Below are 144,179 nucleotides of genomic sequence, written 5' to 3' on the forward strand. Positions count from 1 at the left end.
GAGAAATATGACTTGAAATAGATTCAGTACCTCAAGCAGAAACATAAACAAATAACATCTGGGTTTTTCTTTTGATAACCAGTATTTTAAATACAAAAATCTAAAAATTTTGTCTTTGTGTAAGAGTTACACATTTATCATACCAATCAATAACAAAAAGGCGCTATAAATACTGTATGGAAATAAATGTCCTAACAGATGTTAACCAGACATCAGTCTTCACCGGTAAGGATTAGATTTGAAGGTGTTTGCAGATAATTAAAACTTGTTTTTATAACATAACTTAGCAGCTAAGTAGTATAATGAAATTGGGATATTCAAATTATAAGATATAAAATATTAAAGATAGAAGAACATGTTTATTTTTTCAATATAAATATTGTTACAGCTCAGAGAAACAGTATGAAATCTCAGGGCTCATGAAAGGCCACATTCTAGAGATAGTGATTGACAGGTATGGTAATTCCCCTACAGCGTGGTGCCTGTTGTCATGGAGTAGCATGTCTCCTACAGGGTACTACCAGCAGGTTCATGTAGGAAGAGCCAATAGTCCATGTGAGAAACCCCGGAAGGCTAAAGATAGAAGGAAATATTTGTGCCACGTTGAAGAGCAAGTTCACCAGGTGAATTGGCATGTGGCTAGGGTACAACTTCCCATACATATATAAATAATGAAACACACAAAAAATTATCAGAAAAGTATTTTATTATTATTAGAGTCACGATTAGCACTCTCCTCATCAGGAGAGTTTTAGGTTTTTTTCTTGCCCTACTCTATACTTTTTAAACACAGTCTCCAAGTTTCAAAATAAAAGTTTCTTATTTTTAATTCAAATCTCAATTAAAATAAAACAAAAACCGAAAATGTAGAAGTTCCTTATTTTGACCATCTATATATCATACACAACAAAAAGACTGATAAAATTCCACTAAACACAACAGCTAGATCCGTATTCCCGTTACTGCTTAAGCCCATTCCAATAAGGATTTTATACCAAATCTGCCCTTGCCAAGGCTACCTGGGGCCTTCATTTTATTATTTGCAATGGACAATTTTAACTTCACATCCATGTTGGCTTCCTTACATCCTAGATGCACATACAGCCAGATTTTTTCCATCAGATGTGATTTGATCCTCCAAATTCGGAATGCCTTGATGACCTCCTCTTTATCTAAAGATCACTTTAAAAAGCCTGAAGTATTTGGCTCTTCCCTAAATCTTTGGCCAGATGTAATGTCATCCTCCCATTGGCTTTCTTTGTCCAAACTACATTAGCCTTATCTCAGATCTTCAAACAAGTTATATTTCCTGCCTAAGATCTTTCTATGAGTGAGTGAAAGGTGTGACGAAGATAGTTCCTCTTTGCCCCCAAAGGTTTCATTGATCACGCTGATAATGAATTTACTGTTATTTTAATCTCTTACTGTTATACTCAGGCTTAAATTCTCTACCCTACACACTTCAGTTGACATAATTTTAATTTCCACTGTGATGCTTCTCTCTCTTCTGTCAACACTCTCTCCTCACAGGGTTTCATCCAGATCAGGAGTCAGTAACATTTTTGACAAAGAGCCAGATAGTAAATATTGCAGGCTTTGTGTTGCCAAGAGGCAAATTTATGGAACTTTCCCTGCTGAAAAATTTCCCTGTATTTTACATTTTAGACTTATAAATGCCACACGTACTTATAACTCATGAGCCATACAAAAATAGGTGGCAGACCAGATCTGGCTCATGGGCTATAATAGTTTTCCAACCCCTCACCTAGATTCATGACTTTAGGCATGCTCTATAGGCTACGATGATCTAACTCACATCTCTAGCCAAGTCAACTTGTCAGTGCCTACTTGATGTCTCCACTTGGATTCTAACTAGCGTCTTAATTTAAGATTAAAAAATGTAAAATCAATCACACATACGCACCTACCCACACCTCTGTCACTTGCAAACTGCCTCATGTCATCAAGACTTTGCCATATCACTAAAAGTGACCATAATCCCCCATGTCCCTAAATCCAAATACCTTGATATAATTCTTGCTCAGTAAATTCAATCATCTTCAAATCAACTTCCAATCTCAACTGATTTTCTCCAACTTTATTGCTACACTCATAATCCCAACTACCATCATCCTTCAACTGGACAGGTGCAATAGTCAGCTAAATGAACCCCCTTCCTTCACTAGTGTACCCTTCCACAATAGTACACCCTCCTAAGAGCTAACCTCATCGTATCACACATCCATCATACACTTTTCAATGTAGTTAATTTATATTCACATTTTGATATAAGATCTAGATTTGGTCCCTGAGAACACTCATGTAATCTCTCTCCATGCTCTTCCTTCATGGACATTCCAGCCAAACCGGCCTTCTTTTCTTTGTAAGAAACTATCAAGCTCTCTTTTTAAATTACAGAATCTTTATATCTGCCCTTCTTTCTGCTCAGAGCACCCCAGATCTTCAAAGTACCTTCCTCTTTGTCTTCACTCAACTCTCAAATGAAATATTACCTCCTCAGAGAGAAAAATGCTCTGAAATACCTACAGCCAGATCAGTGCCTTCCTCCTTGACAGTTTTACTCAGCCATGTTATCACATGTAATCTTCTTCGTAGTAGTGTACTTTATAGCCCTTCACACCATTGCTTTTTTTAGGTATTTGTATGTCTTCCTCCTCTTTCCCTCCTCACTACAGTATAGCCAATTGTGTCTTTGCCTTCTTCACTGCTATATCCCCTAGTGCCTGGTAGGCTTTCTATAAACAGCCATTTATTGACTTATTGACTACATGTATATGCTAATCCTTTTTACTAATTGTTGTTACACTATAAATTTCTCTTCTCCCTCTCTTCGCTTCCCTCTTCTCATGTCCCTTGATGCTTCCTACTCAATATTAACATGGACATCATTTTGTGTCTTCAGCATTTCTCTTTTCATTATATTATGATAGGTTAATTTTCCTAAGAAAACACTATTTTGACAAAAGCAAAGCATTAAAGTAAAGCAGCATAGGATCAATTTTTTCCTATTGAAAAGGAAACACCATCTTTCCGAGAAGACAATTCCACCAGGAAACAAAAAAAACACACACATTTCCGGTAAGTCCTAGTTCCCAAGACTTGAAGCCAGTATGTTTTTCCACTTTCAAGTATCCTTGACTGTAGAGATAAAAGGTATCCACTTAGAGATATTGACTCATTACCACTGCCTAAATTTGGTTTCCAGAAACACAACTTAATATGACATCAATGGATGTGATAATCATTTGAAAGTAGCTTTATCAAAATCATCCAACAGAACAAGTTACTTTCCTAATTAGCATCCTCGGTTAAATACCTAAATCTGATGAATAATAAGTTATGCATTATGCTAAATTGCATTGGCTCACTATCTTAGAATGCTTTCAAACTAATTAAAAATGAGATATTCAGTGATGAGAAACATAAAAAGATAAAAACCTATTTCAATCAGTTTAAATTAGAATTTAACATTTCTTCAATACGCTCTTTTGTAGTCAATTGCAAGAGTAATAAAGCAAAATTATTGAGTCTATAATAGTGACCGTTCAAAATTCATAGTGAATTATTAAAAAGAAAACTAAGGTCCCTGCCAACTTTCCACCTCACTTCAAAGCATAGCCAAGGTCATTACAACAGCAAGTAAAAGACTCCACACAATTCCCACTTCTTCGCCTCTATACTGTTACTTCTGGAATCTTCTACTGCTCCAAATTGTGTGTTTGCTCCAGACTCAGCAGTTCTCACCACCTTGTTCTTCCAATTGCCATCTTCTCTGTGCGGCCTTTCTTGACTACCCAGTTAAAAATTATCCTATCAAAATTATCTGATCCCCATCCAGGATTACTTTTCACCATCTAACTTACGATACTTTGCATATTTATGTGGCTCATTGTCTGTTATCTGTCTCCCTAAGTTAGAATGCGAGCTTCATGATGGCAGAGTTTTGGTCAATTTCCTTCACTCAATAATTCCTGACCCAAAGTAAACACTTCATAAGTATTTTTTGAATATACTAATATATAGTCCGAATTATCAAGGAACTTATAAATAAATAAAGACACAACCCAGCATATAGTGCAGCTTGAGAAATGTTGATAGTGTGGTACAGGAGGAGGTATGTAAACTATGAGAAGCAACAGTTAAATAAGAAGCAATCCAGAAAGACACACAGTGTGGGTGACATCTGAGTTAAAGGACAGAAGGTAAGAAGATAACCAGATGGAGAAAAGAGAGGAAGATCTTACAAACAAGCATCAGAAGTTACCATAAGAAAAGCAAGTACAAAATCATCAGAAGAAAAACAATTGCATCCCAGTTATTACCACAAACATAATTAACTATGAAAACCCAGAACAGTTCATGCTTTGATAATGCTAAAGTTGATACGTAGATTAAGATGTGATATAACAATCTGCAAATCTTAGTTTTCAGAAAACCTTTTTAGGCAAGATATGATGATTTAAGGAAGAAAAGTTGCTGATGGATGAGGCATGTTGTCCCTTAAAGACAAACACTATGAAGACTGCGTACAGCCTTTATAATGGAAATGTGCCACGTTTTTTCTTTTCTAAGTCCTTGGAATCTCAGTTGGCAACTTTGAAATTCATGTGTAATTCATGAGCTTTTTAAAAGAAATGTAATAAGTAACACAAGTGATTCTAGAGCTTGTCTTTAGGCTGAGGTAGATATTGGCATTATAAATTGAAGTGCTAGAAAGGAACAATAAGAATTAAGAATAAGCAGTAATTTCTGCCAAGATCTGTGGCACCCAGTCTCACACATAAGGCTTTTTGGAATCTCTTGGTTTCCAAGGTTCAGGCTCTCATACTTTAGTTTGTACATAAAGGACTTAAGTTATTCTTAAAGCACAGTTTTAGCACTTCACACCAGGAGATGGTTTTGAGACTGATCACAGGATAAAGTGAAATAGGATGTGTGCCTACTTGTAGAAGGAACCTCGTTCCTTTTGCCATTCTATTCCTACTTTTCTGGCAGGAAAGTCCTAGAAAAAATTTCATATACAGATTAATTTTAAACAATTTACATTATATTTTACTATTAATAGCTTCTAGAATATCTTAGCTTAGGCTGGCCCTGGTGGCTCACACTTGAAATCCCAGAATTTTGGGAGGCTGAAGTGGGCGGATCAACTGAAGTCAGGAGTTTGAGACTAGCCTAGCCAACATGGTCAAACCTAGTCTCTACTAAAAATCCAAAAATTAGCCGGGTGTGGTGATGCGTACCTGTAATCCCAGCTACACAGGAGGCTGAGGCAGGAGAACCATTGAGCCTGGGAGGTGGAGGCCGCAGTGAGCCAAGATTGTGTCACTGCACTCCAGCCTGGGCAACAGAGCAAGACTCTGTCTCACAAAAACAAAAAACAAACAAACAAAAAAAGAGTATCTTAGCTTATATATTTCTCACATCTGATCCTACCACTTTACTTCTTTTTTCCTGTTTATACCAATTATTTCTATTCCTCTTTACATATAGGCAGAAAGATAAGACTAAAATGTGTCATAGACAATGACATCTAGTAAATTGACGTATTCTTCATGTTTAATTCCACAACAGATTTCAAATACAACCAAAATCTCCAAATAAAATCTTAATTCTAAATTGAGTGCTTGTACAGTCTTCAAATATGTTCAAATAGAACATCAAAGCTCAATAAAAATAGTTATATCACTTGGGATGGTGTTTAAAATATTTTTTCCTAAATAAATTCAGCTTCAGAGGATGAGAAAACCTTCGTTAGGAGATGTTTTAAAGAACAAATTAAGTTAAATGTGAAGGAAATCATACTTTATTTTGTTGAATAGTAAGATTTTTTTGTTGCTATTGTGAATTAATGCCATCCAAATATTGAGTGATGTAATTCAATTTAGTAAAAGAAAAAAGTCTAAATTATCAACTTCTTTCCTTATAAAAATGAAATATGCTATAACTTGCATTTTTTCCATGGCAATGACACTGATGATCAGAGAGGTTAAAACCTAAAAACATTTAAAATCATCTAATCTAAATTATAAAAAAGAAATCCCTTTCTTCAGAAAAAATAATTTTTTAAGGAAGCACTCATAAACAAATCTCTACTAGTAGATATACAGCATACACATCTCTTACTATCTCCCATGCAGACTGCATAAAAAGGCGTGCTGGCTACTTTTAAGAAAACAACATTCAGATGTCTGGAAAGTATCTGAAATGCATGATTAATCTACACAGATAATTTTCTCAAGAAACCAAATTTTGAAGACAAGTAATTCAAAAGTCTATTGTCTATAAAGTAAATCCGCTGGTATACTTAAACTGCTGTAATCCTTTCTCTGTTTACCTTATAGTGTGCACCTCTCAAGCTATGGGAATGCATGTCTTCTCTAAGAAGAGCTGACTTCTTTTGTAGGAAAAAGCTGTTGGAAATGACTGTTAGGATTTCAAATGTTTGGGAGTGTGTATTCATGTGGGTTTTACGTGTTGAATATTTGCATTTGTAATTTTAAGATGCTTAAATCAAAAACTAAAATGACCTATGCAACATAATTCTGCCATAGGATAAATTAAATTCAATTAAATGTTCCCATACAAATTATTATCTACCACAATGTAAAAATATTTATATATCACAAAGATGTAAGAAACACTGACTTCTATTATACAGCAGAGTTCAATTTCACTACTACTTAGCTTGATGATATTTTAAGGTCATGTCTCTTGGAATACACATTCAATATTCATTGCCAAACGTCTGAGCTCACCTCTCTTGAAGCAATATTCAATTATCAAAGGAAAATAATTTACCAAGCAACCTCACAAAACACAAACTCTAGGTAGCATCAAGGTTTTTCAAAGTGATTATTCCTTACTGGTCGAGATCCTAAGATATTAAAACTCATAGATCACATGATCTGAGATTTTCTAATTGAAAAGCTGTAGCTGTAAACCTTTCATTCAAAGTCGGATACTACTTTCAGCTGTCAAAAGAATTATGCAATCACTTAAACTTCTGGAATGAAAGAGAAAATGAAGGGAACAATAAAAGTAACTGAAATGCACTGAGAAATGAACATAAGGAACCAAATGGAGGCAAAGACAGAGAGAGAGAGAGAGAGGGCTGTTTATCTAACCTTCCCTTCTTGAGTGGGTTTTCTCTGATATCTCTAGAGAACAATTGGATGTGTAACAATGAAATACAAAACACAAGATACTGTCTTCGTATAATTACTTGTAATGATTCCAAGATGGCATAATTTGAGAACTTGCTAAATAGGACAACAAAGTGATCTGCTTTTCCAAAATTTTGCCCCTTACCTTATATATTATTTCATGGTGAAGATCAATAAAACTGAAAATTGGAATTGCCAGATATTATCAGATTTTATTTTTTGAATGCTTAACAGCTGACCCAAAATCTGGTCATAAAAATGGAAGTTAAATTAAATTGTCCTCAAAATTTAAGTTTGCTACATTTGTAAGAACCACTTGCTTCTTCAAAATCTCAAACTTTCTCATATCTAGCAGCAAATTGAAATTAGGAATTTAAGCATGTAAATTCATCATGGAAACCAAATTGATTAAAATTTTCTGTGTATTCATGATAATGTTTAAAATTTTTGCTACATTTAAACCCTAAGTTAGTTACAAAAACCCTAAAATTATGCTTGTTTAAAAACTTGGGCTAACTTGCTTTTGAAAACATACTGACATATTCGTTCCATTCTTCTTATAATTATTTTTTTGTCACTCCCAAGCAGCACACCATTGTATATATCCCCAAAACGGCACTTCTTTGTTAAAGCCATTAGGACAGAAATATTTTTGAGCCAGATGCAATGGCTCATGCCTGTAATGTCAGTACTTTGGGAGGCCTAGGTTAGAGGACTGCTTGAGGATAGGAGTTTGTGACCTGCCTGGGCAACATAGCAAGACCCAGTCTTTACAAATGAAATGAAAATAAAATATAAAATAAACTGGCTGGACAAAGTAGTGCACACCTGTGGTCATAGCTACCAGGAGGCTGAGATGAGAGGACCATATGAACCCAGGAGTTTGGGGCTGAGAATGAGCTATGACTGCACCACTGCACTTCAGCCAGAACTATGGGTTGGTGAGTTAGAAATAAGTTCTCAGTTCTGAATATAATAACTGCTCCTGGCACTCCCCAGAATGAGCTGGGTTTTCTTTTGCCTCTCTATAGTCCCTCTTCCTCAGGAAATACCCCCATGGTTCTGCCCGCTGTGCTATTAATTACACCAATGCTTATTATATGTCAGTTCAGTTTTATCTAGATTCTCCCAAAGTCAGTGCTGAACTTAGTTGTTTGAAAATGTATATATTGTAATAGTTACCAAAAAGACCAAATACAGCTAGATATTTATGCTATTTGTTTTATTTCCATCGTAGGTATATTTCCTTTTAAAATTCATATATATCTTTCTCTAAGGATTGTCTCCGTTTTCAGATGTTAAGCACTTTCTCATGCACACACCACCTAAGCAGCAAAGACAGAGTCCACGTCAGGGAATGTCACATTCAGGATAAGTACCTATTATTCTGTAACTCAGAAGTAGGAAAATGGATGTCCTCAAGCAGATGCTTTTCTTGACAGATACAAAAATTTGACAAGGATCACTGACTGACTTCCAACCCACCATTCATCACTTTTATCTTATTTTGACCCTAAGGGTCCCAGAGGGATAATGGCACTACATTCCTATTTAGAATTCAGATTTCAGATTGCATTTCTTATATCATTGTTTATAAGTAGTGGTTGCACACAGTCGCGATAATACTATGACATTAATCTACATTCCTCGTTAAATCGATTTTTGTCTTCCGTTTTTGAGCTTAGCTACAATTTCTCACACGGTTTCTCTAGGAAGATTCCTCAATGACTGAAACATTTAGAACATGGTCGATTCATAAATACGACACTGGGATTCCCCAGTGACTGAAACATTTTGAACATGGTCCATTCATAAATACGACACTGGGATTCCCCAATGACTGAAACATTTAGAACATGGTCCACTCATAAATACGACACTGGGATTCCCCAATGACTGAAACATTTAGAACATGGTCCATTCATAAATACGACACTGGGATTCCCCAATGACTGAAACTTTTAGAACATGGTCCATTCATAAATATGACATTGGGATTCCCCAATGACTGAAACATTTAGAACATGGTCCATTCATAAATATGACATTGGGATTCCCCAATGATTGAAAAATTTAGAACATGGTCTATTCATAAATATGAAGAGCTTGTGTAGAAAGTATAATTTACTTATCCTATTATGCTTAAGAAATTATGTGAAATAATGTGAAAATAATCTTAAAACATTTGCATGCATATTTGCTGCAAGAGTCATCTTTCATTGATACTTAATCATAATCATGGACATGGTGGGTCCCAATAACCAATATTTAATGCAAGACTGTAAATTTAATAGAGAGAAAACCTTATTTATAAATTTTCATGTGTTCTTTTCTTGACAATAAGGAGCTGTGAGATTTGTATTTTAAAAGATACTTAGTAATAAAAACTTTAATTTTTAAAACTTTTATTTTTAAATTCTGCTTAATTGCATAAAAGTTAAAAGGTAACATTTAATATTTAATGAGGCTTATTGAGCTAAATGATGATATGCAGCTTGGGTTATACTTGCAATTATAAGATTTGCTCATTATACCTAAGCAATCTCCTTCACTCAATCTAGCTACCACTAAGGAAGCAAAATTCCCTGAATCATAGTATCAAAGCATTCCATTATGTTTTCTATTAAGTTGTTTTGTTCTTTGAATCATTGTCTATTTTAATTTATCCTTTTAGAAAGAAAACAAATTACTTAATTTGCATTTCCCACTAGAAGCTTCACTACAGCTAGACTTGGAATTGATTTCAGGCCATTTTTTAATAAATGATGGTCCCTAGTGAAAGATAGAATACTTGAGCCATCAATATTGAGTAAATAAAAGGGTTTGGGTAAATAAGAGAGAAGATACCTATTTTTCTCAAATATTTTAAATATCTAATAACCTATTCCTCATCTAAAACAAGCCACAATTACTGGAAATGATGGTCAGAGGAAGGTATTAGCAACCCTGTGTAATACTACATGTCATGTTGGATCACTATTACAGAGAAATAGTTGTCATGCTGCATTTTAGTAATTCTACACATCACCAGAGAAATAGACAACTCTTATAGCCAAAGAAATCCAACGTAGCTACTGTCTACATATTCTTGTTTTAGACCTTTGGTGAAAAAAACTACTATGTGTATTGAATATATTTTACATTAGTTTTATGACAAAAAAGAAAAATGAGAATTCTATTAGATGCAAATACAAATTCTGAATGACAGGAAAGAAAAATTAAAATCAAAGCTGATCTTAATTAACAAAATGTATTATCTGCTTACATGTATATACAACTGTTCATATAAAGGCACAGATGCATTTGTGGTTTTGAAAAATATCTATTTCATTTCAAAACTTCATTGAACAATATTACATATGGCAAGAAAACTGCTTTTTTTGAAGGATCTTTTAAAAAGTGTTAAACTTTATTAGATACTTCAAACTAGCAAAGCTCAACTTCATCACAATTATATAATAACACTGCACACTTTCAATTTTATCTGGAGAAATATACCTATCCCTTGAAATAACTCTGTAAACTTCCTGCTCACAGATTTCATTTCAAGCCTTGAAAATGCAGGAAATCAATGCCGAATATACTTGCCCGGAAAGGAAAAGAAAATTTCAGCGATGTCAGGATGTTTTATCACATAAAATACAGAATTGCAATTTGTATCTGAGCAGGCAACACACCTCCAAAAATAATACAATACTTATCACAAAATACATTCACAGATACTAGATTTGGCACAAACCACTCCATACAGCTATTGATGAAATCAGTATTGAAAGCCTTATTACAAAATCTATGGCCTTTTTCTACGCTCCAACAGACATTTCAGGATGCCACAACCTTGCAGCTCCACTCTCTCATTAATTTCCCCTAAATACACTTGGCAGAAGAATGAGAAACGTCACATTTTTCATTTAATTTCTAAAGAACATCGCATCCTTTAAGAATAGGTTCTTGAAATTTTAAAATGTAAAACATAAAAACCCTAAAGAGACAAACATCCAAAAACATAAAAACCCTAAACAGACAAACGTCCAAAAACTTTTCTTCAAAATCACGACAACTTTATATGCTACGTGTTCTTGTAAAATACCACACACACAAACTCACAGGCACACCCACCCACCCAAAACCCACACACACGCATATTTATGGCCTCGTAACACCTCACATATATATACATACCACCAACTACAACAGAGACACACGCATATATATGGCTTCATAAAACCTCACATATATATACATATCATCAATTACAACAGAGAAAAGCCAATTTCAGAAAGATGGCTTCAATTTTGATGCATTTACTCACACCTAATTCTATTTCAATTTAACTGGTGCAGAGATATTACAATACCCTGTAACAAAAACCTGACGGAAGATTGTAAAAAATTGCTTAAACATCAAACCAAAGACTCAACATAATTTCATCACAAAGTGAAATTCGCATCCAACTCGCAAAGAATTAGAAAATCCTTGCACTTACCTTGGCCTTGTCCATTCCCCAGATGACCCCAAAAGACCACCGTCATCATCAACAGCCCCGGAGCCCACGTCCACATCCTTCTAGTGACACGCTCATGTCTTCTGGCCATTGCATCTTAAACTCTGCATATTCAGTGGGGTGGATGTGAAAGTACAATAAATTACATTCTTAGAGAAATACACTATGACTCAAATCCCATATCTAATATGCACTGTGCATTTCTGAATTATCCTGCCTACAAGGAGGTATATTTGAAAATCATGCTTCCCTTTAGGGTTGTCATATTGATGATTAATACGAAAGCTCATTCATTTTTAATCTTTAAGCATTCATCTGAATTACATTTTTAATATCATTTTCCAAAACAGGCCACTTAACCTATGAATGTTAAAAAGTACTCCGGATATACATATTGGAGTTCAGTCAAGCAAAAGCATGGTGTATGGACACTACTTAAGTATAACTTGATATTTAGGCAAATTGATGAATTTAACATACCATGTAATCTCTACATATATACAAAAGGACTTTTCAACACATTTATGTAAGTTTTGCATAAATACCCTTGAAAATATTCTCAAGTTTTAAGTGGTATTCTAATTATGTCAGTAATTTTAACTGAATAAAGAGATGCATCATGTGCAAAAACTAATCTTGTTTACTTAAAATTGAGAGTAAAATTAATTATAGAAGGTACAAAACACTTGTAATTTTGATTTCAGATATATGACCCACAGGAACCTTCATATATACAAATATTATACACATATATGCAATGTATATTTGAATGTTCATTTTGAAACTGTTTTTCATACTGATACATGAAAATACTTAAATGTCCACCAAAGCAAGGTTATTTATTCATACATTTGAATGATATACAGTAGCTCAAAAGAATAAACTTGAGTTGCATGTACTAATATGGATAAGTGTCCAAAATGAATAGTGAAGCAAAATTAGCAAATTTAATAATGATAAGTTCAAAACTACACCTTTCATATGTAAACATGTGCAATAGTTAAAACTATACATTTTATGTTGCATAAATATATAATACAGTATGATAACGCATAAGAATGATAAACACCTTCAAGACCAAAGTTAGGAAATTACAAGACTACAATTTAGATGGTTACTAGGTGGAATTTTAAATCAGAGGTTACTCCTAAATCCCAATTTTTCCACAGTTGACAAAATACGGAGTTAAGAAAAATAAACTTAATGATTTCCAGAATGAACGCTTTATTCAAAATGCTACGTAATTACAATTCTAATAAACTTGCAAGGGAATCCAGTCACCCAGAAATTTTTTATGCCTTTCTCCTACATCACGAAAGGGGAAGATTTAATTACCAACTTTGCATTACTTAACGTCAGACACATAGTATCAGAGCTAAAGAGAAATTTAAGAAACACCTAACTCAACCTCTCTATTTTAAATGACCAAATGAGTTGAGAAGGTTACAATGGCATTTCTAAGTTCATATGTAAAAACAGAATTTTGATGACAATGGCAGTTTAAGTACTAATAAACACTCCTTGAAAAGTTACTGTAATCCAGGTTATTTTACTGTGCTAAATGCCTTACATTCTTTACCCAATTCAGTTTCCACAGAAATCCTATGAACAAAGCACTTCCAAAATTTACCACTTCACAGCTAAGAAAACAAGGCTTAGAGAAATGCTACACGATCCCCTAGTCATGAGGTTAGTAGGTACCACTGTGGAGACTGAGGCAAAACAGGACGATTTCAAAGCCTATGCTCTGAACAAGTAAACACTAAGCAGGAATTTAGTTCTAGATCTCCCAGTTGTAGTCCAATAATCAGCCAAAAAATGGTGCTGAGAAGAGGGGAAAGAAAGATGTCTTGTATATGGAGCCTCATATATTTGATCCCAAATAAATCTTCAAATTGAAAATCATTAGAGCACAAGGCAATAGAATTATTAGTTTCTAAAATCATCAACCTTTCCCAAGTTGAACATACAAGTATATTTTATCATACATATACTATATGTGTGTATAACGTGTGTTTATCTAAGTATTCCTGTGGTTTATATATCTGGATTTGGAATTACAAGTGTTTTGTGGTTTATTATTTATTTATTATTATACTTTGAGTTTTGGGGTACATGTGCACAACGTGCAGGATTCTTACATATGTATCCATGTGCCATGTTGGTGTGATGCACCCATTAACTCGTCATTTAGCATTAGGTGTATCTCCTAATGCTGTCCCTGCCCCCTCCCCCCACCCCACAACAGTCCCCAGAGTGTGATGTTCCCCTTCCTGTGTCCACGTGTTCTCATTGTCTCCCTCTGTTGCTCTGGCTGGAGTCAGTGGTGTGATCATAGCTCACTGCAGACTCCAAGTCCTAGGCTCAAGTGATACTTTTGCCTCAGCCTCTCAAGTAGCTCGGACTACAGGCACGCACCACCATCCCCGGCTAATTGTTTTACAGAGATGGGGTCCCACCGTGTTGCTTGACTGGTCTCAGCCTCCTTAAGTCAAGGGATCCTCCCACCTAGACTTCCGAAAGCACTGAGATTACAGGTGTCAGCCACCTTGCGTTTTTTGATTTCTTCAATTAATTTTACTTATACACTTGATTACACAAGATTAATTTTGTGTACATAATGAATCTCTTTTGAGGTTTAAGTTACTGATTAATTAGAGTACCACTTAACAAGCGTGTCATCCCAGCACTTTGGGAGGCTGAGGTGGGCGGCTCACCTGAGGTCAGGCATGAGCCACCGTGCCCAGCTTACACACATTCTTTTCACTCCTGCTTTCAGATCTCTATTCCCTTCTAATTCCAGTGGAACCACTTTCACTTAGTATCAAAATATCCAGATCCACTCATCAAAGTGTAAATAATCCTTCAGCAAATTACCTTTGCAAATCTACTTTTATGTAATATTTCCTTAACTTCTTCTTACCTACATCCAGTAGTCATTTTACAAGGCAGAATATTTTCTATTTTATATAGAACTGAGGCAGTATTTGAAAAAAATCTCAAAACACTCTTCAGGAAGGACTGGCATCTAAAACACCAGTTCCAATATATATTTTAGTAACATTTTAAAGGACAGATGGTTTTCAAAATGTTATTATAATTTAACAAAATGTAACCTTCCTCTCTGAGTTCATGTTTATGGAAAACTAATATTTCATAAATGCCAAGTTACTATGATGTATTGTCTAAATGCTGCCCCTGACATTCTATAAATGTAAAAATCATAACCTTCTAACTAACTTTGGTATTAGTCAACAACTGTGCTGATGAAAAGCAAAATCAATTCATTTAAAAAAAATTTTCCATGAAAAAAAAAACAAGTAACTTGTAAGTAGTAGCGTAGATGAACCAAAAAATAAAGTAACATTAACCAGAAAGACATGCCATGGATTTCTCTAATCTTTTTTTGGAACACACTTTTCATGCATATGAAAATAAAAATTAAATATAAAATGCCTACTTTATGTATGTACTTTTACTTGTGTCTATTGTTCTTTAAAGGTTAAAATAACTCCTAAAGCCTGCATAGCTGAGCCCATTGTGCTCTTCTGCCCATAAAATAGATTGGATGTGCAGTGAAAGAGGTATAACTTAGGCTTTCAGATTAGTTATGACGATGGAAACACAATTCTATTCAATAGTGTTCATGTTGGTCTTTGAAATGTTTAAGGTCACAAGGCAAAAGAGAACAGACTTTAAGAATGTTCGTGTATTACTTCTCGTCTTACCCAATAGCTAGATTAGTTCAATAAGGCCAGTGTTTTGGAGTAAACAGCATTGTGAAATGTGTCGCGGAGTCCGGAGGCTCCACCACCTACCTCCAGGTAGTTGTTCTGTCCGGTGGAGCCTAGACTAATACCTTAGGAGATGCATTACATCTACAGGTACCAACTAGGAAGGGTAGTCTTGAATTAAATGGCTTTAGACACGTTATAAGAGCAAATCGAAGCTTCCAGGTATTAGAACTACTTCAATCACAGAGCGTCTCTGGGTTCTATCTGTGGCCAGCATCATGTCTCTGTCTGCCCTCCCCGAATGCTTTCTCTCATCATGTGGATCTTCTAGATGGTTTTATTCTTCCCCAGCCAGCCAACTTGATCAACAAGCCTAGGTATATTAGGTATGTATAAAGTTGGTTCTTAAATAAAGTCCATTACTGTATCTAGGTAAGTAATGTCTTCAGACTTACAATTTCATTGATATCTATAAAGAGTGACTCTAGTTAGCTTCTAGTGTCAGTTTTCCTAGCAGCTTCTTTAAAAAAAAAAATCCTCTCTGTAACAAAGCTTCCTTGCAAGTATTGCTGTTGGCAATAGTCCTCTTTACTGAAATGCTTATCCGGTGAAACTTGCGCTGTGCCAGTGAGCCTGCAGGTTGATGGTCCTTTTGTTCAACTTCTCCATTATAAAGCAACCTCTCTGATCACCCTTTTAAAACTAAAGACCAAAGAGTCAAATGAGATCAGGAAGTGACCAGAGCTCACAGGTCATCAACTCCTCTTCTTAGCATATTATAGCACACAGTCTAAGCCCGAAAAACACAGCAGAACCCATTACAGCTCTCGAGTTCCAGTTATTAACATTGATTTTTTTCAATGGAAAATTTTCATTAGAAGCTATCACAGGACTCACATTCAGTAATAACTTAGATTAGGATACATACTGGAGCCTTTGTCCTTAGAGTAGGTACCACTGAGTCACTATTAAAAGGAGTCTTTTTGACCTTAGTAAATTCTCACAGGGCTTATCTCAGTCTAAACTGTAACTGGCCTTTACTAGTGATGTCATGTGTAATTCAAATTAATATTGTAATGTATATAAATTGTATATGTAGTATAATACATGCATGTATTTACATTTATTTTATTTTATTTTTTAATAAGATGAAACTTAGAGGTTAAAATATGACTCTAGGCCATTGTGCTTTAGAATGAAGAGCACAGACATGGGTTGCAAATGTAAATTTTGGCCCAATTTAATTTCTGTGACAAATTCATTAATGTCTTCAAGGTTCAGGCTGTATGTGTGAGACAAATGAAAACAGCTCTAAGATTCCTGAAAACCCTAAAGTATTAAAATTCCACTCTGCCATTAGTTCAGATAAATCATTTGCCAATTTGCCCCACAAGAACCAGGCATCTTTAAATGGTAACATAACATGCACTTCTCTCTCCCAAAGTGTAGTGCATAAACGTTCTGCTTCTGAATAACACAGGATGCCTGCTAAAATGTGCTGTCAGGGGTATTAGTAAGGAAATGTTGTATCAAAACTTCTGCAGATGTGGCCCTGAAATACACATTGTAATAAATCCTCCAGGCCTCTCAAGTTAGGAATAACTGGTTTATAAAATTGTACTTACTTAAAAATTATAGATAAACAGATTTTACCAAAACCCAGTTTTTCTGATCTGAATGAAATAAGGCTCTATATTCAGACTGACTTTTCAGTGAAAAACAACTTAAAATAGTGACAAATCATGTATAAGTTTAAATGAATATAACTAGGAGACCTGAAAACTCAGGTTTAGCAATCATCTTCCAACAGTTTGAGAGCCCACAGGAGCCACAGAGCCCTCATGTCTCCCCAGAGAAGCGGGGTGATTCTTCCCCCTAAACACCATGCAATTCTTCTTCTTTTTTTTTTTTTTGAGACGGAGTCTCGCTCTGTCACCCAGGCTGGAGTGCAGTGGTGCAATCTCGGCTCACTGCAAGCTCCGCCTCCTGTGTTCACGCCGTTCTCCTGCCTCAGCCTCTCGAAGTAGCTGGGACTACAGGCGCCCGACACCACGACTGGCTAAATTTTTTTGTATTTTTAGTGGAGACGGGGTTTCACCGTGGTCTCGATCTTCTGCCCTCGTGATCCGCCCGCCTCGGCCTCCCAAAGTGCTGGGATTACAAGCGAGAGCCACCGCGCCCGGCCAACACCATGCAATTCTTGAAGTGAGTGAAAGCATTCCTGCTCACACTGATACCCTCTCAAGTGAACTCAAAGTTAAGCCATCTCCAGCCAGACCAGATACCCTGGCCCATATCTCATTCATTAATATATGTTGAGAAGCATTTGTTTCTTGGAAACTACATGAAGTGAATAGGCTGTGGACTCCACTGGACCTAGTGGTCTATATTTAACCAATTCCCTTCACACATATGTATCAGATGCTCTCTTAGTTACGGAGCTGCAGTGGTGAATAAGAAAGCCACAGTCCTGTACTCCTAGGGTTTCAATTCTGAAGACGAAGACAGGCACAGAAATCCAACTGAGCAAAGTGAAGAGATTATTACAAAATGTGTTCACATGCAAAGTGAAGCAAGGGACTGAATATCCAACAAGGGTGTTGGGGCGAACATTAGATATAATCTTAATTCACATTATATAAGATTCATACATATAATTTTTATATATAGATATATTAATTTGGGCCGGGCGTGGTGGCTTATGCCTGTAATGCCAGCATTTTGGGAGGCCAAGGCGGATGGATCACTTGAGTCCAGGAGTTTGAGACCAGTCTGATCAACATGGCAAAACCCCATCTCTACTAAAAATAAAAAAGTTAGCCGGGTGTAGTGGTGTGCGCTTGTAGTCCCAGCTACTCAGGAGGCTGAGAAAGGAAAACTGCTTGAACCCAGGAGGCAGAGGTTTCCGTGAGCCAAGATTGTGGCACTGCACTCCAGCCTGGGTGACACAGCAAGACCCTGTCTCAAAAGAAAAAGAAAAAAAGAAATATTAATTTGGATTATACAGACTCTAACCACTTCTTTCAAGTGAGAATATTTAAGCTAAGACCTGAGAATAAAAAGAGTTAGCTTTTCATACAATACAGAAAGATTCGTCTTATAGGAAAAACCCCCAGTGTTCAAGGACCCTAATATATGAGCAAGATCTTGGCATGTAGAAGAAACCTGTGAATTGGATGAAATGAAAAACTGAAAAGTAGGAATCTGGATGAAGTACAGAAGGGAGAAAGAGTAATGTGAGACGTGGCTGAAAGAGAAGGATATGTGAAACAGTACAGGTCTTCATTAGTAATGATGAGGAACATAAATCTTAGTCCAAGTACACCAGAAAAGTGGGAGAGTTGGAAACTGAAAGACATGTTAAGAGATCACTTTGGTTTCTCTGTAGCTAACAGGGTGTCGGAGATAAGAATTAAAGTAAGTTGACTAAGGATGACCTAAGAAAATAAGCGTAGGTAAGAAAATATGTGGCTCTGGCTAGGCTGGGGACATTGGAAATCAAAATAGGTGGAGGAAATTACAGATGTATTTGGAACCAAAATATTCTTTAAATGAATGTTGAATTGGATATTGTCAGAATATTGAGGAAGGGCCAAAAATGACTTATAAGCATCTAGCATGGCTGGCAGTGCCACTTACTATCATGTGGGAAACCAGGACATGTTACCTCTGAATTATTCGAGTGCTATTGTCACGTAAATCATCAACTCCCAGAATAAAGGTCTGGACCAAACTCTAAGACTGGAAATTATGAGCTGTTTAGTAGTGTTTAGAGCTTAGAGAGAGTATGTGTGTGGAGAGAAAAGAAGAGCAATTAGGACAGAACCCTTAGAAACATCAACATTTAAAATTTGGGAAGAGAAAGAGAAACAAATAAATTGTGGGAAAATGAAGCTCAGGGTAGTTGCAAGGGAATGCTAAAAATGAACTATGGCATTTGAGGAGGAAAACGTGGAAACTGAAAGCAAGAGAGTACGGATGGATCGTGAGGGAGCAGCAGCATCTGTGTCCTAAGGAGAGTCTCAGTGAAAATGAAGGGTTGTAGGAATGAGGACATCTGGGCCAACGAGCTGGCAAGGAGTGATGTCCAGGAGGCAGAATATTTGCATCTAGATCCTGGTGTTACATACCCTTATAGAAAATGTTTCAGATTTGATGACAATAAAGTGGAGGAAAGAAAAAAAGTAATGGAAATAAAGATGTCAAAAAACGGGGAACCGAGGTTTGTACTGGTCCTTTCACGTGAAAGCTGAGCCACTAAAATGATGGCTGAACTTGCCTGAAGATGATATTGAGCAAAAGATCTAAAGCCTTAAATAAATGGCAAGAGGCCAGGTGCAGTGGATCATGCCTGTAATCCCAGCACTTTGGGGGGCTGAGGCAGGCATATCACCTGAGGTCAGGAGTTCGAGACCAGCCTGGCCAACATGGCGAAACCCCGTCTCTACCAAAAATACAAAAATTAGCTGGGTGTGGTGGTATGCACCTGTAATCCCAGTTACTCAGGAACCTGAGGCAGGAGAATCACTTGAAACCGGGAGGAGGAGTCTGCAGTGAGCCGAGATCACACCATTACACTCCAGCATGGGTGACAGAGCAAGACTCCATCTCAAAAAAAAAAAAAATAAGACCAGAGTGCCCAGGAGGGAGGTCTGTTGATGATGGTAATACCAAAGGGGCATGGCTGATATTTCCAAGGGGTTTGAGTTTCAAAGGAACAGTCTAATTTGCAAGGAGCGGAGAAATTAACAGTCTAGAAGTTGTAACGGGAACCAAGAACAACCACCTCGGCTTCCAGCCATAGGTATGTGGAGGGTGAGAAAAAGACCTGTCTCAATTTATGAAAGCTAGAGGAAAAACTGCACTTTAGTATCAACCAACTTTTGTTTTAAGATAATTACAAACCAATATGGAACTTAGCAAGAGTCAATTTTGACAGTTTCCTGCAGCTTAGTAAATTCTGCACAAAATTAAGATTTAACACAAAAGTAGAGAAAAATTTTAATGGCATAGCACATTTCTTCACAATTCCTTAAACCAAATAATTCCCTGTTCTTCTAACTCTCACCTTACACTATCAACTAGGCTTCTTATTCAATGAAAGGTTTAAGTCTACTAAGACACACACACACACACACACACACACACGTCTTATCCAGCTGCAGATCTCATTTTTGAAGGTACATTGAAAGTACATAGATCATTCTATAATCATCAACTATGAAGATTGTGAGCAACTGGAACAAGTATTCTTGGAAAAGAAGTTTCCTGTGTATAAGAAAAAAAAGAGTCCAACTCTGGGAACTGACTTGGCTGAGTCATCATTATATGCCACTGGCAAGAAATCAAGAAGTAACTCAGGACTGATAAACTTTGTTAAAGGAAATGGAAACAGCCTATCTGTGAGGCTTAATTCTTGATAATCTGGCCAAGATATAGCATCTGGATAAGAGTTCACTGACTCAACTAAATTTTGTGAAGGTGAAGTACTTGTTAAAATGAAAGATCTATTTAGAGAGAAATAAGTAGACATAATGTCTGCACTATGGATAGGTGTATACCTGTTTTTTGCAAAAACAGTTTGTATCTTTGAAATGCTGGTTTGCCCTGGACAGAGCTAACTTAAATAGAGACCAGGCGCGGTGGTTCATGCCTGTAATCCCAGCACTTTGGGAGGCCGAGGAGGGTGGATCATGAGGTCAGGAGATCGAGACCATCCTGGCTAACACGGTGAAACCCCGTCTGTAGTAAAAATGCAAAAAATTAGCCGGGCATGGTGGCGGGCACCTGTAGTCCCACCTACTCTGGAGGCTGAGGCAGGAGAATGGTGTGAACCCGGGAGGCGGAGCTTGCAGTGAGCCGAGATCGCGCCACTGCACTCCAGCTGGGTGACAGAGAGAAACTCCGTCCCCAAAATATATATATATAGTTTTTTTATATATATATGTATATATACCCAAAGGATTATAAGTCATGCTGCTATAAAGACACATGCACACGTATGTTTATTGTGGCACTATTCACAATAGCAAAGACTTGGAACCAACCCAAACGTCCAACGATGATAGACTGGATTAAGAAAATGTGGCTGGATACATATGTAACAAACCTGCACATTGTGCATATGTACCCTAAAACCTAAAGTATAATAAAAAAAAGAAAAAAAAAAGAAAATGTGGCACATATACACCATGGAATACTATGCAGCCATAAAAAAGGATGAGTTCATGTCCTTTGTAGACACATGGATGAAGCTGGAAACCATAATTCTCAGCAAACTATCACAAGGACAAAAAAAACCAAACGCTGCATGTTCTCACTCATAGGTGTGAATTGAACAATGAGAACACATGGACCCAGGAAGGGGAACATCACACTCCGGGGCCTGTCATGGGGTGGGGTGAGGGGGAGGGACAGCATTTGGAGATATACCTAATGTAAATGATGAGTTACTGGGTGCAGCACACCAACATGGCACATGTATACATATGTAACAAACCTGCACGTTGTGCACATGTGTCCTAGAACTTAAAGTATATATATATATATATATATATATATATATATATATATATATATATATAAATATAAAGAGAAAACCATTAAAGAAAGGCTATAATACACAGGAACACACAGACATACATACACCTGTGTGTCTATATCTTCAGTTATCACACTTTTTCTATACAGACTCCACACGAGACAAACATGTTACATTTTATGAGAAACTATAAGTGGAAAGAGGAGAATTTGTGAAATCAATATAGAATGTTCCTTGTTTAGCATAATTCTAACTGTTTCTCATTAGAGGTCTGAGTATCAATCTGTATTATATGTGGCCATGCTGGCATTTGGGAAATTCCACAAGAAACTTTTTAAATATGAATTTGGAAAAGGGAAAAGGATTTTTAAAGTGTCTTTTTTTGTTCTGCATTCTATGTGGAACATCTATTTTGTGCTAACTGCTCGTGTTAGCTTGTGATTGCCTGTGACTATGTGGAAGATATACTTTACGTGACTATGTGAGCAATAGTCTTAAAGTTAAGAAATCTAAAATTTGGTTGGTTTAGTTGCTAATTAGGTAAATTACCTTGTAATGGTTACTTAACCTCTCAAAGATTAATTATCTTCAGTGGTACATTGAAGGTTCCATTCATATTGATTTTAGTAGACTTATCCTACTAAAAAGTAAATTTAACAGAAATTATTCTAGACCTCATTATTTCAGGAGACCCCACCCCAGCTTTTATTCCTAACTTCAAGAAATGCAGAGAAATTTAAAAATTCGATGTTCTCCCAATTCAACAGAATATAACTGAACTAAATCGATTTATGTATAATTCATTATTTCAACCTTTAACGCTATATCCGAGCGGTTTGTTTTCACCATAAAGTTATAGCTGTTTAGGCCAATAATTAAAGAGGACCTTGATAGAGAATGACAAGAGAGGATGATCACCCTATTGTCTATCTTCCAGCTGTTTTCAATGCCCTGAAGTTTTATTCACACCCAAATATTAGAATCTTATCTGAGAGAGCGTACTCAAATGATGAATCATGCTAATTTCTCAAGAAAAGTGTTACAGAATAATAAATGCCTTTCTGGTCAAAGCACTGATGCTCTGGAAATAATCTTTATCCAAATGAGGTACAGGAATTGTTAGGACTATTAAAAGTTTGTATATGATATCTGCCAGGTTCGACTGAGCTTCACTTAAAATCTACCATATTAGGGCCAAGTGTAATGACTCAAATTAGTGAACTTAAAAATTGTTTTAAAATGTTTCCTGGAGACATTTCAAATATTGCTCTCTGATTTATCACTGTTACTTTTGCTGAATTCAATTTGATGCCAAGATTTATTCAGATTAATCAAATGCCATAAACTCTGATACCTAATGTTCCTTAACACCTTAAGAACTTTTAAACAGATCAAATGTTGAAGATACGCTTTTAGTGAAACTGTACCTAAGCACATGAATTCTATTGAATATAGCTTTTTAGAAGACTAACAAAGAAAGAAGACTTAGGAAATTCGGAAACATTTTTTAAACCTTCTAGAGGGAATTAAACTACTGAAAAATAATTTCAATTGGTGAATCTAATGGCATTAATCAGAAGATAAGAAAAAAGTAACCATAAAACTTTATGGGGGTCATATTTGCTATGAGGATCAGGAAAAACAACTAATGGATATTAGGCTTAATATCTGGGTGATGAAATAAACTGTACAACCAATCCCATGGCATAAGCTTACCTCTGTAACAAACCTACACTTGTACCCCTGAACTTAAAAGTTAAAATTTAAATAAATAACGTTGTGCTATTAATTTCAACCAGAGCCTTTCCAAGGTGCAGGGAACTTTTGAGAATTTTATTTCTTGCAAAAGGAAACTTGATTCCTTGCTTAGGGCCTTCCTAGGAAAACCTCTATTCTTTGGAGAAGCATCATACTCCTACAAGATTTAAGGACCATCATATTTGTCAGACTTTTTTTCTGTTTTACTGTGAGCAGTTTACAGAACATAAAGAAAAATCAAATCCGAAGGTGCACTACACGTGTTTTATCAAAAGGAACATTTTTGTGTACTTTTAAGAAAATACGACAAATTGAGTTTTCTGACCTATTACCAAGTTAGACATCTTGAGTGAATTGAATCTGTTGTAATCCGGTTTGGTTTTCATCCCATGGCTCCGGAAAACTGACATTTATCTCCAATTTTTCAAATCTGCTTCTTTCCAGTACCTCATCTATACGACTATTATAGTACTTTTCATCTGCTTTTACCACTACACTATGGCTGCATTACTTTTAACACAGTGTCCCACATGTTACCCATTTCTACCTTATATAAAGAGTAGAAATTGAATTGTAATTGAGTATGCAGTTGCCTCATATTCAGGTCTTCAACTGAAATAACTCCAGCTATCTCAAAACTTCAACCCTCTCTGGAAGTATTGGACCAAATTATCCCAGATTATAGCACTCTCAGGCTAAAATTACTAATGCTTCTATAGTTTCAGAGACTGTATCAGGTTATTCAACACAACATTCCATGCACCATTCCAGCCTCATATAATCAGAGGACACTTAGACGACTTTAATAGCCTTCAAAAGACACCCTCCTCTTTTACTTATATATATATTTATTTATCTATTTATTTAATGGAGACAGGGTCTTACTCTGTCACCCAGACTGGAGCGCAGTGGCATAATCACGGTCCACCGCAGCCTGCACCTGCCGGGCTCCGATCCTTCCACCGCAGCCTCCTGAGTGGCTGGGACCACAGGCGCCGCCACCACGTCTGCCTGGTTTTTGTATTTTTGTGGAGATGGGGTTTCACATGTTGCCCAGGTTGATCTGAGACTCCTGGGCTCAAGAGATCCACCTGCCCCGGCCTCCCAAAGTGCTGGGATTACATGAACGAGCCATTGTGCCCAGCCGGTCCCGCCCGGTTTTTAACCTTCGTACTGTTTATATAATCATCCTTCACAAAATAGAACACTTCATTACTCGATGGTTCTCATTATTCTAATATGAAGAACTATATTAAGAAAATAAATTCCTGGCCGGGCGCGGTGGCTCACACTTGTAATCCCAGCACTTTGGGAGGCCGAGGCGGGCGGATCACAAGGTCAGGAGATCGAGACCACGGTGAAACCCCGTCTCTACTAAAAATACAGAAAATTAGCCGGCGTGGTGGCGGCGCCTGTAGTCCCAGCTACTCGGGAGGCTGAGGCAGGAGAATGGCGGGAACCCGGGAGGCAGAGCATGCAGTGAGCCGAGATCGCGCCACTGCACTCCAGCCTGGGCGACAGAGCCAGACTCCAGCTCAGACAAAAAAATAAATCAATAAATTTCCAATATTTCCTAGCATATCCAATTTAATTCTATACATCACATAAAAATAAAAGCCGTCTTACTGTGTTAGTTTCTTACTGCTGTTACAGTAAATTAACATAAACTCAGAGGCTTAAAACAACACATTTTTTTTCTTTATACTTCTGGGGGTCAGAAGTCCAAAATGGGTCTTAGTGTGCTAAAATCAAGGTATCATCAAGTGTATATTTTGTCTAGAGATTCCAGGAGAGAATTCACCAGGTTTGAGGGGTCACATGTATCCCTGAGCTCTTGGCCTCTGCACATCTTGGACACAGCACATCACTTCAGCCTCGGCTCCAGTTTCCCCAAGCTCTTCTGCTCACTCTGGTCTCTCCGCCTTCCTGTCTGAAGGTTCTTTGTGACTACAGTGGGCCCACCTAGATAATTCAGGATAATCGCTCCAGTTTAAGGTGAGGTGATTAGCAATCTTAATTCCACCTCTAACCATAATGCTTCCATGCTGCCTAACAACACATTCAAAAGGTCATCCTGCTAAGGGTCATTATTCTACCTACACACTAAGTGACTGAGAAAAAGTAAAGTTATCTATCATGCCTTACCTATGGCGAGGAAATAATAACTTATAATGATTTATCTACGAAAACCTGTTTTTAAAAGCTTTGGTCCTAGTCTATTGATTAAAGTTTTGGTATATTCCAGATAAATTTCATGTCCTTGATGCTAACACATTGTGCACAGTAGATGGCCTTTTTAAAATAGTACTGCATAAAGGAATATTTAAGGTTGTCTGGACAATAGAAAAGGAACTTTAGTTGCTATGCCACAAAAGGCCGGATTTCTGCACATTACACCTCCTACCAGTGCACACATGTGCCAAACTCCTTCCTGAAAGCCTGGTTTATGTTTCCTATGTGCTTAGCAATAGTTTTACTCTCACGACTGTTTATATTAAGTCCTATTTTTTAAAGCATATCCTCATTTGTTTGTTTTCCTGAGCCTCTGAACTGGATTTCATCTGGTATGTATTGCACAGGTTTGCACACTTGATTGTACGCTACCTTAAAGCATCCTCTTGTGTTCTGGACACGGTTATTTTTCTCCATGGTAAGGTGATAAGTTACTTCTCTGAGGACTTGCCACCTTAGAATGCAGTGGTGACATCACCTGCTCAGGCTCTGTCTGCAATGTGGAATTTAGTATTTTCCAACTTCTGGTCTAACTTGAACTTCATAATTAAGCAGAGCCGCCTTTTGAGGGAACAGTAGGGTGTCTGCCCCTAAACGTCTGTGTAAATGCAGAGACACATTTGGGAACATAACTGACTTTTATGTACAGAAGCCAGATGCATTTCATGCCCATGCATGCTTAGGGAAGCAAGTTCATCTCATCTAACACAATAAGCATCTGTGCCACTGAATTCCACTGCAGGATACTTTTCACACTTAGACAACAAAACATTTAAGGAAATAAAAGCTCTTTCCAATAAAAATGTGCATCAAATACTGTGTGTATGTTTAAAAAAAAACCTTCCTCTATAAGATAAGGCCACAGGAACTACTAAAAAAGCATTCTTGAAATACATTTTCTGATAGGAATCTAGGCCCTTGCCTTATATAAGATTTAAGGAAAGTGATGTGTGTGTCTTTATACTTGAAAGGCTGTTTTCAACAGCAAAGGGTATGCTTTGAGGTATCAATATAGTTTTGAGAATGCAAAAGTTTAAAAGAAATGGAATGCATATTCTCCAGGTATGAACATGCAATTGTCATTATTTTCCTACCATCTACTAGATTAGAAACAGAAGAAAAATTATGGAAATGTCTGTTTTCCCTCAATAGGAGTACCTATTTATTAAAGTTAATTAATTACTATTCTTTAAACATTTTCAAAATAGACTCATAAGTGACAACTTTCAGAGAAAACAAGGGTTTTTGGATGTAAATATTTACTTATAACATGGATAAAATAATTTTGTTAAATATTAACTCCATATTCATAATGTTCTCTATTGTTTTTGCATTTTGTTTAACAATAGAGAATCTAAGACATTTAGTGTTCATGAGTTTCATACAGTTTCCTGTCAATGTACTTTGTCTTTTTTTTATTGGACTACTAATCATTTATTTATGATTTGTTGGAACTACTCATATTTTAAATATGTCAAGTGAATTGCAAGCACTTGTTGCTGATTTGATATTTGCTTTTTACACATATTCATTGTATCCTCTGAAAAAGAAAAGTTTTATATTTTAACAAATTCCAATCCATAATTTTTTTTTTAAATTTTCTGTTATTGGTTAGGGCTATGTTTGGATATTTAATTTTAACCGTAATGTTGCAAGTGATATTTGTCTATGGTATTTTTTCTTTATATTTTGAAAAAGTGTATTTGACATCCACTATGGAATTAATATTTATTAATGACATATTATACCTTTGTGCAACTATAAAATACATATAGCCAATTATCTGAACACCATTTTATGAACTGTTTATCACTTATCCACTGATTTGAAACACTATCTTTATCATATATTGGATTTTAGGTTTATCGAGATTATGTAACATGAAATTATTTAATTATGAAATTATGTGAATTCAAGCATGACAGTCAGCTCTTCTTCCCCACCACTACCCTGTAAAAGGATGGATGGAATAATTGCTTCCCTATGGCTTAAGTGTATGAGAGGTATACAACATGGTCTTGATGAAGTGGGAACTACACAGAAACTGTTTTTGGTCCTGAAATGTACTCCAGCTTTACCAATTTGTTCTACACATATACCATTGAGGGTAGAAGCTGAATTTTGCTAATGATTATATTTACACTACTTAACATTGTGCCAGATACTGAGTAGATGCTTAGAAACATGTTTAATGACTTGTTTTATTGCTAGAGACCTAATTATCTGCTGTAGTGGTGCTATCTCATTCAGAATCATTTTGACCAGCCTTTCTCCATCATGAATAAAACACTTATTTACACACTTGTGTACATGCACATGTGCATAGAAACACACACACCCTTTGCAGAGACAAACTGCATCGAAAGCATGTACAAACATTATAGTATTTTTGTTGATTCTGACCTGATTCTGATTCTATTGTATACATTTTCATTCTGATCACAATAACAATAAAAATAGAAAACTATAAGTTGTGAAGCTGGAAGATGCAGAACATGAAAGATCGAATTACCAATTTTTTTTTCTATTTTCTTTAGTTGGCTGCTGATAAAATCAGAAAAGTAATGGACACAAAAATGAAAGTATGCAATGTGTGTGCGTGTGTGTGTGTGTGTATCACATGCACTCGTTTCCATGATGTACATATGGAATTTCATAACCAGCCAAACTAAGCTTCATAAGTGAATGAGAAATAAAATCCTTTACAGACAAGCAGATGCTGACAGATTTAGTCACCATCAGACCTGCCTTCCAAGAGCTCCTAAAGGAAGCACTAAACATGGAAAGGAAAAACCAGTACCAGCCACTGCAAAAACACACCAAAATATATAAACCAATGAAACTAGGAAGAAACTGCTTCAACTAATGTGCAGAATAACCAGCTAACATCATGATGACAGGACCAAATTCACACATAACAATATTAACGGTAAATATAAATGAGCTAAATGCCCCAATTAAAAGACATACACTGGCAAATTGGATAAAGAGTCAATACCCACAGGTGTGCTGTATTCAGGAGACACATCTCACTTGCAAGGACACACATAGGCTCAAAATAAAGGGATGGAGGAATATTTACCAAGCAAATGGAAAGAAAGAAAAAAAAGCAGGAGTTGCAATCCTAGTCCCTAATAAAACAGACTTTAAACCAACAAGGATAAAAAAGGACAAAGAAGGGCATTACATAGTAGTAAAGGGATCAATGCAACAAGAAGAGCTGAGTATCCTAAATATATATATATGCCAAATACAGGAGCACCAGGATTCATAAAACGAGTTCCTAGAGACCTACAAGGAGACTTAGACTCCCACACAATAATAGTGGGAAACTTTAACAACCCACTATCAATATTAGACAGATCAACAAGAAAGGAAATTAACAAGGATATTCAGACTTGAACTCAGCTCTGGTCCAAGTGGACCTAATAGATACCTACAGAACCCTCCACCCCAAATCAACAGAATATACATTCTTCTCAGCACCACATAGCACTTATTCTGAAATCAACCACATAATTGGAAGTAAAACACTCCTCAGCAAATGCAAAAGAATGAAAATCATAACAAACAATCTCTCACACCACAGTGTAATCAAATTAGAACTCAGAATTAAGAAGCTCACTCAAAACTGCACAACTACATGGAAACTGAACAACCTGCTTATGAATGACTACTGGGTAAATAGCAAAATTAAGGCAGAAATAAATAAGTTCTTTGAAACCAATGAGAACAAAGACACAACATATCAGAATTTCTGGGATACAGTTAAAACAGTGTTTAGAGGGAAATTTACAGCATTAAATGTCCACATTAGAAAGTGGGAAAGATCTAAAATAGACACCCTAACATCACAATCAAAAGAAGCAATGGAAAACACATTAAAAACCTAGTATAAAACAAGAAATAACTAAGATCACAGCAGAACCGAATGGGAGAGAAACACAAAAAAACCTTCAAAAAAAAATCAATGAATCTAGGAGTGGGTTTTTTGAAAAGATTAACAAAATAGATAGACCGGTAGCCAGACTAACAAGGAAGAAAAGAGAGAAAGATCAAATAGACACATTAAAAAACGATAAAGGGTATATCACCACTGATCCCACAGAAATACAAACTATTATTAGAGAATACTGTAAACACCTCTACACAAATAAACTAGAAAATCTAGAAGAAATGGATAAAGTCCTGGACACATACACCCTCCCAAGACTAAAGCAGGAAGAAGTCAAATCCCTGAATAGACCAATAACAAGTTCTGAAATTGACTCAGTAATTACTAGCCTACCAACCAAAAAAAGCCCAGGACCAGATGTCTTCACAGCCGAGTTCTACCAGAGGTACAAAGAGGAGCTGGTACCATTCCTTCTGAAACTATTCTGAACAATAGAAAAAGAAAGACTCCTCCCTAAATCATTTTATGAGGCCAGCATCACTCTGATTCCAAAACCTGGCAGAGACCCAATAGAAAAAGAAAATTTCAGGCCAATATCACTGATGAACATCGATGCGAAAATCCTGAATAAAATACTGGCAAGAGAATCCAGCAGCACATCAAAAACTTATCCACCACGATCAAGTTGGCTTCATGCCTGGCATGCAAGGCTGGTTCAACATATGCAAATCAATAAACATAATCCATCACATAAACAGAATCAATGACAAAAACCACATGATTATCTCAATAGATGCAGAAAAGGCCTTCAATAAAATTCAACACCCCTCATACTAAAAACTCTCAATAAACTAGGTATTGATGGAACATATCTCACAAAAATAAGAGCTATTTATGACAAATGCATAGCTAATATCATGCTAAATGGCCAAAAGCTGGAAGCATTACCTTTGAAAACTGGCCCAAGAGTAGGATGCCCTCTCTCCCCACTCTTATCAAGATAGTATTGGAAGTTCTGGCCAGGGCAATCGAGTAAGAGAAAGAAATAAAAGCATGCAAATAGGAAGAGAGGAAATCAAATTGTCTCTGTCTGCAGATGACATGATTGTATATTTACAAAACGCCACCACCTCAGCCCAAAAATTCCTTAACCTGATAAGCAACTTTGGCAAAGTCTCAGGATATAAAATTAATGTGCAAAAATCACAATCATTCTTATATACCAATAACAGACAAGCAGAGAGCCAAATCATTAGTAAACTCCCATTCACAATTGCTAAAAAGAAAACAAAATACCTAGGAATACAACCTACAAGGGATGTGAAGGACCTCTTCAAAGAAAACTACAAACCAGAGCTCAAGGAAATGACAGGACACAAACATATAGAGAAACACTCCATCCTTATGGATAGGAAGACTCAATATCATGAAAATGGCCATATTGCCCAAAGTAATTTATAGATTCAATGCTATTCCCATCAAGCTACCATTGACTTTCTTCACAGAACTAGAAAAAAACTATGTTAAATTTCATATGGAAGCAAAAAAGAGCCTGTGGAGCCAAGGCTAACCTAAGCAAAAAGAACAAAGCTGGAGGCATGACGCTGCCTGACTTCAAACTATATTACAAAGCTAAAGTAACCAAAACAGCATGGTGCTAATACCAAAACAGATATATAGACCAATGAAACAGAATAGAGGCCTCAGAAATAACACCACACATCTACAACAATCTGATCTTCAACAAACCTGACAAAAGCAAGCAATGGGGAAAGGATTCCCTATGTAATAAATGGCGCTGGGAAAACTGGGTAGCCATATGCAGAAAAGAGAAACTAGACCCCTTCATTATACCTTATAAAAGAATTAACTCAAGGTGGATTAAAAACATAAATGTAAAACCTAAAACTATAAAAACCCTAGAAGAAAACCTAGGCAATATGATTCAGGACATAGGTGTGGGCAAAGACTTCATGACTAAATCACCAACAGCACTTGAAACAACAGCCAAAATTGACAGATGGAATCTAATCAAACTAAAGAGCTTCTGCTCAGTAAAATAAACTATCACAAGAGTGAACAGGCAACCTACAAAATATGAGAAAATTTTTGCAATCTATCCATCTGACAAAGGTCTAATATCCAGAATCTAGAAGGAACTTAAACAAATTTACAAGAAAAAAAAAACAAACAACCCCATCAAAAAGTGGGCAAAGGATATGAACAGACACTCCTCAAAAGAAGATATGTATGTGGCCAATAAACATATGAAAAAAGCTCATTATCACTGTTCATTAGAGAAATGCAAATCAAAACCACAATGACATACCATCTCACACCAGTTAGAATGGTGATCATTAAAAATTCTGGAAACAGATGCTGGAGAAGATGCAGAGAAATAGGAACACTTTTACACTGTTGGTGGGCTTGTAAAATAGTTCAACCATTGTGGAATACAATGTGGTGATTCCTCAAGGATATAAAACCAGAAATACCATTTGACCCAGCAATCCCATTACTGGGTATATACCAAAGGATTATACATCATTCTACTCTAAAGACACATGTACATATATGTTTATCATGGGACTATTTACAATAGCAAAGACTTGGAACCAACATAATGCCCATCAATGATAGACTGGATGAAGAAAATGTGGCACATATTCACCATGGAATACTACACAGCCATAAAAAAGGATGAGTTCACGTCCTTTGCGGGGATATGGATGAAGCTGGAAACCATCATCCTCAGCAAACTAACACAGGAACAGAAAACCAAACACTGCATGTTCTCACTCATAAGTGGGTGCTGAACAATGAGAACATGTTGACACAGGGAGAGGAACATCACACACTGGGGTCTGTAGGTGGGTGTGGGGAAAGGGGAGGGAGAGCATTAGGACAAATAGCTAATGCATGTGGAGCTTAAAACCTAGATGACGGGTTGATGGGTGCAGCAAATTACCATGGCACAAGTATACCTATGTAACAAACCTGCATGTTCAGCACATGTATCCCAGAACTTAAAGTAAAATTTTAAAAAATGAAAGTATGCAATATGTGTATGTGTGTGTATACATACATATAAAACAAGCACTCATTTTCATTATGTACATATATGCACATTATGAGTGTGAATATATGTTAAATAATATCCTATCAGTTTTGTATTTGTAACACATATATGTACATGCATATACAACAAATAGAGGTGTTTTGCATAATAATTTCATTTATATTCATTTCATCAGCTAAGAACTAAAAAGAATTTAAATCAAAATCAATTATTCATTTACAGGTGTTTTTAACCATCATCTCCCCCTTTATCTTCACTTTTATGCCTCCTTGTATTGCCATTTTGTGACTTTTTTGCCATAAATTATACATATTTGGAACAGTCACTTTAAGAAATTCAATCTTTGGATAAGATCTCTAAGATTGATTTAGTATGAATACGTGTGTGGGCACACACTTGACAAAGAAAGGTCAGTTATAAATATATGTGTACACTTATCAAAATAATTCACATAAAATCTCTGAATAAAATTATCTGTATGCTTTTTCTGTCAATAAAAGCAATATAGTATAATTCTTGGTAGTAAACCTGTTTGTTTTCATTCTGTTGCCTACCATGTGAGCTGCCATGTTGGTATAAAACATCGATCATTTGATATTTTACTACAGCAAATAATAGTGATCCCCACGAAATAATAAATAAATCAGTGAGTTTCACGGAAATAAGTTTTTGGATGGATCAGATAATTTGAAGTTGTTAGTTTATTCTCCAGCAAGGTGAAAGAAAAAAGCTGTTAGTTTGTTCTCTATCAGGTGATCGAAGATGAAAACTAAAGTTCTCAAGGCCAGTGCATAATAACGGTGCCGTATTCTGTGCATCAATCACCATTACCAAATACCTATATTGCCAAATATTTCATGTACCGCTTTAGTGGTGATTAATCAATGTGCCATGGCACTGAAACTGAAACGAGACTTTGTAGTACAAGTGATATTCAAAGGGTTTTGAAAATTTATCAGCTCTATAGATATAGATGAAAATTTATCATCATCTATCTAGAAATCCTGTTTTTATAAATGTTACCTAGCCAAATATTGGTTTTATTTACTTAATATTTAGAAAACATGAGTTTAGTAAAAATTGTTCAGATTTTCTTAATGTAGTGTGTGAAATTACTATGTAATTGTACAAGAAATATGCTACACAGCTGAATACACAAACAGGTCAGCAGAGGGAGCAAAAGGTGCCTTTCCACTATAATCCACAGCAACATCACCCGCTCTTCTCTCTACATCATCGATGTATGTTATCTAAAGTCCTGTGCAAATGCCACCTCAACACGAGTCCTCTAGCCTTGCCTTCTTATCAGAAGCAGCTCGAAAGCCCCGATAATTCTAGAACCACTGAAAAATACACACTTGTTGCAAGGATTGAAAAGCCTCATATTGCAAATTCAGAATTCACAGTACTGAAAAAATTCATAATTTTTTTAAAGCTACAATACTGTGAACTATACAAAATGAATTATGTTGGGATCCGATGACTCTCTTCATTCCAGCCTATCTTATATTTTCTCATTCATTTCTCCACATAGTCACAACAACAGACTCACTATTACATTTCATTAATGGCTATTTTATAATAAATGATCTCAATAGCATTTCTGAAACCTCTGCTGTTCTGGTTTTACAGAACTCTTGAATTTTTGAATGAGTTAGTTTTTGATTGAAAAAGACCTGACTCTTATGCTTAGAAAAGCCATCATTTCTTTCTGTAAGCTTTCCGTCTTCTATAAGCTTTACATGTTCCATAAGCAAACATTCGCTGGTTTTGTGATCAAACTAGAGAGGCAAATTCAGTTAATAATAACAACGTCATTTATCATCCTCAAATCTAGTGTTATGGATAATACGATCTCCACAAGGAGACGGTTGCACGAGCGACAAGAGAAAGACAATCAACAGTCTTTTACTCATACCAAGATATGTCCACACACACTTGTTTCAACAGTCAAAGTAACGCCATATGTCCCCAGTGATGTGGGTGGGCAAAAGGAACAGTTGGCCTGCTAATGAGGGCCATATGTACACGCAGCCTATCGTACCATCCTTCTTACTTATGGTTGCTGAAAACTCAGTGGAAGAGCTTGCTCTGAGGAATGGCATGGCTGGAGGAGGAGAGGCTTCCTTAAGAGCAGGAAAGGACCATTTGTTGTACAACTACTGTATCTCTGAAACTGGGAGCTAAAGATACGCATGTACGTTACTCATTCTTATTAAGAGTTACTTACGCATCCGTAGAGTTCTTTACTCCAGTTTCACCTTCTTTCACTAAATTCTTTTGCATTTATGTGCAAAGGGATTTTGGGCCCTTTTCAAAAATTACTTTTCCTAATCAATCTTGTTAATTTGATGTTCATTTACATCGGCTTCTCTTTATTTTTAGCTTGATTTCCAGAAAAATTATACTTTCTTTGACATTGTTAAATGTTACAATATTAAAAGAAATGAAAAAGACTTAAAAACTTAGAATATTTGAATGAGGGTTTCTGGAAGGCAGAGAGAACAATAAGGCAAAAGTACTTACTGCACTACTGTTCCAAAGTAAAAGAAAAACAAAGATTTTAAAAATGATTATAGCAGCTTTGTATCTCAACCAGGGTTTCCTTTGAAATTTCTACAACTGCAAACACTATTCAGCAATTTGCACTGATTATAAAATTTATTGTTTTAAGGTCAATTGTGATACTATGATCAGATAATATAATTTACTTTACTCTTAATGGCTTCATTTTGACAACGGAGGGAGCTTTCAGGAAGGACAACGCTTCCTGCACAACAACCAGTAAAGCAGGTCACATCCATTTTCAATATAATTTTAAGAAAAATGAAGGACAAACTACTTGTGAGGCAGCAAGAATTCATTTGCATTAAATTAATTTGAACAGGGCATTTCAAGTTCTCTCTGGCAACAATGGAATAAAGGGGAAAATGAATCTATCTTATGCAATGATCCTCTTCTAGGTTACAGAAAGATTTGAAAGGCTGACATGACCATTGCTAAATTTCTTCTAGAAGTCTATGATTAGTGTCATAGATATAACTCATGAGATAAAATATTCACAAAGAATGTCTGTGAACTGCATCAATTGTGATGGAACTACTGTCTAACATCCCTTTGAAAAGTTATATTCTGCAAAGGTTAAAAAAACACCAACCTTTCGATGCTTTCTTATATGGATGAGCTTTTGTCAACAAGAACTAAGCTTCACAATTAAGCACTATGGAAGATAATGTTCTAGGTTAATTTAAACCTAACTAATCCAGGACTTGGCCTTGATAAATAATGGGTTTAATTAATATTTTTGACCCTAGCAGTGCAAATACTTTTACTTATATTTTACTAAAGCTAGTTTTGACAAATCTAAGGGTATTTAATTTATCAGTATCTGTTGTCAGATGAAAACTTCCCCATCAATACCTTCTAATGGTTCAAAAATAAACTGTTACCCCCACAGATACATTGTTTTTCCATGCGTAAGCAAGTACATTAATTTCAGGGTCTCAAGGCATAAAAGTGATATTACCACTTGTGATAGGCTGCATAATAGTCCCAAAAGATGTTCTTCACCTAATCTCCCGGCCCTGGGAATGTGCTGCCTTACACAGCCAAAGGACTTGTAGATACGATTCATTTAAGGATCTGGAGACAAGGTGATTATCCCAGATCATCCACGTGAGTCCAAAGTAATCACAGGAGTCCTTAGATGAAGTGGAGAGAAGGACTCAAAGTTAAAGGAGGAGACAGCGCGGAGACAGAAACAGAAATAAAAGCAACGCACCTTGAAAATGGAGGAATGGGGAAAAGACAATGAAGACAGGTGCCACCAGAAGCAGAAAATGCAAGAGAATGGATTCTCCCCTCAGCACCTCGAGAAGGAACCCACACTGCAGACACATTGACTTAGCCTAATTAAAGTGATTTTGGACTTCTGACCTTTGAAACTGCAAGACAATAAATATGTGTTAAGTTATGTAAATGTGTCGTAATTTGTTATAGCAGCAGTAATACAACTAATACACCACTACAATAAGCAAAGGAAATAAAGTGCAATAGTGACAAACTTAAGGGTTTCCAGGAAAGAGAAACGAAGTGGTAAACTCAATCACAGGATTATATTAGTAACTGTAGTATATGTTACTTGCTTACCCTTTCAATCACATTATTGCTGTAATTATCATTATCATCCAATCAATATGATTACACCAGTATGTATAACTTAGACATGAAAATTTTTTTCTATTTCACTCTTCCCATAATTCCATGCAGCTACCCCTAAGCAACTATGTATCTGATGAAGCTAATATTTTCAGGGAAAATCTTCCATGTTAAGCAGAAAATTTACATCTAAAATTAAATTCTTTTAAGGCAGTCTGGGGACAATACCTAGAAAATTCAAACATTACTTCTCAAGAATACCACTAGCAGTGAGTTTGTGACGCTATCTTCCACCAACTGAATCAAAATTAATTTTAAATATTTTCAAAGCAATATTTTAAAAAATCGTGTACACATTTTTTCCTCTTGGTAAAAATAAACCACTTCTCAACCATCCATTATATTTATGTTAGTTACATGAAGTCCATACATGAATTATCATACCACAAATAGAAAACTATTTAAATAGAAAAATCTCACTTGGTGCTGACAGAATGACAGCATAAAACTGTTAAGCATGAGGAGAAAGTTGTTTGCAGTGTAAATATTTCCCTTTTCCTATCAAAGTGTGTCCTGTGATCTAGCGCTCTTCTCTCCACATGCTTAAGTACAGCAAAAGTTATAAAAACACTCATTCTAGTTTTCTATACTTTAATGGTTGTAGAACATCAGAAGAGAATTGGGAGATGGGAATGTTTTGTGCTTGACATTGCATTTGAGGGGAAAATAAAAACTTGGACATAATATGTGGGATGTCTTCACAGTAATACATGGGAGGGCAAGCAAAAAATGCTATCAAATTTCTACCATGCGCTGAGCCCCTTATATAAACAAATATCCAGCCTTTCTAATGTACTAACAACCACTCTTCATAGCAGGTATTCTATTCCCAGCTTGTAGGTAAGAAACAAAGCTTCAGAAAGGGATCTTCACCAATGTCACACAGTCAATAAAAGGCAGAACTAGGGCAAATATCAATAATAAAAATAGCAATCTAATCCTAATTGGACCTGGCACTGTTCTAAGAAGAAAATCATTAACAAAGGATTTTGAGTTACCACACTCTTAGTCTCCCCGTTTTACAAAAGAAGCAACTGGGGTAAAGTGAAGCTATGCCGTTTCTTTTCAAGCTCATATACCTAACAAGATACCACTTTAATCATGGGTCTCTGATAGATCGTGTACCTCATTTCTAGCGTTTGCTGAGATTTTTCTTATTAACCCTAAGCAAGTATTTGATCCCTGGTAAGTATGCTGTAATTTTTTCACCGCTCATTCTTATCACGGTTCTTCAAGAAAAGTACAGTTCAACACATTTGTCCTATTTGGTTACAAATTTTGAAATTCAAAATATGTATCACACTAAGCTGTTAGCTCCATTTGGAATTTTAAAAAACTAAATTTTTCACTCAGTTAAAAAAAATTGCATTGTTTACTCCCATATCTACAATATAGCTTATAAGTGTATATTTGTATTGAAAACATAATTTTCTACAACTTTTATAATATTTAAATATTATTTAAGGTTTTAATAATATTTAAATATTTAAATAATACATTTAAAAACATAGTTCAACAAGTCCGAATAATCCATCACTTACTTATGACAGAATATTTGTTCAGTATCTTCTGTTTGTTCACTCTTGTGTAATATATCCTATTTTAAGAATCAAAAACTTCTCTTAATGTCAACACTACAGCCTCTTCACAATTCCTACTTATTCCTAATTACCCTTCAGGAGCAAATAAAATGAATTTATCCCAAATTTCTTTGCTTTGAAACAACTTCAGTGAAAATGGTGGTTGTCAACCATATCTACCATTCATATATCCCATTGTTTTCTGCATTAAATTTCATCTAATACTCCTTATGCCATCAGTGTCACTACAAAGGGGGACAGGGGATGAATCTCATCATGAACAAAGGTATATACACTAGATCTTAGGATGTTCAATCATTTCCTTACTCTATTATGTCCCATCTGAACTACTCATATTAAAATGAGCAACTATATGAACATGGTACTTTTAAGAAAGGATGTTCAAAAATTAATTCATATCTTGTACAAATTGGTATCCAAGAAATCATGACCTAATAGGCATCACATATGTGAATGAAAAAATTCACTTTCAGCAATGAATGTTGATGACACTCCTTTAGCAAGAGTTGTACCGAGCTACCCACAACTCCTCAGCACTCACTATTCTCATACATGCGGTCGGACAATGTCCAAGGGTGCAGTGATTCTGTCCAGAGGCTTTTCTGGGCCGTTAGAGCTGTCTCAGCCTGTGTACAGGGTTATACAGACACTCTAGGGCATTCATGACTCTGATCACTGGAGCAGCCCTGTACTAACTGCAAATTTATGGAGGAAACTTTCAAGTCCTCTTGCCCCCCAGTTGGGGTAACTCTGTTACCTATTTCATGTGGTCTCAGTTCTCCAACAAAAATGATCTCGGCCTGCTCATCTTACTTCCATTTCACTACATGGCATAACTAGAAGTTGACTAGGTATTCTGCTTTAATGTATATGCAAAGCCCTCTTGTTCAGGAATGTTTGTAGAATAATATTTCTAAATTAGGAATACAATTGGTCTTGTTCTTTCCTGAGGGATAAAATGTCATCTCTCTTCTTCTCTCCCTCTCTCCTTTCTTCCTAACTCAGCTAACCCTCTATCTGAAAGAATTACAAAGGAAGAAATCTAGGGCATTGTTTAGCATTCTCAGGAGGATTGGAAATGTTGGAATGACAGCGAGTATCACACATACACTGCTTGAAGTATTTTGTAGGATCCAAGGGAAGAGAAAATTTTGACATTCCAGAAAATTTAAGTCATCCTTTTAATATCAGGACCAGAAAGAAACAGGTCACACGGGCAAGAGCCATAAAACTAATTATCTTGACTCTTTCCAGAATACCTGAGCTATAAATGTACAGGGAATCCTGTAATCAGATGCAAAGTTGTGTATAATATACTTAGTTCCCAAATGTAACTAGGAATTTTATGTATATAATGTGAAAAATCGTTCCAAAGTATTTGAGACTCCAAAAACTTTCCTAGCTAGCATTCAATATTCTTGCTTAACTTCTCCTTATACCCCTAACTGTATTGAGCATGCATAGACACACAAAAGCTAGGATCAACTATTACCGCTTAAGAAAGAAAAGGAGGAAAAAGGCTGTATTATAGGGATTTAGTTTTCTTCCTCAACTCTTGAAGAAGCCTATTTGTATCAGCCCGTGTCAGACAACAAAGTACTTATCAATAAAGTTTTATGAATGTGGTCACATATGAAATATAAGAGCATTCAGTTTCTACCTCTCCTTTTCTCATAAATCCTACATCAGATAGACATTAGCTATATCTGCCAATGTTTCCACGGAATCTTAAAGACTATTCACTGCAAAGCTGGCAGTGTAGCCTGAAAGCAAGTTATGTCTGCGTTGCAACTTCACACTAAGTGGTTTAAAAATACAACTAAATGTGGCCTGTCTTTATCTTGATTATAAGACATAAATTATCCCAAGAATATTCTTAGTAAAAATTGGGTCTCCCGGTCAAGCCACTTCTATTAAGAAGGACACAGGTCAGTTTTTAGGAGTTTAGGTGTTATTTGGAAGTTAGGAGCATCTAAATATGGAATATAACTCCATTAAATTATAGTATATTTTATATCAAAGAGAAACGACAAAAATAAGAAATGTTTTAAGTATTTTTTCGTATAGCGTGTTCATATATAATTACTTCAGTAGTCTCAATGTAGTCATGCAATTGTTTGGGTAAAGAACTAAACTTGAAGTTAAATAGCATAGGTCTGAATTCTTATGGTTTATAACATTCATATATTTTATATGTTCCAGAATAATATGTAATTTCTAAGTTTATAACATAATAATTACAGAAATCTAGGTAAAGTAATACTTCTGTGACACAGTCTCTTCATCTACAAAATGGAATATTGCTTTTCTCCTTAAATTTATATTAAAAATTGGAGAAGTAATATATGTGAAAGAACCTTACATTAAATATGCAAGTTTTATTTGTTGAATTCAAACAGTCATTAAAGAACAAAATAAAACATTACATTTGGATTAACAAAGTAGATACATATATCTCAATCTGAGAAACCTTTAAGCTCTCTTGACCATAAAATGACATTGGATCCTATAAGAGAGTTTGGTAAATATTTGAAAGATATTTCAATTTCACACCTAAATGTTGATTCTGACATTTATTTCCTAAACTTATCATTTGTATACTTACCTGCTATTAAATCCACAGGGGTCATGTCACTAACTGTATGCCCACCGATTTTATTGAGAGGTATTCAGCAAGGCCCACAAAGTAAGTATTGAATTTTTTTAAAAAACAGACCCAAAACACCTAAAAGCAAAACACTTAGTAAATTCTTATAATCATGAAGATCACAAATTAGTGCTATTAGTAAGAAAGAAACTTCTAAACCAAATAAAGTCCTAATACCTCCAACGAATTTTGTCTCTCTGATACACACACACACGATTAAAAAAAAAAATGAAGGAAATGTAAAAAAATAAATAAATGAAGGAAGTTCTGTGGGAAATGTCCATAATTTCATGCCCAGAATTTCCCTATCAATCTCTTTCCCCAAAGTTCTTCCGAGAAAATAAAGTTGCCTTTCTCTCAACGTTAACTCATCACTTTTCTCATAGCATTTTCAAAAGAAATATTTCCTGTCAGCCGGCCACTTAAACTTTGTGCTGTTAAAGAAATCCAAAAAGGTATCAATTTTGCAACAAAGGATAAAGAGGAGACGAAGTGAACCAACATGGCTTTTAAGCTAAATTGCCGTCACCTGTCACAGGTTGTCTAGCGAGCCTCAAGTTCCCTCTAATAAGCTTATGGAGGGTGCGGAGCAAAGGCACCTCAAGGTGCTCTGCGGGTTTTCCCCTGGTAAATTAGGCTGAAAGGAAAAGAGTCCCACCCCCCACCCCCAAACTTGGAGACCAGGGCTGCCCTGCCGAATGCTGTGCCCAGACCTCCTACTTCCACGCCCTTCCAGTCCTTTCCTCGGCTTGGAAAATTGGGCATGAGGCAAGCAAAAGGAAGGACAGAAGGCCAAAACGGGCATCCGGGAAGCCAAATTTCTGTCTCAAAAGCTCGTCTAGAAACGCGTACATAGCGCGTGCCTTGCGGACATCTCCTAAAACCCCGTTCACTGAAGCTAATTCCTCCCGAACGCCCCCACGCCGGCTGAGGATCGCAACCGCCCATCCGCCCCTCCAGCCTGTGCAGCCGCCCCCAAAACCTCCCGTGAATCGGGAAATGTCAAGGCAGCAGCGCTTGGGGAGCCGAGCAGCCTCGCCAGTTCCAAGTCTCTGGTTCGAGACCCCTCGCTTCGCCTCTTTGGGGAACTCACCTGGAGTCAGGTTTAGATGGCAGCCTCCACCCAGGGGACCGGGAAGCGGCCCCGGGAAGCGCCGCCGCGTCCTGTGAATAACGAGCGCAGCGCAGCGGAGCAGCTCCCCCTGGACTGGCCGCTCCCCGATTCCTCCCGCTCTGTCCGGGAACCGTCCCTCCGTTCTTTCCTCTCCCTCCCCTGCCTGCAGCCGCCGCGCTCCCTCCTCCTGCTGGCGGCTCAGGGCTGTGCTTCCGCCTCCCTCCTGCGGGCGCACGAGCTGCCCGCGCTGCTAATGAGCAGGCTCCAGGCTCCGCCCGGCCAGGGGTGCGCACACGCCCCACGCCGGAGACGAGCTCCCGGGAGCGGAGCTATGGATACGCCTGGTGCGGCCGCTGGAGAAATGAACTGGAGGAGGCATCCAGCATCTCACACTTTCTGGCCACTCAGCTTAACTAAGCCATAACCCCAGACTTCTTCCTAAATCTCCAGTAATTTACAGGTGCTGAAAAGTCAATGAGGGGTTTGAGCACAATCTGTGTTAACAGTATTGCCAGTATAGACATGCTAATCTGGCTAGATTCTAGGGATGAAATGTTCAAGGGACGGTATATGATTCTTTCTGGTGGTTATTTTGACATATTTTGGCTATACTTACAGATCTGTAAAATAAACCAGCAATCTTCTAATCATGACAACACAGATTCCTAATTGAAGGCAGCTGATACTTATTAAATACCAGGCTCTGTTTAATAGGCTCTTCTTTCCCAGCTGATCTTTACTACAATTCTGTGAGCACTACTAGCACCCCTATTCTATATTTTAAGAATTTGGGTTTAACTTTTAAAACAAGACGGTCTTAAAACAAGACTAAGGATCATGTCCAACCTTGCAGAGATTCTAAGTTTCTGAGCCTAAATAATAACTGAAATCTGTAGCTCCCACAACCCATAGCCTGTGTATAATGTGTTGCAGCATCTTGGATGGTACTGTGTAACTGAACCAACAAAGATAATAGGACCATCAGCAAATACACACCACGAGACTAATGAATACCTAGAATCCTAGTGAGACTTGTAAATAGTCAAGCACCCTAAGTAACAATAGTTCAAGTGCATGCTAAACATGGTGATTACTTATAAAAGAACAGCAACCAGTATGAGTGAAGACAGGCAAATAATGTTCAAAATGTTCAGAATCAATGTCCAGCCACTTATGAGTTGAATTCCCCACTCTAAAAAGGAGGCCAGATGTGATGTATTCTAAGAAGTCTACAATGGGCGTGGTCTTTTCGCAACCAAAAAGGGCTTTTTAAACACTTATATCCCATTAAGAATATGCAATAGCTAATTAATATTAAATCTGAAAATCAGTGATAATTTATTTCAACTAACCTTACATGAAAAAATCATTACTCATTCAAGCTTTTAGAATTAGATTAAATAGCATTGAGTATCAAATTTACTTCAACCCATAGAAATAATAGACAGTTAATTAATAAAGTAAGTAATTTAATTAACTTTACTTTTGTGTCATGATGTATTTTTCCTTAGGAAAAGGATAAGACATTTTTTCCATGGTATAAAACACTAGAATATGACTTTTATATTTTTCTTCATGAAGATTAAAGAATTAATAAAATAAGTACAGACATATTGTCAACAAATCTATCCAGATCATTCATTCTCCACTCAAGAAATTATGCTAGGCAAGCTTTATTTCTCCATATGTACAAGGCAATTCAGAGGTCAAAAATTTGAAAACACTTCAATGAACATCAACCACTAATTAACTAAGAGTAGATTTTATTTATAAACAACTTTAAAAGACTATAAAAACGGTATAACAAACTTCTACTTTATCAGTACTGCTACTCCTGTTGAACACAAAGATATATAATTATAGTTTTCTCCCTATTTAAAATATTTATTGATTCTGGCATAATAATGTCATACTCATCCCTCAATAATCAGTGTACATGGAACCAGAAATCTTTTCTTTCACCTAGTCAATTGAAGTATTTCTGTGTTTTGCATGTTAACACTCTATTTATTCTGTGTTTCTAGTGCTTATCCTCAAAATTTTTATAGTTCCGTTCACATATGAATTCTACCAATCAGCACTATATATAAATAATGCAACGTATAAAATGTGTTAAATAAATGGATGTAAGATTTATGCTAAATTTTTCACATAGTAAGTACTTCAAAACCCTTATTATTTTTCCTTAAGCTTTTATGTGCATATATTTTATCTCTCCAATTAAAGAATAAACTTCTAAATAAGAAGAGTTTTGTCTATAAATTTTACGCATTTTAATACATTATTAATCTAAAACCTTGGACTAGAGTTTGGAATTCTTTTATGTATTCATTTATTGATTCAAAAAATAGGTGTCCATGCCATTTTTTCTAAACCTTGTGCAAGATGTAGGGTATACAATGATGTCCAGACTTTAGAGTCCTTGACCTCATGGCGTTTAAAGTGCAGTAATGTACAGTAATTTTAAAATCTATTTATTATTATTTAAAACAATAAATGAATACATTCTTGTCGAAAATAACTGAAAAGTCTGTCTGAATTCCCTGGCCAAGGCCAAAACATGAAAGCAAAAGAGCTGCCTGAAAACAGTGCAAGCCACTCTCCAGAGGGTTTCTCTGTTGAAACAGCACATCGCATTATGGAAATAATGAGAAAAATTAGTAACTGTGCAAACGACAACACATATGCATCTTTGTGGTTTCTGACCTTTTAGCATCGTCGAAGCAAGACCACAAACCTTTCAACACCAGGCGTGGTATTAATCTTGCACAGAATATAATGTTTTCACATATTTTATTCTGATTTCCTACAAAGTAATTTCAATTTCTAGCTAAAGCTAATGGATTTTTCTAGTGAAAACATTGTGTACAGAATGACTTTCCAGTGAGATCCGCGTACCATGCGCCATTTTCATGTTCGTGCTCATTTCTCTGAAGTCTGTTTGCCTTTAATTCACCATAATAAAATTCCTTGTGTACTTTTATTGGCAAACATTGCATAGTGACACTTGCATCCAAATGTAATTCCATTTGAGCTTGGCAGTGTTTGCTTTTTTATCAGAAGAGGAAAGTTAGAGGGAACAAGGGGCAAAGATGTGTGTAAGAATATCTGAGGGACCATCACAGCATCATCACAAATTCAAGATTTTTTTGAAACATTAGACAAGGGACTGACAGCCATGCCCTGGGATGGCTGAAACACTTCACAACCTGCTCATGTTTATGACCAAAATCATCACCTAAAATGAATTCAATGTGTCAATATCATAATATTGTTTGTGTATAAGTAATCATGAAGCAGTTAGGGAAGGGAGTATAATCTAGTAAGAAATTGGAACAAAAAGTGTTAGACAAAATTCAAGAAGATTTAAAAGAAGAAAATTAACCTGTCTGATCTGAACAGAATTGGAAAAGCACATCAATCATAGCTCTATACATTGACCATAGACTTAAAGCATAACATAAAAATAAAGAAGGCAGATAACTCAGGAAAACATTTCTATTAAATCTACTCCGTAAAGTTTTCCCATACTTTTATTTTACTAACAGGAGCATACATTTAAATCTGACAAAATCATATATATTTTGTTGATTCAATTTGTAGCAGATAGAGGAGCATGTCCCAGTGCTATGACAGTGAGTTGTCACTATAACATACCACTGCTTTACATCTTACCCACAGGCTAAAATGTTTACCCCTAGAGTCGTGACTTTGTATATGACAGGAGATTGCTACTAAAAGTAAATATATTTGGCTGAAGGGTAGATACAACTTTAGGCCATTATATCATTCACTAAAATTTAGCTGGCATTTACATATTTACCTGCTTAGTTCATATGACAAATATGTTTGAGAGACTGCCATATACAAAAAAAAAAGATGGAACCATCTTACAAATTTAGAGATTACTTAAAGAAATGGAACTGAAGGGTTAACTGTGATGGCAAGAATGAAGAGAGCAAAACCAGAGGGTACTTCAAGGAGAACAGGCATGAGAGAGGCATTATAATTTGGAGGGTGCTATGATTTGAACCTATGTGCCCATCCAAAGTTTGTATGTTGAAACTAAAATCCCAGGACAATGACATCAAGAGATGGGGCTTTTGGTTAAGTGATTAAGTGAAGAAGGATCCACCCTCATGAATGAGATAAACGTCCTCGTAAAAGATGCTTTAGAGGAATGCCGGGCTCCTCAGTCTCTTCTGCCATGTCGTCACATTGTCCGTTTTTGCCCACTTTTGTCACGTGAAGACGAAGCAAGAAGGTGCCACCTCGGGACCAACTGCCAAATCTCCGCTGCCTTGATTTCGGACTTCTCAGCCCCAGAACTGTGAGAAATACATTTCTGTTTTTTATGAATTACTCAATCTGTGGCATTTTGTTATAGCAGCATACAGACAAAAACAGGGTAAACAGCCTGGTGAGAGTGGATATTTTAGAAACTTGAGATGATTCAATGTCGCTGATTCTCCATTTTCTCATATGTAAAATGAAGGAAATAATGCTGATTACTTCATAGTTCATTGTACAAATTAAATTAACTATGTAAATAAAGCAAGCAATATAGTTCCTTTTATCTGGTATACATTGTTTAAGTGTTGTTGTCATTACATGAGGAAAACAAGAACTTCCCCAAACAGAAGGATGTGGGAACCAAAACTAAGATATAAGAAAGGACCAAAGTTCACTGTGACAATCTGGTCAAGCGCTGGTTAGGGAAGATAGCATAATGTTACGCATAGATATTATTTGAGGATAATTTTCCTCCACCCCGAACTCCTCTAGCACTTTCCCTACGTCTTTCATTGCACTTCTTCATTTGTCTCTTTAATTACGGTTATTTATATAAATCTTTTAGCTTCCTACAAAAATAAGCTTGTAGTGGGACAGATTCTTGAGGATCTATGTCAAAGCAATTTTTCTATTTCCTACAGCAAGTAACCCAGTAGTAATCACACAGAATTTGTTAAAAGAATAAACATAGGAAGATTAATTTCCATTTTTTTCTTTGCTAATTTTTAATCAGAATTATACCATTGTTAGGGAGGGAGAAATTATAAATTGAGGACATGAGTATTAACATTTAAATCTGTTATTCTGCTTTATTTTAGAGCTTGCCATGTTTTGTGATTAAAAAAAGAAACAGGACATTCTATATAGCTGTTGCAAAACGTGTGGTCTGTTGGTGAACTAGCAGCACCAGCATTACCAAGATTTCCTTAGTTTGCAGGGCTACTGAGTCAGAATTCGCATTTTGACAAAACTCCAGGTGATTCATGCTCTGCATTTAAGTTGGAGAAGCACTGTTCTATAGTTCTCCTTATGTCCTAAATGCATTGTCAGTGAAAGAAAATACTATACGTATGATAATAATAACGGTAATATTAACAAAAATGTAACTATTAGTAATTTTCTATGCTCTCCCAGATACTAAGTCCTTTATTTAATACTTGTGATATTTCTGCGAAGTTGCAATTGATATCACCTACTAAACTGATACTCAGAAATCTGAGGTAATTCTCCAAGGTCACAAAGCTAGTGAATCACAAACCAGATTTTTAAACTCTTGCTGCTTCATTCCAAAGACTAAACCGTTTCTAACTCACGGTTAATACATTTGCTTCTGCCTTCCATTTCCTAAATATGGTTTCCTTTCTATTTCATTAGCTTTACTTATACATGACTGATTTTTAACCCTCTCTAACATTTGCAGAATATGGTGTACTATGGTTAATAAAGACAATACCAAGTAATATCATGTTGAGAAAGCGTGCAGAAGTAGCATCAAAAAACAGACTTTTTCCAAAATGTTTACTAAAAACTTTCAATAAAAACAAGATTTTCTACTTAGAATTTCTACCTTGCATAACTCAAATGGAGCATGACTATTAAAATGACAAATAGATTCCGTAGTTGCCTAAGAGCTAAGAATAAGAATTGCTATATAAAAAAGCATAAATATGCCACATGTATAAGAATCATGGGAGTGCTATTTGGTATTTAGTATTTAGTTCCATTCTGCAGCATGATCAGAAAGAAGCATCTGTATAGTTCACTGTGCATTATAGCACAATAAATCACCTCATTAGGCTCAGATATATGTAAAGATTTACAGTCTGGGAAAGTCCACTAGATATTCTTAATCACTTCTTAGACTGTACTGTCCCCCATATTTCTCTTTTTCTATAGAAAGGTTGCACATGGAAAGGCTTTATTTGAAATCCAGCAATGAATGGAATGTCTGTGAAGCAAGAAATAGATGGAAATTGACATTTTAAAAGAAAGTTTGGCTTCTGAAGAGATACAGCTGTGACCTTGGTCTTTTTGTTGGAGAGAAGTATTCCCTAGCCTTACTGTACTATTTTTCCCAAAGCACCCTCTCTATTGTTCTCCCTTCATCTCTGGCTCGTATCATATGGCCCCTCCCTCATTCTATCTGGTGAGTTCTGAGAAAAATGCTTAAATTCTGCAGAGAAGATTGAGAACAATGCTAAATATTCCTCAGAGAAGCAAAATATTATGTTAACAGTTTATATTTTCACATGAAATTGTCTATCTCTTCTCTCTGTCTCATGTGTGTATGTGTGTATGTGTATATATATATATATATAATATACAGTAGATATGTATATATAGAGTATAATATTCAGTATATATGTATATATAGTATAATATACCGTATATATGTATATATACACAGTGTGTGTGTGTGTATATATATATACATATATATATGTATATATATACTACCATTTACCTCCCAGGCTATACGTCCTGACATCTTAAAAGTAGAAAGCCCTCACAGGCCGCGGTTGCTCATGACTGTAATCCCAGCACTTTGAGAGGCCGAGGCGTGCAGATCACCTGAGGTCGGGAGTTCAAGACCAGCCTGACCAACATGGTGAAACCCCATCTCTACTAAAAATACAAAAAATTAGCTGGGCGTTGTGTTGCGCACCTGTAATCCCAGCTACTCAGGAGGTGGAGGCAGGAGAATCACATGAACCCGGGAGTCGGAGGTTGTGTGAGCCGAGACCATGACATTGCACTGCAGCCTGGGCAATGAGAGCAAAACTCCATCAGAAAAAGAAAGGTGAATAGGCCTTAAAAGACTTTTGAAAATGAGATTTGTCGAATATTTATTAGAGATGAAGAAAATAAGTGCGGACCCACACGTAACTTGTCTGAGGTCACAGAAGTAGGGACCCACACGTAACTTGTCTGAGGTCACAGAGGTAGTCATGCTGCAGCAGCCTTATTGGTTTTCCTCTATGACATGCATTATTATTGTTTTTGATCATTTCAAGAGGTTTCTAGTCGATAGTGGGACAAAATTTCTAATTTGGGAACCTAATTTTCTCTGCAAATCTTCTTTACATCTCTAGCTTATTAATACACCTCAGAAGTGTTACAGGAATTAATTCGCAGGATTTTGAAGAATATTTTGAGGTATGCTGGGAAAAATCATGTCAAGTATCAATGATTAGAAACTAAACAATCAATATTAGATATTGTAAAATTATATTTAATCTTCCATATGGCATAAATAAGTTATTTTAATGTACAGTCGTTGTACTTTGTAAACTTGCATATAAAATATTTGAAAAAATAACTTTCAATATGTAAAATGTAAATATACAAAGGAAAGCATCGGAAAAAATAGATAAAAATAATCAGGCTAAGAAAACACTACAGTGTCACCCTCAGAAGACTATAGAAGGATTCTCACCCTCGAGAAACAGAGGAACTTGAACATGGAAATGACCCTCTGCTGGCCATACTGATTATGGTACATAATTTTAAAAGGCTTTTAGAGAGAAGGGAAATGTTTTATTATGCATTCAGCACAGTGTTATGGTGATGTTTCTTAACTATCAGCTATTTTTAAAATTCCTATAATCTTTCTATAGATGACAAAGTTACATAAATATGAAGGATAAGAAGGGCCCCTGCAAACCTGATAATACAATTCTCTTTTCAATGATAACGTATATCTAAGCGCGCATCTCCTAATCATATTGATGTGCATTAAGTGTTCTTTTACCTACACCTGTCAAAGTGGCTAAAGTAATCCTTCATGAGGAGATAATTTTTTTCTTTAGGTGATTTTTTCCGCATAATACCCTAACATTTCCAATTCCATCATTCTCGAAAAAGTTTACATGATATACATATACAATTACTAAAATTTTGGCGGCATAAATAATTTAAATGGACTTTACTTCAAAGATAATATTTACTTTTAAAGTTGTAAACCTTTGAATCATCAATTAATTAGAATTATCTTTTTCTTTATAAATAAAGTTTTTTGTCCCTACATATTTATGATTTGGAAATTTTCACCTGGAAAATTTCATTTTCAGTTGGATGCCTAGTCTTTAGTATAAAATTCAGTATTTCAATTTCAATATAATTTTTTGATTGATTTTAATGCAGAGAACAGAAAGGAATATCTTCAAATATAAACTACACAGAATCATTCTGTGAAACTTCTTTCTGATCTGTGCATTCAGCTAACAGAGTTAAACCGTACATTTGATTGAGCAGCTCTGAACACTCTTTCTGTAGAAAATGCAACTGGACATTTGGAGCGCTAAGAGGGTAGTAGTGGAAAAAGGAATATATTCAAATATAAAGTACACAGAAGCATTCTGGGAAATTTCTTTCTGTTCTCTGCAACTTCTTTCTGTTCTCTGCATTCAACTAACAGAGTTGAGCCTTACTTTTGAAGGAGCAGTTCTGAAACACTCTTTGTGTAGAAACTGAAATTGGACATTCGGAGAGCTAAGAGGATAATAGTCGAAAAAGGAATATCTTCAGCTAAATACTACACAGAAGCATTCTGTGAAACTTATTTCTGATATGTGAATTCAACTAACAGAGTAAAACCATACTTTTGATTGAGCCGTTATGAACACTCTTTCTGAAGAAAATGCAAGTGGACATTCGGAGCACTAAGAAGGTAATACTGGAAAAAGGAATATATTCAAATATAAACTACACAGAAGAATTCTGTGAAACTTCTTTCTGTTCTGTGCATTCAACTAACAGAGTTGAACCTTACTTTTGATTGAGCCGTCCTGAAACACTCATTCTGTAGAAACTGCAATTGGACATTCTGAGCGCTAAGTGGCCTATATTGGGAAAAAGAATATCTCCAAATAAAAACTACTCAGAAGAATTCTGTGAAACTTATTTCTGATCTGTGCATTCAGCTAACAGAGTTAAACCACACTTTTGATTGAGCAGTTATTAAACACTGTTTCTGTAGGAAATGCAAGTGGACATTAGGAGCGCTAAGATTGTAATAGTGGAAAAAGGAATATCCCCAAATAAAAACTACACAGAAGCATTCTCTGAAACTCCTTTCTGTTCTCTGCATTAAACTAACAGAGTTGAGCCTTACTTTTGAAGGTGCTGTTCTGAAACACTCTTTGTGTAGAAACTGCCAGTGGATATGCGGAACGCTAAGAGGGTAATAGTCGAAAAAGGAATATCTTCAACTAAATACTAAACAGAAGCATTCTGTGAAACTTCTTTCTGTTCTGTGCATTCAACTAAAAGAGTTGAACCTTACTTTTGATTGAGCCGTTCTGAAACACTCTTTCTGTAGAAAATGCAAGTGGTGATTCGGAGCGCTAAGAGGGTAATAGTGGAAAAAGGAGTATCTTCAAATATAAACTACACAGAAGCATTCTGTAAAACTTCTTTCTGTTCCTTGCATTCAACTAACAATATTGAACCTTACTTTTGATTGACCAGTTCTGAAACTCTCTTTCTGTAGATACTGCAATTGGAAATTCTGAGCGCTAAGAGTCCTATATTGGAAAAAGGAATATGTTCAAATAAAAACTACACAGAAGAATTCTGTGAAACTTCTTTCTGATCTGTGCATTCAACTAACAGAGTTAAACCATACTTTTGATTGAGCAGTTCTGAACACTCTTTCTGTAGAAAATGCAAGTGGACATTCGGAGCTCTAAGAGGGTAATAGTGGAAAAAGTAATATCGTCAAATAAGAACTACAGACAGGCATTCAGTGAAACTACTTTCTGTTCTGTGCATTCAACTAACAGAGTTGAACCTTACTTTTGATTGAGCCGTCCTGAAACACTCATTCTGTAGAAACTGCAATTGGACATTCTGAGCGCTAAGTGGCCTATATTGGGAAAAAGAATATCTCCAAATAAAAACTACTCAGAAGAATTCTGTGAAACTTATTCTTGATCTGTGCATTCAGCTAACAGAGTTAAACCACACTTTTGATTGAGCAGTTATTAAACACTGTTTCTTTAGGAAATGCAAGAGGACATTAGGAGCGCTAAGATTGTAATAGTGGAAAAAGGAATATCCCCAAATAAAAACTACACAGAAGCATTCTCTGAAACTCCTTTCTGTTCTCTGCATTAAACTAACAGAGTTGAGCCTTACTTTTGAAGGTGCTGTTCTGAAACACTCTTTGTGTAGAAACTGCCAGTGGATATGCGGAACGCTAAGAGGGTAATAGTCGAAAAAGGAATATCTTCAACTAAATACTAAACAGAAGCATTCTGTGAAACTTCTTTCTGTTCTGTGCATTCAACTAAAAGAGTTGAACCTTACTTTTGATTGAGCCGTTCTGAAACACTCTTTCTGTAGAAAATGCAAGTGGTGATTCGGAGCGCTAAGAGGGTAATAGTGGAAAAAGGAGTATCTTCAAATATAAACTACACAGAAGCATTCTGTAAAACTTCTTTCTGTTCCTTGCATTCAACTAACAATATTGAACCTTACTTTTGATTGACCAGTTCTGAAACTCTCTTTCTGTAGATACTGCAATTGGAAATTCTGAGCGCTAAGAGTCCTATATTGGAAAAAGGAATATGTTCAAATAAAAACTACACAGAAGAATTCTGTGAAACTTCTTTCTGATCTGTGCATTCAACTAACAGAGTTAAATCATACTTTTGATTGAGCAGTTCTGAACACTCTTTCTGTAGAAAATGAAAGTGGACATTCGGAGCTCTAAGAGGGTAATAGTGGAAAAAGTAATATCGTCAAATAAGAACTACAGACAGGCATTCTGTGAAACTACTTTCTGTTCTGTGCATTCAAATAACAGAGTTGAACCTTACTTTTGATTGAGCCATTCTGAAACACTCTTTCTGTAGAAAATTCAATTGGACAATCTGAGCGATAAGAGGCCTATATTGGGAAAAAGAATATCTTCAAATAAAAACTACACAGAAGCATTCTGTGAAACTTTTTCTGATCTGTGCATTCAGCTAACAGAGTTAAATCATACATTTGATTGATCAGTTCTGAACACTCTTTCTGTAGAAAATGCAACTGGACATTTGGAGCGCTAAGAGGGTAGTAGTGCAAAAAGGAATATATTCCAATATAAACTACACAGAAGCATTCTGTGAAACTTCTTTCTGTTCTGTGCATTCAACTAACATAGTTGAACCTTACTTTTGATTGAGCCTTTCTGAAACACTCTTTCTGTAGAAACTGCAATTGGACATTCTGAGCGCTAAGAGGCCTATATTGGTAAAAAGAATATCTTCATATAAACACTACACAGCAGCATTCTGTGAAACTTCTTTCTGATCTGTGCATTCAGCTAACAGAGTTAAACCATACTTTTGATTGAGCAGTTCTGAAACACTCTTTCTGTAGAAAATGCAACTGGACATTCAGAGCGCTAAGTGGGTAATAGTGGAAAATGGAATATCTTCAAATATAAACTACACAGAAGAATTCTGTGAAACTTATTTCTGATCTGTGCATTCACCTAACAGAGTTAAACCATACTTTTGATAGAGCAGTTCTGAACACACTTTCTGTAGAAAATGCAAGTGGACATTCGGAGATCTAAGAGGGTAACAGTGGAAAAAGGAATATCTTCAAATATAAACTACACAGAAGCAATCTGTGAAACTACATTCTGTTCTGTGCATTCAACTAACAGAGTTGAACCTTAATTTTGATTGAGCAGTTCTGAAACACTGTTTCTGTAGAAACTGTAATTGGATTTCTGAACGCTAAGAGGCCTATATTGAGAAAAATAATATCTTCAAATAAAAACTACAGAGATGCATTCTCTGAAACTTCTTTCTGTTCTGTGCATTCAGCTAACAGAATTAAACGATACATTTGATTAAGCAGTTCTGAAACACTCTTTCTGTAGAAAATGCAAGTGGACATTCGGTGTGCTAAGTTGGTAATTGTGGAAAAAGGAATATCTTCAAATAAAAACTACACAGAGGCATTCTCTGAAACTTCTTTCTGTTCTCTGCATTCAACTAACAGAGTTGAGCCTTATTTTTGAAGGAGCAGCCCTGAAACACACTTTCTGTAGAAACTGCAAGTGGACATTCCGAGCGCTACTAGGGTAATAGTGGAAAAAGGAATACCTTCAAATAAATACTACACAGAAGCAATCTGTGAAACTACTTTCTGTTCTGTGAATTCAACTAAAAGTGTTGAACCCTACTTTTCATTTTGCCGTTCTGAAACACTCTTTCTGTAGAAACTGCAATTGGATATTTGGAGCGCTAAGAGGCCTATATTTGAAAAAGGACTATCTTCAAATAAAAACTACACAGAAGCATTCTGTGAAACTTCGTACTGATATGTGCATTCAGCTAAGAGAGATACACAAACTTTTGATTGAGAAGTTCTGAACACTCTTTTTGTAGAAAATGCAGGTGGACATTCGGAGCGCTAAGAGGGTAATACTGAAAAAAGGAATATATTCAAATATAAACTACACAGAAGCATTCTGTGAAGCTTCTTTCTGTTCTCTGCATTCAACTTACAGTGTTGAGCATTACTTTTGAAGGTGCAGTTCTGAAAAAAACTTTGTGTAGAAACTGCCAGTGGACATTCGGAGCACTAAGAGGGTAATATTCGAAAAAGGAATATCTTCAACTAAATACTACACAGAAGCCTTCTCTGAAACTTATTTCTGATATGTGCATATAACTAACAGAGTGAAACCATATTTTTGATTGAGCCGTTCTGAACACTCCTTATGAAGAAAATGCAAGTGGACATTCGGAGCGCTAAGAGGGTAATAGTGCAAAAAGGAATATATTCAAATATAAACTACTCAGAAGCATTCTGTGAAACTTCTTTTTGTTCTGTGCATTCAACTAACAGAGTTGAACCTTACTTTTGATTCAGCCGTTCTGAAACACTCTTTCTGTAGAAACTGCAATTTAACATACTGAGCGCTATGGTGCCTATATTGGGATAAAGAATATCTTCAAATAAAAACTACACAGATGCATTCTGTGAAACTTCTTTCTTATCTGTGCATTCAGCTAACAGAGTTAAACGATACTTTTGATTTAGCAGTTCTGAAACACTCTTTCTGTAGAAAATGCAAGTGGTCATTCGGTGCACTAAGATGGTAATTGTGGAAAAAGGAATATCTTCAAATAAAAACTACAAAGAGGCATTCTCTGAAACTTGTTTCTGTTCTCTGCTTTCAACTAACAGGGTTGAGCCTTATTTTTGAAGGAGCAGTCGTGAAACACTCTTTCTGTAGAAACTGCAAGTGGACATTCGGAGCGCTAAGAGGGTAATAGTGGAAAAAGGAATATCTTCAAATAAATACTACACAGAAGCATTCTGTGAAACTACTCTCTGTTCTGTGCATTCAACTAAATGAGTTGAACCCTACTTTTGATTGAGCCATTCTGAAACACTCTTTCTGTAGAAACTGCAATTGGATATTCGGAGCGCTAAGAGGCCTATATTGGAAAAAGGACTATCTTCAAATAAAAACTACACAGAAGCATTCCGTGAAACTTCGTACTGATCTGTGCATTCAGCTAACAGAATTAAACCATACTTTTGATTGAGCAGTTCGGAAACACTCATTCTGTAGAAAATGCAAGTGGACATTCGGAGCGCTTAGAAGGTAATAGTGGAAAAAGGAACATCTTCCAATATAAACTACACAGAAGCATTCTATGAAACTTCTTTCTGTTCCGTTCATTCAACTAACAGAGTTGAACCTTACATTTGATTAAGCAGTTCAGAAACACTCTTTCTGTAGATACTGCAATTGGACATTCTGAGCGCTAAGACACCTATATTGGAGAAAGGAATATCTTCAAATAAAAAGTACACAGAAGCATTCTCTGAAAATTCTTTCTGATCTGTGCATTCAGCTAACAGAGTTAAACCATACTTTGGATTGAGCAGTTCTGAACACTCTTTCTGTAGAAAATGCAAGTGGACATTCGGAGCGCTGAGGGTAATACTGAAAAAGGGAATATATTCAAATATAAACTACACAGAGGCATTCTGTGAAACTCCTTTCTGTTCTCTGCATTCAACTAACAGAGTTGAGCCCTACTTTTGAAGGAGCAGTTCTGAAACACTCTTTGTTTAGAAACTGAAATTGGACATTCGGAGAGCTAAGAGGATAATAGTCGAAAAAGGAATATCTTCAACAAAATACTACACGGAAGGATTCTGTGAAACTTATTTCTGATATGTGCATTCAAATAACAGAGTAAAACCATACTTTTGATTGAGCCGTAGAGAACACACTTTCTGTAGAAAATGCAAGTGGACATTCGGAGCACTAAGAGGGTAATACTGGAAAAAGGAATATATTCAAATATAAACTACACAGAAGCATTCTGTGAAACTTCTTGCTGTTCTGTGCATTCAAGTAACAGAGTTGAACCTTACTTTTGATTGAGCCTTTCTGAAACTCTCTTTCTGTAGAAAATGCAAGTGGACATTCGGAGCGCTAAGATGGTAATAGTGGAAAAAGGAATACATTCAAATATAAACTACACAGAAGCATTCTGTGAAACTTCTTTCTGTTCTGTGCATTCAACTAACAGAGTTGAACCTTACTTTTGATTGAGCCTTCTGAAACACTCATTTTGTAGAAACGTCAATTGGACATTCTGAGCGCTAAGTGGCCTATATTGGGAAAAAGTATATCTCCAAATAAAAACTACTCAGAAGCATTCTGTGAAACTTATTTCTGATCTGTGCATTCAGCTAACAGAGTTAAACCATACTTTTGATTGAGAAGTTATGAGACACTCTTTCTGTAGAAAACGCAAGTGGACATTCGGAGCGCTAAAATTGTATTAGTGGAAAAAGGAATATCCCCAAATTAAAACTACACAGAAGTATTCTCTGAAACTCCTTTCTGTTCTCTGCATTCAACTAACAGATTTGAGCCTTACTTTGAAGGAGCTGTTCTGAAACACTCTTTGTGTAGAAACTGCCAGTGGACATTCGGAACGCTAAGAGGGTAATAGTCGAAAAAGGAATATCTATAACTAAATACTACACAGAAGCATTCTGTGAAACTTCTTTCTGTTCTGTGTATTCAACTAAACGAGTTCAACCTTACTTTTGATTGAGCCGTTCTGAAACACTCTTTCTGTAGAAAATGCAAGTGGTGATTCGGAGCGCTAAGAGGGTAATAGTGGAAAAAGGAATATCTTCAAATATAAACTACATAGAAGCATTCTCTGAAACTTCTTTCTGTTCCGTGCATTCAACTAACAGTATTGAACCTTACTTTTGATTGAGCAGTTCTGAAACTCTCTTTCTGTAGATACTGCAATTGGACATTCTGAGCGCTAAGAGACCTATATTGGAAAAAGGAATATCTTCAAATAAAAACTACACAGAAGAATTCTGTGAAACTTCTTTCTGATCTGTGCATTCAACTAACAGAGTTAAACCATACTTTTGATGGAGCAGTTCTGAACACTCTTTCTGTAGAAAATGCAAGTGGACATTCCGAGCTCTAAGAGGGTAATAGTGGAAAAAGTAATATCATCAAATATGAACTACAGAGAAGCATTCTGTGAAACTACTTTCTGTTCTGTGCATTGAAATAGCAGAGTTGAACCTTACTATTGAAAGAGCCATTCTGAAACACTCTTTCTGTAGAAACTGCAATTGGACAATCTGAGCACTAAGAGGCCTATATTGGGAAAAAGTATATCTTCAAATAAAAACTACACAGAAGCATTCTGTGCAACTTCTTTCTAATCTGTGCATTCAGCTAAGAGAGTTAAATCATACATTTGATTGAGCAGTTCTGAACACACTTTCTGTAGAAAATGCAACTGGACATTTGGAGCGCTAAGAGGGTAGTAGTGGAAAAAGTAATATATTCAAATATAAACTACACAGAAGCATTCTGTGAAACTACTTTCTGTTCTGTGCATTCAACTAACAGGGTTGAACCTTACTTTTGATTGAGCCTTTCTGAAACTCTCTTTCTGTAGAAATTGCAATTGGATATTCTGAGCGCTAAGAGGCCTGTATTGGTAAAAAGAATATCTTCATATAAACATTACACCGCAGCATTCTGTGAAACTTCTTTCTGTTCTGTGCATTCAGCTAACAGAGTTAAACCATTCTTTTGACTGAGCAGTTCTGAAACACTCTTTCTGTGGAAAATGCAACTGGAGATTCAGAGCGCTAAGTGGGTAATAGTGGAAAATGGAATATCTTCAAATATAAACTACACTGAAGAATTCTGTGAAACTTCTTTCTGATCTGTGCATTCACCTAACAGGGTTAAACCACACTTATGATTGAGCAGTTCTGAACACTCCTTCTGTAGAAAATGCAACTGGACATTTGGAGCGCTAAGAGGTTACTGGTGGAAAAAGTAATACCTTCAAATAAATACTACACAGAAGCATTCTGTGAAACATCTTTCCGTTCTGTGAATTCAACTAAAAGAGTTGAACCCTACTTTTCATGGAGGCGTTCTGAAACACTTTTTCTGTAGAAACTGAAATTGGATATTCGGAGCGCTAAGAGGCCTATATTTGGGAAAGGACTATCTTCAAATAAAAACCACACAGAAACATTCTGTGAAACTTCGTACTGATCTGAGCATTCAGCTAACAGAGTTAAACCATACTTTTGATTGAGCAGTTCGGAAACACACTTTCTGTAGAAAATGCAAGTGGACATTCGGAGAGCTTAGAAGGTAATAGTGGAAAAAGGAATATCTTCAAATATAAACTACACAGAATCATTCTCTGAAACTTCTTTCTGTTCTGTTCATTCAACTAAAAGAGTTGAACCTTACTTTTGATTGAGCCTTTCTGAAACACTCTCTCTGTAGAAACTGCAATTGGACATTCTGTGCGCTAAGAGGCCTATATTGGTAAAAAAATAACTTCATATAAACACTACAAAGCAGCATTCTGTGAAACTTCTTTCTGATCTGTGCATTCAGCTAACAGAGTTAAACCATACTTTTGATTGAGCAGTTCTGAAACACTCTTTCTGTAGAAAATGCAACTGGACATTCAGAGCGCTAAGTGGGTAATCGTGGAAAATGGAATATCTTCAAATATAAACTACACAGAAAAATTCTGTGAAACTTATTTCTGATCTGTGCATTCACCTAAAGAGTTAAAACATACTTTTGATAGAGCAGTTCTGAACACACTTTCTGTAGAAAATGCAAGTGGACATTCTGAGCTCTAAGAGGGTAACAGTGGAAAAAGGAATATCTTCAAATACAAACTACACAGAAGCAATCTGTGAAACTACATTCTGTTCTGTGCATTCAACTAAGAGATTTGAACCTTAGTATTGATTGAGACGTTCTGAAACACTCTTTCTGTAGAAAATGCAAGTGGAGATTTGGAGCGCTAAGAGGGTAATAGTGGAAAAAGGAATGTCTTCAAATATAAACTACACTGAATCATTCTGTGAAACTTCTTTCTGATCTGTGCATTCAGCTAACAGAGTTAAACCATACTTTTGATTGAGCAGATCTGAACACTCTTTCTGTAGAAAATGCAACTGGACATTTGGAGCGCTAAGAGGGTAGTAGTGGAAAAAGGAATATATTCAAATATAAACTACACAGAAGCATTCTGTGAAACTTTTTCTGATCTGAGCTTTCAGCTAACAGAGTTAAACCATACTTTTGATTGAGCAGTTTTGAAACACTCTGTCTGTAGAAAATGCAACTGGACATTCGTAGCGCTAAGTGGGTAATAGTGGAAAAAAGAATATGTTCAAATATAAAGTACACAGAAGCATTTTATGAAACTACTTTCTGTTCTGTGCATTCAACTAACAGAGTTGAACCTTACTTTTGATTGAGCCGTTCTGAAACACTCCTTCTGTAGAAACTGCAATTGGACATTCTGAGTGCTAAGAGGCCTATATTGGGAAAAATAATATCTTCAAATAAAAACTACACAGAAGCATTGTGTGAAACTTATTTCTGATATGTGCATTCAGCTAACAGAGTTAAACCATACTTTTGATTGCGCAGTGCCGAACACTCTTTCTGTAGAAAATGCAAGTGGACATTCGGAGCACTAAGAGGGTAATAGTGGAAAAAGGAATATATTCAAATATAAACTACACAGTAGCATTCTGTGAAACTTCTTTCTGTTCTGTGCATTCAGCTAACAGAGTTGAACCTTACTTTTGATTGAGCCGTTCTGAAACACTCTTTCTGTAGAAACTGCAATTGGACATTCTAAGCGCTAAGAGGCCTATATTGGGAAAAAGAATATCTTCAAATAAAAACTACACAGATGCATTCTGTGAAACTTATTTCTGATCTGTAAATTCAGTTAACAGAGCTAAACCATATTCTTGATTGAGCAGTTATGAAACACTCTTTTTGTAGAAAATGCAAGTGGACATTCGGAGCGCTAAGATTGTAATAGAGGAAAAAGGAATATCTCCAATTAAAAACTACACAGAAGCATTCTCTGAAACCCCTTTCTGTTCTCCGCATTCAACTAACAGAGTTGAGCCTTACTTTTGAAGGAGCAGTTCTGCAACACTCTTTGTGTAGAAACTGCCAGTGGATATTCGGTGCGCTAAGTGGGTAATAGTCCAAAAAGGAGTATCTTCAACTAAATACTACACAGAAGCATTCTGCGAAACTTCTTTCTGTTCTGTGCATTCAACTAAGAAAGTTGAACCTTACATTTGATTGAGCCGTTCTGAAACACTCTTGCTGTAGAAACTGCAATTGGACATTCTGAGCGCTAAGAGGCCTATATTGGGAAAATAATATCTTCAAATAAAAACTACACAGAAGCATTGTTTGAAACTTATGTCCGATATATGCATTCAGCTAACAGAGTTAAACCATACTTTTGATTGCGCAGTTCAGAACACTCTTTCTGTAGAATGTGCAAGTGGACATTCGGAGCGCTAAGAGGGTAATAGTGGAAAAAGGAATATATTCAAATATAAACTACACAGAAGCATTCTGTGAAACTTCTTTCTGTTCTGTGCATTCAACTACCAGGTTTGAACCTTACTTTTGATTGAGCCGTTCTGAAACACTCTTTCTGTAGAAAGTGCAATTGGACATTCTGAGCGCTAAGAGGCCTATATTGGGAAAAAGAATATCTACAAATAAAAACTACACAGAAGCATTCTGTGAAACTTCTTTATGTTCTGTTCATTCAACTAAAAGAGTTGAACATTAGTTTTGATTGAGCCGTTCTGAAACACTCTTTCTGTAGAAAATGCAAGTGGAGATTCGGAGCGCTAAGAGGGTAATAGTGGAAAAAGGAATGTCTCCAAATATAAACTACACAGAATCATTCGGTGAAAATTCTTTCTGATCTGTGCATTCAGCTAACAGAGTTAAACCATACTTTTGATTGAGCAGATCTGAACACTCTTTCTGTAGAAAATGCAACTGGACATCTGGAGCACTAAGAGAGTAGTAGTGGATAAAGTAATATGTTCAAATATAAACTACACAGAAGCATTCTGTGAGACTTCTTTCTGATCTGAGCATTCAGCTAACAGAGTTAAACCATACTTTTGATTGAGCAGTTTTGAAACAATCTGTCTGTAGAAAATGCAACTGGACATTCGTAGCGCTAAGTGGGTAATAGTGGAAAAAAGAATATGTTCAAATATAAACTACACAGAAGCATTGTATGAAACTTCTTTCTGTTCTGTGCATTCAACTAACAGAGTTGAACCTTACTTTTGATTGAGCTTTTCTGAAACACTCTTTCTGTAGAAACTGCAATTGGACATTCTGAGCGCTAAGAGGCCTCTATTGGGAAAAATAATATCTTCAAATAAAAACTACACAGAAGCATTGTGTGAAACTTATTTCTGATATGTTCATTAAGCTAACAGAGTTAATCCATACTTTTGATTGCGCAGTTCTGAACACTCTTTCTGTAGAAAATGCAAGTGGATATTCGGAGCGCTAAGAGGGTAATAGTGGAAAAAGGAATATATTCAAATATAAACTACACAGTAGCATTCTGTGAAAATTCTTTCTGTTCTGTGCATTCAACTAACAGAGTTGAACCTTACTTTTGATTGAGCCGTTCTGAAACACTCTTTCTGTAGAAACTGCAATTGGACATGCTAAGCGCTAAGAGGCATACATTGGGAAAAAGAATATCTTCAAATAAAAACGACACAGATGCATTCTGTGAAACTTATTTCTGATCTGTAAATTCAGTTAACAGAGATAAAACATATTTTTGATTGAGCAGTTATGAAACACACTTTTTGTAGAAAATGCAAGTGGAGATTCGGAGCGCTAAGAGGGTAATAGTGGAAAAAGGAATGTCTTCAAATATAAACTACACAGAATCATTCGGTGAAACTTCTTTCTGATCTGTGCATTCAGCTAACAGAGTTAAACCATACTTTTGATTGAGCAGATCTGAACACTCTTTCTGTAGAAAATGCAACTGGACATTTGGAGCACTAAGAGAGTAGTAGTGGATAAAGTAATATATTCAAATATAAACTACACAGAAGCATTCTGTGAGACTTCTTTCTGATCTGAGCATTCAGCTAACAGAGTTAAACCATACTTTTGATTGAGCAGTTTTGAAACACTCTGTCTGTAGAAAATGCAACTGGACATTCGTAGCGCTAAGTGGGTAATAGTGGAAAAAAGAATATGTTCAAATATAAACTACACAGAAGCATTGTATGAAACTTCTTTCTCTTCTGTGCATTCAACTAACAGAGTTGAACCTTACTTTTGATTGAGCTTTTCTGAAACACTCTTTCTGTAGAAACTGCAATTGGACATTCTGAGCGCTTAGAGGCCTCTATTGGGAAAAATAATATCTTCAAATAAAAACTACACAGAAGCATTGTGTGAAACTTATTTCTGATATGTTCATTAAGCTAACAGAGTTAATCCATACTTTTGATTGCGCAGTTCTGAACACTCTTTTTGTAGAAAATGCAAGTGGACATTCGGAGCGCTAAGAGGGTAATAGTGGAAAAAGGAATATATTCAAATATAAACTACACAGTAGCATTCTGTGAAAATACTTTCTGTTCTGTGCATTCAACTAACAGAGTTGAACCTTACTTTTGATTGAGCCGTTCTGAAACACACTTTCTGTAGAAACTGCAATTGGACATGCTAAGCGCTAAGAGGCCTACATTGGGAAAAAGAATATCTTCAAATAAAAACTACACAGATGCATTCTGTGAAACTTATTTCTGATCTGTAAATTCAGTTAACAGAGATAAAACATATTTTTGATTGAGCAGTTATGAAACACTCTTTTTGTAGAAAATGCAAGTGGAGTTTCGGAGCGCTAAGGGGGTAATAGTGGAAAAAGGAATGTCTTCAAATATAAACTACACAGAATCATTCGGTGAAACTTCTTTCTGGTCTGTGCATTCAGCTAACAGAGTTAAACCATACTTTTGATTGAGCAGATCTGAACACTCTTTCTATAGAAAATGCAACTGGACATTTGGAGCGCTAAGAGCGTAGTAGTGGAAAAAGGAATATATTCAAATATAAACTACACAGAAGCATTGTGTGAAACTTCTTTCTGATCTGAGCATTCAGCTAACAGATTTAAACCATACTTTTGATTGAGCAGTTTTGAAACACTCTGTCTGTAGAAAATGCAACTGGACATTCGTAGCGCTAAGTGGGTAATAGTGGAAGAAAGAATATGTTCAAATATAAACTACACAGAAGCATTGTATGAAACTTCTTTCTGTTCTGTGCATTCAACTAACAGAGTTGAACCTTACTTTTGATTGAGCCGTTCTGAAACACTCTTTCTGTAGAAACTGCAATTGGACATTCTGAGGGCTAGGAGGCCTATATTGGGAAAAAGAATGTCTACAAATAAAAACTACACAGAAGAATTGTGTGAAACTTCTTTCTGTTCTGTTTGTTCAACTAAAACAGTTGAACCTTAGTTTTGATTGAGCCGTTCTGAAACACTCTTTCTGTAGAAAATGCAAGTGGAGATTCGGAGCGCTAAGAGGGTAATAGTGGAAAAAGGAATGTCTCCAAATATAAACTACACAGAATCATTCTGTGAAACTTCTTTCTGATCTGTGCATTCAGCTAACAGAGTTAAACCATACTTTTGATTGAGCAGATCTGAACACTCTTTCTGTAGAAAATGCAACTGGACATTTGGAGCGCTAAGAGAGTACTAGTGGAAAAAGGAATATATTCAAATATAAACTACACAGAAGCATTCTGTGAAACTTCTTTCTGATCTGAGCATTCAGCTAACAGAGTTAAACCATACTTTTGATTGAGCAGTTTTGAAACACTCTGTCTGTAGAAAATGCAACTGCACATTCCTAGCGCTAAGTGGGTAATAGTGGAAAAAAGAATATGTTCAAATAAAAACTACACAGAAGCATTGTATGAAACTTCTTTCTGTTCTGTGCATTCAACTAACAGAGTTGAACCTTACTTTTGATTGAGCCGTTCTGAAACACTCTTTCTGTAAAAACTGCAATTGGACATTCTGAGCGCTAGGAGGCCTATATTGGGAAAAAGAATGTCTACAAATAAAAACTACAGAGAAGAATTGTGTGAAACTTCTTTCTGTTCTGTTTGTTCAACTAAAAGAGTTGAACCTTAGTTTTGATTGAGCCGTTCTGAAACACTCTTTCTGTAGAAAATGCAAGTGGAGATTCGGAGCGCTAAGAGGTTAATAGTGGAAAAAGGAATGTCTCCAAATATAAACTACACAGAATTATTCTGTGAAACTTCTTTCTGATCTGTGCATTCAGCTAACAGAGTTAAACCATACTTTTGATTGAGCAGATCTGAACACTCTTTCTGTAGAAAATGCAACTGGACATTTGGAGCGCTAAGAGAGTAGTAGTGGAAAAAGAAAAATATTCAAATATAAACTACACAGAAGCATTCTGTGAAACTTCTTTCTGATCTGAGCATTCAGCTAACAGAGTTAAACCATACTTTTGATTGAGCAGTTTTGAAACACTCTGTCTGTAGAAAATGCAACTGGACATTCGTAGCGCTAAGTGGGTAATAGTGGAAAAAAGAATACGTTCAAATATAAACTACACAGAAGCATTGTATGAAACTTCTTTCTGTTCTGTGCATTCAACTAACAGAGTTGAACTTACTTTTGATTGAGCCTTTCTGAAACACTCTTTCTGTAGAAACTGCAATTGGACATTCTGAGCGCTAAGAGGCCTATATTGGGAAAAATAATATCTTCAAATAAAAACTACACAGAAGCATTGTGTGAAACTTATTTCTGATATGTTCATTAAGCTAACTGAGTTAAACCATACTTTTGATTGCACAGTTCTGAACACTCTTTCTGTAGAAAATGCAAGTGGACATTCGGAGCGCTAAGAGGGTAATAGTGGAAAAAGTAATATATTCAAATATAAACTACACAGTAGCATTCTGTGAAAATTCTTTCTGTTCTGTGCATTCAACTAACAGAGTTGAACCTTACTTTTGATTGTGCCGTTCTGAAACACTCTTTCTGTAGAAACTGCAATTGGACACGCTAAGCGCTAAGAGGCCTACAATGGGAAAATGAATATCTTCAAATAAAAACTACACAGATGCATTCTGTGAAACTTATTTCTGATCTGTAAATTCAGTTAACAGAGATAAAACATATTTTTGATTGAGCAGTTATGAAACCCTCTTTTTGTAGAAAATGCAAGTGGAGATTCGGAGCGCTAAGAGGGTAATAGTGGAAAAAGTAATGTCTTCAAATATAAACTACACAGAATCATTATGTGAAACTTCTTTCTGATCTGTGCATTCAGCTAACAGAGTTAAACCATACTTTTGATTGAGCAGATCAGAACACTCTTTCTGTAGAAAATGCAACTGGACATTTGGAGCGCTAAGAGCGTAGTAGTGGAAAAAGGAATATATTCAAATATAAACAACACAGAAGCATTCTGTGAAAGTTTTTTCTGATCTGAGCATTCAGCTAACAGAGTTAAACCATACTTTTGATTGAGCAGTTTGAAACACTCTGTCTGTAGAAAATGCAACTGGACATTCGTAGCGCTAAGTGGGTATAGTGGAAAAAAGAATATGTTCAAATATAAACTACACAGAAGCATTGTATGAAACTTCTTTCAGTTCTGTGCATTCAACTAACAGAGTTGAACCTTACTTTTGATTGAGAAGTTCTGAAACACTCTTTCTGTAGAAACTGCAATTGGACATTCTGAGCGCTAGGAGGCCTATATTGGGAAAAAGAATGTCTACAAATAAAAACTACACAGAAGAATTGTGTGAAACTTCGTTCTGTTCTGTTTGTTCAACTAAAAGGGTTGAACCTTAGTTTTGATTGAGCCGTTCTGAAACACTCTTTCTGTAGAAAATGCAAGTGGAGATTCGGAGCGCTAAGAGGGTAATAGTGGAAAAAGGAATGTCTTCAAATATAAACTACACAGAATCATTCGGTGAAACTTCTTTCTGATCTGTGCATTCAGCTAACAGAGTTAAAGCATACTTTTGATTGAGCAGATCTGAACACTCTTTCTGTAGAAAATGCAACTGGACATTTGGAGCGCTAAGAGCGTAGTAGTGGAAAAAGGAATATATTCAAATATAAACTACACAGAAGCATTCTGTGAAACTTCTTTCTGATCTGAGCATTCAGCTAACAGAGTTAAACCATACTTTTGATTGAGCAGTTTTGAAACACTCTGTCTGTAGAAAATGCAACTGGACATTCGTAGCGCTAAGTGGGTAATTGTGGAAAAAAGAATATGTTCAAATATAAACTACACAGAAACATTGTATGAAACTACTTTCTGTTCTGTGCATTCAACTAACAGAGTTGAACTTTACTTTTGATTGAGCCGTTCTGAAACACTCTTTCTGTAGAAACTGCAGTTGGACATTCTGAGCGCTAGGAGGCATATATTGGGAAAAAGAATGTCTACAAATAAAAACTACAGAGAAGAATTGTGTGAAACTTCTTTCTGTTCTGTTTGTTCAACTAAAAGAGTTGAACCTTAGTTTTGATTGAGCCGTTCTGAGACACTCTTTCTGTAGAAAATGCAAGTGGAGATTCGGAGCGCTAAGAGGGTAATAGTGGAAAAAGGAATGTCTCCAAATATAAACTACACAGAATCATTCTGTGAAACTTCTTTCTGATCTGTGCATTCAGCTAACAGAGTTAAAATATACTTTTGATAGAGCAGATCTGAACACTCTTTCTGTAGAAAATGCAACTGGACATTTGGAGCACTAAGAGAGTAGTAGTGGAAAAAGGAATATATTCAAATATAAACTACACAGAAGCATTCTGTGAAACTTCTTTCTGATCTGAGCATTCAGCTAACAGAGTTAAACCATACTTTTGATTGAGCAGTTTTGAAACACTCTTTCTGTAGAAAATGCAACTGGACATTCGTAGCACTAAGTGGGTAAGAGTGGAAAAAAGAATATGTCCAAATATAAACTACACAGAAGCATTGTATGAAACTTCTTTCTGTTCTGTGCATTCAATTAACAGTGTTGAACTTTATTTTTGATTGAGCCTTTCTGAAACACTCTTTCTGTAGAAACTGCAATTGGACATTCTGAGCGCTAAGAGGCCTATATTGGGAAAATTAATATCTTCAAATAAAAACTACACAGAAGCATTGTGTGAAACTTATTTCTGATATGTTCATTAAGCTAACAGAGTTAAACCATACTTTTGATTGCGCAGTTCTGAACACTCTTTCTGTAGAAAATGCAAGTGGACATTCGGAGCGCTAAGAGGGTAATAGTGGAAAAAGGAATATATTCAAATATAAACTACACAGTAGCATTCTGTGAAAATTCTTTCTGTTCTGTGCATTCAACTAACAGAGTTGAACCTTACTTTTGATTCAGCCGTTCTGAAACACTCTTTCTGTAGAAACTGCAATTGGACATGCTAAGCGCTAAGAGGCCTACATTGGGAAAAAGAATATCTTCAAATAAAAACTACACCGATGCATTCTGTGAAACTTATTTCTGATCTGTAAATTCAGTTAACAGAGATAAAAGATATTTTTGATTGAGCAGTTATGAAACACTCTTTTTGTAGAAAATGCAAGTGGAGATTCGGAGCGCTAAGAGGGTAATAGTGGAAAAAGGAATGTCTTCAAATATAAACTACACGGAATCTTTCGGTGAAACTACTTTCTGATCTGTGCATTCAGCTAACAGAGTTAAACCATACTTTTGAGTGAGCAGATCTGAACACTCTTTCTGTAGAAAATGCAACTGGACATTTGGAGCGCTAAGAGCGTAGTAGTGGAAAAAGGAATATATTCAAATATAAACTACACAGAAGCATTCTGTGAAACTTCTTTCTGATCTGAGCATTCAGCTAACAGAGTTAAACCATACTTTTGATTGAGCAGTTTTGAAACACTCTGTCTGTAGAAAATGCAACTGGACATTCGTAGCGCTAAGTGGGTAATAGTGGAAAAAAGAATATGTTCAAATATAAACTACACAGAAGCATTGTATGAAACTTCTTTCTGTTCTGTGCATTCAACTACCAGAGTTGAACCTTACTTTTGATTGAGCCTTTCTGAAACACTCTTTCTGTAGAAACTGCAATTGGACATTCTGAGCGCTAGGAGGCCTATATTGGGAAAAAGAATGTCTACAAATAAAAACTACACAGAAGAATTGTGTGAAACTTCGTTCTGTTCTGTTTGTTCAACTAAAAGGGTTGAACCTTAGTTTTGATTGAGCCGTTCTGAAACACTCTTTCTGTAGAAAATGCAAGTGGAGATTCGGAGCGCTAAGAGGGTAATAGTGGAAAAAGGAATGTCTTCAAATATAAACTACACAGAATCATTCGGTGAAACTTCTTTCTGATCTGTGCATTCAGCTAACAGAGTTAAAGCATACTTTTGATTGAGCAGATCTGAACACTCTTTCTGTAGAAAATGCAACTGGACATTTGGAGCGCTAAGAGCGTAGTAGTGGAAAAAGGAATATATTCAAATATAAACTACACAGAAGCATTCTGTGAAACTTCTTTCTGATCTGAGCATTCAGCTAACAGAGTTAAACCATACTTTTGATTGAGCAGTTTTGAAACACTCTGTCTGTAGAAAATGCAACTGGACATTCGTAGCGCTAAGTGGGTAATTGTGGAAAAAAGAATATGTTCAAATATAAACTACACAGAAACATTGTATGAAACTACTTTCTGTTCTGTGCATTCAACTAACAGAGTTGAACTTTACTTTTGATTGAGCCGTTCTGAAACACTCTTTCTGTAGAAACTGCAGTTGGACATTCTGAGCGCTAGGAGGCATATATTGGGAAAAAGAATGTCTACAAATAAAAACTACAGAGAAGAATTGTGTGAAACTTCTTTCTGTTCTGTTTGTTCAACTAAAAGAGTTGAACCTTAGTTTTGATTGAGCCGTTCTGAGACACTCTTTCTGTAGAAAATGCAAGTGGAGATTCGGAGCGCTAAGAGGGTAATAGTGGAAAAAGGAATGTCTCCAAATATAAACTACACAGAATCATTCTGTGAAACTTCTTTCTGATCTGTGCATTCAGCTAACAGAGTTAAAATATACTTTTGATAGAGCAGATCTGAACACTCTTTCTGTAGAAAATGCAACTGGACATTTGGAGCACTAAGAGAGTAGTAGTGGAAAAAGGAATATATTCAAATATAAACTACACAGAAGCATTCTGTGAAACTTCTTTCTGATCTGAGCATTCAGCTAACAGAGTTAAACCATACTTTTGATTGAGCAGTTTTGAAACACTCTTTCTGTAGAAAATGCAACTGGACATTCGTAGCACTAAGTGGGTAAGAGTGGAAAAAAGAATATGTTCAAATATAAACTACACAGAAGCATTGTATGAAACTTCTTTCTGTTCTGTGCATTCAATTAACAGTGTTGAACTTTATTTTTGATTGAGCCTTTCTGAAACACTCTTTCTGTAGAAACTGCAATTGGACATTCTGAGCGCTAAGAGGCCTATATTGGGAAAATTAATATCTTCAAATAAAAACTACACAGAAGCATTGTGTGAAACTTATTTCTGATATGTTCATTAAGCTAACAGAGTTAAACCATACTTTTGATTGCGCAGTTCTGAACACTCTTTCTGTAGAAAATGCAAGTGGACATTCGGAGCGCTAAGAGGGTAATAGTGGAAAAAGGAATATATTCAAATATAAACTACACAGTAGCATTCTGTGAAAATTCTTTCTGTTCTGTGCATTCAACTAACAGAGTTGAACCTTACTTTTGATTCAGCCGTTCTGAAACACTCTTTCTGTAAAAACTGCAATTGGACATGCTAAGCGCTAAGAGGCCTACATTGGGAAAAAGAATATCTTCAAATAAAAACTACACCGATGCATTCTGTGAAACTTATTTCTGATCTGTAAATTCAGTTAACAGAGATAAAAGATATTTTTGATTGAGCAGTTATGAAACACTCTTTTTGTAGAAAATGCAAGTGGAGATTCGGAGCGCTAAGAGGGTAATAGTGGAAAAAGGAATGTCTTCAAATATAAACTACACGGAATCTTTCGGTGAAACTATTTTCTGATCTGTGCATTCAGCTAACAGAGTTAAACCATACTTTTGAGTGAGCAGATCTGAACACTCTTTCTGTAGAAAATGCAACTGGACATTTGGAGCGCTAAGAGCGTAGTAGTGGAAAAAGGAATATATTCAAATATAAACTACACAGAAGCATTCTGTGAAACTTCTTTCTGATCTGAGCATTCAGCTAACAGAGTTAAACCATACTTTTGATTGAGGAGTTTTGAAACACTCTGTCTGTAGAAAATGCAACTGGACATTCGTAGCGCTAAGTGGGTAATAGTGGAAAAAAGAATATGTTCAAATATAAACTACACATAAGCATTGTATGAAACTTCTTTCTGTTCTGTGCATTCAGCTAACAGAGTTGAACCTTACTTTTGATTGAGCCGTTCTGAAACACTCTTTCTGTAGAAACTGCAATTGGACATTCTGAGCGCTAGGAGGCCTATATTGGGAAAAAGAATGTCTACAAATAAAAACTACACAGAAGAATTGTGTGAAACTACTTTCTGTTCTGTTTGTTCAACTAAAAGAGTTGAAACTTAGTTTTGATTGAGCCGTTCTGAAACACTCTTTCTGTAGAAAATGCAAGTGGAGATTCGGAGCGCTAAGAGGGTAATAGTGGAAAAAGGAATGTCTCCAAATATAAACTACACAGAATCATTCTGTGAAACTTCTTTCTGATCTGTGCATTCAGCTAACAGAGTTAAACCATACTTTTGATTGAGCAGATCTGAACACTCTTTCTGTAGAAAATGCAACTGGACATTTGGAGCGCTAAGAGAGTACTAGTGGAAAAAGGAATATATTCAAATATAAACTACACAGAAGCATTCTGTGAAACTTCTTTCTGATCTGAGCATTCAGCTAACAGAGTTAAAACATACTTTTGATTGAGCAGTTTTGAAACACTCTGTCTGTAGAAAATGCAACTGGACATTCGTAGCGCTAAGTGGGTAATAGTGGAAAAAAGAATATGTTCAAATATAAAATACACAGAAGCATTGTATGAAACTTCTTTCTGTTCTGTGCATTCAACTAACAGAGTTGAACCTTACTTTTTATTGAGCCTTTCTGAAACACTCTTTCTGTAGAAACTGCAATTGGACATTCTGAGCGCTAAGAGGCCTATATTGGGAAAAATAATATCTTCAAATAAAAACTACACAGAAGCATTGTGTGAAACTTATTTCTGATATGTTCATTAAGCTAACAGAGTTAAACCATACTTTTGATTGCGCAGTTCTGAACACTCTTTCTGTAGAAAATGCAAGTGGACATTCGGAGCGCTAAGAGGGTAATAGTGGAAAAAGGAATATATTCAAATATAAACTACACAGTAGCATTCTGTGAAAATTCTTTCTGTTCTGTGCATTCAACTAACAGAGTTGAACCTTACTTTTGATTCAGCCGTTCTGAAACACTCTTTCTGTAGAAACTGCAATTGGACATGCTAAGCGCTAAGAGGCCTACATTGGGAAAAAGAATATCTTCAAATAAAAACTACACAGATGCATTCTGTGAAACTTATTTCTGATCTGTAAATTCAGTTAACAGAGATAAAACATATTTTTGATTGAGCAGTTATGAAACACTCTTTTTGTAGAAAATGCAAGTGGAGATTCGGAGCGCTAAGAGGGTAATAGTGGAAAAAGGAATGTCTTCAAATATAAACTACACAGAATCATTCGGTGAAACTTCTTTCTGATCTGTGCATTCAGCTAACAGAGTTAAAGCATACTTTTGATTGAGCAGATCTGAACACTCTTTCTGTAGAAAATGCAACTGGACATTTGGAGCGCTAAGAGCGTAGTAGTGGAAAAAGGAATATATTCAAATATAAACTACACAGAAGCATTCTGTGAAACTTCTTTCTGATCTGAGCATTCAGCTAACAGAGTTAAACCATACTTTTGATTGAGCAGTTTTGAAACACTCTGTCTGTAGAAAATGCAACTGGACATTCGTAGCGCTAAGTGGGTAATTGTGGAAAAAAGAATATGTTCAAATATAAACTACACAGAAACATTGTATGAAACTACTTTCTGTTCTGTGCATTCAACTAACAGAGTTGAACTTTACTTTTGATTGAGCCGTTCTGAAACACTCTTTCTGTAGAAACTGCAGTTGGACATTCTGAGCGCTAGGAGGCATATATTGGGAAAAAGAATGTCTACAAATAAAAACTACAGAGAAGAATTGTGTGAAACTTCTTTCTGTTCTGTTTGTTCAACTAAAAGAGTTGAACCTTAGTTTTGATTGAGCCGTTCTGAGACACTCTTTCTGTAGAAAATGCAAGTGGAGATTCGGAGCGCTAAGAGGGTAATAGTGGAAAAAGGAATGTCTCCAAATATAAACTACACAGAATCATTCTGTGAAACTTCTTTCTGATCTGTGCATTCAGCTAACAGAGTTAAAATATACTTTTGATAGAGCAGATCTGAACACTCTTTCTGTAGAAAATGCAACTGGACATTTGGAGCACTAAGAGAGTAGTAGTGGAAAAAGGAATATATTCAAATATAAAATACACAGAAGCATTCTGTGAAACTTCTTTCTGATCTGAGCATTCAGCTAACAGAGTTAAACCATACTTTTGATTGAGCAGTTTTGAAACACTCTTTCTGTAGAAAATGCAACTGGACATTCGTAGCACTAAGTGGGTAAGAGTGGAAAAAAGAATATGTTCAAATATAAACTACACAGAAGCATTGTATGAAACTTCTTTCTGTTCTGTGCATTCAATTAACAGTGTTGAACTTTATTTTTGATTGAGCCTTTCTGAAACACTCTTTCTGTAGAAACTGCAATTGGACATTCTGAGCGCTAAGAGGCCTATATTGGGAAAATTAATATCTTCAAATAAAAACTACACAGAAGCATTGTGTGAAACTTATTTCTGATATGTTCATTAAGCTAACAGAGTTAAACCATACTTTTGATTGCGCAGTTCTGAACACTCTTTCTGTAGAAAATGCAAGTGGACATTCGGAGCGCTAAGAGGGTAATAGTGGAAAAAGGAATATATTCAAATATAAACTACACAGTAGCATTCTGTGAAAATTCTTTCTGTTCTGTGCATTCAACTAACAGAGTTGAACCTTACTTTTGATTCAGCCGTTCTGAAACACTCTTTCTGTAGAAACTGCAATTGGACATGCTAAGCGCTAAGAGGCCTACATTGGGAAAAAGAATATCTTCAAATAAAAACTACACCGATGCATTCTGTGAAACTTATTTCTGATCTGTAAATTCAGTTAACAGAGATAAAAGATATTTTTGATTGAGCAGTTATGAAACACTCTTTTTGTAGAAAATGCAAGTGGAGATTCGGAGCGCTAAGAGGGTAATAGTGGAAAAAGGAATGTCTTCAAATATAAACTACACGGAATCTTTCGGTGAAACTACTTTCTGATCTGTGCATTCAGCTAACAGAGTTAAACCATACTTTTGAGTGAGCAGATCTGAACACTCTTTCTGTAGAAAATGCAACTGGACATTTGGAGCGCTAAGAGCGTAGTAGTGGAAAAAGGAATATATTCAAATATAAACTACACAGAAGCATTCTGTGAAACTTCTTTCTGATCTGAGCATTCGGCTAACAGAGTTAAACCATACTTTTGATTGAGGAGTTTTGAAACACTCTGTCTGTAGAAAATGCAACTGGACATTCGTAGCGCTAAGTGGGTAATAGTGGAAAAAAGAATATGTTCAAATATAAACTACACATAAGCATTGTATGAAACTTCTTTCTGTTCTGTGCATTCAGCTAACAGAGTTGAACTTTACTTTTGATTGAGCCGTTCTGAAACACTCTTTCTGTAGAAACTGCAGTTGGACAGTCTGAGCGCTAGGAGGCATATATTGGGAAAAAGAATGTCTACAAATAAAAACTACAGAGAAGAATTGTGTGAAACTTCTTTCTGTTCTGTTTGTTCAACTAAAAGAGTTGAACCTTAGTTTTGATTGAGCCGTTCTGAGACACTCTTTCTGTAGAAAATGCAAGTGGAGATTCGGAGCGCTAAGAGGGTAATAGTGGAAAAAGGAATGTCTCCAAATATAAACTACACAGAATCATTCTGTGAAACTTCTTTCTGATCTGTGCATTCAGCTAACAGAGTTAAAATATACTTTTGATAGAGCAGATCTGAACACTCTTTCTGTAGAAAATGCAACTGGACATTTGGAGCACTAAGAGAGTAGTAGTGGAAAAAGGAATATATTCAAATATAAACTACACAGAAGCATTCTGTGAAACTTCTTTCTGATCTGAGCATTCAGCTAACAGAGTTAAACCATACTTTTGATTGAGCAGTTTTGAAACACTCTTTCTGTAGAAAATGCAACTGGACATTCGTAGCACTAAGTGGGTAAGAGTGGAAAAAAGAATATGTTCAAATATAAACTACACAGAAGCATTGTATGAAACTTCTTTCTGTTCTGTGCATTCAATTAACAGTGTTGAACTTTATTTTTGATTGAGCCTTTCTGAAACACTCTTTCTGTAGAAACTGCAATTGGACATTCTGAGCGCTAAGAGGCCTATATTGGGAAAATTAATATCTTCAAATAAAAACTACACAGAAGCATTGTGTGAAACTTATTTCTGATATGTTCATTAAGCTAACAGAGTTAAACCATACTTTTGATTGCGCAGTTCTGAACACTCTTTCTGTAGAAAATGCAAGTGGACATTCGGAGCGCTAAGAGGGTAATAGTGGAAAAAGGAATATATTCAAATATAAACTACACAGTAGCATTCTGTGAAAATTCTTTCTGTTCTGTGCATTCAACTAACAGAGTTGAACCTTACTTTTGATTCAGCCGTTCTGAAACACTCTTTCTGTAGAAACTGCAATTGGACATGCTAAGCGCTAAGAGGCCTACATTGGGAAAAAGAATATCTTCAAATAAAAACTACACCGATGCATTCTGTGAAACTTATTTCTGATCTGTAAATTCAGTTAACAGAGATAAAAGATATTTTTGATTGAGCAGTTATGAAACACTCTTTTTGTAGAAAATGCAAGTGGAGATTCGGAGCGCTAAGAGGGTAATAGTGGAAAAAGGAATGTCTTCAAATATAAACTACACGGAATCTTTCGGTGAAACTACTTTCTGATCTGTGCATTCAGCTAACAGAGTTAAACCATACTTTTGAGTGAGCAGATCTGAACACTCTTTCTGTAGAAAATGCAACTGGACATTTGGAGCGCTAAGAGCGTAGTAGTGGAAAAAGGAATATATTCAAATATAAACTACACAGAAGCATTCTGTGAAACTTCTTTCTGATCTGAGCATTCAGCTAACAGAGTTAAACCATACTTTTGATTGAGGAGTTTTGAAACACTCTGTCTGTAGAAAATGCAACTGGACATTCGTAGCGCTAAGTGGGTAATAGTGGAAAAAAGAATATGTTCAAATATAAACTACACATAAGCATTGTATGAAACTTCTTTCTGTTCTGTGCATTCAGCTAACAGAGTTGAACCTTACTTTTGATTGAGCCGTTCTGAAACACTCTTTCTGTAGAAACTGCAATTGGACATTCTGAGCGCTAGGAGGCCTATATTGGGAAAAAGAATGTCTACAAATAAAAACTACACAGAAGAATTGTGTGAAACTACTTTCTGTTCTGTTTGTTCAACTAAAAGAGTTGAAACTTAGTTTTGATTGAGCCGTTCTGAAACACTCTTTCTGTAGAAAATGCAAGTGGAGATTCGGAGCGCTAAGAGGGTAATAGTGGAAAAAGGAATGTCTCCAAATATAAACTACACAGAATCATTCTGTGAAACTTCTTTCTGATCTGTGCATTCAGCTAACAGAGTTAAACCATACTTTTGATTGAGCAGATCTGAACACTCTTTCTGTAGAAAATGCAACTGGACATTTGGAGCGCTAAGAGAGTACTAGTGGAAAAAGGAATATATTCAAATATAAACTACACAGAAGCATTCTGTGAAACTTCTTTCTGATCTGAGCATTCAGCTAACAGAGTTAAACCATACTTTTGATTGAGCAGTTTTGAAACACTCTGTCTGTAGAAAATGCAACTGGACATTCGTAGCGCTAAGTGGGTAATAGTGGAAAAAAGAATATGTTCAAATATAAAATACACAGAAGCATTGTATGAAACTTCTTTCTGTTCTGTGCATTCAACTAACAGAGTTGAACCTTACTTTTGATTGAGCCTTTCTGAAACACTCTTTCTGTAGAAACTGCAATTGGACATTCTGAGCGCTAAGAGGCCTATATTGGGAAAAATAATATCTTCAAATAAAAACTACACAGAAGCATTGTGTGAAACTTATTTCTGATATGTTCATTAAGCTAACAGAGTTAAACCATACTTTTGATTGCGCAGTTCTGAACACTCTTTCTGTAGAAAATGCAAGTGGACATTCGGAGCGCTAAGAGGGTAATAGTGGAAAAAGGAATATATTCAAATATAAACTACACAGTAGCATTCTGTGAAAATTCTTTCTGTTCTGTGCATTCAACTAACAGAGTTGAACCTTACTTTTGATTCAGCCGTTCTGAAACACTCTTTCTGTAGAAACTGCAATTGGACATGCTAAGCGCTAAGAGGCCTACATTGGGAAAAAGAATATCTTCAAATAAAAACTACACAGATGCATTCTGTGAAACTTATTTCTGATCTGTAAATTCAGTTAACAGAGATAAAACATATTTTTGATTGAGCAGTTATGAAACACTCTTTTTGTAGAAAATGCAAGTGGAGATTCGGAGCGCTAAGAGGGTAATAGTGGAAAAAGGAATGTCTTCAAATATAAACTACACAGAATCATTCGGTGAAACTTCTTTCTGATCTGTGCATTCAGCTAACAGAGTTAAACCATACTTTTGATTGAGCAGATCTGAACACTCTTTCTGTAGAAAATGCAACTGGACATTTGGAGCGCTAAGAGCGTAGTAGTGGAAAAAGGAATATATTCAAATATAAACTACACAGAAGCATTGTGTGAAACTTCTTTCTGATCTGAGCATTCAGCTAACAGAGTTAAACCATACTTTGGATTGAGCAGTTTTGAAACACTCTGTCTGTAGAAAATGCAACTGGACATTCGTAGCGCTAAGTGGGTAATAGTGGAAAAAAGAATACGTTCAAATATAAACTACACAGAAGCATTGTATGAAACTTCTTTCTGTTCTGTGCATTCAACTAACAGAGTTGAACTTACTTTTGATTGAGCCTTTCTGAAACACTCTTTCTGTAGAAACTGCAATTGGACATTCTGAGCGCTAAGAGGCCTATATTGGGAAAAATAACATCTTCAAATAAAAACTACACAGAAGCATTGTGTGAAACTTATTTCTGATATGTTCATTAAGCTAACAGAGTTAAACCATACTTTTGATTGCACAGTTCTGAACACACTTTCTGTAGAAAATGCAAGTGAGCATTCGGAGCGCTAAGAGGGTAATAGTGGAAAAAGGAATATATTCAAATATAAACTACACAGTAGCATTCTGTGAAACTTCTTTCTGTTCTGTGCATTCAACTAACAGAGTTGAACCTTACTTTTGATTGAGCCGTTCTTAAACACTCTTTCTGTAGAAACTGCAATTGGACATTCTGAGCGCTAGGAGGCCTATATTGGGGAAAAGAATGTCTACAAATAAAAACTACACAGAAGAATTGTGTAAACTTCGTTCTGTTCTGTTTGTTCAACTAAAAGAGTTGAACCTTAGTTTTGATTGAGCCGTTCTGAAACACTCTTTCTGTAGAAAATGCAAGTGGAGATTCAGAGCGCTAAGAGGGTAATAGTGGAAAAAGGAATGTCTCCAAATATAAACTACACAGAATCATTCTGTGAAACTTCTTTCTGATCTGTGCATTCAGCTAACAGACTTAAACCATACTTTTGATTGAGCAGATCTGAACACTCTTTCTGTAGAAAATGCAACTGGACATTTGGAGCGCTAAGAGAGTAATAGTGGAAAAAGTAATATATTCAAATATAAACTACACAGAAGCATTCTGTGAAACTTCTTTCTGATCTGAGCATTCAGCTAACAGAGTTAAACTATACTTTTGATTGAGCAGTTTTGAAACACTCTGTCTGTAGAAAATTCAACTGGACATTCGTAGCGCTAAGTGGGTAATAGTGGAAAAAAGAATATGTTCAAATATAAACTACACAGAAGCATTGTATGAAAGTTCTTTCTGTTCTGTGCATTCAACTAACAGAGTTGAACCTTACTTTTGATTGAGCCGTTCTGAAACACTGTTTCTGTAGAAACTGCAATTGGACAATTTGAGCGCTAGGAGGCCTATGTTGGGAAAAAGAATGTCTACAAATAAAAACTACACAGAAGAATTGTGTGAAACTTCTTTCTGTTCTGTTTGTTCAACTAAAAGAGTTGAACCTTAGTTTTGATTGAGCCGTTCTGAAACACTCTTTCTGTAGAAAATGCAAGTGGAGATTCGGAGCGCTAAGAGGGTAATAGTGGAAAAAGGAATGTCTCCAAATATAAACTACACAGAATGATTCTGTGAAACTTCTTTCTGATCTGTGCATTCAGCTAACAGAGTTAAAACATACTTTTGATTGAGCAGATCTGAACACTCTTTCTGTTGAAAATGCAACTGGACATTTGGAGCGCTAAGAGAGTAGTAGTGGAAAAAGGAATATATTCAAATATAAACTACACAGAAGCATTCTGTGAAACTTCTTTCTGATCTGAGCATTCAGCTAACAGAGTTAAACCATACTTTTGATTGAGCAGTTTTGAAACACTCTGTCTGTAGAAAATGCAACTGGACATTCGTAGCGCTAAGTGGGTAATAGTGGAAAAAAGAATATGTTCAAATATAAACTACACAGAAGCATTGTATGAAACTTCTTTCTGTTCTGTGCATTCAACTACCAGAGTTGAACCTTACTTTTGATTGAGCCGTTCTGAAACACTCTTTCTGTAGAAACTGCAATTGGACATTTTGAGCGCTAGGAGGCCTATATTGGGAAAAAGAATGTCTACAAATAAAAACTACACAGCAGAATTGTGTGAAACTTCTTTCTGTTCTGTTTGTTCAACTAAAAGAGTTGAACCTTAGTTTTGATTGAGCCGTTCTGAAACACTCTTTCTGTAGAAAATGCAAGTGGAGATTCGGAGCGCTAAGAGGGTAATAGTGGAAAAAGGAGTGTCTCCAAATATAAACTACACAGAATCATTCTGTGAAATTTCTTTCTGATCTGTGCATTCAGCTAACAGAGTTAAACCATACTTTTGATTGAGCAGATCTGAACACTCTTTCTGTACAAAATGCAACTGGACATTTGGAGCGCTAAGAGAGTACTAGTGGAAAAAGGAATATATTCAAATATAAACTACACAGAAGCTTTCTGTGAAACTTCTTTCTGATCTGAGCATTCAGCTAACAGAGTTAAACCATACTTTTGATTGAGCAGTTTTGAAACACTCTGTCTGTAGAAAATGCAACTGGACATTCGTAGCGCTAAGTGGGTAATAGTGGAAAAAAGAATATGTTCAAATATAAACTACACAGAAGCATTGTATGAAACTTCTTTCTGTTCTGTGCATTCAATTAACAGAGTTGAACTTTACTTTTGATTGAGCCTTTCTGAAACACTCTTTCTGTAGAAACTGCTATTGGACATTCTGAGCGCTAAGAGGCCTATATTCGGAAAAATAATATCTTCAAATAAAAACTACACAGAAGCATTGTGTGAAACTTATTTCTGATATGTTCATTAAGCTAACAGAGTTAAACCATACTTTTGATTGCGCAGTTCTGAACACTCTTTCTGTAGAAAATGCAAGTGGACATTCGGAGCGCTAAGAGGGTAATAGTGGAAAAAGGAATATATTCAAATATAAACTACACAGTAGCATTCTGTGAAAATTCTTTCTGTTCTGTGCATTCAACTAACAGAGTTGAACCTTACTTTTGTTTCAGCCGTTCTGAAACACTCTTTCTGTAGAAACTGCAATTGGACATGCTAAGCGCTAAGAGGCCTACATTGGGAAAAAGAACATCTTCAAATAAAAACTACACCGATGCATTCTGTGAAACTTATTTCTGATCTGTAAATTCAGTTAACAGAGATAAAACATATTTTTGATTGAGCAGTTATGAAACACACTTTTTGTAGAAAATGCAAGTGGAGATTCGGAGCGCTAAGAGGGTAATAGTGGAAAAAGGAATGTCTTCAAATATAAACTACACGGAATCATTCGGTGAAACTTCTTTCTGATCTGTGCATTCAGCTAACAGAGTTAAACCATACTTTTGATTGAGCAGTTTTGAAACACTCTGTCTGTAGAAAATGCAACTGGACATTCGTAGCGCTAAGTGGGTATAGTGGAAAAAAGAATATGTTCAAATATAAACTACACAGAAGCATTGTATGAAACTTCTTTCTGTTCTGTGCATTCAACTAACAGAGTTGAACCTTACTTTTGATTGAGCCGTTCTGAAACACTCTTTCTGTAGAAACTGCAATTGGACATTCTGAGCGCTAGGAGGCCTATATTGGGAAAAAGAATGTCTACAAATAAAAACTACACAGAAGAATTGTGTAAACTTCGTTCTGTTCTGTTTGTTCAACTAAAAGAGTTGAACCTTAGTTTTGATTGAGCCGTTCTGAAACACTCTTTCTGTAGAAAATGCAAGTGGAGATTCGGAGCGCTAAGAGGGTAATAGTGGAAAAAGGAATGTCTCCAAATATAAACTACACAGAATCATTCTGTGAAACTTCTTTCTGATCTGTGCATTCAGCTAACAGAGTTAAAACATACTTTTGATTGAGCAGATCTGAACACTCTTTCTGTAGAAAATGCAACTGGACATTTGGAGCGCTAAGAGAGTACTAGTGGAAAAAGGAATATATTCAAATATAAACTACACAGAAGCATTCTGTGAAACTTCTTTCTGATCTGAGCGTTCAGCTAACAGAGTTAAACTATACTTTTGATTGAGCAGTTTTGAAACACTCTGTCTGTAGAAAATTCAACTGGACATTCGTAGCGCTAAGTGGGTAATAGTGGAAAAAAGAATATGTTCAAATATAAACTACACAGAAGCATTGTATGAAACTTCTTTCTGTTCTGTGCATTCAACTAACAGAGTTGAACCTTACTTTGATTGAGCCTTTCTGAAACACTCTTTCTGTAGAAACTGCAATTGGACATTCTGAGCGCTAAGAGGCCTCTATTGGGAAAAATAATATCTTCAAATAAAAACTACACAGAAGCATTTTGTGAAACTTATTTCTGATATGTTCATTAAGCTAAGAGAGTTAAACCATACTTTTGATTGCGCAGTTCTGAACACTCTTTCTGTAGAAAATGCAAGTGGACATTCGGAGCGCTAAGAGAGTAATAGTGGAAAAAGGAATATATTCAAATATAAACTACACAGTAGCATTCTGTGAAAATTCTTTCTGTTCTGTGCATTCAACTAACAGAGTTGAACCTTACTTTTGATTGAGCCGTTCTGAAACACTCTTTCTGTAGAAACTGCAATTGGACATGCTAAGCGCTAAGAGGCCTATATTGGGAAAAAGAATATCTTCAAATAAAAACTACACAGATGCATTCTGTGAAACTTATTTCTGATCTGTAAATTCAGTTAACAGAGATAAAACATATTTTTGATTGAGCAGTTATGAAACACTCTTTTTGTAGAAAATGCAAGTGGAGATTCGGAGCGCTAAGAGGGTAATAGTGGAAAAAGGAATGTCTTCAAATATAAACTACACAGAATCATTCGGTGAAATTTTTTTCTGATCTGTGCATTCAGCTAACAGAGTTAAACCATACTTTTGATTGAGCAGATCTGAACACTCTTTCTGTAGAAAATGCAACTGGACATTTGGAGCGCTAAGAGCGTAGTAGTGGAAAAAGGAATATATTCAAATATAAACTACACAGAAGCATTCTGTGAAACTTCTTTCTGATCTGAGCATTCAGCTAACAGAGTTAAACCATACTTTTGATTGAGCAGTTTTGAAACACTCTGTCTGTAGAAAATGCAACTGGACATTCGTAGCGCTAAGTGGGTAATAGTGGAAAAAAGAATATGTTCAAATATAAACTACACAGAAGCATTGTATGAAACTTCTTTCTGTTCTGTGCATTCATCTAACAGACTTGAACCTTACTTTTGATTGAGCCGTTCTGAAACACTCTTTCTGTAGAAACTGAAATTGGACATTCTGAGCGCTAGGAGGCCTATATTGGGAAAAAGAATATCTACAAATAAAAACTACACAGAAGAATTGTGTGAAACTTCTTTCTGTTCTGTTTGTTCAACTAAAAGAGTTGAACCTTAGTTTTGATTGAGCCGTTCTGAAACACTCTTTCTGTAGAAAATGCAAGTGGAGATTCGGAGCGCTAAGAGGGTAATAGTGGAAAAAGGAATGTCTCCAAATATAAACTACACAGAATCATTCTGTGAAACTTCTTTCTGATCTGTGCATTCAGCTAACAGAGTTAAACCATACTTTGGATTGAGCAGATCTGAAGACTCTTTCTGTAGAAAATGCAACTGGACATTTGGAGCGCTAAGAGAGTAGTAGTGGAAAAAGGAATATATTCAAATATAAACTACACAGAAGCATTCTGTGAAACTTCTTTCTGATCTGAGCATTCAGCTAACAGAGTTAAACCATACTTTTGATTGAGCAGTTTTGAAACACTCTGTCTGTAGATAATGCAACTGGACATTCGTAGCGCTAAGTGGGTAATAGTGGAAAAAAGAATATGTTCAAATATAAACTACACAGAAGCATTGTATGAAACTTCTTTCTGTTCTGTGCATTCAACTAACAGAGTTGAACCTTACTTTTGATTGAGCCTTTCTGAAACACTCTTTCTGTAGAAACTGCAATTGGACATTCTGAGCGCTAAGAGGCCTCTATTGGGAAAAATAATATCTTGAAATAAAAACTACACAGAAGCATTGTGTGAAACTTATTTCTGATATGTTCATTAAGCTAACAGAGTTAAACCATACTTTTGATTGCGCAGTTCTGAACACTCTTTCTGTAGAAAATGCAAGTGGACATTCGGAGCGCTAAGAGGGTAATAGTGGAAAAAGGAATATATTCAAATATAAACTACACAGTAGCATTCTGTGAAAATTCTTTCTGTTCTGTGCATTCAACTAACAGAGTTGAACCTTACTTTTGATTCAGCCGTTCTGAAACACTCTTTCTGTAGAAACTGCAATTGGACATGCTAAGCGCTAAGAGGCCTACATTGGGAAAAAGAATATCTTCAAATAAAAACTACACAGATGCATTCTGTGAAACTTATTTCTGATCTGTAAATTCAGTTAACAGAGATAAAACATATTTTTGATTGAGCAGTTATGAAACACTCTTTTTGTAGAAAATGCAAGTGGAGATTCGGAGCGCTAAGAGGGTAATAGTGGAAAAAGGAATGTCTTCAAATATAAACTACACAGAATCATTTGGTGAAACTTCTTTCTGATCTGTGCATTCAGCTAACAGAGTTAAACCATACTTTTGATTGAGCAGATCTGAACACTCTTCCTGTAGAAAATGCAACTGGACATTTGAGCGCTAAGAGCGTAGTAGTGGAAAAAGTAATATATTCAAATATAAACTACACAGAAGCATTCTGTGAAACTTCTTTCTGATCTGAGCATTCAGCTAACAGGGTTAAACCATACTTTTGATTGAGCAGTTTTGAAACACTCTGTCTGTAGAAAATGCAACTGGACATTCGTAGCGCTAAGTGGGTAATAGTGGAAAAAAGAATATGTTCAAATATAAACTACACAGAAGCATTGTATGAAACTTCTTTCTGTTCTGTGCATTCAACTAACAGAGTTGAACCTTACTTTTGATTGAGCCGTTCTGAAACACTCTTTCTGTAGAAACTGCAATTGGACATTTTGAGCGCTAGGAGGCCTATATTGGGAAAAAGAATGTCTACAAATAAAAACTACACAGAAGAATTGTGTGAAACTTCTTTCTGTTCTGTTTGTTCAACTAAAAGAGTTGAACCTTAGTTTTGATTGAGCCGTTCTGAAACACTCTTTCTGTAGAAAATGCAAGTGGAGATTCGGATGCTAAGAGGGTAATAGTGGAAAAAGGAATGTCTCCAAATATAAACTACACAGAATCATTCTGTGAAACTTCTTTCTGATCTGTGCATTCAGCTAACAGAGTTAAATCATACTTTGGATTGAGCAGATCTGAAGACTCTTTCTGTAGAAAATGCAACTGGACATTTGGAGCGCTAAGAGAGTACTAGTGGAAAAAGGAATATATTCAAATATAAACTACACAGAAGCATTCTGTGAAACTTCTTTCTGATCTGAGCATTCAGCTAACAGAGTTAAAAGATACTTTTGATTGAGCAGTTTTGAAACACTCTGTCTGTAGAAAATGCAACTGGACATTCGTAGCGCTAAGTGGGTAATAGTGGAAAAAAGAATATGTTCAAATATAAACTACACAGAAGCATTGTATGAAACTTCTTTCTGTTCTGTGCATTCAACTAACAGAGTTGAACCTTACTTTTGATTGAGCCTTTCTGAAACACTCTTTCTGTAGAAACTGCAATTGGACATTCTGAGCGCTAAGAGGCCCCTATTGGGAAAAATAATATCTTCAAATAAAAACTACACAGAAGCATTGTGTGAAACTTATTTCTGATATGTTCATTAAGCTAACAGAGTTAAACCATACTTTTGATTGCGCAGTTCTGAACACTCTTTCTGTAGAAAATGCAAGTGGACATTCGGAGCGCTAAGAGGGTAATAGTGGAAAAAGGAATATATTCAAATATAAACTACACAGTAGCATTCTGTGAAAACTCTTACTGTTCTGTGCATTCAGCTAACAGACTTGAACCTTACTTTTGATTGAGCCGTTCTGAAACACTCTTTCTGTAGAAACTGCAATTGGACATGCTATGGGCTAAGAGGCCTACATTGGGAAAAAGAATATCTTCAAATAAAAACTACACAGATGCATTCTGTGAAACTTATTTCTGATTTGTAAATTCAGTTAACAGAGATAAAACATATTTTTGATTGAGCAGTTATGAAACACTCTTTTTGTAGAAAATGCAAGTGGAGATTCGGAGCGCTAAGAGGGTAATAGTGGAAAAAGGAATGTCTTCAAATATAAACTACACAGAATCATTCGGTGAAACTTCTTTCTGATCTGTGCATTCAGCTAACAGAGTTAAACCATACTTTTGATTGAGCAGATGTGAACACTCTTTCTGTAGAAAATGCAACTGGACATTTGGAGCGCTAAGAGCGTAGTAGTGGAAAAAGGAATATATTCAAATATAAACTACACAGAAGCATTCTGTGAAACTTCTTTCTGATCTGAGCATTCAGCTAACAGAGTTAAACCATACTTTTGATTGAGCAGTTTTGAAACACTCTGTCTGTAGAAAATGCAACTGGACATTCGTAGCGCTAAGTGGGTAATAGTGGAAAAAAGAATATGTTCAAATATAAACTACACAGAAGCATTCTGTGAAACTTCTTTCTGTTCTGTGCATTCCACTAACAGAGTTGAACCTTACTTTTGATTGAGCCGTTCTGAAACACTCTTTCTGTAGAAACTGCAATTGGACATTCTGAGCGCTAAGAGGCCTATATTGGGAAAAAGAATGTCTACAAATAAAAACTACAGTGAAGAATTGTGTGAAACTTCTTTCTGTTCTGTTTGTTCAACTAAAAGATTTGAACCTTAGTTTTGATTGAAAGTTCTGAAACACTCTTTCTGTAGAAAATGCAAGTGGAGATTCGGAGCGCTAAGAGGGTAATAGTGGAAAAAGGAATGTCTCCAAATATAAACTACACAGAATCATTCTGTGAAACTTCTTTCTGATCTGTGCATTCAGCTAACAGACTTAAACCATACTTTGGATTGAGCAGATCTGAAGACTCTTTCTGTAGAAAATGCAACTGGACATTTGGAGCGCTAAGAGAGTAGTAGTGGAAAAAGGAATATATTCAAATATAAACTACACAGAAGCATTCTGTGAAACTTCTTTCTGATCTGAGCATTCAGCTAACAGAGTTAAACCATACTTTTGATTGAGCAATTTTGAAACACTCTGTCTGTAGGTAATGCAACTGGACATTCGTAGCGCTAAGTGGGTAATAGTGGAAAAAAGAATATGTTCAAATATACACTACACAGAAGCATTGTATGAAACTTCTTTCTGTTCTGTGCATTCAACTAACAGAGTTGAACCTTACTTTTGATTGAGCCTTTCTGAAACACTCTTTCTGTAGAAACTGCAATTGGACATTCTGAGCGCTAAGAGGCCTCTATTGGGAAAAATAATATCTTCAAATAAAAACTACACAGAAGCATTGTGTGAAACTTATTTCTGATATGTTCATTAAGCTAACAGAGTTAAACCATACTTTTGATTGCGCAGTTCTGAACACTCTTTCTGTAGAAAATGCAAGTGGACATTCGGAGCGCTAAGAGGGTAATAGTGGAAAAAGGAATATATTCAAATATAAACTACACAGTAGCATTCTGTGAAAATTCTTTCTGTTCTGTGCATTCAACTAACAGACTTGAACCTTACTTTTGATTCAGCCGTTCTGAAACACTCTTTCTGTAGAAACTGCAATTGGACATGCTAAGCGCTAAGAGGCCTACATTGGGAAAAAGAATATCTTCAAATAAAAACTACACAGATGCATTCTGTGAAACTTATTTCTGATCTGTAAATTCAGTTAACAGAGATAAAACATATTTTTGATTGAGCAGTTATGAAACACTCTTTTTGTAGAAAATGCAAGTGGAGATTCGGAGCGCTAAGAGGGTAATAGTGGAAAAAGGAATGTCTTCAAATATAAACTACACAGAATCATTTGGTGAAACTTCTTTCTGATCTGTGCATTCAGCTAACAGAGTTAAACCATACTTTTGATTGAGGAGATCTGAACACTCTTTCTGTAGAAAATGCAACTGGACATTTGAGCGCTAAGAGCGTAGTAGTGGAAAAAGTAATATATTCAAACATAAACTACACAGAAGCATTCTGTGAAACTTCTTTCTGATCTGAGCATTCAGCTAACAGAGTTAAACCATACTTTTGATTGAGCAGTTTTGAAACACTCTGTCTGTAGAAAATGCAACTGGACATTCGTAGCGCTAAGTGGGTAATAGTGGAAAAAAGAATATGTTCAAATATAAACTACACAGAAGCATTCTGTGAAACTTCTTTCTGTTCTGTGCATTCCACTAACAGAGTTGAACCTTACTTTTGATTGAGCCGTTCTGAAACACTCTTTCTGTAGAAACTGCAATTGGACATTCTGAGCGCTAAGAGGCCTATATTGGGAAAAAGAATGTCTACAAATAAAAACTACAGTGAAGAATTGTGTGAAACTTCTTTCTGTTCTGTTTGTTCAACTAAAAGATTTGAACCTTAGTTTTGATTGAAAGTTCTGAAACACTCTTTCTGTAGAAAATGCAAGTGGAGATTCGGAGCGCTAAGAGGGTAATAGTGGAAAAAGGAATGTCTCCAAATATAAACTACACAGAATCATTCTGTGAAACTTCTTTCTGATCTGTGCATTCAGCTAACAGACTTAAACCATACTTTGGATTGAGCAGATCTGAAGACTCTTTCTGTAGAAAATGCAACTGGACATTTGGAGCGCTAAGAGAGTAGTAGTGGAAAAAGGAATATATTCAAATATAAACTACACAGAAGCATTCTGTGAAACTTCTTTCTGATCTGAGCATTCAGCTAACAGAGTTAAACCATACTTTTGATTGAGCAGTTTTGAAACACTCTGTCTGTAGGTAATGCAACTGGACATTCGTAGCGCTAAGTGGGTAATAGTGGAAAAAAGAATATGTTCAAATATACACTACACAGAAGCATTGTATGAAACTTCTTTCTGTTCTGTGCATTCAACTAACAGAGTTGAACCTTACTTTTGATTGAGCCTTTCTGAAACACTCTTTCTGTAGAAACTGCAATTGGACATTCTGAGCGCTAAGAGGCCTCTATTGGGAAAAATAATATCTTCAAATAAAAACTACACAGAAGCATTGTGTGAAACTTATTTCTGATATGTTCATTAAGCTAACAGAGTTAAACCATACTTTTGATTGCGCAGTTCTGAACACTCTTTCTGTAGAAAATGCAAGTGGACATTCGGAGCGCTAAGAGGGTAATAGTGGAAAAAGGAATATATTCAAATATAAACTACACAGTAGCATTCTGTGAAAATTCTTTCTGTTCTGTGCATTCAACTAACAGACTTGAACCTTACTTTTGATTCAGCCGTTCTGAAACACTCTTTCTGTAGAAACTGCAATTGGACATGCTAAGCGCTAAGAGGCCTACATTGGGAAAAAGAATATCTTCAAATAAAAACTACACAGATGCATTCTGTGAAACTTATTTCTGATCTGTAAATTCAGTTAACAGAGATAAAACATATTTTTGATTGAGCAGTTATGAAACACTCTTTTTGTAGAAAATGCAAGTGGAGATTCGGAGCGCTAAGAGGGTAATAGTGGAAAAAGGAATGTCTTCAAATATAAACTACACAGAATCATTTGGTGAAACTTCTTTCTGATCTGTGCATTCAGCTAACAGAGTTAAACCATACTTTTGATTGAGGAGATCTGAACACTCTTTCTGTAGAAAATGCAACTGGACATTTGAGCGCTAAGAGCGTAGTAGTGGAAAAAGTAATATATTCAAACATAAACTACACAGAAGCATTCTGTGAAACTTCTTTCTGATCTGAGCATTCAGCTAACAGAGTTAAACCATACTTTTGATTGAGCAGTTTTGAAACACTCTGTCTGTAGAAAATGCAACTGGACATTCGTAGCGCTAAGTGGGTAATAGTGGAAAAAAGAATATGTTCAAATATAAACTACACAGAAGCATTCTGTGAAACTTCTTTCTGTTCTGTGCATTCCACTAACAGAGTTGAACCTTACTTTTGATTGAGCCGTTCTGAAACACTCTTTCTGTAGAAACTGCAATTGGACATTCTGAGCGCTAAGAGGCCTATATTGGGAAAAAGAATGTCTACAAATAAAAACTACAGTGAAGAATTGTGTGAAACTTCTTTCTGTTCTGTTTGTTCAACTAAAAGATTTGAACCTTAGTTTTGATTGAAAGTTCTGAAACACTCTTTCTGTAGAAAATGCAAGTGGAGATTCGGAGCGCTAAGAGGGTAATAGTGGAAAAAGGAATGTCTCCAAATATAAACTACACAGAATCATTCTGTGAAACTTCTTTCTGATCTGTGCATTCAGCTAACAGACTTAAACCATACTTTGGATTGAGCAGATCTGAAGACTCTTTCTGTAGAAAATGCAACTGGACATTTGGAGCGCTAAGAGAGTAGTAGTGGAAAAAGGAATATATTCAAATATAAACTACACAGAAGCATTCTGTGAAACTTCTTTCTGATCTGAGCATTCAGCTAACAGAGTTAAACCATACTTTTGATTGAGCAGTTTTGAAACACTCTGTCTGTAGGTAATGCAACTGGACATTCGTAGCGCTAAGTGGGTAATAGTGGAAAAAAGAATATGTTCAAATATACACTACACAGAAGCATTGTATGAAACTTCTTTCTGTTCTGTGCATTCAACTAACAGAGTTGAACCTTACTTTTGATTGAGCCTTTCTGAAACACTCTTTCTGTAGAAACTGCAATTGGACATTCTGAGCGCTAAGAGGCCTCTATTGGGAAAAATAATATCTTCAAATAAAAACTACACAGAAGCATTGTGTGAAACTTATTTCTGATATGTTCATTAAGCTAACAGAGTTAAACCATACTTTTGATTGCGCAGTTCTGAACACTCTTTCTGTAGAAAATGCAAGTGGACATTCGGAGCGCTAAGAGGGTAATAGTGGAAAAAGGAATATATTCAAATATAAACTACACAGTAGCATTCTGTGAAAATTCTTTCTGTTCTGTGCATTCAACTAACAGACTTGAACCTTACTTTTGATTCAGCCGTTCTGAAACACTCTTTCTGTAGAAACTGCAATTGGACATGCTAAGCGCTAAGAGGCCTACATTGGGAAAAAGAATATCTTCAAATAAAAACTACACAGATGCATTCTGTGAAACTTATTTCTGATCTGTAAATTCAGTTAACAGAGATAAAACATATTTTTGATTGAGCAGTTATGAAACACTCTTTTTGTAGAAAATGCAAGTGGAGATTCGGAGCGCTAAGAGGGTAATAGTGGAAAAAGGAATGTCTTCAAATATAAACTACACAGAATCATTTGGTGAAACTTCTTTCTGATCTGTGCATTCAGCTAACAGAGTTAAACCATACTTTTGATTGAGGAGATCTGAACACTCTTTCTGTAGAAAATGCAACTGGACATTTGAGCGCTAAGAGCGTAGTAGTGGAAAAAGTAATATATTCAAACATAAACTACACAGAAGCATTCTGTGAAACTTCTTTCTGATCTGAGCATTCAGCTAACAGAGTTAAACCATACTTTTGATTGAGCAGTTTTGAAACACTCTGTCTGTAGAAAATGCAACTGGACATTCGTAGCGCTAAGTGGGTAATAGTGGAAAAAAGAATATGTTCAAATATAAACTACACAGAAGCATTCTGTGAAACTTCTTTCTGTTCTGTGCATTCCACTAACAGAGTTGAACCTTACTTTTGATTGAGCCGTTCTGAAACACTCTTTCTGTAGAAACTGCAATTGGACATTCTGAGCGCTAAGAGGCCTATATTGGGAAAAAGAATGTCTACAAATAAAAACTACAGTGAAGAATTGTGTGAAACTTCTTTCTGTTCTGTTTGTTCAACTAAAAGATTTGAACCTTAGTTTTGATTGAAAGTTCTGAAACACTCTTTCTGTAGAAAATGCAAGTGGAGATTCGGAGCGCTAAGAGGGTAATAGTGGAAAAAGGAATGTCTCCAAATATAAACTACACAGAATCATTCTGTGAAACTTCTTTCTGATCTGTGCATTCAGCTAACAGACTTAAACCATACTTTGGATTGAGCAGATCTGAAGACTCTTTCTGTAGAAAATGCAACTGGACATTTGGAGCGCTAAGAGAGTAGTAGTGGAAAAAGGAATATATTCAAATATAAACTACACAGAAGCATTCTGTGAAACTTCTTTCTGATCTGAGCATTCAGCTAACAGAGTTAAACCATACTTTTGATTGAGCAGTTTTGAAACACTCTGTCTGTAGGTAATGCAACTGGACATTCGTAGCGCTAAGTGGGTAATAGTGGAAAAAAGAATATGTTCAAATATACACTACACAGAAGCATTGTATGAAACTTCTTTCTGTTCTGTGCATTCAACTAACAGAGTTGAACCTTACTTTTGATTGAGCCTTTCTGAAACACTCTTTCTGTAGAAACTGCAATTGGACATTCTGAGCGCTAAGAGGCCTCTATTGGGAAAAATAATATCTTCAAATAAAAACTACACAGAAGCATTGTGTGAAACTTATTTCTGATATGTTCATTAAGCTAACAGAGTTAAACCATACTTTTGATTGCGCAGTTCTGAACACTCTTTCTGTAGAAAATGCAAGTGGACATTCGGAGCGCTAAGAGGGTAATAGTGGAAAAAGGAATATATTCAAATATAAACTACACAGTAGCATTCTGTGAAAATTCTTTCTGTTCTGTGCATTCAACTAACAGACTTGAACCTTACTTTTGATTCAGCCGTTCTGAAACACTCTTTCTGTAGAAACTGCAATTGGACATGCTAAGCGCTAAGAGGCCTACATTGGGAAAAAGAATATCTTCAAATAAAAACTACACAGATGCATTCTGTGAAACTTATTTCTGATCTGTAAATTCAGTTAACAGAGATAAAACATATTTTTGATTGAGCAGTTATGAAACACTCTTTTTGTAGAAAATGCAAGTGGAGATTCGGAGCGCTAAGAGGGTAATAGTGGAAAAAGGAATGTCTTCAAATATAAACTACACAGAATCATTTGGTGAAACTTCTTTCTGATCTGTGCATTCAGCTAACAGATTTAAACCATACTTTTGATTGAGGAGATCTGAACACTCTTTCTGTAGAAAATGCAACTGGACATTTGAGCGCTAAGAGCGTAGTAGTGGAAAAAGTAATATATTCAAACATAAACTACACAGAAGCATTCTGTGAAACTTCTTTCTGATCTGAGCATTCAGCTAACAGAGTTAAACCATACTTTTGATTGAGCAGTTTTGAAACACTCTGTCTGTAGAAAATGCAACTGGACATTCGTAGCGCTAAGTGGGTAATAGTGGAAAAAAGAATATGTTCAAATATAAACTACACAGAAGCATTCTGTGAAACTTCTTTCTGTTCTGTGCATTCCACTAACAGAGTTGAACCTTACTTTTGATTGAGCCGTTCTGAAACACTCTTTCTGTAGAAACTGCAATTGGACATTCTGAGCGCTAAGAGGCCTATATTGGGAAAAAGAATGTCTACAAATAAAAACTACAGTGAAGAATTGTGTGAAACTTCTTTCTGTTCTGTTTGTTCAACTAAAAGATTTGAACCTTAGTTTTGATTGAAAGTTCTGAAACACTCTTTCTGTAGAAAATGCAAGTGGAGATTCGGAGCGCTAAGAGGGTAATAGTGGAAAAAGGAATGTCTCCAAATATAAACTACACAGAATCATTCTGTGAAACTTCTTTCTGATCTGTGCATTCAGCTAACAGACTTAAACCATACTTTGGATTGAGCAGATCTGAAGACTCTTTCTGTAGAAAATGCAACTGGACATTTGGAGCGCTAAGAGAGTAGTAGTGGAAAAAGGAATATATTCAAATATAAACTACACAGAAGCATTCTGTGAAACTTCTTTCTGATCTGAGCATTCAGCTAACAGAGTTAAACCATACTTTTGATTGAGCAGTTTTGAAACACTCTGTCTGTAGGTAATGCAACTGGACATTCGTAGCGCTAAGTGGGTAATAGTGGAAAAAAGAATATGTTCAAATATACACTACACAGAAGCATTGTATGAAACTTCTTTCTGTTCTGTGCATTCAACTAACAGAGTTGAACCTTACTTTTGATTGAGCCTTTCTGAAACACTCTTTCTGTAGAAACTGCAATTGGACATTCTGAGCGCTAAGAGGCCTATATTGGGAAAAATAATATCTTCAAATAAAAACTACACAGAAGCATTGTGTGAAACTTATTTCTGATATGTTCATTAAGCTAACAGAGTTAAACCATACTTTTGATTGCGCAGTTCTGAACACTCTTTCTGTAGAAAATGCAAGTGGACATTCGGAGCGCTAAGAGGGTAATAGTGGAAAAAGGAATATATTCAAATATAAACTACACAGTAGCATTCTGTGAAAATTCTTTCTGTTCTGTGCATTCAACTAACAGACTTGAACCTTACTTTTGATTCAGCCGTTCTGAAACACTCTTTCTGTAGAAACTGCAATTGGACATGCTAAGCGCTAAGAGGCCTACATTGGGAAAAAGAATATCTTCAAATAAAAACTACACAGATGCATTCTGTGAAACTTATTTCTGATCTGTAAATTCAGTTAACAGAGATAAAACATATTTTTGATTGAGCAGTTATGAAACACTCTTTTTGTAGAAAATGCAAGTGGAGATTCGGAGCGCTAAGAGGGTAATAGTGGAAAAAGGAATGTCTTCAAATATAAACTACACAGAATCATTTGGTGAAACTTCTTTCTGATCTGTGCATTCAGCTAACAGAGTTAAACCATACTTTTGATTGAGGAGATCTGAACACTCTTTCTGTAGAAAATGCAATTGGACATTTGAGCGCTAAGAGCGTAGTAGTGGAAAAAGTAATATATTCAAACATAAACTACACAGAAGCATTCTGTGAAACTTCTTTCTGATCTGAGCATTCAGCTAACAGGGTTAAACCATACTTTTGATTGAGCAGTTTTGAAACACTCTGTCTGTAGAAAATGCAACTGGACATTCGTAGCGCTAAGTGGGTAATAGTGGAAAAAAGAATATGTTCAAATATAAACTACACAGAAGCATTGTATGAAACTTCTTTCTGTTCTGTGCATTCAACTAACAGAGTTGAACCTTACTTTTGATTGAGCCGTTCTGAAACACTCTTTCTGTAGAAACTGCAATTGGACATTTTGAGCGCTAGGAGGCCTATATTGGGAAAAAGAATGTCTACAAATAAAAACTACACAGAAGAATTGTGTGAAACTTCTTTCTGTTCTGTTTGTTCAACTAAAAGAGTTGAACCTTAGTTTTGATTGAGCCGTTCTGAAACACTCTTTCTGTAGAAAATGCAAGTGGAGATTCGGACGCTAAGAGGGTAATAGTGGAAAAAGGAATGTCTCCAAATATAAACTACACAGAATCATTCTGTGAAACTTCTTTCTGATCTGTGCATTCAGCTAACAGAGTTAAATCATACTTTGGATTGAGCAGATCTGAAGACTCTTTCTGTAGAAAATGCAACTGGACATTTGGAGCGCTAAGAGAGTACTAGTGGAAAAAGGAATATATTCAAATATAAACTACACAGAAGCATTCTGTGAAACTTCTTTCTGATCTGAGCATTCAGCTAACAGAGTTAAAAGATACTTTTGATTGAGCAGTTTTGAAACACTCTGTCTGTAGAAAATGCAACAGGACATTCGTAGCGCTAAGTTGGTAATAGTGGAAAAAAGAATATGTTCAAATATAAACTACACAGAAGCATTGTATGAAACTTCTTTCTGTTCTGTGCATTCAACTAACAGAGTTGAACCTTACTTTTGATTGAGCCTTTCTGAAACACTCTTTCTGTAGAAACTGCAATTGGACATTCTGAGCGCTAAGAGGCCCCTATTGGGAAAAATAATATCTTCAAATAAAAACTACACAGAAGCATTGTGTGAAACTTATTTCTGATATGTTCATTAAGCTAACAGAGTTAAACCATACTTTTGATTGCGCAGTTCTGAACACTCTTTCTGTAGAAAATGCAAGTGGACATTCGGAGCGCTAAGAGGTTAATAGTGGAAAAAGGAATATATTCAAATATAAACTACACAGTAGCATTCTGTGAAAATTCTTTCTGTTCTGTGCATTCAACTAACAGAGTTGAACCTTACTTTTGATTGAGCCGTTCTGAAACACTCTTTCTGTAGAAACTGCAATTAGACATGCTAAGCGCTAAGAGGCCTACATTGGGAAAAAGAATATCTTCAAATAAAAACTACACAGATGCATTCTGTGAAACATATTTCTGATCTGTAAATTCAGTTAACAGAGATAAAACATATTTTTGATTGAGCAGTTATGAAACACTCTTTTTGTAGAAAATGCAAGTGGAGATTCGGAGCGCTAAGAGGGTAATAGTGGAAAAAGGAATGTCTTCAAATATAAACTACACAGAATCATTCGGTGAAACTTCTTTCTGATCTGTGCATTCAGCTAACAGAGTTAAACCATACTTTTGATTGAACAGATCTGAACACTCTTTCTGTAGAAAATGCAACTGGACATTTGGAGCGCTAAGAGCGTAGTAGTGGAAAAAGGAATATATTCAAATATAAACAACACAGAAGCATTCTGTGAAACTTCTTTCTGATCTGAGCATTCAGCTAACAGAGTTAAACCATACTTTTGATTGAGCAGTTTTGAAACACTCTGTCTGTAGAAAATGCAGCTGGACATTCGTAGCGCTAAGTGGGTATAGTGGAAAAAAGAATATGTTCAAATATAAACTACACAGAAGCATTGAATGAAACTTCTTTCTGTTCTGTGCATTCAACTAACAGAGTTGAACCTTACTTTTGATTGAGCCGTTCTGAAACACTCTTTCTGTAGAAACTGCAATTGGACATTCTGAGCGCTAGGAGGCCTATATTGGGAAAAATAATGTCTACAAATAAAAACTACACAGAAGAATTGTGTGAAACTTCTTTCTGTTCTGTTTGTTCAACTAAAAGAGTTGAACCTTAGTTTTGATTGAGCCGTTCTGAAACACTCTTTCTGTAGAAAATGCAAGTGGAGATTCGGAGCGCTAAGAGGGTAATAGTGGAAAAAGGAATGTCTCCAAATATAAACTACACAGAATCATTCTGTGAAACTTCTTTCTGATCTGTGCATTCAGCTAACAGAGTTAAACCATACTTTGGATTGAGCAGATCTGAAGACTCTTTCTGTAGAAAATGCAACTGGACATTTGGAGCGCTAAGAGAGTAGTAGTGGAAAAAGGAATATATTCAAATATAAACTACACAGAAGCATTCTGTGAAACTTCTTTCTGATCTGAGCATTCAGCTAACAGAGTTAAACCATACTTTTGATTGAGCAAGTTTGAAACACTCTGTCTGTAGAAAATGCAACTGGACATTCGTAGCGCTAAGTGGGTAATAGTGGAAAAAAGAATATGTTCAAATATAAACTACACAGAAGCATTCTGTGAAACTTCTTGCTGTTCTGTGCATTCAACTAACAGAGTTGAACCTTACTTTTGATTGAGCCGTTCTGAAACACTCTTTCTGTAGAAACTGCAATTGGACATTCTGAGCGCTAAGAGGCCTATATTGGGAAAAAGAATGTCTACAAATAAAAACTACACAGAAGAATTGTGTGAAACTTCTTTCTGTTCTGTTTGTTCAACTAAAAGAGTTGAACCTTAGTTGTGATTGAGCTGTTCTGAAACACTCTTTCTGTAGAAAATGCAAGTGGAGATTCGGAGCGCTAAGTGGGTAATAGTGGAAAAAGGAATGTCTCCAAATATAAACTACACAGAATCATTCTGTGAAACTTCTTTCTGATCTGTGCATTCAGCTAACAGAGTTAAAACATACTTTTGATTGAGCAGATCTGAACACTCTTTCTGTAGAAAATGCAACTGGACATTTGGAGCGCTAATAGAGTAGTAGTGGAAAAAGGAATATATTCAAATATAAACTACACAGAAGCATTCTGTGAAACTTCTTTCTGATCTGAGCATTCAGCTAACAGAGTTAAACCATAATTTTGATTGAGCAGTTTTGAAACACTCTGTCTGTAGAAAATGCAACTGGACATTCGTAGCGCTAAGTGGGTAATAGTGGAGAAAAGAATATGTTCAAATATAAACTACACAGAAGCATTGTATGAAACTTCTTTCTGTTCTGTGCATTCAACTAACAGAGTTGAACCTTAATTTTGATTGAGCCTTTCTGAAACACTCTTTCTGTAGAAACTGCAATTGGACATTCTGAGCGCTAAGAGGCCTCTATTGGGAAAAATAATATCTTCAAATAAAAACTACACGGAATCATTGTGTGAAACTTATTTCTGATATGTTCATTAAGCTAACAGAGTTAAACCATACTTTTGATTGCGCAGTTCTGAACACTCTTTCTGTAGAAAATGCAAGTGGACATTCGGAGTGCTAAGAGGGTAATAGTGGAAAAAGGAATATATTCAAATATAAACTACACAGTAGCATTCTGTGAAAACTCTTACTGTTCTGTGCATTCAGCTAACAGAGTTGAACCTTACTTTTGATTGAGCCGTTCTGAAACACTCTTTCTGTAGAAACTGCAATTGGACATGCTAAGCGCTAAGAGGCCTACATTGGGAAAAAGAATATCTTAAAATAAAAACTACACAGATGCATTCTGTGAAACTTATTTCTGATCTGTAAATTCAGTTAACGGAGATAAAACATATTTTTGAATGAGCAGTTATGAAACACTCTTTTTGTAGAAAATGCAAGTGGAGATTCGGAGCGCTAAGAGGGTAATAGTGGAAAAAGTAATGTCTTCAAATATAAACTACACAGAATCATTCGGTGAAACTTCTTTCTGATCTGTGCATTCAGCTAACAGAGTTAAACCATACTTTTGATTGAGCAGATCTGAACACTCTTTCTGTAGAAAATGCAACTGGACATTTGGAGCGCTAAGAGCGTAGTAGTGGAAAAAGGAATATATTCAAATATAAACTACACAGTAGCATTCTGTGAAAACCCTTTCTGTTCTGTGCATTCAGCTAACAGAGTTGAACCTTACTTTTGATTGAGCCGTTCTGAAACACTCTTTCTGTAGAAACTGCAATTGGACATGCTAAGCGCTAAGAGGCCTACATTGGGAAAAAGAATATCTTGAAATAAAAACTACACAGATGCATTCTGTGAAACTTATTTCTGATATGTAAATTCAGTTAACAGAGATAAAACATATTTTTGATTGAACAGTTATGAAACACTCTTTTTGTAGAAAATGCAAGTGTAGATTCGGAGCGCTAAGAGGGTAATAGTGGAAAAAGGAATGTCTTCAAATATAAACTACACAGAATCATTCGGTGAAACTTCTTTCTGATCTGTGAATTCAGCTAACAGAGTTAAACCATACTTTTGATTTAGCAGATCTGAACACTCTTTCTGTAGAAAATGCAACTGGACATTTGGAGCGCTAAGAGCGTAGTAGTGGAAAAAGGAATATATTCAAATATAAACTACACAGAAGCATTCTGTGAAACTTCTTTCTGATCTGAGCATTCAGCTAACAGAGTTAAACCATACTTTTCACTGAGCAGTTTTGAAACACTCTGTCTGTAGAAAATGCAACTGGATATTCGTAGCGCTAAGTGGGTAATAGTGGAAAAAAGAATATGTTCAAATATAAACTACACAGAAGCATTGTATGAAACTTCTTTCTGTTCTGTGCATTCAACTAACAGAGTTGAACCTTACTTTTGATTGAGCCATTCTGAAACACTCTTTCTGTAGAAACTGCAATTGGACATTCTGAGCGCTAAGAGGCCTATATTGGGAAAAAGAATGTCTACAAATAAAAACTACATAGAAGAATTGTGTGAAACTACTTTCTGTTCTGTTTGTTCAACTAAAAGAGTAGAACCTTTGTTTTGATTGAGCCGTTCTGAAACACTCTTTCTGTAGAAAATGCAAGTGGAGATTCGGAGCGCTAAGAGGGTAATAGTGGAAAAAGGAATGTCTCCAAATATAAACTACACAGAATCATTCCGTGAAACTTCTTTCTGATCTGTGCATTCAGCTAACAGATTTAAACCATACTTTTGATTGAGCAGATCTGAACACTCTTTCTGTAGAAAATGCAACTGGACATTTGGAGCGCTAAGAGAGTAGTAGTGGAAAAAGGAATATATTCAAATATAAACTACACAGAAGCATTCTGTGAAACTACATTCTGATCTGAGCATTCAGCTAACAGAGTTAAACCATACTTTTGATTGAGCAGTTTTGAAACACTCTGTCTGTAGAAAATGCAACTGGACATTCGTAGCGCTAAGTGGGTAATAGTGGAAAAAAGAATATGTTCAAATATAAACTACACAGAATCATTGTATGAAACTTCTTTCTGTTCTGCGCATTCAACTAACAGAGTTGAACCTTACTTTTGATTGAGCCTTTCTGAAACACTCTTTCTGTAGAAACTGCAATTAGACATTCTGAGCGCTAAGAGGCCTCTATTGGGAAAAATAATATCTTCAAATAAAAACTACACAGAAGCATTGTGTGAAACTTATTTCTGATATGTTCATTAAGCTAACAGAGTTAAACCATACTTTTGATTGCGCAGTTCTGAACACTCTTTCTGTGGAAAATGCAAGTGGACATTCGGAGCGCTAAGAGGGTAATAGTGGAAAAAGGAATATATACAAATATAAACTACACAGTAGCATTCTGTGAAAACTCTTACTGTTCTGTGCATTCAGCTAACAGAGTTGAACCTTACTTTTGATTGAGCCGTTCTGAAACACTCTTTCTGTAGAAACTGCAATTGGACATGCTAAGCGCTAAGAGGCCTACATTGGGAAAAAGAATATCTTCAAATAAAAACTACACAGATGCATTCTGTGAAACTTATTTCTGATCTGTAAATTCAGTTAACAGAGATAAAACATATTTTTGATTGAGCAGTTATGAAACACTCTTTTTGTAGAAAATGCAAGTGGAGATTCGGAGCGCTAAGAGGGTAATAGTGGAAAAAGGAATGTCTTCAAATATAAACTACACAGAATCATTCGGTGAAACTTCTTTCTGATCTGTGCATTCAGCTAACAGAGTTAAACCATACTTTTGATTGAGCAGATCTGAACACTCTTTCTGTAGAAAATGCAACTGGACATTTGGAGCGCTAAGAGCGTAGTAGTGGAAAAAGGAATATATTCAAATATAAACTACACAGAAGCATTCTGTGAAACTTCTTTCTGATCTGAGCATTCAGCTAACTGAGTTAAACCATACATTTGATTGAGTAGTTTTGAAACACTCTGTCTGTAGAAAATGCAACTGGACATTCGTAGCGCTAAGTGGGTAATAGTGGAAAAAAGAATATGTTCAAATATAAACTACACAGAAGCATTCTGTGAAACATCTTGCTGTTCTGTGCATTCAACTAACAGAGTTGAACCTTACTTTTGATTGAGCCGTTCTGAAACACTCTTTCTGTAGAAACTGCAATTGGACATTCTGAGCGCTAAGAGGCCTATATTGGGCAAAAGAATGCCTACAAATAAAAACTACACAGAAGAATTGTGTGAAACTTCTTTCTGTTCTGTTTGTTCAACTAAAAGAGTTGAACCTTAGTTTTGATTGAGCCGTTCTGAAACACTCTTTCTGTAGAAAATGCAAGTGGAGATTCGGAGCGCTAAGAGGGTAATAGTGGAAAAAGGAATGTCTCCAAATATAAACTACACAGAATCATTCTGTGAAACTTCTTTCTGATCTGTGCATTCAGCTAAAAGAGTTAAACCATACTTTTCATTGAGCAGATCTGAACACTCTTTCTGTAGAAAATGCAACTGGACATTTGGAACGCTAAGAGAGTAGTAGTGGAAAAAGAAATATATTCAAATATAAACTACACAGAAGCATTCTGTGAAACTTCTTTCTGATCTGAGCATTCAGCAAATAGAGTTAAACCATACTTTTGATTGAGCAGTTTTGAAACACTCTGTCTGTAGAAAATGCAATTGGACATTCGTAGCGCTAAGTGGGTAATAGTGGAGAAAAGAATATGTTCAAATATAAACTACACAGAAGCATTGTATGAAACTTCTTTCTGTTCTGTGCATTCAACTAACAGAGTTGAACCTTACTTTTGATTGAGCCTTTCTGAAACACTCTTTCTGTAGAAACTGCAATTGGACATTCTGAGCGCTAAGAGGCCTCTATTGGGAAAAATAATATCTTCAAATAAAAACTACACAGAAGCATTGTGTGAAACTTATTTCTGATATGTTCATTAAGCTAACAGAGTTAAACCATACTTTTGATTGCGCAGTTCTGAACACTCTTTCTGTAGAAAATGCAAGTGGACATTCGGAGCGCTAAGAGGGTAATAGTGGAAAAAGGAATATATTCAAATATAAACTACACAGTAGCATTCTGTGAAAACTCTTACTGTTCTGTGCATTCAGCTAACAGAGTTGAACCTTACTTTTGATTGAGCCGTTCTGAAACCCTCTTTCTGTAGAAACTGCAATTGGACATGCTAAGCGCTAAGAGGCCTACATTGGGAAAAAGAATATCTTCAAATAAAAACTACACAGATGCATTCTGTGAAACTTATTTCTGATCTGTAAATTCAGTTAACAGAGATAAAACATATTTTTGATTGAGCAGTTATGAAACACTCTTTCTGTAGATAATGCAAGTGGAGATTCGGAGCGCTAAGAGGGTAATAGTGGAAAAAGGAATATATTCAAATATAAACTACACAGTAGCATTCTGTGAAAACTCTTTCTGTTCTGTGCATTCAGCTAACAGAGTTGAACCTTACTTTTGATTGAGCCGGTCTGAAACACTCTTTCTGTAGAAACTGCAATTGGACATGCTAAGCGCTAAGAAGCCTACATTGGGAAAAAGAATATCTTGAAATAAAAACTACACAGATGCATTCTGTGAAACTTATTTCTGATATGTAAATTCGGTTAACAGAGATAAAACATATTTTTGAGTGAACAGTTATGAAACACTCTTTTTGTAGAAAATGCAAGTGGAGATTCGGAGCGCTAAGAGGGTAATAGTGGAAAAAGGAATGTCTTCAAATATAAACTACACAGAATCATTCGGTGAAACTTCTTTCTGATCTGTGAATTCAGCTAACAGAGTTAAACCATACTTTTGATTTAGCAGATCTGAACACTCTTTCTGTAGAAAATGCAACTGGACATTTGGAGCGCTAAGAGCGTAGTAGTGGAAAAAGGAATATATTCAAATATAAACTACACAGAAGCATTCTGTGAAACTTCTTTCTGATCTGAGCATTCAGCTAACAGAGTTAAACCATACTTTTCACTGAGCAGTTTTGAAACACTCTGTCTGTAGAAAATGCAACTGGATATTCGTAGCGTTTAGTGGGTAATAGTGGAAAAAAGAATATGTTCAAATATAAACTACACAGAAGCATTGTATGAAACTTCTTTCTGTTCTGTGCATTCAACTAACAGAGTTGAACCTTACTTTTGATTGAGCCATTCTGAAACACTCTTTCTGTAGAAACTGCAATTGGACATTCTGAGCGCTAAGAGGCCTATATTGGGAAAAAGAATGTCTACAAATAAAAACTACACAGAAGAATTGTGTGAAACTACTTTCTGTTCTGTTTGTTCAACTAAAAGAGTAGAACCTTTGTTTTGATTGAGCCGTTCTGAAACACTCTTTCTGTAGATAATGCAAGTGGAGATTCGGAGCGCTAAGAGGGTAATAGTGGAAAAAGGAATGTCTCCAAATATAAACTACACAGAATCATTCCGTGAAACTTCTTTCTGATCTGTGCATTCAGCTAACAGAGTTAAACCATACTTTTGATTGAGCAGATCTGAACACTCTTTCTGTAGAAAATGCAACTGGACATTTGGAGCGCTAAGAGAGTAGTAGTGGAAAAAGGAATATATTCAAATATAAACTACACAGAAGCATTCTGTGAAACTTCTTTCTGATCTGAGCATTCAGCTAACAGAGTTAAACCATACTTTTGATTGAGCAGTTTTGAAACTCTCTGTCTGTAGAAAATGCAACTTGACATTCGTAGCGCTAAGTGGGTAATAGTGGAAAAAAGAATATGTTCAAATATAAACTACACAGAAGCATTGTATGAAACTTCTTTCTGTTCTGCGCATTCAACTAACAGAGTTGAACCTTACTTTTGATTGAGCCTTTCTGAAACACTCTTTCTGTAGAAACTGCAATTGGACATTCTGAGCGCTAAGAGGCCTCTATTGGGAAAAATAATATCTTCAAATAAAAACTACACAGAAGCATTGTGTGAAACTTATTTCTGATATGTTCATTAAGCTAACAGAGTTAAACCATACTTTTGATTGCGCAGTTCTGAACACTCTTTCTGTAGAAAATGCAAGTGGACATTCGGAGCGCTAAGAGGGTAATAGTGGAAAAAGGAATATATTCAAATATAAACTACACAGTAGCATTCTGTGAAAACTCTTACTGTTCTGTGCATTCAGCTAACAGAGTTGAACCTTACTTTTGATTGAGCCGTTCTGAAACACTCTTTCTGTAGAAACTGCAATTGGACATGCTAAGCGCTAAGAGGCCTACATTGGGAAAAAGAATATCTTCAAATAAAAACTACACAGATGCATTCTGTGAAACTTATTTCTGATCTGTAAATTCAGTTAACAGAGATAAAACATATTTTTGATTGAGCAGTTATGAAACACTCTTTTTGTAGAAAATGCAAGTGGAGATTCGGAGCGCTAAGAGGGTAATAGTGGAAAAAGGAATGTCTTCAAATATAAACTACACAGAATCATTCAGTGAAACTTCTTTCTGATCTGTGCATTCAGCTAACAGAGTTAAACCATACTTTTGATTGAGCAGATCTGAACACTCTTTCTGTAGAAAATGCAACTGGACATTTGGAGCGCTAAGAGCGTAGTAGTGGAAAAAGGAATATATTCAAATATAAACTACACAGAAGCATTCTGTGAAACTTCTTTCTGATCTGAGCATTCAGCTAACAGAGTTAAACCATACTTTTGATTGAGCAATTTTGAAACACTCTGTCTGTAGAAAATGCAACTGGACATTCGTAGCGCTAAGTGGGTAATAGTGGAAAAAAGAATATGTTCAAATATAAACTACACAGAAGCATTCTGTGAAACTTCTTGCTGTTCTGTGCATTCAACTAACAGAGTTGAACCTTACTTTTGATTGAGCCGTTCTGAAACACTCTTTCTGTAGAAACTGCAATTGGACATTCTGAGCGCTAAGAGGCCTATATTGGGAAAAAGAATGTCTACAAATAAAAACTACACAGAAGAATTGTGTGAAACTTCTTTCTGTTCTGTTTGTTCAACTAAAAGATTTGAACCTTAGTTTTGATTGAGCCGTTCTGAAACACTCTTTCTGTAGAAAATGCAAGAGGAGATTCGGAGCACTAAGAGGGTAATAGTGGAAAAAGGAATGTCTCCAAATATAAACTACACAGAATCATTCTGTGAAACTTCTTTCTGATCTGTGCATTCAGCTAACAGAGTTAAACCATACTTTTGATTCAGCAGATCTGAACACTCTTTCTGTAGAAAATGCAACTGGACATTTGGAGCGCTAAGAGAGTAGTAGTGGAAAAAGGAATATATTCAAATATAAACTACACAGAAGCATTCTGTGAAACTTCTTTCTGATCTGAGCTTTCAGCTAACAGAGTTAAACCATAATTTTGATTGAGCAGTTTTGAAACACTCTGTCTGTAGAAAATGCAACTGGACATTCGTAGCGCTAAGTGGGTAATAGTGGAGAAAAGAATATGTTCAAATATAAACTACACAGAAGCATTGTATGAAACTTCTTTCTGTTCTGTGCATTCAACTAACAGAGTTGAACCTTACTTTTGATTGAGCCTTTCTGAAACACTCTTTCTGTAGAAACTGCAATTGGACATTCTGAGCGCTAAGAGGCCTCTATTGGGAAAAATAATATCTTCAAATAAAAACTACACAGAAGCATTGTGTGAAACTTATTTCTGATATGTTCATTAAGCTAACAGAGTTAAACCATACTTTTGATTGCGCAGTTCTGAACACTCTTTCTGTAGAAAATGCAAGTGGACATTCGGAGCGCTAAGAGGGTAATAGTGGAAAAAGGAATATATTCAAATATAAACTACACAGTAGCATTCTGTGAAAATTCTTTCTGCTCTGTGCATTCAACTAACAGAGTTGAACCTTACTTTTGATTGAGCCGTTCTGAAACACTCTTTCTGTAGAAACTGCAATTGGACATGCTAAGCGCTAAGAGGCCTACATTGGGAAAAAGAATATCTTCAAATAAAAACTACACAGATGCATCCTGTGAAACTTATTTCTGATCTGTAAATTCAGTTAACAGAGATAAAACATATTTTTGATTGAGCAGTTATGAAACACTCTTTTTGTAGAAAATGCAAGTGGAGATACGGAGCGCTAAGTGGGTAATAGTGGAAAAAGGAATGTCTTCAAATATAAACTACACAGAATCATTCGGTGAAACTTCTTTCTGATCTGTGCATTCAGCTAACAGTGTTAAACCATACTTTTGATTGAGCAGATCTGAACACTCTTTCTGTAGAAAATGCAACTGGACATTTGGAGCGCTAAGAGCGTAGTAGTGGAAAAAGGAATATATTCAAATATAAACTACACAGAAGCATTCTGTGAAACTTCTTTCTGATCTGAGCATTCAGCTAACAGAGTTAAACCATACTTTTCACTGAGCAGTTTTGAAACACTCTGTCTGTAGAAAATGCAACTGGACATTCGTAGCGCTAAGTGGGTAATAGTGGAAAAAAGAATATGTTCAAATATAAACTACACAGAAGCATTGTATGAAACTTCTTTCTGTTCTGTGCATTCAACTAACAGAGTTGAACCTTACTTTTGATTGAGCCGTTCTGAAACACTCTTTCTGTAGAAACTGCAATTGGACATTCTGAGCGCTAAGAGGCCTATATTGGGAAAAAGAATGCCCAGAAATAAAAACTACCCAGAAGAATTGCGTGAAACTTCTTTCTGTTCTGTTTTTTCAACTAAAAGAGTTGAACCTTAGTTTTGATTGAGCCGTTCTGAAACACTCTTTCTGTAGAAAATGCAAGTGGAGATTCGGAGCGCTGAGAGGGTAATAGTGGAAAAAGGAATGTCTCCAAATATAAACTACACAGAATCATTCTGTGAAACTTCTTTCTGATCTGTGCATTCAGCTAACAGATTTAAACCATACTTTTGATTGAGCAGATCTGAACACTCTTTATGTAGAAAATGCAACTGGACATTTGGAGCGCTAGGAGAGTAGCAGTGGAAAAAGGAATATATTCAAATATAAACTACACAGAAGCATTCTGTGAAACTTCTTTCTGATCTGAGCATTCAGATAATAGAATTAAAACATACTTTTGATTGAGCAGTTTTGAAACACTCTGTCTGTAGAAAATGCAACTGGACATTCGTAGCGCTAAGTGGGTAATAGTGGAGAAAAGAATATGTTCAAATATAAACTACACAGAAGCATTGTATGAAACTTCTTTCTGTTCTGTGCATTCAACTAACAGAGTTGAACCTTACTTTGATTGATCCTTTCTGAAACACTCTTTCTGTAGAAACTGCAATTGGACATTCTGAGCGCTAAGAGGCCTCTATTGGGAAAAAAAATATCTTCAAATAAAAACTACACAGAAGCATTGTGTGAAACTTATTTCTGATATGTTCATTAAGCTAACAGAGTTAAACCATACTTTTGATTGCGCAGTTCTGAACACTCTTTATGTAGAAAATGCAAGTGGACATTCGGAGCGCTAAGAGGGTAATAGTGGAAAAAGGAATATATTCAAATATAAACTACACAGTAGCATTCTGTGAAAACTCTTACTGTTCTGTGCATTCAGCTAACAGAGTTGAACCTTACTTTTGATTGAGCCGTTCTGAAACACTCTTTCTGTAGAAACTGCAATTGGACATGCTAGGCGCTAAGAGGCCTACACGGGGAAAAACAATATCTTCAAATAAAAACTACACAGATGCATTCTGTGAAACTTATTTCTGATCTGTAAATTCAGTTAACGGAGATAAAACATATTTTTGATTGAGCAGTTATGAAACACTCTTTTTGTAGAAAATGCAAGTGGAGATTCGGAGCGCTAAGAGGGTAATAGTGGAAAAAGGAATGTCTTCAAATATAAACTACACAGAATCATTCGGTGAAACTTCTTTCTGATCTGTGCATTCAGCTAAAAGAGTTAAACCATACTTTTGATTGAGCAGATCTGAACACTCTTTCTGTAGAAAATGCAACTGGACATTTGGAGCGCTAAGAGCGTAGTAGTGGAAAAAGGAATATATTCAAATATAAACTACACAGTAGCATTCTGTGAAAACCCTTTCTGTTCTGTGCATTCAGCTAACAGAGTTGAACCTTACTTTTGATTGAGCCGTTCTGAAACTCTCTTTCTGTAGAAACTGCAATTGGACATGCTAAGCGCTAAGAGGCCTACATTGGGAAAAATAATATCTTCAAATAAAAACTACACAGATGCATTCTGTGCAACTTATTTCTGATCTGTAAATTCAGTTAACAGAGATAAAACATATTTTTCATTGAGCAGTTATGAAACACTCTTTTTGTAGAAAATGCAAGTGGAGATTCGGAGCGCTAAGAGGGTAATAGTGGAAAAAGGAATGTCTTCAAATATAAACTACACAGAATCATTCGGTGAAACTTCTTTCTGATCTGTGCATTCAGCTAACAGAGTTAAACCATGCTTTTGATTGAGCAGATCTGAACACTCTTTCTGTTGAAAATGCAACTGGACATTTGGAGCGCTAAGAGCGTATTAGTGGAAAAAGGAATATATTCAAATATAAACTACACAGAAGCATTCTGTGAAACTTCTTTCTGATCTGAGCATTCAGCTAACAGAGTTAAACCATACTTTTGATTGAGCAAATTTGAAACACTCTGTCTGTAGAAAATGCAACTGGACATTCGTAGCGCTAAGTGGGTAATAGTGGAAAAAAGAATATGTTCAAATATAAACTACACAGAAGCATTCTGTGAAACTTCTTGCTGTTCTGTGCATTCAACTAACAGAGTTGAACCTTACTTTTGATTGAGCCGTTCTGAAACACTCTTTCTGTAGAAACTGCAATTGGACATTCTGAGCGCTAAGAGGCCTATATTGGGAAAAAGAATGTCTACAAATAAAAACTACACAGAAGAATTGTGTGAAATTTCTTTCTGTTCTGTTTGTTCAACTAAAAGAGTTGAACCTTAGTTTTGATTGAGCCGTTCTGAAACACTCTTTCTGTAGAAAATGCAAGTGGAGATTCGGAGCACTAAGAGGGTAATAGTGGAAAAAGGAATGTCTCCAAATATAAACTACACAGAATCATTCTGTGAAACTTCTTTCTGATCTGTGCATTCAGCTAACAGAGTTAAACCATACTTTTGATTCAGCAGATCTGAACACTCTTTCTGTAGAAAATGCAACTGGACATTTGGAGCGCTAAGAGAGTAGTAGTGGAAAAAGGAATATATTCAAATATAAACTACACAGAAGCATTCTGTGAAACTTCTTTCTGATCTGAGCTTTCAGCTAACAGAGTTAAACCATAATTTTGATTGAGCAGTTTTGAAACACTCTGTCTGTAGAAAATGCAACTGGACATTCGTAGCGCTAAGTGGGTAATAGTGGAGAAAAGAATATGTTCAAATATAAACTACACAGAAGCATTGTATGAAACTTCTTTCTGTTCTGTGCATTCAACTAACAGAGTTGAACCTTACTTTTGATTGAGCCTTTCTGAAACACTCTTTCTGTAGAAACTGCAATTGGACATTCTGAGCGCTAAGAGGCCTCTATTGGGAAAAATAATATCTTCAAATAAAAACTACACAGAAGCATTGTGTGAAACTTATTTCTGATATGTTCATTAAGCTAACAGAGTTAAACCATACTTTTGATTGCGCAGTTCTGAACACTCTTTCTGTAGAAAATGCAAGTGGACATTCGGAGCGCTAAGAGGGTAATAGTGGAAAAAGGAATATATTCAAATATAAACTACACAGTAGCATTCTGTGAAAACTCTTACTGTTCTGTGCATTCAGCTAACAGAGTTGAACCTTACTTTTGATTGAGCCGTTCTGAAACACTCTTTCTGTAGAAACTGCAATTGGACATGCTAAGCGCTAAGAGGCCTACATTGGGAAAAAGAATATCTTCAAATAAAAACTACACAGATGCATTCTGTGAAACTTATTTCTGATCTGTAAATTCAGTTAACAGAGATAAAACATATTTTTGATTGAGCAGTTATGAAACACTCTTTTTGTAGAAAATGCAAGTGGAGATTCGGAGCGCTAAGAGGGTAATAGTGGAAAAAGGAATGTCTTCAAATATAAACTACACAGAATCATTCAGTGAAACTTCTTTCTGATCTGTGCATTCAGCTAACAGAGTTAAACCATACTTTTGATTGAGCAGATCTGAACACTCTTTCTGTAGAAAATGCAACTGGACATTTGGAGCGCTAAGAGCGTAGTAGTGGAAAAAGGAATATATTCAAATATAAACTACACAGAAGCATTCTGTGAAACTTCTTTCTGATCTGAGCATTCAGCTAACAGAGTTAAACCATACTTTTGATTGAGCAATTTTGAAACACTCTGTCTGTAGAAAATGCAACTGGACATTCGTAGCGCTAAGTGGGTAATAGTGGAAAAAAGAATATGTTCAAATATAAACTACACAGAAGCATTCTGTGAAACTTCTTGCTGTTCTGTGCATTCAACTAACAGAGTTGAACCTTACTTTTGATTGAGCCGTTCTGAAACACTCTTTCTGTAGAAACTGCAATTGGACATTCTGAGCGCTAAGAGGCCTATATTGGGAAAAAGAATGTCTACAAATAAAAACTACACAGAAGAATTGTGTGAAACTTCTTTCTGTTCTGTTTGTTCAACTAAAAGATTTGAACCTTAGTTTTGATTGAGCCGTTCTGAAACACTCTTTCTGTAGAAAATGCAAGAGGAGATTCGGAGCACTAAGAGGGTAATAGTGGAAAAAGGAATGTCTCCAAATATAAACTACACAGAATCATTCTGTGAAACTTCTTTCTGATCTGTGCATTCAGCTAACAGAGTTAAACCATACTTTTGATTCAGCAGATCTGAACACTCTTTCTGTAGAAAATGCAACTGGACATTTGGAGCGCTAAGAGAGTAGTAGTGGAAAAAGGAATATATTCAAATATAAACTACACAGAAGCATTCTGTGAAACTTCTTTCTGATCTGAGCTTTCAGCTAACAGAGTTAAACCATAATTTTGATTGAGCAGTTTTGAAACACTCTGTCTGTAGAAAATGCAACTGGACATTCGTAGCGCTAAGTGGGTAATAGTGGAGAAAAGAATATGTTCAAATATAAACTACACAGAAGCATTGTATGAAACTTCTTTCTGTTCTGTGCATTCAACTAACAGAGTTGAACCTTACTTTTGATTGAGCCTTTCTGAAACACTCTTTCTGTAGAAACTGCAATTGGACATTCTGAGCGCTAAGAGGCCTCTATTGGGAAAAATAATATCTTCAAATAAAAACTACACAGAAGCATTGTGTGAAACTTATTTCTGATATGTTCATTAAGCTAACAGAGTTAAACCATACTTTTGATTGCGCAGTTCTGAACACTCTTTCTGTAGAAAATGCAAGTGGACATTCGGAGCGCTAAGAGGGTAATAGTGGAAAAAGGAATATATTCAAATATAAACTACACAGTAGCATTCTGTGAAAATTCTTTCTGCTCTGTGCATTCAACTAACAGAGTTGAACCTTACTTTTGATTGAGCCGTTCTGAAACACTCTTTCTGTAGAAACTGCAATTGGACATGCTAAGCGCTAAGAGGCCTACATTGGGAAAAAGAATATCTTCAAATAAAAACTACACAGATGCATCCTGTGAAACTTATTTCTGATCTGTAAATTCAGTTAACAGAGATAAAACATATTTTTGATTGAGCAGTTATGAAACACTCTTTTTGTAGAAAATGCAAGTGGAGATACGGAGCGCTAAGTGGGTAATAGTGGAAAAAGGAATGTCTTCAAATATAAACTACACAGAATCATTCGGTGAAACTTCTTTCTGATCTGTGCATTCAGCTAACAGTGTTAAACCATACTTTTGATTGAGCAGATCTGAACACTCTTTCTGTAGAAAATGCAACTGGACATTTGGAGCGCTAAGAGCGTAGTAGTGGAAAAAGGAATATATTCAAATATAAACTACACAGAAGCATTCTGTGAAACTTCTTTCTGATCTGAGCATTCAGCTAACAGAGTTAAACCATACTTTTCACTGAGCAGTTTTGAAACACTCTGTCTGTAGAAAATGCAACTGGACATTCGTAGCGCTAAGTGGGTAATAGTGGAAAAAAGAATATGTTCAAATATAAACTACACAGAAGCATTGTATGAAACTTCTTTCTGTTCTGTGCATTCAACTAACAGAGTTGAACCTTACTTTTGATTGAGCCGTTCTGAAACACTCTTTCTGTAGAAACTGCAATTGGACATTCTGAGCGCTAAGAGGCCTATATTGGGAAAAAGAATGCCCAGAAATAAAAACTACCCAGAAGAATTGCGTGAAACTTCTTTCTGTTCTGTTTTTTCAACTAAAAGAGTTGAACCTTAGTTTTGATTGAGCCGTTCTGAAACACTCTTTCTGTAGAAAATGCAAGTGGAGATTCGGAGCGCTGAGAGGGTAATAGTGGAAAAAGGAATGTTTCCAAATATAAACTACACAGAATCATTCTGTGAAACTTCTTTCTGATCTGTGCATTCAGCTAACAGATTTAAACCATACTTTTGATTGAGCAGATCTGAACACTCTTTATGTAGAAAATGCAACTGGACATTTGGAGCGCTAGGAGAGTAGCAGTGGAAAAAGGAATATATTCAAATATAAACTACACAGAAGCATTCTGTGAAACTTCTTTCTGATCTGAGCATTCAGATAATAGAATTAAAACATACTTTTGATTGAGCAGTTTTGAAACACTCTGTCTGTAGAAAATGCAACTGGACATTCGTAGCGCTAAGTGGGTAATAGTGGAGAAAAGAATATGTTCAAATATAAACTACACAGAAGCATTGTATGAAACTTCTTTCTGTTCTGTGCATTCAACTAACAGAGTTGAACCTTACTTTGATTGATCCTTTCTGAAACACTCTTTCTGTAGAAACTGCAATTGGACATTCTGAGCGCTAAGAGGCCTCTATTGGGAAAAAAAATATCTTCAAATAAAAACTACACAGAAGCATTGTGTGAAACTTATTTCTGATATGTTCATTAAGCTAACAGAGTTAAACCATACTTTTGATTGCGCAGTTCTGAACACTCTTTATGTAGAAAATGCAAGTGGACATTCGGAGCGCTAAGAGGGTAATAGTGGAAAAAGGAATATATTCAAATATAAACTACACAGTAGCATTCTGTGAAAACTCTTACTGTTCTGTGCATTCAGCTAACAGAGTTGAACCTTACTTTTGATTGAGCCGTTCTGAAACACTCTTTCTGTAGAAACTGCAATTGGACATGCTAAGCGCTAAGAGGCCTACACGGGGAAAAACAATATCTTCAAATAAAAACTACACAGATGCATTCTGTGAAACTTATTTCTGATCTGTAAATTCAGTTAACGGAGATAAAACATATTTTTGATTGAGCAGTTATGAAACACTCTTTTTGTAGAAAATGCAAGTGGAGATTCGGAGCGCTAAGAGGGTAATAGTGGAAAAAGGAATGTCTTCAAATATAAACTACACAGAATCATTCGGTGAAACTTCTTTCTGATCTGTGCATTCAGCTAAAAGAGTTAAACCATACTTTTGATTGAGCAGATCTGAACACTCTTTCTGTAGAAAATGCAACTGGACATTTGGAGCGCTAAGAGCGTAGTAGTGGAAAAAGGAATATATTCAAATATAAACTACACAGTAGCATTCTGTGAAAACCCTTTCTGTTCTGTGCATTCAGCTAACAGAGTTGAACCTTACTTTTGATTGAGCCGTTCTGAAACTCTCTTTCTGTAGAAACTGCAATTGGACATGCTAAGCGCTAAGAGGCCTACATTGGGAAAAATAATATCTTCAAATAAAAACTACACAGATGCATTCTGTGCAACTTATTTCTGATCTGTAAATTCAGTTAACAGAGATAAAACATATTTTTCATTGAGCAGTTATGAAACACTCTTTTTGTAGAAAATGCAAGTGGAGATTCGGAGCGCTAAGAGGGTAATAGTGGAAAAAGGAATGTCTTCAAATATAAACTACACAGAATCATTCGGTTAAACTTCTTTCTGATCTGTGCATTCAGCTAACAGAGTTAAACCATGCTTTTGATTGAGCAGATCTGAACACTCTTTCTGTTGAAAATGCAACTGGACATTTGGAGCGCTAAGAGCGTATTAGTGGAAAAAGGAATATATTCAAATATAAACTACACAGAAGCATTCTGTGAAACTTCTTTCTGATCTGAGCATTCAGCTAACAGAGTTAAACCATACTTTTGATTGAGCAAATTTGAAACACTCTGTCTGTAGAAAATGCAACTGGACATTCGTAGCGCTAAGTGGGTAATAGTGGAAAAAAGAATATGTTCAAATATAAACTACACAGAAGCATTCTGTGAAACTTCTTGCTGTTCTGTGCATTCAACTAACAGAGTTGAACCTTACTTTTGATTGAGCCGTTCTGAAACACTCTTTCTGTAGAAACTGCAATTGGACATTCTGAGCGCTAAGAGGCCTATATTGGGAAAAAGAATGTCTACAAATAAAAACTACACAGAAGAATTGTGTGAAATTTCTTTCTGTTCTGTTTGTTCAACTAAAAGAGTTGAACCTTAGTTTTGATTGAGCCGTTCTGAAACACTCTTTCTGTAGAAAATGCAAGTGGAGATTCGGAGCACTAAGAGGGTAATAGTGGAAAAAGGAATGTCTCCAAATATAAACTACACAGAATCATTCTGTGAAACTTCTTTCTGATCTGTGCATTCAGCTAACAGAGTTAAACCATACTTTTGATTCAGCAGATCTGAACACTCTTTCTGTAGAAAATGCAACTGGACATTTGGAGCGCTAAGAGAGTAGTAGTGGAAAAAGGAATATATTCAAATATAAACTACACAGAAGCATTCTGTGAAACTTCTTTCTGATCTGAGCTTTCAGCTAACAGAGTTAAACCATAATTTTGATTGAGCAGTTTTGAAACACTCTGTCTGTAGAAAATGCAACTGGACATTCGTAGCGCTAAGTGGGTAATAGTGGAGAAAAGAATATGTTCAAATATAAACTACACAGAAGCATTGTATGAAACTTCTTTCTGTTCTGTGCATTCAACTAACAGAGTTGAACCTTACTTTTGATTGAGCCTTTCTGAAACACTCTTTCTGTAGAAACTGCAATTGGACATTCTGAGCGCTAAGAGGCCTCTATTGGGAAAAATAATATCTTCAAATAAAAACTACACAGAAGCATTGTGTGAAACTTATTTCTGATATGTTCATTAAGCTAACAGAGTTAAACCATACTTTTGATTGCGCAGTTCTGAACACTCTTTCTGTAGAAAATGCAAGTGGACATTCGGAGCGCTAAGAGGGTAATAGTGGAAAAAGGAATATATTCAAATATAAACTACACAGTAGCATTCTGTGAAAATTCTTTCTGCTCTGTGCATTCAACTAACAGAGTTGAACCTTACTTTTGATTGAGCCGTTCTGAAACACTCTTTCTGTAGAAACTGCAATTGGACATGCTAAGCGCTAAGAGGCCTACATTGGGAAAAAGAATATCTTCAAATAAAAACTACACAGATGCATCCTGTGAAACTTATTTCTGATCTGTAAATTCAGTTAACAGAGATAAAACATATTTTTGATTGAGCAGTTATGAAACACTCTTTTTGTAGAAAATGCAAGTGGAGATACGGAGCGCTAAGTGGGTAATAGTGGAAAAAGGAATGTCTTCAAATATAAACTACACAGAATCATTCGGTGAAACTTCTTTCTGATCTGTGCATTCAGCTAACAGTGTTAAACCATACTTTTGATTGAGCAGATCTGAACACTCTTTCTGTAGAAAATGCAACTGGACATTTGGAGCGCTAAGAGCGTAGTAGTGGAAAAAGGAATATATTCAAATATAAACTACACAGAAGCATTCTGTGAAACTTCTTTCTGATCTGAGCATTCAGCTAACAGAGTTAAACCATACTTTTCACTGAGCAGTTTTGAAACACTCTGTCTGTAGAAAATGCAACTGGACATTCGTAGCGCTAAGTGGGTAATAGTGGAAAAAAGAATATGTTCAAATATAAACTACACAGAAGCATTGTATGAAACTTCTTTCTGTTCTGTGCATTCAACTAACAGAGTTGAACCTTACTTTTGATTGAGCCGTTCTGAAACACTCTTTCTGTAGAAACTGCAATTGGACATTCTGAGCGCTAAGAGGCCTATATTGGGAAAAAGAATGCCCAGAAATAAAAACTACCCAGAAGAATTGCGTGAAACTTCTTTCTGTTCTGTTTTTTCAACTAAAAGAGTTGAACCTTAGTTTTGATTGAGCCGTTCTGAAACACTCTTTCTGTAGAAAATGCAAGTGGAGATTCGGAGCGCTGAGAGGGTAATAGTGGAAAAAGGAATGTTTCCAAATATAAACTACACAGAATCATTCTGTGAAACTTCTTTCTGATCTGTGCATTCAGCTAACAGATTTAAACCATACTTTTGATTGAGCAGATCTGAACACTCTTTATGTAGAAAATGCAACTGGACATTTGGAGCGCTAGGAGAGTAGCAGTGGAAAAAGGAATATATTCAAATATAAACTACACAGAAGCATTCTGTGAAACTTCTTTCTGATCTGAGCATTCAGATAATAGAATTAAAACATACTTTTGATTGAGCAGTTTTGAAACACTCTGTCTGTAGAAAATGCAACTGGACATTCGTAGCGCTAAGTGGGTAATAGTGGAGAAAAGAATATGTTCAAATATAAACTACACAGAAGCATTGTATGAAACTTCTTTCTGTTCTGTGCATTCAACTAACAGAGTTGAACCTTACTTTGATTGATCCTTTCTGAAACACTCTTTCTGTAGAAACTGCAATTGGACATTCTGAGCGCTAAGAGGCCTCTATTGGGAAAAAAAATATCTTCAAATAAAAACTACACAGAAGCATTGTGTGAAACTTATTTCTGATATGTTCATTAAGCTAACAGAGTTAAACCATACTTTTGATTGCGCAGTTCTGAACACTCTTTATGTAGAAAATGCAAGTGGACATTCGGAGCGCTAAGAGGGTAATAGTGGAAAAAGGAATATATTCAAATATAAACTACACAGTAGCATTCTGTGAAAACTCTTACTGTTCTGTGCATTCAGCTAACAGAGTTGAACCTTACTTTTGATTGAGCCGTTCTGAAACACTCTTTCTGTAGAAACTGCAATTGGACATGCTAAGCGCTAAGAGGCCTACACTGGGAAAAACAATATCTTCAAATAAAAACTACACAGATGCATTCTGTGAAACTTATTTCTGATCTGTAAATTCAGTTAACGGAGATAAAACATATTTTTGATTGAGCAGTTATGAAACACTCTTTTTGTAGAAAATGCAAGTGGAGATTCGGAGCGCTAAGAGGGTAATAGTGGAAAAAGGAATGTCTTCAAATATAAACTACACAGAATCATTCGGTGAAACTTCTTTCTGATCTGTGCATTCAGCTAAAAGAGTTAAACCATACTTTTGATTGAGCAGATCTGAACACTCTTTCTGTAGAAAATGCAACTGGACATTTGGAGCGCTAAGAGCGTAGTAGTGGAAAAAGGAATATATTCAAATATAAACTACACAGTAGCATTCTGTGAAAACCCTTTCTGTTCTGTGCATTCAGCTAACAGAGTTGAACCTTACTTTTGATTGAGCCGTTCTGAAACTCTCTTTCTGTAGAAACTGCAATTGGACATGCTAAGCGCTAAGAGGCCTACATTGGGAAAAATAATATCTTCAAATAAAAACTACACAGATGCATTCTGTGCAACTTATTTCTGATCTGTAAATTCAGTTAACAGAGATAAAACATATTTTTCATTGAGCAGTTATGAAACACTCTTTTTGTAGAAAATGCAAGTGGAGATTCGGAGCGCTAAGAGGGTAATAGTGGAAAAAGGAATGTCTTCAAATATAAACTACACAGAATCATTCGGTGAAACTTCTTTCTGATCTGTGCATTCAGCTAACAGAGTTAAACCATGCTTTTGATTGAGCAGATCTGAACACTCTTTCTGTTGAAAATGCAACTGGACATTTGGAGCGCTAAGAGCGTATTAGTGGAAAAAGGAATATATTCAAATATAAACTACACAGAAGCATTCTGTGAAACTTCTTTCTGATCTGAGCATTCAGCTAACAGAGTTAAACCATACTTTTGATTGAGCAAATTTGAAACACTCTGTCTGTAGAAAATGCAACTGGACATTCGTAGCGCTAAGTGGGTAATAGTGGAAAAAAGAATATGTTCAAATATAAACTACACAGAAGCATTCTGTGAAACTTCTTGCTGTTCTGTGCATTCAACTAACAGAGTTGAACCTTACTTTTGATTGAGCCGTTCTGAAACACTCTTTCTGTAGAAACTGCAATTGGACATTCTGAGCGCTAAGAGGCCTATATTGGGAAAAAGAATGTCTACAAATAAAAACTACACAGAAGAATTGTGTGAAATTTCTTTCTGTTCTGTTTGTTCAACTAAAAGAGTTGAACCTTAGTTTTGATTGAGCCGTTCTGAAACACTCTTTCTGTAGAAAATGCAAGTGGAGATTCGGAGCACTAAGAGGGTAATAGTGGAAAAAGGAATGTCTCCAAATATAAACTACACAGAATCATTCTGTGAAACTTCTTTCTGATCTGTGCATTCAGCTAACAGAGTTAAACCATACTTTTGATTCAGCAGATCTGAACACTCTTTCTGTAGAAAATGCAACTGGACATTTGGAGCGCTAAGAGAGTAGTAGTGGAAAAAGGAATATATTCAAATATAAACTACACAGAAGCATTCTGTGAAACTTCTTTCTGATCTGAGCTTTCAGCTAACAGAGTTAAACCATAATTTTGATTGAGCAGTTTTGAAACACTCTGTCTGTAGAAAATGCAACTGGACATTCGTAGCGCTAAGTGGGTAATAGTGGAGAAAAGAATATGTTCAAATATAAACTACACAGAAGCATTGTATGAAACTTCTTTCTGTTCTGTGCATTCAACTAACAGAGTTGAACCTTACTTTTGATTGAGCCTTTCTGAAACACTCTTTCTGTAGAAACTGCAATTGGACATTCTGAGCGCTAAGAGGCCTCTATTGGGAAAAATAATATCTTCAAATAAAAACTACACAGAAGCATTGTGTGAAACTTATTTCTGATATGTTCATTAAGCTAACAGAGTTAAACCATACTTTTGATTGCGCAGTTCTGAACACTCTTTCTGTAGAAAATGCAAGTGGACATTCGGAGCGCTAAGAGGGTAATAGTGGAAAAAGGAATATATTCAAATATAAACTACACAGTAGCATTCTGTGAAAATTCTTTCTGCTCTGTGCATTCAACTAACAGAGTTGAACCTTACTTTTGATTGAGCCGTTCTGAAACACTCTTTCTGTAGAAACTGCAATTGGACATGCTAAGCGCTAAGAGGCCTACATTGGGAAAAAGAATATCTTCAAATAAAAACTACACAGATGCATCCTGTGAAACTTATTTCTGATCTGTAAATTCAGTTAACAGAGATAAAACATATTTTTGATTGAGCAGTTATGAAACACTCTTTTTGTAGAAAATGCAAGTGGAGATACGGAGCGCTAAGTGGGTAATAGTGGAAAAAGGAATGTCTTCAAATATAAACTACACAGAATCATTCGGTGAAACTTCTTTCTGATCTGTGCATTCAGCTAACAGTGTTAAACCATACTTTTGATTGAGCAGATATGAACACTCTTTCTGTAGAAAATGCAACTGGACATTTGGAGCGCTAAGAGCGTAGTAGTGGAAAAAGGAATATATTCAAATATAAACTACACAGAAGCATTCTGTGAAACTTCTTTCTGATCTGAGCATTCAGCTAACAGAGTTAAACCATACTTTTCACTGAGCAGTTTTGAAACACTCTGTCTGTAGAAAATGCAACTGGACATTCGTAGCGCTAAGTGGGTAATAGTGGAAAAAAGAATATGTTCAAATATAAACTACACAGAAGCATTGTATGAAACTTCTTTCTGTTCTGTGCATTCAACTAACAGAGTTGAACCTTACTTTTGATTGAGCCGTTCTGAAACACTCTTTCTGTAGAAACTGCAATTGGACATTCTGAGCGCTAAGAGGCCTATATTGGGAAAAAGAATGCCCAGAAATAAAAACTACCCAGAAGAATTGCGTGAAACTTCTTTCTGTTCTGTTTTTTCAACTAAAAGAGTTGAACCTTAGTTTTGATTGAGCCGTTCTGAAACACTCTTTCTGTAGAAAATGCAAGTGGAGATTCGGAGCGCTGAGAGGGTAATAGTGGAAAAAGGAATGTTTCCAAATATAAACTACACAGAATCATTCTGTGAAACTTCTTTCTGATCTGTGCATTCAGCTAACAGATTTAAACCATACTTTTGATTGAGCAGATCTGAACACTCTTTATGTAGAAAATGCAACTGGACATTTGGAGCGCTAGGAGAGTAGCAGTGGAAAAAGTAATATATTCAAATATAAACTACACAGAAGCATTCTGTGAAACTTCTTTCTGATCTGAGCATTCAGATAATAGAATTAAAACATACTTTTGATTGAGCAGTTTTGAAACACTCTGTCTGTAGAAAATGCAACTGGACATTCGTAGCGCTAAGTGGGTAATAGTGGAGAAAAGAATATGTTCAAATATAAACTACACAGAAGCATTGTATGAAACTTCTTTCTGTTCTGTGCATTCAACTAACAGAGTTGAACCTTACTTTGATTGATCCTTTCTGAAACACTCTTTCTGTAGAAACTGCAATTGGACATTCTGAGCGCTAAGAGGCCTCTATTGGGAAAAAAAATATCTTCAAATAAAAACTACACAGAAGCATTGTGTGAAACTTATTTCTGATATGTTCATTAAGCTAACAGAGTTAAACCATACTTTTGATTGCGCAGTTCTGAACACTCTTTATGTAGAAAATGCAAGTGGACATTCGGAGCGCTAAGAGGGTAATAGTGGAAAAAGGAATATATTCAAATATAAACTACACAGTAGCATTCTGTGAAAACTCTTACTGTTCTGTGCATTCAGCTAACAGAGTTGAACCTTACTTTTGATTGAGCCGTTCTGAAACACTCTTTCTGTAGAAACTGCAATTGGACATGCTAAGCGCTAAGAGGCCTACACTGGGAAAAACAATATCTTCAAATAAAAACTACACAGATGCATTCTGTGAAACTTATTTCTGATCTGTAAATTCAGTTAACGGAGATAAAACATATTTTTGATTGAGCAGTTATGAAACACTCTTTTTGTAGAAAATGCAAGTGGAGATTCGGAGCGCTAAGAGGGTAATAGTGGAAAAAGGAATGTCTTCAAATATAAACTACACAGAATCATTCGGTGAAACTTCTTTCTGATCTGTGCATTCAGCTAAAAGAGTTAAACCATACTTTTGATTGAGCAGATCTGAACACTCTTTCTGTAGAAAATGCAACTGGACATTTGGAGCGCTAAGAGCGTAGTAGTGGAAAAAGGAATATATTCAAATATAAACTACACAGTAGCATTCTGTGAAAACCCTTTCTGTTCTGTGCATTCAGCTAACAGAGTTGAACCTTACTTTTGATTGAGCCGTTCTGAAACTCTCTTTCTGTAGAAACTGCAATTGGACATGCTAAGCGCTAAGAGGCCTACATTGGGAAAAATAATATCTTCAAATAAAAACTACACAGATGCATTCTGTGCAACTTATTTCTGATCTGTAAATTCAGTTAACAGAGATAAAACATATTTTTCATTGAGCAGTTATGAAACACTCTTTTTGTAGAAAATGCAAGTGGAGATTCGGAGCGCTAAGAGGGTAATAGTGGAAAAAGGAATGTCTTCAAATATAAACTACACAGAATCATTCGGTGAAACTTCTTTCTGATCTGTGCATTCAGCTAACAGAGTTAAACCATGCTTTTGATTGAGCAGATCTGAACACTCTTTCTGTTGAAAATGCAACTGGACATTTGGAGCGCTAAGAGCGTATTAGTGGAAAAAGGAATATATTCAAATATAAACTACACAGAAGCATTCTGTGAAACTTCTTTCTGATCTGAGCATTCAGCTAACAGAGTTAAACCATACTTTTGATTGAGCAAATTTGAAACACTCTGTCTGTAGAAAATGCAACTGGACATTCGTAGCGCTAAGTGGGTAATAGTGGAAAAAAGAATATGTTCAAATATAAACTACACAGAAGCATTCTGTGAAACTTCTTGCTGTTCTGTGCATTCAACTAACAGAGTTGAACCTTACTTTTGATTGAGCCGTTCTGAAACACTCTTTCTGTAGAAACTGCAATTGGACATTCTGAGCGCTAAGAGGCCTATATTGGGAAAAAGAATGTCTACAAATAAAAACTACACAGAAGAATTGTGTGAAATTTCTTTCTGTTCTGTTTGTTCAACTAAAAGAGTTGAACCTTAGTTTTGATTGAGCCGTTCTGAAACACTCTTTCTGTAGAAAATGCAAGTGGAGATTCGGAGCACTAAGAGGGTAATAGTGGAAAAAGGAATGTCTCCAAATATAAACTACACAGAATCATTCTGTGAAACTTCTTTCTGATCTGTGCATTCAGCTAACAGAGTTAAACCATACTTTTGATTCAGCAGATCTGAACACTCTTTCTGTAGAAAATGCAACTGGACATTTGGAGCGCTAAGAGAGTAGTAGTGGAAAAAGGAATATATTCAAATATAAACTACACAGAAGCATTCTGTGAAACTTCTTTCTGATCTGAGCTTTCAGCTAACAGAGTTAAACCATAATTTTGATTGAGCAGTTTTGAAACACTCTGTCTGTAGAAAATGCAACTGGACATTCGTAGCGCTAAGTGGGTAATAGTGGAGAAAAGAATATGTTCAAATATAAACTACACAGAAGCATTGTATGAAACTTCTTTCTGTTCTGTGCATTCAACTAACAGAGTTGAACCTTACTTTTGATTGAGCCTTTCTGAAACACTCTTTCTGTAGAAACTGCAATTGGACATTCTGAGCGCTAAGAGGCCTCTATTGGGAAAAATAATATCTTCAAATAAAAACTACACAGAAGCATTGTGTGAAACTTATTTCTGATATGTTCATTAAGCTAACAGAGTTAAACCATACTTTTGATTGCGCAGTTCTGAACACTCTTTCTGTAGAAAATGCAAGTGGACATTCGGAGCGCTAAGAGGGTAATAGTGGAAAAAGGAATATATTCAAATATAAACTACACAGTAGCATTCTGTGAAACTTCTTTCTGTTCTGTGCATTCAACTAACAGAGTTGAACCTTACTTTTGATTGAGCCGTTCTGAAACACTCTTTCTGTAGAAACTGCAATTGGACATTCTGAGCGCTAAGAGGCCTATATTGGGAAAAAGAATGCCCAGAAATAAAAACTACCCAGAAGAATTGCGTGAAACTTCTTTCTGTTCTGTTTTTTCAACTAAAAGAGTTGAACCTTAGTTTTGATTGAGCCGTTCTGAAACACTCTTTCTGTAGAAAATGCAAGTGGAGATTCGGAGCGCTGAGAGGGTAATAGTGGAAAAAGGAATGTTTCCAAATATAAACTACACAGAATCATTCTGTGAAACTTCTTTCTGATCTGTGCATTCAGCTAACAGATTTAAACCATACTTTTGATTGAGCAGATCTGAACACTCTTTATGTAGAAAATGCAACTGGACATTTGGAGCGCTAGGAGAGTAGCAGTGGAAAAAGGAATATATTCAAATATAAACTACACAGAAGCATTCTGTGAAACTTCTTTCTGATCTGAGCATTCAGATAATAGAATTAAAACATACTTTTGATTGAGCAGTTTTGAAACACTCTGTCTGTAGAAAATGCAACTGGACATTCGTAGCGCTAAGTGGGTAATAGTGGAGAAAAGAATATGTTCAAATATAAACTACACAGAAGCATTGTATGAAACTTCTTTCTGTTCTGTGCATTCAACTAACAGAGTTGAACCTTACTTTGATTGATCCTTTCTGAAACACTCTTTCTGTAGAAACTGCAATTGGACATTCTGAGCGCTAAGAGGCCTCTATTGGGAAAAAAAATATCTTCAAATAAAAACTACACAGAAGCATTGTGTGAAACTTATTTCTGATATGTTCATTAAGCTAACAGAGTTAAACCATACTTTTGATTGCGCAGTTCTGAACACTCTTTATGTAGAAAATGCAAGTGGACATTCGGAGCGCTAAGAGGGTAATAGTGGAAAAAGGAATATATTCAAATATAAACTACACAGTAGCATTCTGTGAAAACTCTTACTGTTCTGTGCATTCAGCTAACAGAGTTGAACCTTACTTTTGATTGAGCCGTTCTGAAACACTCTTTCTGTAGAAACTGCAATTGGACATGCTAAGCGCTAAGAGGCCTACACTGGGAAAAACAATATCTTCAAATAAAAACTACACAGATGCATTCTGTGAAACTTATTTCTGATCTGTAAATTCAGTTAACGGAGATAAAACATATTTTTGATTGAGCAGTTATGAAACACTCTTTTTGTAGAAAATGCAAGTGGAGATTCGGAGCGCTAAGAGGGTAATAGTGGAAAAAGGAATGTCTTCAAATATAAACTACACAGAATCATTCGGTGAAACTTCTTTCTGATCTGTGCATTCAGCTAAAAGAGTTAAACCATACTTTTGATTGAGCAGATCTGAACACTCTTTCTGTAGAAAATGCAACTGGACATTTGGAGCGCTAAGAGCGTAGTAGTGGAAAAAGGAATATATTCAAATATAAACTACACAGTAGCATTCTGTGAAAACCCTTTCTGTTCTGTGCATTCAGCTAACAGAGTTGAACCTTACTTTTGATTGAGCCGTTCTGAAACTCTCTTTCTGTAGAAACTGCAATTGGACATGCTAAGCGCTAAGAGGCCTACATTGGGAAAAATAATATCTTCAAATAAAAACTACACAGATGCATTCTGTGCAACTTATTTCTGATCTGTAAATTCAGTTAACAGAGATAAAACATATTTTTCATTGAGCAGTTATGAAACACTCTTTTTGTAGAAAATGCAAGTGGAGATTCGGAGCGCTAAGAGGGTAATAGTGGAAAAAGGAATGTCTTCAAATATAAACTACACAGAATCATTCGGTGAAACTTCTTTCTGATCTGTGCATTCAGCTAACAGAGTTAAACCATGCTTTTGATTGAGCAGATCTGAACACTCTTTCTGTTGAAAATGCAACTGGACATTTGGAGCGCTAAGAGCGTATTAGTGGAAAAAGGAATATATTCAAATATAAACTACACAGAAGCATTCTGTGAAACTTCTTTCTGATCTGAGCATTCAGCTAACAGAGTTAAACCATACTTTTGATTGAGCAAATTTGAAACACTCTGTCTGTAGAAAATGCAACTGGACATTCGTAGCGCTAAGTGGGTAATAGTGGAAAAAAGAATATGTTCAAATATAAACTACACAGAAGCATTCTGTGAAACTTCTTGCTGTTCTGTGCATTCAACTAACAGAGTTGAACCTTACTTTTGATTGAGCCGTTCTGAAACACTCTTTCTGTAGAAACTGCAATTGGACATTCTGAGCGCTAAGAGGCCTATATTGGGAAAAAGAATGTCTACAAATAAAAACTACACAGAAGAATTGTGTGAAATTTCTTTCTGTTCTGTTTGTTCAACTAAAAGAGTTGAACCTTAGTTTTGATTGAGCCGTTCTGAAACACTCTTTCTGTAGAAAATGCAAGTGGAGATTCGGAGCACTAAGAGGGTAATAGTGGAAAAAGGAATGTCTCCAAATATAAACTACACAGAATCATTCTGTGAAACTTCTTTCTGATCTGTGCATTCAGCTAACAGAGTTAAACCATACTTTTGATTCAGCAGATCTGAACACTCTTTCTGTAGAAAATGCAACTGGACATTTGGAGCGCTAAGAGAGTAGTAGTGGAAAAAGGAATATATTCAAATATAAACTACACAGAAGCATTCTGTGAAACTTCTTTCTGATCTGAGCTTTCAGCTAACAGAGTTAAACCATAATTTTGATTGAGCAGTTTTGAAACACTCTGTCTGTAGAAAATGCAACTGGACATTCGTAGCGCTAAGTGGGTAATAGTGGAGAAAAGAATATGTTCAAATATAAACTACACAGAAGCATTGTATGAAACTTCTTTCTGTTCTGTGCATTCAACTAACAGAGTTGAACCTTACTTTTGATTGAGCCTTTCTGAAACACTCTTTCTGTAGAAACTGCAATTGGACATTCTGAGCGCTAAGAGGCCTCTATTGGGAAAAATAATATCTTCAAATAAAAACTACACAGAAGCATTGTGTGAAACTTATTTCTGATATGTTCATTAAGCTAACAGAGTTAAACCATACTTTTGATTGCGCAGTTCTGAACACTCTTTCTGTAGAAAATGCAAGTGGACATTCGGAGCGCTAAGAGGGTAATAGTGGAAAAAGGAATATATTCAAATATAAACTACACAGTAGCATTCTGTGAAAATTCTTTCTGCTCTGTGCATTCAACTAACAGAGTTGAACCTTACTTTTGATTGAGCCGTTCTGAAACACTCTTTCTGTAGAAACTGCAATTGGACATGCTAAGCGCTAAGAGGCCTACATTGGGAAAAAGAATATCTTCAAATAAAAACTACACAGATGCATCCTGTGAAACTTATTTCTGATCTGTAAATTCAGTTAACAGAGATAAAACATATTTTTGATTGAGCAGTTATGAAACACTCTTTTTGTAGAAAATGCAAGTGGAGATACGGAGCGCTAAGTGGGTAATAGTGGAAAAAGGAATGTCTTCAAATATAAACTACACAGAATCATTCGGTGAAACTTCTTTCTGATCTGTGCATTCAGCTAACAGTGTTAAACCATACTTTTGATTGAGCAGATCTGAACACTCTTTCTGTAGAAAATGCAACTGGACATTTGGAGCGCTAAGAGCGTAGTAGTGGAAAAAGGAATATATTCAAATATAAACTACACAGAAGCATTCTGTGAAACTTCTTTCTGATCTGAGCATTCAGCTAACAGAGTTAAACCATACTTTTCACTGAGCAGTTTTGAAACACTCTGTCTGTAGAAAATGCAACTGGACATTCGTAGCGCTAAGTGGGTAATAGTGGAAAAAAGAATATGTTCAAATATAAACTACACAGAAGCATTGTATGAAACTTCTTTCTGTTCTGTGCATTCAACTAACAGAGTTGAACCTTACTTTTGATTGAGCCGTTCTGAAACACTCTTTCTGTAGAAACTGCAATTGGACATTCTGAGCGCTAAGAGGCCTATATTGGGAAAAAGAATGCCCAGAAATAAAAACTACCCAGAAGAATTGCGTGAAACTTCTTTCTGTTCTGTTTTTTCAACTAAAAGAGTTGAACCTTAGTTTTGATTGAGCCGTTCTGAAACACTCTTTCTGTAGAAAATGCAAGTGGAGATTCGGAGCGCTGAGAGGGTAATAGTGGAAAAAGGAATGTTTCCAAATATAAACTACACAGAATCATTCTGTGAAACTTCTTTCTGATCTGTGCATTCAGCTAACAGATTTAAACCATACTTTTGATTGAGCAGATCTGAACACTCTTTATGTAGAAAATGCAACTGGACATTTGGAGCGCTAGGAGAGTAGCAGTGGAAAAAGGAATATATTCAAATATAAACTACACAGAAGCATTCTGTGAAACTTCTTTCTGATCTGAGCATTCAGATAATAGAATTAAAACATACTTTTGATTGAGCAGTTTTGAAACACTCTGTCTGTAGAAAATGCAACTGGACATTCGTAGCGCTAAGTGGGTAATAGTGGAGAAAAGAATATGTTCAAATATAAACTACACAGAAGCATTGTATGAAACTTCTTTCTGTTCTGTGCATTCAACTAACAGAGTTGAACCTTACTTTGATTGATCCTTTCTGAAACACTCTTTCTGTAGAAACTGCAATTGGACATTCTGAGCGCTAAGAGGCCTCTATTGGGAAAAAAAATATCTTCAAATAAAAACTACACAGAAGCATTGTGTGAAACTTATTTCTGATATGTTCATTAAGCTAACAGAGTTAAACCATACTTTTGATTGCGCAGTTCTGAACACTCTTTATGTAGAAAATGCAAGTGGACATTCGGAGCGCTAAGAGGGTAATAGTGGAAAAAGGAATATATTCAAATATAAACTACACAGTAGCATTCTGTGAAAACTCTTACTGTTCTGTGCATTCAGCTAACAGAGTTGAACCTTACTTTTGATTGAGCCGTTCTGAAACACTCTTTCTGTAGAAACTGCAATTGGACATGCTAAGCGCTAAGAGGCCTACACTGGGAAAAACAATATCTTCAAATAAAAACTACACAGATGCATTCTGTGAAACTTATTTCTGATCTGTAAATTCAGTTAACGGAGATAAAACATATTTTTGATTGAGCAGTTATGAAACACTCTTTTTGTAGAAAATGCAAGTGGAGATTCGGAGCGCTAAGAGGGTAATAGTGGAAAAAGGAATGTCTTCAAATATAAACTACACAGAATCATTCGGTGAAACTTCTTTCTGATCTGTGCATTCAGCTAAAAGAGTTAAACCATACTTTTGATTGAGCAGATCTGAACACTCTTTCTGTAGAAAATGCAACTGGACATTTGGAGCGCTAAGAGCGTAGTAGTGGAAAAAGGAATATATTCAAATATAAACTACACAGTAGCATTCTGTGAAAACCCTTTCTGTTCTGTGCATTCAGCTAACAGAGTTGAACCTTACTTTTGATTGAGCCGTTCTGAAACTCTCTTTCTGTAGAAACTGCAATTGGACATGCTAAGCGCTAAGAGGCCTACATTGGGAAAAATAATATCTTCAAATAAAAACTACACAGATGCATTCTGTGCAACTTATTTCTGATCTGTAAATTCAGTTAACAGAGATAAAACATATTTTTCATTGAGCAGTTATGAAACACTCTTTTTGTAGAAAATGCAAGTGGAGATTCGGAGCGCTAAGAGGGTAATAGTGGAAAAAGGAATGTCTTCAAATATAAACTACACAGAATCATTCGGTGAAACTTCTTTCTGATCTGTGCATTCAGCTAACAGAGTTAAACCATGCTTTTGATTGAGCAGATCTGAACACTCTTTCTGTTGAAAATGCAACTGGACATTTGGAGCGCTAAGAGCGTATTAGTGGAAAAAGGAATATATTCAAATATAAACTACACAGAAGCATTCTGTGAAACTTCTTTCTGATCTGAGCATTCAGCTAACAGAGTTAAACCATACTTTTGATTGAGCAAATTTGAAACACTCTGTCTGTAGAAAATGCAACTGGACATTCGTAGCGCTAAGTGGGTAATAGTGGAAAAAAGAATATGTTCAAATATAAACTACACAGAAGCATTCTGTGAAACTTCTTTCTGTTCTGTGCATTCAACTAACAGAGTTGAACCTTACTTTTGATTGAGCCCTTCTGAAACACTCTTTCTGTAGAAACTGCAATTGGACATTCTGAGCGCTAAGAGGCCTATATTGGGAAAAAGAATGTCTACAAATAAAAACTACACAGAAGAATTGTGTGAAACTTCTTTCTGTTCTGTTTGTTCAACTAAAAGAGTTGAAACTTAGTTTTGATTGAGCCGTTCTGAAACACTCTTTCTGTAGAAAATGCAAGTGGAGATTCGGAGCAATAAGATGGTAATAGTGGAAAAAGGAATGTCTCCAAATATAAACTACACAGAATCATTCTGTGAAAGTTCTTTCTGATCTGTGCATTCAGCTAACAGAGTTAAACCATACTTTTGATTCAGCAGATCTGAACACTCTTTCTGTAGAAAATGCAACTGGACATTTGGAGCGCTAAGAGAGTAGTAGTGGAAAAAGGAATATATTCAAATATAAACTACACAGAAGCATTCTGTGAAACTTCTTTCTGATCTGAGCATTCAGCTAACAAAGTTAAACCATAATTTTGATTGAGCAGTTTTGAAACACTCTGTCTGTAGAAAATGCAACTGGACATTCGTAGCGCTAAGTGGGTAATAGTGGAGAAAAGAATATGTTCAAATATAAACTACACAGAAGCATTGTATGAAACTTCTTTCTGTTCTGTGCATTCAACTAACAGAGTTGAACCTTACTTTTGATTGAGCCTTTCTGAAACACTCTTTCTGTAGAAACTGCAATTGGACATTCTGAGCGCTAAGAGGCCTCTATTGGGAAAAATAATATCTTCAAATAAAAACTACACAGAAGCATTGTGTGAAACTTATTTCTGATATGTTCATTAAGCTAACAGAGTTAAACCATACTTTTGATTGCGCAGTTCTGAACACTCTTTCTGTAGAAAATGCAAGTGGACATTCGGAGCAATAAGAGGGTAATAGTGGAAAAAGGAATACATTCAAATATAAACTACACAGTAGCATTCTGTGAAAACTCTTTCTGTTCTGTGCATTCAGCTAACAGAGTTGAACCTTACTTTTGATTGAGCCGTTCTGAAACACTCTTTCTGTAGAAACTGCAATTCGTCATGCTAAGCGCTATGAGGCCTACATTGGGAAAAAGAATATCTTCAAATAAAAACTACACAGATGCATTCTGTGAAACTTATTTCTGATCTGTAAATTCAGTTAACAGAGATAAAACATATTTTTGATTGAGCAGTTATGAAACACTCTTTTTGTAGAAAATGCAAGTGGAGATTCGGAGCGCTAAGAGGGTAATAGTGGAAAAAGGAATGTCTTCAAATATAAACTACACAGAATCATTTGGTGAAACTTCTTTCTGATCTGTGCATTCAGCTAACAGAGTTAAACCATACTTTTGATTGAGCAGATCTGAACACTCTTTCTGTAGAAAATGCAACTGGACATTTGGAGCGCTAAGAGCGTAGTAGTGGAAAAAGGAATATATTCAAATATAAACTACACAGAAGCATTCTGTGAAACTTCTTTCTGATCTGAGCATTCAGCTAACAGAGTTAAACCATACTTTTGATTGAGCAGTTTTGAAACACTCTGTCTGTAGAAAATGCAACTGGACATTCGTAGCGCTAAGTTGGTAATAGTGGAAAAAAGAATATGTTAATTATAAACTACACAGAAGCATTCTGTGGAACTTCTTGCTGTTCTCTGCATTCAACAAACAGAGTTGAACCTTACTTTTGATTGAGCCGTTCTGAAACACTCTTTCTGTAGAAACTGCAATTGGACATTCTGAGCGCTAAGAGGCCTATATTGGGAAAAAGAATGTCTACAAATAAAAACTACACAGAAGAATTTTGTGAAACATCTTTCTGTTCTGTTTGTTCAACTAAAAGAGTTGAACCTTAGTTTTGATTGAGCCGTTCTGAAATACGCTTTCTGTAGAAAATGCAAGTGGAGATTAGGAGGCCTAAGAGCGAAATAGTGGAAAAAGGAATGTCTCCAAATATAAACTACACAGAATCATTCTGTGAAACTTCTTTCTGATCTGTGCATTCAGCTAAAAGAGTTAAACCATACTTTTGATTGAGCAGATCTGAACACTCTTTCTGTAGAAAATGCAACTGGACATTTGGAGCGCTAAGAGAGTAGTAGTGGAAAAAGGAATATATTCAAATATAAACTACACAGAAGCATTGTGTGAAACTTCTTTCTGATCTGAGCATTCAGCTAACAGAGTTAAACCATACTGTTGATTGAGCAGTTTTGAAACACTCTGTCTGTAGAAAATGCAACTGGACATTCGTAGCGCTAAGTGGGTAATAGTGGAGAAAAGAATGTGTTCAAATATAAACTACACAGAAGCATTGTATGAAACTTCTTTCTGTTGTGTGCATTCAACTAACAGAGTTGAACCTTACTTTTGATTGAGCCTTTCTGAAACACTCTTTCTGTAGAAATTGCAATTGGACATTCTGAGCGCTAAGAGGCCTCTATTGGGAAAAATAATATCTTCAAATAAAAACTACACAGAAGCATTGTGTGAAACTTATTTCTGATATGTTCATTAAGCTAACAGAGTTAAACCATACTTTTGATTGCGCATTTCTGAACACTCTTTCTGTAGAAAATGCAAGTGGACATTCGGAGCGCTAAGAGGGTAATAGTGGAAAAAGGAATATATTCAAATATAAACTACACAGTAGCATTCTGTGAAAACTCTTTCTGTTCTGTGCATTCAGCTAACAGAGTTGAACCTTACTTTTGATTGAGCCGTTCTGAAACACTCTTTCTGTAGAAACTGCAATTGGACATGCTAAGCGCTAAGAGGCCTACATTGGGAAAAATTATATCTTCAAATAAAATCTACACAGATGCATTCTGTGAAACTTATTTCTGATCTGTAAATTCAGTTAACAGAGATAAAACATATTTTTGATTGAGCAGTTATGAAACACTCTTTTTGTTGAAAATGCAAGTGGAGATTCGGAGCGCTAAGAGGGTAATAGTGGAAAAAGGAATGTCTTCAAATATAAACTACACAGAATCATTCGGTGAAACTTCTTTCTGATCTGTGCATTCAGCTAACAGAGTTAAACCATACTTTTGATTGAGCAGATCTGAACACACTTTCTGTAGAAAATGCAACTGGACATTTGGAGCGCTAAGAGCGTAGTAGTGGAAAAAGGAATATATTCAAATATAAACTACACAGAAGCATTCTGTGAAACTTCTTTCTGATCTGAGCATTCAGCTAACAGAGTTAAACCATACTTTTGATTGAGCAGTTTTGAAACACTCTGTCTGTAGAAAATGCAACTGGACATTCGTAGCGCTAAGTGGGTAATAGTGGAAAAAAGAATATGTTCAAATATAAACTACACAGAAGCATTCTGTGAAACTTCTTTCTGTTCTGTGCATTCAACTAACAGAGTTGAACATTACTTTTCATTGAGTCGTTCTGAAACACTCTTTCTGTAGAAACTGCAATTGGATATTCTGAGCGCTAAGAGGCCTATATTGCGAAAAAGAATGTCTACAAATAAAAACTACACAGAAGAATTGTGTGAAACTTCTTTCTGTTCTGTTTGTTCAACTAAAAGAGTTGAACCTTAGTTTTGATTGAGCCGTTCTGAAACACTCTTTCTGTAGAAAATGCAAGTGGAGATTCGGAGCGCTAAGAGGGTAATAGTGGAAAAAGGAATGTCTCCAAATATAAACTACACAGAATCATTCTGTGAAACTTCTTTCTGATCTGTGCATTCAGCTAACAGTGTTAAACCATACTTTTGATTGAGCAGATCTGAACACTCTTTCTGTAGAAAATGCAACTGGACATTTGGAGCGCTAAGAGAGTAGTAGTGGAAAAAGGAATATATTCAAATATAAACTACACAGAATCATTCTGTGAAACTTCTTTCTGATCTGAGCATTCAGCTAATAGAGTTAAACCATACTTTTGATTGAGCAGTTTTGAAACACTCTGTCTGTAGAAAATGCAACTGGACATTCGTAGCGCTAAGTGGGTAATAGTGGAGAAAAGAATATGTTCAAATATAAACTACACAGAAGCATTGTATGAAACTTCTTTCTGTTCTGTGCATTCAACTAACAGAGTTGAACCTTACTTTTGATTGAGCCGTTCTGAAACACTCTTTCTGTAGAAACTGTAATTGGACATTCTGAGCGCTAAGAGGCCTCTATTGGGAAAAATAATATCTTCAAATAAAAACTACACAGAAGCATTGTGTGAAACTTATTTCTGATATGTTCATTAAGCTAACAGAGTTAAACCATACTTTTGATTGCGCAGTTCTGAACACTCTTTCTGTAGAAAATGCAAGTGGACATTCGGAGCGCTAAGAGGGTAATAGTGGAAAAAGGAATATATTCAAATATAAACTACACAGTAGCATTCTGTGAAAACTCTTACTGTTCTGTGCATTCAGATAACGGAGTTGAACCTTACTTTTGATTGAGCCGTTCTGAAACACTCTTTCTGTAGAAACTGCAATTGGACATACTAAGCGCTAAGAGGCCTACATTGGGAAAAAGAATATCTTCAAATAAAAACTACACAGATGCATTCTGTGAAATTTATTTCTGATCTGTAAATTCAGTTAACAGAGATAAAACATATTTTTGATTGAGCAGTTATGAAACACTCTTTTTGTAGAAAATGCAAGTGGAGATTCGGAGCGCTAAGAGGGTAATAGTGGAGAAAGGAATGTCTTCAAATATAAACTACACAGAATCATTCGGTGAAACTTCTTTCTGATCTGTGCATTCAGCTAACAGAGTTAAACCATACTTTTGATTGAGCAGATCTGAACACTCTTTCTGTAGAAAATGCAACTGGACATTTGGAGCGCTAAGAGCGTAGTAGTGGAAAAAGGAATATATTCAAATATAAACTACACAGAAGCATTCTGTGAAACTTCTTTCTGATCTGAGCATTCAGCTAACAGAGTTAAACCATACTTTTCACTGAGCAGTTTTGAAACACTCTGTCTGTAGAAAATGCAACTGGACATTCGTAGCGCTAAGTGGGTAATAGTGGAAAAAGAATATGTTCAAATATAAACTACACAGAAGCATTGTATGAAACTTCTTTCTGTTCTGTGCATTCAACTAACAGAGTTGAACCTTACTTTTGATTGAGCCGTTCTGAAACACTCTTTCTGTAGAAACTGCAATTGGACATTCTGAGCGCTAAGAGGCCTATATTGGGAAAAAGAATGTCTACAAATAAAAACTACACAGAAGAATTGTGTGAAACTTCTTTCTGTTCTGTTTGTTCAACTAAAAGAGTTGAACCTTTGTTTTGATTGAGCCGTTCTGAAACACTCTTTCTGTAGAAAATGCAAGTGGAGATTCGGAGCGCTAAGAGGGTAATAGTGGAAAAAGGAATGTCTCCAAATATAAACTACACAGAATCATTCTGTGAAACTTCTTTCTGATCTGTGCATTCAGCTAACAGAGTTAAACCATACTTTTGATTGAGCAGATCTGAACACTCTTTCTGTAGAAAATGCAACTGGACATTTGGAGCGCTAAGAGAGTAGTAGTGGAAAAAGGAATATATTCAAATATAAACTACACAGAAGCATTCTGTGAAACTTCTTTCTGATCTGAGCATTCAGCTAACAGATTTAAACCATACTTTTGATTGAGCAGTTTTGAAACACTCTGTCTGTAGAAAATGCAACTGGACATTCGTAGCGCTAAGTGGGTAATAGTGGAAAAAAGAGTATGTTCAAATATAAACTACACAGAAGCATTGTATGAAACTTCTTTCTGTTCTGTGCATTCAACTAACAGAGTTGAACCTTAGTTTTGATTGAGCCTTTCTGAAACACTCTTTCTGTAGAAACTGCAATTGGACATTCTGAGCGCTAAGAGGCCTCTATTGGGAAAAACAATATCTTCAAATAAAAACTACACAGAAGCATTGTGTGAAACTTATTTCTGATATGTTCATTAAGCTAACAGAGTTAAACCATACTTTTGATTGCGCAGTTCTGAACACTCTTTCTGTAGAAAATGCAAGTGGACATTCGGAGCGCTAAGAGGGTAATAGTGGAAAAAGGAATATATTCAAATATAAACTACACAGTAGCATTCTGTGAAAATCCTTTCTGTTCTGTGCATTCAACTAACAGAGTTGAACCTTACTTTTGATTGAGCCGTTCTGAAACACTCTTTCTGTAGAAACTGCAATTGGACATGCTAAGCGCTAAGAGGCCTACATTGGGAAAAAGAATATCTTCAAATAAAAACTACACAGATGCATTCTGTGAAACTTATTTCTGATCTGTAAATTCAGTTAACAGAGATAAAACATATTTTTGATTGAGCAGTTATGAAACACTCTTTTTGTAGAAAATGCAAGTGGAGATTCGGAGCGCTAAGAGGGTAATAGTGGAAAAAGGAATGTCTTCAAATATAAACTACACAGAATCATTCGGTGAAACTTCTTTCTGATCTGTGCATTCAGCTAACAGTGTTAAACCATACTTTTGATTGAGCAGATCTGAACACTCTTTCTATAGAAAATGCAACTGGACATTTGGAGCGCTAAGAGCGTAGTAGTGGAAAAAGGAATATATTCAAATATAAACCATACAGAAGCATTCTGTGAAACTTCTTTCTGATCTGAGCATTCAGCTAACAGAGCTAAACCATACTTTTCACTGAGCAGTTTTGAAACACTCTGTCTGTAGAAAATGAAACTGGACATTCGTAGCGCTAAGTGGGTAATAGTGGAAAAAAGAATATGTTCAAATATAAACTACACAGAAGCATTGTATGAAACTTCTTTCTGTTCTGTGCATTCAACTAACAGAGTTGAACCTTATTTTGATTGAGCCGTTCTGAAACACTCTTTCTGTAGAAACTACAATTGGACATTCTGAGCGCTAAGAGGCATATATTGGGAAAAAGAATGTCTACAAATAAAAACTACACAGAAGAATTGTGTGAAACTTCTTTCTGATCTGTTTGATCAACTAAAAGAGTTGAACCTCTGTTTTGATTGAGCCGTTCTGAAACACTCTTTCTGTAGAAAATGCAAGTGGAGATTCGGAGCGCTAAGAGGGTAATAGTTGAAAAAGGAATGTCTCCAAATATAAACTACACAGAATCATTCTGTGAAACTTCTTTCTGATCTGTGCATTCAGCTAACAGAGTTAAACCATACTTTTGATTGAGCAGATCTGAACACTCTTTCTGTAGAAAATGCAACTGGACATTTGGAGCGCTAAGAGAGTAGTAGTGGAAAAAGGAATATATTCAAATATAAACTACACAGAAGCATTCTGTGAAACTTCTTTCTGATCTGAGCATTCAGCTAACAGATTTAAACCATACTTTTGATTGAGCAGTTTTGAAACACTCTGTCTGTAGAAAATGCAACTGGACATTCGTAGCGCTAAGTGGGTAATAGTGGAAAAAAGAGTATGTTCAAATATAAACTACTCAGAAGCATTGTATGAAACTTCTTTCTGTTCTGTGCATTCAACTAACAGAGTTGAACCTTAGTTTTGATTGAGCCTTTCTGAAACACTCTTTCTGTAGAAACTGCAATTGGACATTCTGAGCGCTAAGAGGCCTCTATTGGGAAAAATAATATCTTCAAATAAAAACTACACGGAAGCATTGTGTGAAACTTATTTCTGATATGTTCATTAAGCTAACAGAGTTAAACCATACTTTTGATTGCGCAGTTCTGAACACTCTTTCTGTAGAAAATGCAAGTGGACATTCGGAGCGCTAAGAGGGTAATAGTGGAAAAAGGAATATATTCAAATATAAACTACACAGTAGAATTCTGTGAAAATTCTTTCTGTTCTGTGCATTCAACTAACAGAGTTGAACCTTACTTTTGATTGAGCCGTTCTGAAACACTCTTTCTGTAGAAACTGCAATTGGACATGCTAAGCGCTAAGAGGCCTACATTGGGAAAAAGAATATCTTCAAATAAAAACTACACAGATGCATTCTGTGAAACTTATTTCTGATCTGCAAATTCAGTTAACAGAGATAAAACATATTTTTGATTGAGCAGTTATGAAACACTCTTTTTGTAGAAAATGCAAGTGGAGATTCGGAGCGCTAAGTGGGTAATAGTGGAAAAAGGAATGTCTTCAAATATAAACTACACAGAATCATTCGGTGAAACTTCTTTCTGATCTGTGCATTCAGCTAACATAGTTAAACCATACTTTTGATTGAGCAGATCTGAACACTCTTTCTGTAGAAAATGCAACTGGACATTTGGAGCGCTAAGAGCGTAGTAGTGGAAAAAGGAATATATTCAAATATAAACTACACAGAAGCATTCTGTGAAACTTCTTTCTGATCTGAGCATTCAGCTAACAGAGTTAAACCATACTTTTGATTGAGCAGTTTTGAAACACTCTGTCTGTAGAAAATGCAACTGGACATTCGTAGCGCTAAGTGGGTAATAGTGGAAAAAAGAATATGTTCAAATATAAACTACACAGAAGCATTGTATGAAATTTCTTTCTGTTCTGTGCATTCAACTAACAGAGTTGAACCTTACTTTTGATTGAGCCGTTCTGAAACACTCTTTCTGTAGAAACTGCAATTGGACATTCTGAGCGCTAAGAGGCCTATATTGGGAAAAAGAATGTCTACAAATAAAAACTACACAGAAGAATTGTGTGAGACTTCTTTCTGTTCTGTTTGTTCAACTAAAACAGTTGAACATTTGTTTTGATTGAGCCGTTCTGAAACACTCTTTCTGTAGAAAATGCAAGTGGAGATTCGGAGCGCTAAGAGGGTAATAGTGGAAAAAGGAATGTCTCCAAATATAAACTACACAGAATCATTCTGTGAAACTTCTTTCTGATCTGTGCATTCAGCTAACAGAGTTAAACCATACTTTTGATTGAGCAGATCTGAACACTCTTTCTGTAGAAAATGCAACTGGACATTTGGAGCGCTAAGAGAGTAGTAGTGGAAAAAGGAATATATTCAAATATAAACTACACAGAAGCATTTTGTGAAACTTCTTTCTGATCTGAGCATTCAGCTAACAGAGTTAAACCATACTTTTGATTGAGCAGTTTTGAAACACTCTGTCTGTAGAAAATGCAACTGGACATTCGTAGCTCTAAGTATGTAATAGTGGAAAAAAGAGTATGTTCAAATATAAACTACACAGAAGCATTGTATGAAACTTCTTTCTGTTCTGTGCATTCAACTAACAGAGTTGAACCTTAGTTTTGATTGAGCCATTCTGAAACACTCTTTCTGTAGAAACTGCAATTGGACATTCTGAGCGCTAAGAGGCCTCTATTGGGAAAAATAATATCTTCAAATAAAAACTACACAGAAGCATTCTGTGAAACTTATTTCTGATATGTTCATTCAGCTAACAGAGTTAAACCATACTTTTGATTGAGCAGATCTGAACACTCTTTCTGTAGAAAATGTAACTGGACATTTGGAGCGCTAAGAGCGTAGTAGTGGAAAAAGGAATATATTCAAATATAAACTACACAGAAGCATTCTGTGAAACTTCTTTCTGATCTGAGCATTCAGCTAACAGAGTTAAACCATACTTTTCACTGAGCAGTTTTGAAACACTCTGTCTGTAGAAAATGCAACTGGACATTCGTAGCGCTAAGTGGGTAATAGTGGAAAAAAGAATATGTTCAAATATAAACTACACAGAAGCATTGTATGAAACTTCTTTCTGTTCTGTGCATTCAACTAACAGAGTTGAACCTTACTTTTGATTGAGCCGTTCTGAAACACTCTTTCTGTAGAAACTGCAATTGGACATTCTGAGCGCTAAGAGGCCTATATTGGGAAAAAGAATGTCTACAAATAAAAACTACACAGAAGAATTGTGTGAAACTTCTTTCTGTTCTGTTTGTTCAACTAAAAGAGTTGAACCTTAGTTTTGATTGAGCCGTTCTGAAACACTCTTTCTGTAGAAAATGCAAGTGGAGATTCGGAGCGCTAAGAGGGTAATAGTGGAAAAAGGAATGTCTCCAAATATAAACTACACAGAATCATTCTGTGAAACTTCTTTCTGATCTGTGCATTCAGCTAACAGAGTTAAACCATACTTTTGATTGAGCAGATCTGAACACTCTTTCTGTAGAAAATGCAACTGGACATTTGGAGCGCTAAGAGAGTAGTAGTGGAAAAAGGAATATATTCAAATATAAACTACACAGAAGCATTCTGTGAAACTTCTTTCTGATCTGAGCATTCAGCTAACAGAGTTAAACCATACTTTTGATTGAGCAGTTTTGAAACACTCTGTCTGTAGAAAATGCAACTGGACATTCGTAGCGCTAAGTGGGTAATAGTGGAAAAAAGGGTATGTTCAAATATAAACTACACAGAAGCATTGTATGAAACTTCTTTCTGTTCTGTGCATTCAACTAACAGAGTTGAACCTTAGTTTTGATTGAGCCTTTCTGAAACACTCTTTCTGTAGAAACTGCAATTGGACATTCTGAGCGCTAAGAGGCCTCTATTGGGAAAAATAATATCTTCAAATAAAAACTACACAGAAGCATTGTGTGAAACTAATTTCTGATATGTTCATTAAGCTAAAAGAGTTAAACCATACTTTTGATTGCGCAGTTCTGAACACTCTTTCTGTAGAAAATGCAAGTGGACATTCGGAGCGCTAAGAGGGTAATAGTGGAAAAAGGAATATATTCAAATATAAACTACACAGTAGCATTCTGTGAAAATTCTTTCTGTTCTGTGCATTCAACTAACAGAGTTGAACCTTACTTTTGATTGAGCCGTTCTGAAACACTCTTTCTGTAGAAACTGCAATTGGACATGCTAAGCGCTAAGAGGCCTACATTGGGAAAAAGAATATCTTCAAATAAAAACTACACAGATGCATTCTGTGAAACTTATTTCTGATCTGTAAATTCAGATAACAGAGATAAAACATATTTTTGATTGAGCAGTTATGAAACACTCTTTTTGTAGAAAATGCAAGTGGAGATACGGAGCGCTAAGAAGGTAATAGTGGAAAAAGGAATGTCTTCAAATATAAACTACACAGAATCATTCGGTGAAACTTCTTTCTGATCTGTGCATTCAGCTAACAGTGTTAAACCATACTTTTGATTGAGCAGATCTGAACACTCTTTCTGTAGAAAATGCAACTGGACATGTGGAGCGCTAAGAGCGTAGTAGTGGAAAAAGGAATATATTCAAATATAAACTACACAGAAGCATTCTGTGAAACTTCTTTCTGATCTGAGCATTCAGCTAACAGAGTTAAACCATACTTTTCACTGAGCAGTTTTGAAACACTCTGTCTGTAGAAAATGCAACTGGACATTCGTAGCGCTAAGTGGGTAATAGTGGAAAAAAGAATATGTTCAAATATAAACTACACAGAAGCATTGTATGAAACTTCTTTCTGTTCTGTGCATTCAACTAACAGAGTTGAACCTTACTTTTGATTGAGCCGTTCTGAAACACTCTTTCTGTAGAAACTGCAATTGGACATTCTGAGCGCTAAGAGGCCTATATTGGGAAAAAGAATGTCTACAAATAAAAACTACACAGAAGAATTGTGTGAAACTTCTTACTGTTCTGTTTGTTCAACTAAAAGAGTTGAACCTTTGTTTTGATTGAGCCGTTCTGAAACACTCTTTCTGTAGAAAATGCAAGTGGAGATTCGGAGCGCTAAGAGGGTAATAGTGGAAAAAGGAATGTCTCCAAATATAAACTACACAGAATCATTCTGTGAAACTTCTTTCTGATCTGTGCATTCAGCTAACAGAGTTAAACCATACTTTTGATTGAGCAGATCTGAACACTCTTTCTGTAGAAAATGCAACTGGACATTTGGAGCGCTAAGAGAGTAGTAGTGGAAAAAGGAATATATTCAAATATAAACTACACAGAAGCATTCTGTGAAACTTCTTTCTGATCTGAGCATTCAGCTAACAGAGTTAAACCATACTTTTGATTGAGCAGTTTTGAAACACTCTGTCTGTAGAAAATGCAACTGGACATTCGTAGCTCTAAGTATGTAATAGTGGAAAAAAATGTATGTTCAAATATAAACTACACAGAAGCATTGTATGAAACTTCTTTCTGTTCTGTGCATTCAACTAACAGAGTTGAACCTTACTTTTGATTGAGCCGTTCTGAAACACTCTTTCTGTGGAAACTGCAATTGGACATTCTGAGCGCTAAGAGGCCTATATTGGGAAAAAGAATGTCTACAAATAAAAACTACACAGAAGAATTGTGTGAAACTTCTTTCTGTTCTGTTTGTTCAACTAAAAGAGTTGAACCTTTGTTTTGATTGAGCCGTTCTGAAACACTCTTTCTGTAGAAAATGCAAGTGGAGATTCGGAGCGCTAAGAGGGTAATAATGGAAAAAGGAATGTCTCCAAATATAAACTACACAGAATCATTCTGTGAAACTTCTTTCTGATCTGTGCATTCAGCTAACAGAGTTAAACCATACTTTTGATTGAGCAGATCTGAACACTCTTTCTGTAGAAAATGCAACTGGACATTTGGAGCGCTAAGAGAGTAGTAGTGGAAAAAGGAATATATTCAAATATAAACTACACAGAAGCATTCTGTGAAACTTCTTTCTGATCTGAGCATTCAGCTAACAGAGTTAAACCATACTTTTGATTGAGCAGTTTTGAAACACTCTGTTTGTAGAAAATGCAACTGGACATTCGTAGCGCTAAGAGGGTAATAGTGGAAAAAAGAATATGTTCAAATATAAACTACACAGAAGCATTGTATGAAACTTCTTTCTGTTCTGTGCATTCAACTAACAGAGTTGAACCTTAGTTTTGATTGAGCCTTTCTGAAACACTCTTTCTGTAGAAACTGCAATTGGACATTCTGAGCGCTAAGAGGCCTCTATTGGGAAAAATAATATCTTCAAATAAAAACTACACGGAAGCATTGTGTGAAACTTATTTCTGATATGTTCATTAAGCTAACAGAGTTAAACCATACTTTTGATTGCGCAGTTCTGAACACTCTTTCTGTAGAAAATGCAAGTGGACATTCGGAGCGCTAAGAGGGTAATAGTGGAAAAAGGAATATATTCAAATATAAACTACACAGTAGAATTCTGTGAAAATTCTTTCTGTTCTGTGCATTCAACTAACAGAGTTGAACCTTACTTTTGATTGAGCCGTTCTGAAACACTCTTTCTGTAGAAACTGCAATTGGACATGCTAAGCGCTAAGAGGCCTACATTGGGAAAAAGAATATCTTCAAATAAAAACTACACAGATGCATTCTGTGAAACTTATTTCTGATCTGCAAATTCAGTTAACAGAGATAAAACATATTTTTGATTGAGCAGTTATGAAACACCCTTTTTGTAGAAAATGCAAGTGGAGATTCGGAGCGCTAAGTGGGTAATAGTGGAAAAAAGAATGTCTTCAAATATAAACTACACAGAATCATTCGGTGAAACTTCTTTCTGATCTGTGCATTCAGCTAACAGAGTTAAACGATACTTTTGATTGAGCAGATCTGAACACTCTTTCTGTAGAAAATGCAACTGGACATTTGGAGCGCTAAGAGCGTAGTAGTGGAAAAAGGAATATATTCAAATATAAACTACACAGAAGCATTCTGTGAAACTTCATTCTGATCTGAGCATTCAGCTAACAGAATTAAACCATACTTTTGATTGAACAGTTTTGAAACACTCTGTCGGTAGAAAATGCAACTGGACATTCGTAGCGCTAAGTGGGTAATAGTGGAAAAAAGAATATGTTCAAATATAAACTACACAGAAGCATTGTATGAAACTTCTTTCTGTTCTGTGCATTCAACTAACAGAGTTGAACCTTACTTTTGATTGAGCCGTTCTGAAACACTCTTTCTGTAGAAACTGCAATTGGACATTCTGAGCGCTAAGTGGCCTATATTGGGAAAAAGAATGTCTACAAATAAAAACTACACAGAAGAATTTTGTGAAACTTCTTTCTGTTCTGTTTGTTCAACTAAAAGAGTTGAACCTTTGTTTTGATTGAGCCGTTCTGAAACACTCTTTCTGTAGAAAATGCAAGTGGAGATTCGGAGCGCTAAGAGGGTAATAGTGGAAAAAGGAATGTCTCCAAATATAAACTACACAGAATCATTCTGT

Source organism: Symphalangus syndactylus, chromosome 16, assembly GCF_028878055.3.
Source record: "Symphalangus syndactylus isolate Jambi chromosome 16, NHGRI_mSymSyn1-v2.1_pri, whole genome shotgun sequence".
NCBI lineage: Eukaryota > Metazoa > Chordata > Mammalia > Primates > Hylobatidae > Symphalangus > Symphalangus syndactylus.